The sequence below is a fragment of the Dromiciops gliroides genome, chromosome 2 (assembly GCF_019393635.1).
Source record: "Dromiciops gliroides isolate mDroGli1 chromosome 2, mDroGli1.pri, whole genome shotgun sequence".
Taxonomy (NCBI): Eukaryota; Metazoa; Chordata; class Mammalia; order Microbiotheria; family Microbiotheriidae; genus Dromiciops; species Dromiciops gliroides.
Window position 1 is genome coordinate 321,488,172 of NC_057862.1, and position 126,226 is coordinate 321,614,397.

Here is a 126,226-nt window from a genome sequence, read left to right on the forward strand (position 1 = left end):
TAGGCACTTAATAAATGTGTGTTTCTTTCCTACCTAGTAACCCATACAAAAAAACTTTTAGCATTATTCCTAAAAAAAAAAAATGTGCTCATCAGAAATAGCCAGAGAAATATCTGTCACTTTTATGGATACATCGAGTAAGTACACTAAAGATAATGGGGGAGATCCCAAAGTCATTTAAAAAAAAAAGGGTCAGTGCCCAATAGGGGTGAGGGAAAGTGTGCTTTGTGCATTCTAATACCTGGTAAACCTTAATACTTAGCATCATCTCCTTATCAAAAGTTTCCATGGGATTGAAGTGGTTTTGGCCTTGACCCCATGACATTACTGCATTGTTAAGTCATTTCAGTCATGTCCTACTCTTCATGACCCCATTTGGGGATTTCTTGGCAAAGATACCATATTGGTTTGCTATTTCCTTCTCCAGTTCATTTTACAGATGAGGAACTGAGGCAAACAGGATTAAGTGACTGACCCAGGGTCACACAGCTATTAAGGGTCTGAGGCTAGATTTACAGTCACAATGATGAGTCTTCCAAGCTCTATGTTCTATCCACCGCACCACCTAGCTGCACTAACATTACTGGATTATTCATTATTGGATTACCAATGCTATCTTGATGTTATTATTATCAACCATTTTCATTAGCAAGTGGTTTTTTCAATCCCTCTTGGGTTGGAGCATTCCTTTCCCATGTGTAATTTATAGATTAGGACTAAATCTGAATTGGCATTCCAAATAAGGCTATGTGACTCCTGGTAAATCACCTCATCTCTCTGAGCCTCAGATTCTTCATCTGTGAAATGTAGATAACACTTATACTACCTACCCTAAATTGTTAGGAAAAGGATAGTAGTGTGAGCAGCTACTGAGAATCAATATGGTGCAACAGCCTCATGAGAGGAAGTGTGGAATAGTGGATAGAGAACCCACCTTGAAGTCAGGAGGATGAGGGTTCACGTCCTGTCTCAGACTCATAATGACTATGTGACCCTTGGCAAGCCACTTAACATCTCAATTTCTCAGGCAATTCTCTGATCTGCATTAGTAAAGGAAGGCTGGGGGCAGCTAGGTGGCACAGTGGATAAAGCACTGGCCCTGGATTCAGGAGGATCTGAGTTAAAATTTGACCTCAGACACTAACTGTGTGACCCTAGGCAAGTCACTTAACCCTCATTGCCCCACAAAAAACAAACAAACCAAAAAAAAAAAAGAAAGAAAGGTAAAGGAAGGCTCTTCCCTATGAGTTCCTTGTATCTTGAAACCACAGATCTGAACAGCCAAAAACTGGCATAGAAGAAGGAGCACTAGACATGAGAGTTTGCTATCAGTGAGCCTCAGTTTCCTCCTTTTTAAAAATTAGGCAATACAAATCTGACTCTGCTTACCTTCCCAGGTGGTTGTGAGTTATTGTCACTCTAGATGAAACAAAGATGCCAAGTGACTCACCCTAAAATCACAAAGCAATCTGCCCCGAAGTGGTTGCCAGCCTGTTATTCTTTATCGTCATTCCCAGGGTAATGACACTCTCTCATGACAGTCCCTCCCCGCTAACCTGAGTCTGAAGAACTAAATTGATCTCATTTCAGAGAGCCTGGAACTCCATCCACAAACTTCAAAACACCCAGTCCTGAGCCCTGGAGCAAGTACAGAGAAGGAGAATCTAGCGGGACATGACCCAGCCTGTCATCTACCACCTTCCCTTCACCTTTAGCTGGCCAGTTAATGAGAGCAAATTACAAGAGGCTCATGAGCAAACGGGGGTTTTATGGCCTGGGTGGCGGGCTGAGACAGCTATAGAGAGGTTTTTCTTCCACTTCCTTGGCTGTGACACAACCTCCCTTCAACCGGGAACAGGCAGGCACAGGCCAGGGCACGAGGCAGGCAGGGAAATATTAGGTAGGCTTTCTTCCCTAGTTCCCACAAGAATGTGGTTGGGTCTTATGGAATGAAGTTCTGGGTGTCCTCACAGCCTTTCAGGGAAGCCTGGCTAACAGATGCCATGAACAAGGAGAAGGCCCAAGCCTTTCTTCCTCTGGTAAAGCTATTGAGGTCTGATTCATTGGGTGATCCTTAGGCCAGAGCAAGGTCTTGGCTCTCGCCAGCTCTCACGATTACTCTTTGTGTGTGTCTCTCCCTGTCTCTCTACATGTATCTCTCTGTTTTTCTCTTTCCTTATGTCTCTATCTCTCTTTCTCTGTTTCTCTCTGCCTCTCTCTCTTTCCCTACACTCCTCTCTCTCTTTGACTCTCTATATATCTCTTTCTCTCCCAATATTTCTCTCTCCTCTCTCTGTCTCTGTCTGTCTCTGTCTCTCTTTGTTTCTTTGTCTGTCTCTCTCTTTGCCTCTCTCCTCTCTCTCCCTCTATGTCTCTCTCTTTCCTTATGTCTCTATCTCTTTTTCTGTGAGTCTCTCTTTTCCCTATGTCCCCATTTCTCTCTCCCTGGTCTCACTTTCTTTCTTCTTCTTATGTTGTTCTCTGTTTCTCTCCTTATGTCTCTATCTCTTTTTCTCTGTGTCTCTTTCTCCCTCTATCTTGTTTATCTCCAGCACTATCACCACCCTTTTCCCATTCTGTCTCTCAGACAGGATTAGGGGATTATTTCTCCTTTCCATCTTCTCTCTTGGAGATCAATGAGTTTAGGCTCACAAATTCATAGAATATTAGATCTAGAAGGGACCTAGAGATAGAGAAGAGAGGTATTTCTGATCCTTTTTAATGCTAGTGTCTTTTCCCCTGCTGATTATTTCCCATTTAGCCTGTTATAGCTGTTTTACATAGTTTGTAGATTGTATCTCCCATTAGACTATGATGTCCTTAAGAAGACAGACTATTTTTTAAATTTTATTTTATTTTTTTGGTGAGGCAATTGGGGTTAAGTGACTTGCCCAGAGTCACACAGCTAGTAAGTGTTAAGTGTCTGTGGCCGGATTTGAACTCATGTCCTCCTGAATCCAGGGCTAGTGCTCTATCCACTGTGCCACCTAGCTTCCCAGAAGGACTATCTTTTACCTTTCTTTGTAATCCCAGTGCCTGGCATATAGTAGACACTTAATAAATGTCTGTTGGCTGACTGATAATGTTAAGAAATCCTTGATTCGGGGGCAGCTAGGTGGTGTAGTGGATAGAGCACCGGCCCTGGAATCAGGAGTACCTGAGTTCAAATCTGGCCTCAGACACTTAACACTTACTAGCTGTGTGACCCTGGGCAAGTCACTTAACCCCAATTGCCTCACTAAAAAAAAAAGAAAGAAAGAAAGAAAGAAGAAATCCTTGATTCATAAAATTCGAATTTGAGTTGTGATCCCATACTTACTAATTATACAACCACAGACAACTCACTTGACCTCTCACTCTCAGTTTCTTTGTCTATAAAACAGGAAGGATGATTGCTTGAAGCTTCTTCCATCTTGGTTGATTTGAGGAAAATACTAGGTGAGCCTTGGCATGCTATATAAATGTGGGCTATCATCATCTGTTATCAAGGTAGTGCATCAGAGCTGGAAGGACCTTGGAATATAAAGCAGGGAATGTCAGTCCTGGAAGAGACCTTAGGAAACATTTGACATTATAGACCTAGGTTTTCTTGAGCCCGTTAATGCCTGAAGTCCTTGTTCCCAATTCCTGCTTCACACTGACCTCTGCTGGCTGAACTCGAGATGGCATTTGATAATCCTGGGAGAGATGAACTCACTCACCTGCCCCAATTCCAAAGGTCATCCACATGTAGTCCCTTTTCTTGGCTTCCAACAGGACCCTACTCAAACTTATATAGGTAGATGACACTCTCCAATATACAAATTCCTCTACTTGCCTCACCTAAGGCCAAATCTTGAAGGCAGCTAGGTGGTACCAGGTCTGAAGTTAGGATGATTCATCTTCCCGAGTTCAAATCTTGTCCTAGACACTTACTAGCTGTGTGACCCTGAGCAAGTAAGTCCTTTAACCCTGTTTGCCTCAGTTTCCTCACCTATAAAATGAGTTCGAAAAGGAAATGGCAAACCACTTCAGTATCTTTGCCTCAAAAAGAGTCACAAAGAGTCAGACACAACCCAACAACAACAACAAAGTCCAATCACATGATCAGCTGGGCTCTTGCTTCAGTTTTGGTTCGTGCTGTTCCCTGACTAGTCAAATTCCTTTCTGTCCTTCAAGCCTCCCCTGGGAAGTCTAGTCTACCTAGTGCACAAGGATATCTCCTTCATACTTTCTGTAGTGCTTATTCTATATATTCCTCATCATAACACAAATTCATTTTCACATTGTTTTTCCATGGAGTTAGCCTAATTCCTTGTACGGCAGTCTAATCCCTATGGGGTATGAGATGAAAGTCCATAAAGTACCTTAATACCTGTACTGTCATTCCTTTCCCAGGATCAAAATTTAATAAGTACTTACTACATATAAAGCTGTCTCAGACAATATTGAGAGAGGAAGACATGGAAGGCACAATCCCTGATCACAAGGAGCTCCCAATCTAATTAAAAGGATAAGACTTCAGTGATAGAAAGAAAAGTCTCATGAATTCCAAATTATTTTTTATAATAAAGAAGTGGAAACAGAGTAGATAAGTGCCCATTATTTGGGAAATAGCTAAACAAATTATGGTTAGTGTGTGGAATGGAATATTACTACCCTTTAAGAAACAGTGAATAGAATGAATTCAGAGATTCACTTAAATGAACTGATGCAAAGTATAGTATGCAAACTCAGGAAAAAAAGATGCACAATAATTACAACAATGTAAAGAGTACAAAGAACAATGCAACAAGAAAAAGCGAATACTACAGAATTATGATGGACAGTCTTGGCCCCAAAAAAGATATATGAGGCATCATCTCTCCCTGATCCATTGCAGAAATAAGAGACCACAATTGTGGGATGCTGCATATAACTTCATGCTTACATTTCAAATGGTTTACTGGACAGTGGATGTAGGACAGAATAACAATTAGGACAAAATAAGGGCGCTCTTTTTTTTAAGTGATGGGATAGGATTAGGATCTAGAGTCTCCAGAAGGAGAATGAGTTTTATTGCTGGAATATGACTGGGAAATCCCAGGCGCCAGTGGGTACACACAAAGGGATTTTCAAGGACATAAATTAAGCAGGACAATAGATAAGGCACGGTTGTCTTCCTTGCCTGTTTACAGTGAAGCTTAGCCTTAAGGATCATATAGATAAGACAATATGCATTAATTGTCTACCTGCATCTTTGTAAGGGAATTTGACCCTAAGACCTCTGTGAGGAAACTAGATTTGATTGAGGAATGAGACAAAGAAGAAAGGGAGAGGGGAAATGAAGAGTGTCCTTGAGCATGGAATGAACATGGGGCAGACAAGACTAAACAAACTTAAGTTGGGTTTAGTGTACACCTACCCTTTCATTGGGCTGTCCACCAAGTGGTGAATAAAGAGAAACATCATGGTGTATTGGAAAGAGTACTGAACTGGGAGCCAGGCGAGAACTGGATTTGAATCTCTCCTCTCATACTGATTTGATGTGTTCCCCTGGGCAAATCATTTAACTTCTCTAAACTTCTGTTTCCTTATCCACAAAATGTGCAGCTAGGAGGTAAAGTGGATGGAGTGCCAGTCCTGGAGTCAGGAGGACCTGAGTTCAAATCCAGCCTCAGACACTTACAAGCAGTGTGGCTCTGAGCAAGTCATGTCACCCTGTTTGCCTCAGTTTCCTCATCTGTAAAACAAGTTAGAGAAGGAAATGGCAAACGATTCCTATATCTTTGCCAAGAAAAACCCAAAGGAGGTCAAGAAGAGTCAGACATGACTGAAACAACTCAAAAACAATAGTACTCAACTCACAGTTGTTGTAAAGAGATATTTGTAAAGTTTATAAACTTTATTGTCATATATAAGGTTTAAAAATATGGATCTATAAGTATGTATATAAAATACATACCTATGGAGGGCAGCTAGGTGGTACAGTGGATAAAACACTGGTCCTGGATTCGGGAGGACCTGAGTTCAAATCCGATCTCAGACACTTGACACTTACTAGCTGTGTGACCCTGGGCAAGTCACTTAACCCTCATTGCCCTGCAAAAAAAAAATGCATACACATGAAGATTATAGATATATATTATTTGTAAAATGAGGATGGTTTCTAGATGGAGTTAACATATGTACATGTATATACACTATGGATTATATAGAGATAAGTATATCTATGCATCCATAATGTATGTATGTATGTATATCATATGATAGAGAACTAGCCTTGAAACCAGAAAGGCCTGGGTTCAAGTCCTGTTTTTGTCATATAATGGTTGTTCATCCCCGGTCAAGTCACTTAACTTCAGAATGATCTGGAACTCTTTAAGACTATAAATTGCACATGACTAATATGGAAATATGTTTTACATGATTGCACATATATAACCTATATCAAATTGTTTACTAGCTTAGGGAAGAGGGATGGGAAGGGGTCAGGGAGAACATTTTGAAACACAAAATGTTATGAAAAAAGAATGTTAAAATTGTCTTTGCATATGATTGGCAAAAAATAAAATACTATTTTTAAAATGAAAACTTTTGCCACACCAAAAAACCCCAACAACTATAAGTTCTAGAGAAGTTACTGACCTGCATTGGTAGAGGAAGATTCCTCATTTGGGAAGTCCCTTGTATATCAGTGAAAACATAGATCCAGAAAGGGGGGTGGGGGTGGGAGCAGAATTGTTTTTATAAAGCTATACCAAATGTTTATGGTTTGAAGCATTCAAATTGCTCTACCCCTTGTGGAAGCAGACAGAGAGGAGTCACATCTTCTGACATAAGTACCTCCATCTTGGAAACTATATTTCATTTAATCTAAAGTGATGAAGTATGTAACTCCTTGATTGTCCTTGTACTTTAAAAACCTTTCTACTCTTGTCCTTGCTACTGAGATACAAAAGCAGACAGCACTATTTCTGGAAATGTAGATAAGTCCATTTGCAAGGACAATGGTAATAAAAGTTAGCCATTGTTCCTAAGGGCTGTATAAGTCTTCTTTGAGCACTGAAAATAGAAGGGGGGAGGGAGGTTTTGTGCTTTCTTTTTTTAATACCTTTTTTTTTTTGCGGGGCAATGGGGGTTAAGTGACTTGCCCAGGGTCACACAGCTAGTTAAGTGTCAAGTGTCTGAGGCTGGATATGAACTCAGGTACTCCTGAATCCAGGGCCAGTGCTTTATCCACTGCGCCACCTAGCCACCCCGGTTTTGTGCTTTCTTAAAGGAGCCTCCTCATTGCCTGTGTATCTGTGTCTTCTATATTCCTTTAACAAAAATCTATTAGCCTTTGATTAGCAAGATGTGGTGTTTTGGCCATGATGAGAAAGTCTTTGTTGGAGGCGACACCATTCTGTTGACATTGAGGGATAGATTCTCAAGATATATAAAAGAATATTTGGAAAACATCACAAACCTTTTTTATTAACCTCCCCCCACAAAAGGTAGTTAAGGAAATATTAATAAATATTGATTTATAGATCCTTTCTTAGTCTCAATCAACACTAATTCCTTCCCTCTGAGGTTACCAGGAGGGCAGAGTCCTTGTGTTTTTGCCTTTGTTAGTAATCCTAGTGTGTATGACACATGTTGTTGTTCAGTCATGTTCAACTCTTCTTGACCCCTCTTTGGGGTTTTCTTGGCAAAGATACTAAAGTGGTTTGCCATTTCCTTCTCCAGTTCATTTTACAGATGAGGAAACTGAGGTAAATAGGGTTAAGTGACTTGCCCAGGGTCACACAGCTAGTAAGTGTCTGAGGCTTGATTTGAACTCAAGTCTTCCTGACTTCAGTCCCAGTGTCCTATGCACTGCGCTACCTAGCTGCATGGCACATAGTAAGCACTTAATAACTGCTTGTCAAATCTTACATGGGTATAATCTATATACATATTAAGGACCTTTTTAATGAAAGTATGGGAAGACATATTTTATGAATAATGTTTTTCAGAGACCACATCTTTATAGATTTATACTATACTGAAAGGTATAGAGAATACAAAATTCCAGCCTACTTATTGGTTGTGATGGACAAGCCACAGACCTGATTGATCAGTACACATATTTTAGAAAAACACCTTCATGTCAACAAAGAACTGGACCCCTGTAGGGTCAATTGCCTAGTGACAACTCCAAGCTTCTTCCCAATGGAAGGGTCCATCTTTTTAATATCAATATTTTGGTTTTGTTGTTGATACCATATGACTACAAACTGTAGAATGCCAAAGTCTCCAAAGAATTAAATTTGTGGAAATCAGAGATGACTTCTGGCTAATATGTTTGGATCTAGAAAAGTCTTGTTCCCCCACAAATTCTCCCATAAAACTCTAAATATGCCTCAGAATCAACAAGCATGAAGAAAACCAAAGAGAAAAGTCTACGAGCTCTTCTGTCCAGTGCGTATGACACAAGAAGACTTCCAGAAACATCAGGAAGCTCTGAATGGAGGGTTGACAGAAGACAAAACGTGTAGGCAGACTGGACCCACAACAGGAAACAGGGCCAGACTAGTACCCAAAGAAAGGCCCGAGCAGCCCACTCCTGAGTCAGCTCTGTTGGAACCAGAGGGCAAAGTGAAAATAGTAAGAGTCCATCAATCACCTCCTGGAAGAGGCCCCCAAATGAAAACTCCCAGAACCATCACAGCCAAAATATGGAGCTTCAATGACTAGAAATAAAAGGGTGTCCATTAATTGGGGTATAGTTGAACAAATTATATAAATGTAATATAATACTGTTGCATCCTGGGGCATCTAGGTGGCACAGTGGATAGAGCACTGGCCCTGGATTCAAGAGAACCTAAGTTCAAATCTGGCCTCAGACACCACTTGACACTTACTAGCTGTGTGACCCTGGGCAAGTCACTTAACCCCAACTGCCTCACTGAAAAAAGAAAAGAAAAGAAAAATATTGTTGCATCCTAAAAAATGTCAAAGGAAGAAACCTGGGAGGACTTTTAGGAAGTGATACACAGCAAAATGATCAGAAAGAGAGCAATTTAAAATAACAACAAAATTATAAAGAAAAACAACTTTGAAAGACTTACAAACTTTGGTCAACGCAATAACCAACCATGAATCTAGAGATCCAATGTGGAAACTTGGTATATTCCTCTTGACAGAAAGAAATGGACTCAAAGTAGAGACATACATTTTTAAATATGGCTAATGTGGGAATTTGTTTTGACTATGAATGTGTATGTATATGTATTTGTGTGTATAGATTTGTTGTATAAGTTTTTTTCTTTCTTTTCAAATTTTTTGGGGGAGTGAGGTAGGAGGGGGGAGCTAGCAATGAGGTTGTAAAAAAAGAAAAGGGAAAGAGAATCACTGAAGCTTTTTTTTTTTTTTTTGCGGGGCAATGAGGGTTGAGTGACTTGCCCAGGGTCACACAGCTAGTAAATGTCAAGTGTCTGAGGCTGGATTTGAACTCAGGTCCTCCTGACTCCAGGGCTGGTGCTTTATCCACTTCATCACCTACCTGTCCCTCAGCTGAAGCATTTTTAATGCACAGAAGAAAAGAGGAGAAAGGCCAGAAGGAAACATAGAAAAAATAGGATAGTTTTGAAAGTTACATGTTTAATTTATTATATACAACATATTAATAACAAAAAATTGTATAAGAGGAACAAAGTGAAGGATGTCATTAGAAAGATATATAACTGAAAAAATATGGATTGGTCATGTAGTAAGAATGAGGGATAACTGATGGACAGGACATGTGTTTTCTAATGTAATGTTAAGAGATCTAGAGCACAGCCTCCAAAATGTTGGGTGGACCTCCTGAGGAGGGTCAGATATGTATTCTATTGCCATTCTCAGGGAAATGACACTGCTTTAGGATAAGACACTGTCTCCTCTTCTCTGAGCCTTTAAAGCAGGGTTCTGTACAATTAAAATCAACACACAGTAAACAGTGGAAACACTCCTATGGAGGATTTACAGGAAGACAAGATTTACACAAAGGACAAGAGTGAGGGAAGGTATGGATAGTTTTATCTGTATAGAAGAACAAACAAATAAAGCATTTATTAGGTGCTTACTGTGTTTGAAGCACTGTGCTAAGTGCTAGGGATATAATCGAAAACTAAGAAAATCTCTGCTCTCAAGGAGCTCCCATTCTAATGGAGGAGACAACATATATGGAAAGTTTTGGCTGCAAGCAAGACAGAAGGTCCTACTTATGGTCCTTAGGGCACAGGAGCAAAGAAGACAGTAATGTCTCTGCTTTAATGACATTTTCCACTGACAAAATAAAATTGGTTTCTGATGTTGGACCATCTAACAGTTCCAAGGACTTTAGTGACAAGTACTTTCTTTTCAGGGCCATTGGTAGCTGTGGCTGTAGCACCTGTGGAAGCAGTTACCAGGCTACATCTTCACAGAGCTTGCTTCCCAGCATGATGGCCATGGGCCCTGGGCCCTGGCCTAGAAATCATGCTGTTAGGTTCAGGGTTCTGGATTGTCTCCACCAAGGTGTGAGAGGAGATGGTTGGTACAGGAGATGGCAATGATTTGACCTTACTGGAACATGCTACTTCCTGCCTCTCCTTTGGGGTACCTCAATGCTGTAGCTAGGCTGGCCCGCCTGCCCTGTGAGTGGCATTTAGTTGGCAGTTGGAGATTGCCTGGCCCATTCTTCACAGGAGTTGCTACCCTGGATAACAGTTATGAATCAGGACTGGTGGTCTGGGAGGTACCGCTATTCCCAGGGTTCTTGTGCTCATCATATATGGAAGACGTATCCCTATCATAGAGACCACCACCAATTCATTGAAGAATAATCTCTCCTATTCCTCCCTTGTCACTGTCATTTCAGTGGCATGCTAACTGGTCTCTACCCTTATTTTCTCCATCCATCTAATCCATCCTCTATACACTCTCCCAGATTTTCCAACTGCCTTATGTAGTTGTTTCCCCATGTAGAGTATAAGCCTCATGAAGTCGGAGATACCATCATCTGTGCACTCTCAGTGCTTTGCACATTTCATGAGGTTTAGTTGAATTGTTAAGGAAACAAGGAGATTATCTAACTTAACATGCTAATGTGCCTTGATGTGAGAAAATATTTGTCAATTAGGCTAAAGATGCCAATTAAGACACCCATGGATTCCTATATTCCTTTATCTCCATTCTAATAAATTTCTCCTTTTAATTTGTGTTTCTCCATCACCTCTTGATTAAGCATCTCAAAGCCATTTACAGGAAGTATGGAATAATGATACTGTTCGATACAAGTATCCCCTGGACTCTGTATTCTAAAGACTATATTTCTACACTGACAGTTCCTTCTAGTTCTGAAAATCTGTTACAAGGTCTGTTTCAGCTCTGAAATTCTGAAATGTTTTCTATTATCAAATCCATCCTAGATGTGACATTCAATGTGTGAGGAGCAAAAGAAATCATGTTTGAAAAGCACGGTGCCTAGAACATAGTGGGTCCTAGATATATATTAGCTATTATAACGATGATGATCTTTGTTTTATTTACTCTAACATTTGGGCTCTCTACCCACCCACCACCTCACTTCCAAGTTCCTCGGGTGCAGTTTTCATACGCTATTCTCAACAAGCCCACGAGGGGGAGCTCCAAGGCCCTCTGTCCGTTTCTCCCTCTGGCTGCTGGGGCCTAGAGGAGGGGGCCTCGCTCAACAGTAGATGCAGGCCCTAGTTTCTTTGGCTTAGGTGCCTATCCACAGCCTGGAGCAATAGCTCAGCTGGAAAGAATGTCCGGCTCTGGCCAGGGTTTCTGGCTGACAGAGAACAACTGGCAAACAGGTTGCAATGCTGCCTGGTCCCCTTCCCCCAACCCACTTCCTTTCTTTGCCCAATGGGGAACATCTCCAACCTGGACACCTCCAGGCTCTGTTAACTCTTGCAAGCCTGGTCTGCCTCCAACTCTCTGGGCAACTCTAGATTTGAAACCGGAACCTCTACGACCTTAGTTTTTGCTTCAATTAACCCCACAGCTCTAGTGGCTGCTCTTTGTTCACCCCATTACTATAAGCATTATGATTGATAAAAAAAGAACATACTATGAGGATTGTATTGAATTTCCCCTACCTTTTCCGCACGGCCTCCCCTAGTCTGGATTCCACTCAACTTCCTCCTCTGGTAGCTCACAGTCTAATAGGGTACACAAAATTCATACTTAGACACTTAAATAGATCTTTTAAATGGGTATATGGGTGGCCTCCTCTACCAGTACTGATTCCAATTCATGTTTTCTCATCCTGTTTGACACCTTGTCCCTGTCCTTCCATCAGTCCTTAGAAAAGCCAACCAATCATCTCTCCCAGTTCCTTTAATCTCAGTGAAGCTCTTGGTGAGACTATCAGTTAACCCTTTGTCTCACCTCATGGACTAAACCACTTCTTTCACCAGTCACTTGTGTCCTTAATGTCACTTCTCATCACCCTGCAAGATCAAATCAGCCTGGGTACTCACAGCACGTCAACATCCTCTGCTCTTGGAAGCCCTCTGAACTAAATGGACAAGAGAGCTCCTGCCAGAACTCCTTTGGAGGAGAAGACCCAGGATGGTCATCTCTTCATTTCCCCTCCCGGCACTGCTTTGGATTTCATCCTGTCCCTTTGGGTACCTTCCCTTCCTCCCACTTTTGCAGCTTCCTTTCATATGTTGTTTCTACCATTAGAATGTAAGCTCCTTGAAAGCAAAGACCGTGTTTTTTTTCTTTTGGGGTGTTGTTGGTTTTTTTGTTTTGTTTTGTTTTTTTGTATCCCAGCACTTTGCATAGTGTCCAGCACAAAGTAGATGCTAATAAATGTTTATAGGGCTAATAAGCTGCGGCCCTGCTTAGATCTACCATGTATCTTTACCAAGAGCTTGTTGGGTTGAATGACTAAATTAGGACACTCGTTTATTCTTTCTTCTAATTTGGTATTGATTTTAACCAGTGTGTGATCTGACTGCACACAGACAGCTGAGTCTGAAATATTTTACATTTTCTTGTGTTAGGAATGACCGGCTTAATTTTTATCATATTGTTTGGTGCTCAATACCTTCTGAGTCTCTTCTTAAGTAAAGTCTTAAGAATGTACAAAGTGTGTCATTTTTTGCACAGTTGTACAAGTCTTTGGCCACTTTTATTTCTTGATCCTGAACCATATCTGCCAACAGAGTTTTCACCCTCTCTGCGCTTCCCTCTGCCTTTATGTTCATGGCACTACCTATCAAAGTTTATGTGAACTTTTTTTGGGAAGATCTAGTCAAGTCCTTCACAGAATTTCTCCACTTCATTATTTGTAGTAAATATTGTTGATTAGAGGACAGCTAAGTGGCATAGTGGATAGAGTCAGGAAGACTCATCTTCCTAAGTTCAAATCTGGCCTCAGACTCTTAGTAGCTATGTGATCTTGGGCAAGTCACTTAACCCTGTTGCCTCCTTTTTCCTCATCTGTAAAATTGAGCTGGAGAAATAAATGACAAACCACATCTAGTATCTCTGCCAAGAAAATGCCAAATGGGGTCACGATCTGAAAAACTACTGAGCAATTGCTGATTAGATTGCAGTTCCCTTTATGAAGGTGTTTTTGTTCACGGTAATATAAGGCAAAACAGATGAAGCCTCTGTGAGATGGGTGCGTGATTAAATAAACTCTGCACATTCCTTTATTTGGCTTTATTTGGCTCCTCAAGGAGAATTTGTAAGCCATTCTTCCATTTGATGGTCACTTCCTGATGTCTTCTGGTTTTGTTTATAGTGAATTTGGTCATTTGGTTACAGTTCAGTTCCTCTAGCCCTGTGTCTTTGGACAAAGATTATTCATTAACAGCACCAACTGTTAAACTAATGTTTGCGGATACTCTTATTCCTGTGATCCGTAGTGCCCTTTCCCCTCTTGTGCCCCGTTACCACAGAGGCAGAAGAGGCCCATCTAGGAGGACATTTGATACTCATAACAGGGGTCTGACTAGGACTGTCCTACATTTCCCAGTGTGCCATGCGGCAAACATAAGCCCACTTGATCAGGAACTACATCTCCCAGAAAGCAATGGCTCGTTGGAAAAGGTTCTCAGGACTCCATTTTGCATAAACCTGTGACAGAGGGCAATTTCTTCATAAGGTACAGATTCTGATTGAGGGGAAAGAGACTTCTGAGAAGAGGGACCTGCATGGAAGAGCTATTGCGATGATAGCACCCATGAGCCCAAGACCTCAGGCATATTGCTGAGATGCCACAGAATAAGGAAAGACAGTTACCGAAAGCATAGAAGCAAGCTTGAGGAGCCTGGTGTGTTCAGATGTATGTTTCAAGCAAGGATGCCTGCACTGAAAGCGACAGCAATCTTGTTTTGGGGTTTGTGTGTGTGTGGGGGGGGTGCGCGCACATATGCGTGTGCATGACAGAGAGACAGAGACACACACACACACACACACACACAGAGACAGACAGAAAGAGGGAGAAAGACAGAAAGATAAAGAGAGAAGAGAGTGGGAGGAAAGACAGTGGAAGGGAGAAAGGAGGAAACAGACAGAGATAGAGACAGACAGAGAGGCAAAAAGACAGAGACCTAGAGGGAGAAGAGAGACAAAAGGAATAAGGACAAGAGAATGAAGAAGAGAGAGACAAACAAAGACAGTGAGACAGAGAGAGACAAAAAGAGAAAAGAGTGGGAAGAGAGGCAGAAGGAGGGAGAGAGATAGGGAAACAGAGAGAGAAAGAAGAGAGAAAAGGGGGAGAAAGACAAGAGAACAAGGAAGAGAGACAGTGAGGACAAAGAGAAGAGAGTGGAAAAGGGGGGAACAGAAGGGGTGGAGAGAGACATACAGAAAAATAGTTAGAGAGAGAAGAGAGGAAACAGATTAAAAAAACAGAAAAGGGGGAGAAAGAGGGAAGGAGGAAGGGAGAGAGACAGAACATTCTGCATTTAGGGAATTTGAGTCCAAAAGTACATTGTTTCTCTAAATTATTTGCTTGGGATGAGACACTAATCCTCAGAAAGTATGTGTCAAGATTGTCTTCCCTCTTCCTTGTCAATTGTTTTAGTTATGATTAAATGTTTTACTTTAAAAAATGTAGGCTATTTGCTTGATAGGCTAGCTTGGGGCAAACTGAGTTTGGAGGGTCTTAGAGACCCCCCCAGTGGAGCTGGGATGGGGCTTGAGCCCAATGAGGCACACATCATCCATTATGTCCTACCCTGACCTCAGTAGTCATTTGGATCTAGAGGTGAGGTGACTCTGGGCTACATACTTTTATCAACTTTCTGGTAAATCTTCACAAAGCGACCAAACTTCTGGTGACAGGCTTCTTTGTCTGTAGTCTGGGCCTTAGAGAAGACAGAGCTTCTCACCAGGCCCACCCTCAAAGCCTTTTCAGTTTAGTAGAACATGCTGGAACTTGCTTTTCTGGCATCTCCTTCAAGAGCCCAGTGTTACCACTGAGCCACAATGAGGCCTTGTTGGAGAACTTTTGTGGAGAAAAACTCCCATTTGCAGAACAGTTCCTAAATAATGTGGGCTGCTGTAGAATCAGATGCTAAACAGGGAGAGACTAATGTGGGCTAAAATGGCTATAAAATTCCTTCTGGAAGAGGTGGGATTTTTGAGCTCTGCTTTGAAATATGGGCAGATTTGGAGTGGGGAAGAGAAGAAAGGACATTTCATATAGAGGAATCAAATATTCTGTGTGCAAAAGTCCATGCTGCCTTCAAGACTAGGTTTCCCTCCAGCTCTAATATCATTGGTTGTTCTGTTCTCTTCTAGCTCCGACCTCCTCCGTCCTGCCCTCAAGACCCGTCTCACTCGAGCTCCGAGCTCCGTTTCTCCATCTCCAACTGCCTTTTGAATATCTCTGAAATGTCCTGCTGATGCTTCAAACTCAACAGGTCCAAATTTGTATTGATTTCCATTGCTCCAAACCTGACTTATTTCCCTCCTCCCCTGTTTCTAATGACGACACCACCATTCTCCAGGCTCAAAGTTTCAAAACCTCTGGATCGAGTTTGATTCTTCTCACACACAACCATGAATTGGCAGTCAGGAAGACCTGGCTTTACTTTCTGCCTCTGGAACTTTGTAACTTTGTGAGCTGGGGCTTCCATTTCCTTCTTAATTTGCAAAAGGGGGATAAAGCCCTATTTCCCAGGGCTGTTGTAAGGCTCAGACACCATAATTTATGTAAAACCCTTCACAAAACTTAATGTGATACGTGTGTAACCGATGTCATATTGCTTGCTGTCTTGGCAAGGGGAGAGGGGAGGGAGAAAAATTTGGAATGCAAAATTTTTCCAAAAATGAATTTGGAAATTGTCATTAAATGTAATTGGAAAAAATAAAATATTATCATTAAAAAAATAAACCATCCTGATGGGGAAGAACTTTATGTGATGTCAGTTATTATTGTTATGGGATTAGGACATATCAAGGAATTTAAACTGGCCAGCTAAACTAAAGGACAGACACACCTTAAGAAGCGAGGGAGGGGCAGCTAGGTGGCGCAGTGGATAGAGCACCGGCCCTGGAGTCAGGACGACCTGAGTTCAAATTTGACCTCAGACAATTAACTCTTACTAGCTGTGTGACCCTGGGCAAGTCACTTAACCCCAATTGCCTCACTTTAAAAAAATTAAAAAAAAAAAAGTATATTAAGAAGCAAGGGAGACAAGCCTATTAGGTGTGGCTGCTGCCTGATCAGCACCAGGGGACAGATAACTCCAGAAGTCAGGACCACCTCTCACTCAAGCTTTCCCCACTCCCAAAGGGAACTTTCCATTGTCAGGTGGTCACCCCATCCGGTCACTCCATCTACCATCCATAAAAGCTTTTTTGCCTTTCTTCTGTTCCAGGAGCTAGGTATCTCAGAGAATCATGTCTCTGAACCATCTTCCCTTGAGACAAGTCCCGGTTCCTTTGTCTAGCACCTAAATAAAAGATCATTTTATTCTTTTTCTTAATTTTATTTTATTTTTTAGTGAGGCAATTGGGGTTAAGTGACTTGCCCAGGGTCACACAGCTAGTAAGTGTTAAGTGTCTGAGGTCGGATTTGAACTCAGATACTCCTGACTCCAGGGCCGGTGCTCTATCCACTGCGCCACCTAGCTGCCCAAGATCATTTTATTCTAATTGGATTTTTTGTGCAAGAGGGTGTAATTCTTTAATGAGGAATACCTAAGGACCCTTCCCCCCCACTACCAATTTCCTCCATGACATTATTATAGTGGACATTTAATAATTTTAATAGGACAGCTACGTGGCACAGTGGAGAGTGCTGGGCCTGGGGTTAGGAAGACCTGAGTTCAAATTTGATCCTGTGTGATCCTGGCAAGTCACTTAACCCTGTTTGCCTCAGATTTCCTCATCTGTAAAAATGAACTGGAGAAGGAAATGGCAAACCACTCCAGTATCTGTGCCCAGAAAACCCCCAAAAGAGGTCATGAAGAGTCAGGCATGACTGAAAGGTATTTAATAAAGGCTTTTGGCATTGACTGAAAGAAGGCCCCTTTCCATTCTGCCATTCTATATGTATCTATGTAACTGAGAGGAGGTGCTGTTCAATAAAGAAGACTGGAAGAAATGAGGCACAGGCTGGCTGAGTCTGCAGGTTTCCAAGTAATTACTTTTTATTCTGAAACTTGTCAAATTGCTCACACCGTGGCAAGACTGTATACGATTAATAAGAAGCAGCAGCACATGGAACACTGGAGGTGAAAGGGTCCTCAATCTCCGGAGAGAGTTGACATCCCTTTCACAGTGAAGATCTTATCTTCATTAAAAACAAAAAAAAAAATCCCACACACACCCTCGCACTCGCACGCACGCACACATACACACACGAAGAACAGACAGAAGCTAGAAAGCCCCTCCAGGGATGAGCCACGGCAGTGGAACAGCAAAATCCACTTGGCAGAAGGTGTTTTTGGTCCTTTGTCCGAAATAGCATACAAATTTGGGGCTTCCCTGAGGGGGCAAGAATCTAAAGAAGAGAGATACAAGAGCAGAAAGAAGCTTCTAGAGCAAGGGGGTAATTTGCCTTAAGGGAGTTAGCGGGGGTCCTAGCAAGCACAAGCAGAAGAAACAGCCCAATGTTAAGAGTAATGGGACAGAAGTGACAGTGGGGAGCATTTTCTTCAGTTTCTTTTTTTTTTGTGGGGGAGGGGGAGGGAGGGCCTGGGTGTGTGTGATGGTTTCTGAATTTACAGTCTCTGCTTTTCTTTGTCTTTCTTTTTCTCTTCTTTTGTTTTGACAAATGATTGCTCAATTGGAGTACTTCTGGATTTTGTTTTGTTTTGTTTTCCTTTATACTAGTTTAGCCTTCTCTGGGGAACACCCCAGGAAATCTTTACCCAGGACCATCCTACTACTTTCTGAAGTTCACTACCCTTCTCAACATTCTTAGCTCGTCCCCTTCCTCTCCCTCGCCCATGGGCCAGGGGCTGATGCCCTGGACTTAAAAGAGCTGCAGAACCTGACTGTGAGTTATTCAATTTTAAAAATAAGAGTGTGGATCTGAACCAAAAGAGGAGGGCCGCCATGCAGGATGGGTCAAAGTGAATTGGAGTTGCTCCCCATATACACCATGGAATGAGTAAGCATCGCTGCAGGAAAAAGAAGAAAAAGAGGAAGAAGAGAAGCGGAAGTAATTGAGTGAGTGAGCGGCCCTCGGGTAGGGTAGGTTAGATAGCCAGAAAGTCACGGCTTCATTTTCCGTTTGGTTTTTAGCACCGTTAATACACACATCTTAGACCTATATTAGCACCTCATCCCCAGGGAGAAAGAACAAACCAACCACACACATTAATTATAAAAGAAAATAGGAAATCGGGAGGTAAGGAAAGAAAACTTGGGCCACCAGGATGAAGGCTTCTGGCTTAGATCACCAGGTCCTTGTCGATATCCTCTGCAAAGAGAGAAAGAAAGAGCAACAGTTATAGGCAAAACTCGGCATTGATGTGACCCTTTTCTTTCTTTCTTTCTTTTTTTTTTTTGGTGAGGCAATTGGGGTTAAGTGACTTGCCCAGGGTCACACAGCTTGTAAGTGTCAAGTGTCTGAGGCCAGACTTGAACTCAGGTCCTCCTGAATCCAGAGCCGGTACTCTATCCACTGCACCATCCAGCTGCCCTGTGGCCCTTTTCTTTCCAAGAAGAACATGTTTGGAGTTACGCAGCTGAGCCAGGTAACCTACAAGACCCTTTCCAATGCAATCAATTTGAAGTTAGGGAGGCAGCTAGGTGGCGCATGGAGTGTTGGATGCAACTACCCTCCTCCTCTCCAACCTCAGAGGTTTCCCCAGGTATGTAAGGTGAGCTGGGGGAATCTATGTGAAGTCTAGTGTGGTCCCAAAGCAGTCTCTATGATGGGTATGGGGCGGGGGCTGGTGGCCCAGTGACACTCACGATCCTTGATGCCAAAACATCCGGCCCATTCATCCAGGGCAATGTACTTGTCATTGTCCAGGTCACAAGCTTCGAAGAAGCGAGTGGTGCAATGCTCCATGGGAATGAGAGGGGCCCGAAGCGGGGCCAGTTCGGTGTGGGAGAGGTACCTAGGAGGGAATTAGAAAGGAGAAAAGAGTCAGAGGCTGAGGTCCTTTGACCCCTGAAAGGGGGATGAGTGGCAATTTAAGCAAGGAGGTGACCTGTCCTATAAAGTAGAAAATCACCTATTTTCCATATGCTGAGCTATATCACTAGGGTTTACTCTCCATCTTCCAACCCATAGATCCAAGTCGCCTGGCTCTGCTCCCTTGGAGAATACAAATAACTGAATTCCAGCCAGGGTTCCTAAGCCTCACTTTAGTCAATCGCTCCTTAGCTCGGGGCAGTGGGATTTGGGGATGAATAGAGGCCTCTGACTGGCCAAACTAAGCGATGAATTCTAGAAAGCCAGAAGGGGAAGGGACCTAAGAGCTCAAAACAAAGGGTGCCAGAGCTGGAAGGACATTTTCATGAACCCCTTTATTTTACAAAGGGGGAAACCGAAGAGCAAAGAGAAGAAAAATGCCCAGAGACAGAGCCCAGACTGGACACCACGCCTCTCCTAACTCCAAACCCAGGGCTCCTTCTGCTGCACTACACTGGCTCTGGTCTGCTGACAAGGGGACCAGCCAGGGACGGGCGACTTACCCATCAATGGGGTGCTGGTCCAGCTGGCCAAACTGCCAGTGCACAGGGAAGATGTACATTTGGTAGTTCTTCTCGAAGTCCCGGGCCAGCAGCTCCACTGGGTGGTCACCGGCTTCCAGGCGTTTCTCATTCTCATGGATCTTCTTCACCTGTAGAAGCAGGGTCAGGCAGAGGCCTGGGGCTCAGCTGGACGTATAGTAAGTACTATTATCCCCACTTTATAAATGAGGAAAGTGAGGTTAAGTGAATCACTCATGGTCACACGTCACATTTGAACCAGGCTCTCTTAAGTCCAGGCCCAGTGTTCTCACTCCAAAGCAGTAAGCTTGTTAGGAAGCTTCCCCCATCCTCCTCCAGGAAGACAGGGGGACCATCCTCTCGGGGGCGGGGGGTAGGGGGTGTCCCTGGGTGCCAGTGCTGCAGGGGCATCAAGAGGCCATTCCCTAGCACACGCACTGAGGCCTGAGTAGAGGGCACTCTCTCACCCTCCCACACCCATGTTCCGGAGGCTCACTCACTTTCAGTTTCTGCTTCTCGGTCAGCAGGTTGTTGTCCTCATCTCGCTCATAAAGGGTGACCAACACGTTCTTCAGCCAGTCACGCATGCGCAGGGGAAATTCGCTCAGCTCAGAGTCCAGGCATGGGGCAATGTCTAGAGTCCAAACACAGGGTCATCAGCCCAAAGCCCTATTCTAAGAAGATTCAGGGATTCCCTGAATGCCCAACTCCAGAGCCGCTGTTGCTCTCTTCCATCTCTGACTGGCCCTATATGCTTTCAGCATATTTGCTCTAACTCACGGGATCCCATAGGTAAAATCACTTTTAAAACCCACAAAGTCAAAACACCCTCTCCTAAAGTCTACATTGAACTGCCAGGGAAGAATGGTTGGCCCCTAGTATGTAGTCTATGTAATCATCATGTCTTGGCTTTTCTGCATGCTGTGTATGCCTCGTAAAGGAGACAACTACAGGTTCAGCAGTTGGGAAACCCAGTGGCTTCTGTGTGTGAAAAAGGGCGAGAAGGGGGCAGCTAGGTGGCGCAGTGGATAGAGCCCTGGCCCTGGATTCAGGAGGACCTGAGTTCAAATCCAGCCTCAGACACTTGACACGTACTAGCTGTGTGACCCTGGGCAAGTCACTTAACCCTCATTGCCTCGCAAAAAAAAATAAAATAAAATAGAAAAAGGGAGAGAAGACTGAAGGTCGGAAGTGGGAGCTGGAGGGACACAATTCTTCAATGAATCAGAAGGACCCAGGCACTATGCTGAGTCTCTATTTGGCATAATGCAGGGCAGCTAGGTGGCACAGTGGATAGAGCACTGGCCCTGAAGTCAGGAGGACCTGAGTTCAAATCCGGCCTCAGACACTTAATACTTGCTAGCTGTGTGACCCTAGGCAAGTCACTTAACCCCAATTGCCTCACCAAAAAAAAAAAAAAAGTTAAAAGTCAATATTGGGGCAGCTAGGTGGCGCAGTGGATAGAGCACCAGCCCTGGAGTCAGGAGGACCTGAGTTCAAATCCAGCCACAGACACTTAACACTTACTAGCTGTGTGACCCTGGGCAAGTCACTTAACCCCAATTGCCTCACTAAAAAGAAAAAAAAATTTTTTTTAAAAGAACCCAATGCCATTCTGCAATTGTCAGTGGGTTAGTTCCCTACTTCAGGATTTGCCCTGGTTGCCACAGAATCATAGAACCCCCAAATGCCACAGCTGGGAAGGACCTCAGAGGTCACCTAATTCAAGAATGCACTAATCTTTTCTATAGCATTCTTTCCCCACCCAAAAGACTCACCCCATCTCTGCTTAACACTTCCAGTGCTAGGGGCTCACTGCCAATCAAGGCAGTGGCCCACCCTTGGGGATCTGATTTTTAGGAGTTTTACATTACAGCAAGCTAAGTTCTGCCTCTTTAGAAGTCCCCTGATGGCTCCTAGCTCTGTCCCCTGGGGCCAAGCTGAACAAGGCTTATCCCTTCCCTACAGACTGGCTCTTCAAATACTAGAAGAGAGCTACTCTGTCTCCCAGATGTCTTTTCTTCTTCACCCTGGTTCATATAACATGGTTTCCAGTCTCCTCTTCCTTCTGTTTGGGCTCCATCGCGGGTGCCCAGGGTGTCCAGAAGAGAACATAAATCTCTAGATAGGGTCAACCAAGGCAGCCCTTCCCCATAGCAGATGCCTTCCTTAGCTTTCACCTCGGTTCTGCACACCTATGGCTAGATGAAGGAAAGGAGAATGGTCTTGTTTTTGCTGATACTGCTCTGACGCCAGACACACCTGAAGCAGGTGAGAGGCAGTCCCCAGGTGCCACCTGGTGCCAAGATGCCTGAGGCCTACAATGAGGCCATTATCACAAGTGATGGAGGAGAGGGTGTGGGGGAAGCAGGTTGGAACTTGAGTGTCTCAGATGATGGAGGGGCAGCCTGCCTGGGCCTGAAGTGCTGAGCCAGCAGGATTTCATGAAGCTGCCATTACTTGTGTTATCTTAAATATTAAGGAGGCCTTTGAGTGTGAAATCCAGGTGTTTCTTCTCCCTGACACCTACCTCCTATGCCAATATCTGGGCCACAGACATTGCCTAACAATAGGAAGGGACCTTAGAGTTCAGCTAATTCAGACTGGACCTGAAGCATGAAACTCCTTGACCATATCTTCGACAAGAAGTCGTCAACCTTTGCTTGTGGTTCCCCAGAGATAAAGAGCTTACAACCAGACAAGGCAGCTTATTCTACTTTGGGGCCACTCTAATTGTTTTATAAAAAAAGTTTCCCCTTATATTGAACTGAAAGCTCTCTTCCTATCACTTTTTCTTTTTGAAGCCATCAGGATTAAGTGACTTGCCCAGGGTCACACAGCTAGTAAGTGTATGAGGCTAGATTTGAATTCAGGTCCTCCTGACTCCGGGGCCAGTGCTCTATCCACTGTACCACCTAGTTGCCCCTTCTTATCACTTTCAACTTTATCTCCTATTTTATCCAGTAATACCTCTGGGGCCTAGGACAAGTCTCCCTCTTCTTCCACATAATTACCTTTTGAATACTTGAAGATGCTACGCTATTCCCCATAACCTTGATTTTCTCCAGGTTAAATCTCCCCAGTTCCTTCAAGTGACCCTCTTGGGGCATAATCTCCAGTGCCCTTACGACCTGGTTACCCTCTTTTCCAGCTAGTTCGTGGTCTTCCTTAAATATGATGCGCAGAAGTGAACCTAGTCCTCCAGCAGTGGCCTGACCCAAGGCAGAGGACAGCAGGGCTTCGAACTAGGCCTTGATTGATCAATTAGGCTAAATTAGTTTTAGTTTTTTAGCTATCAGATGACACTGTTGGCTCATATATTGGGCTTCCAGTTCACTGCTCCCCACCTTTATACTTAAGACTACAATGAGATACTTACATTTGCAGGGTCCAATGTAGTCCAGGTGGAGTTTGTGTCCCTTCTTCGTTCCCTCCAGAGTGCATTTGGTGGCAAAGAAATGGCAGGAGGAGTCAAAAGTCTTGTTGTCATTGCTACAAACCTACAGGATAGAGAAGAGCTTTGGACAACTGGATCTCCAAACACCTTCTTTCCTCCCATTTCATCTCATCCTATCCCTGAACCAAAACGGCCAAGCATTATATTCTCTCCACTTTACAGGTGTGAAAGCTAAGGCCCAAAGACTTGTTTAATCACAGCTTCTTAGAGTTGGAAGGGATCTTAGAGAGAACTTAGACCAGCCTCTAATTGAGGTACAAATTCTATCTACAACGTCCAGCCACCTCTGTTTTAATACCTCCAAGGCTGGGGAATTTGTTCCCTCCCAATGCAGTCCATTACATTCTTGGACGGATAAACCTAAGGTTCTGCCCAAGAAAGGGCTCCCGACCCAAGACCAGGGATCTTTCCAGAAGATCCTGCTACCCCAGAACCTTGGTCATGTCCCTGAACCACTTAGGGACCTCCATTTTATAACCATCCCCTGTGTAAGTCCTGGCTTCTCAACTGACATGATGCTGTTGAGAGAGGAACCTAGTTCTTTTGTACAAAAATAAACTCTGTCCAGGAGGAAGAGGACTATTCCGGCTGTACCCCAGCTCCACCTGGGGCTCTCTTCCTTGTCTCTGCTTTGTTAGAACACGATTTCTTGCCCTGGAGCTAAAAGGAAGCATCTTAAGGCTCTCCCCTGCTGCTGCTAGGCGGTACGGATGTCCCCTTCCTTTCTCTTAGCCAACTTGAGTTAAAGGCTGGGATTTCCAAAGGATTTTACTTAGTGACAGAGGAAAAGAGGGGAAAATACAAGAGCTCCCCAGAGAACAGGCGAGCTGAGTTACAGAGCTCTGGGATCTGTTCTAGAGAGCCGTTTGCTGGCTTCACCCACATTTAGCTCCTGTCCAAAAGTTGATTCCCTCATGGGCCCTCCTACCAAGCTCTAGGGTATGGACTTTGATGCCATCAATACTTCACAGGGAAGTCAGGTGGTGCAGTGGATAGAACACTGGCCATGGAATCAGGAAGACCTGAGTTCAAATCTGACTTCAGACACTTGACACTAGCTGTGGCCCTGGGCAAGTCACTTAACCCCAACTGCCTCACCAAAAAAAATACTCCACTGAGGCTCCTACTACTTTAAAGAGTCATGGCTCTTATTTTCAACTTTCCCACCCCCAGCCCCTAGAACAGATTCACAATCATCCACCCAAGATAAGAAAAGGAATTTTTATTTGATAAATTCTTGATAATTCATTCAGATGAAACTGCCTAGCCTGGTTTTACATCCTCCACAAACTGACTCCAAATGACCTTTTCAACCATATCTATCTTCAGGGCTTAGCACACACTAAGTGTATGGCACATATCAGGCATTTAAGAAATGGTCATTGACCTGTGATTGATAAAAGTGAATGGATTCATGAATGCAGAATGATTTGATAAGAGTCTAGCCCCTTCAGAGTTCTTCCTTATAATCAACCCAATCTGCCTCCTTGAAATTTCCACTCACTGGTTCTAGGTCTACCCTTCAAGGCCAGGGTCCTGTCTGATGCCCAGGCACAGAGAAGGGTTTAGTAACTGAGCCCCAAGCTGTTATTGTGTCATTTCAGTCGTGTCTGACTCTTCATGACCCCATTTGGGGTTTTCTTGGCAAAGAAATTTCCTTCTCTAGCTCATTTTGCAGATGAGGAAACTGAGGCAAGCCGGGTTAAATGACTTGCCCAGGGTCGTACAGCTAGTACGTATTTGAAGCTAGATTTGAACTCAGGAAGATGAGTCTTCCTGACTCCAAGACCAGCACTTTATCCATTATTATTATTATCTAGCTGCCCTAACCTGTATGAGCAGAAAATCTAGTATGCTTTAAATCCCAGTCCCATTGTTTTCCCATCATCCCTGGCCCCCTTACCTTCTCAAACTCTCCTACGGGGGCAGGGCAGCTGGTAGGGTCCTGGCACACGCACATGGGAGTGTTGTTCTCATCCAGCTCACAGACCTTGCCATGTTTGCAGTGGTGGTTTTGGCATGGATCTGGAAAGGGGCAAGTGTAAATAGATCAGGGCCTCTGGACATCTCCCTGTTACCTTGCCATCCGAGGAATAAATGCTTTGAGTTATCTGCACTGAGCCACCTGCATCCCTCCATTCGGGTCTCCCTGGAACATTAGGTATGTGAAATGGCTGGCAGGGAGGCTGGGGGCAGGACTCATGTAAACAGGATTAGGGCTCTAGCTTAGGGTCTGGGTTGGGGCTCAGTTCATGCCAGGGAAGCAGAGGAAAGAGGAGAATAAGGGAAGACTAAAAATAAATATACTATGCAGCCCAGGGCTAAAGGTGGAACAGAATGAGAACTCTAGGGGATTCCAGAGACAATGTCATTTCCTATTGTGGACTTTTCCTTCCTGCTCACTCACAGAACTGATGAGTGTCTCTGATTATAAATAGATGCTCCCAGGCCCTACAGGGTATCCAGGCCACTGAGGGTCAGTGCTCATTCCCAGCACCCAGTCTGTAGATGCCTCTGTTTATAGCTTTCTTCAGCAGTGCACCAGGGGCTCTAACTCCCCAAGGACTCTTATTAAAATTTCCAGTGGGAAAGGATTTCACAAGTGCTTAACCTCTTTCCATTCCCATCCCTCAGTCAGGGAAAGTTAAGGAGTCTGCCAGGGTTTCCCATTACTTACTTTCAGCTACGACCTCCTCAGTCTCCTCTGCAGGTTCATCAAACTCTCCAACCTCAACCTGGACAGGGTTGGCACCCACAGGCTCCTGGCAGGGAAGAAGGACTCGGTCAACCATTGAGCAGGCCAGGGTTTGGGGTAAGCAGAGAGGGAGAAGATAGATGGGGAGAAGGAGAAGAGAGACAGAGGGAGAAGGAGAAGTAGGAGAAAGGGAGGGAAATAAGAGGGCAAGATGGCAGGAGAGAAAGAAAGAAGGGGATAAAAGGGGGAGGAAAGGACAGAAGATGAGAGAAAGGAAAGGAGAGAAAGGAAAGGAGAGAAAAGGAAAGAAGGAAATGGGGATAGGAGAAAGGTGAAGGAAAGAAGGATGGGGAAGGAAAGAGAAGTCTGGGAGAAGGAAAGAAAAGAAGAGGAGAGGAATGGAAAAAAAGGAGGGTGGGGAGGGAGTGGAAGGAAGCAGGAGAAAACAGTATGTGCCAGAGGAGGGATGAGAATAGAGGGGAGAGGAGAATTGGTTAGGAAGAAGATAACCAGAAGCAGCGGAAATATGGAAGAGAAAAGAGCAGAGAAAGGGCCCCTTCAGTAGGTATAGGAAATAACATGGAGGGGACAAGGGGATAGCAAAAGTTAAGGGAATTTAAAGCCAGCAAATCACGAACCCAGCTCTTTCCATCTTCCCGTCCTCTCTCCCCTAGTACAAGCATAGAGACCACCAAAAGCAGCCAATGACACTCTTCCTCCTGCCAAGACTGGCTGAAGGTTGTGGCAGATGCATGTGAACCTGTGTGCTGTTATCATCTTCCCAATCATCAAAGAGCTGCTGACATGTATAACCTATATCAAAGTGCTTACTATGTCAAGGAGGAAGGAGGGAAAGGGAGGAGAGAATTTGGAACTCAAAATTTTTTTAAATGAATGTTAAAAAATATTTTATGTAACTGGGGAAAATATTTTTTGATAAAAAGAGTTGTGTTTTAAAAAAACAAAGGGTTTTTTTTTAAGAGTTAAAAAAGGGGGGCAGCTAGATGGCGCAGTGGTTAAAGCACCGGCCCTGGATTCAGAAGGACCTGAGTTCAAATCCGGCCTCAGACACTTGACACTTACTAGCTGTGTGACCCTGGGCAAGTCACTTAACCCCCATTGCCTTTAAAAAAAAAAAAAGAGTTAAAAAAGGAGGGGCAGCTAGGTGGCGCAGTGTATAGAGCACTGGCCCTGGAGTCAGGAGTACCTGAGTTCAAATCCGGACTCAGACACATAACACTTACTAGCTGTGTGACCCTGGGCAAGTCACTTAACCCCAACTGCCTCACTAAAACAAAACAAAACAAAAAAAAGAGTTAAAAAAGAAGAGCCCTTCTGTGAAAGGGCTTGGGGTAGATGCTGGATTATAGAGAGGTGAATAAAACCCAACCCTCCAAGATCCTGAAGAAGCTTGCAATCTAGTCAGGAGACTGTGCATTTTTTTTTAAAAAGCAACACAAAAGTCCAACCTTTCCAGGTAGGATGTACTAAGTGCCCAGTGAGTGAGTGGGAAAGACAATGAGAACTGATCCAGAGAAGAGAGAGATCCCTATGTACAGGGAGGTGGGGGAGGGAGAGAGGAGAGGAGAGGAAAGGAAGATGAAGGAAGCTTCCCCGGACTGAATTAGGTTTAAATAGTTGGGAGGGGTGGGGGAGAGAAGGATATGTCATTTACAAGCAAAAAGCCACACATGGTTTATTCCTTAAAGAACAGAACCCACAGTCAGTCTGCATTCCCTCATGAAACAATAGCCGGTCAGGAAGCAGAAAGCTGGGGTTAAAGTCAGGCACCTATGTGTGCAACTGGGTAATGAATCCATACCTCGGTTACCTCGGCAACTGGCTCCTCCACCACTTCAGCCTCATCAGGAAGTGCCTCCTGCTGCTGCTGCAAGGAGAAGAAAATCAGGAGATGGGGCCCATCAAGGTTCAAATTCACAACTGGAATCAGTCAGCTGCCAGCAACCCTCCCCCAGGGAAATCTGGTACTTAGCCTGAATCAGGGACTGGCCTTCAACTGGCAGATGAGGGACTCAATTTTACTTTAAGGACATCATGTGAAGAAATCTCTGTCCTGGTCCAAGGCCCAGGTAACCCCTACTGGATAGCTCAGGCTTGCCAAGTCTTCTAAGTCTCTCTTGTAGTCCTTAGCTATCTATCCTTTTCCATACAGCATCCTCAATGTGTTGGGGAATGTTAGGAAGGGGCATTATTGATGCTCTGTCCCCTCCTAGCTGACTGGGGAGAGGTGAGGCTCTAAGCTGTCTAGATGGCACAGTGGATAGAATATTGGACTTGGGGGTCAGGAAGACCTGAGTGTGAATTCTGCCTTGGACGATTAACTAGATGTGTGATCCTGGACAAGTCAATTAACTTCTCTCTGACTTACTTTCTCAGTCTATAAAATGGAACTGATAACAGGATCTATTTCTCAAGGTTGTTATAATGAAGTCACACGTAAAGCAATTTTCAAACTTTAAAGTGATAAATAGATGCAAGCTACTAATGAGAGAATAGATGACAGGGGGCTTTGGAAAGTTAAAAGCACTTTATAGATACGAAGTTTTCTTTAAAGGGAAGCTGTTCTATTGTGGCATCCATATTTGTAGGAGTGGGCCCATGAGTCTGACACGCCTTTCCTGGGCATTTGGCTTTGAGGATGAGGAGGAAGAGGATGAGGTCCAAAGGAGGAAAGGGCTGTGTCCAAGGTCGCATAGCTAGGGAAAGTCGCAGCCAGGACTCCATCTCAGGCAGTCTGCCTCCCAGTCCAGGGATCTTTCCAAATGGCCTCCCTTACACCTCCCCCCACTTCCCATTTAGCCTGTGAACGTCACTCCCCTCCCCCTTACTCCTCCTTGCTGATATCTGTAGTCTTGTGGCTGCGTTCTGGAGCGGAAATCTGGTTAATCTGCCTTCCTCACAAGAGGAATGGATGGTGGGAAAGAGAGCCCTTGGAGACTCATGCACACATGGAGAATCGCTCTCAAGCAGCCATGCCAAGAAAAATCAACCCCACAGAGACCACTTGACAATCCACCCCTTAGGAAATAAACAGTCATCAGGCCGACCCTTGGCCCCAGCTGCAGCCTCTGCAGCTGGTCACACCAGGTGAGGGCATTTCTGCTATTAAAGTAGGAAACTTGGACCCAAAGAGTGGTAGACCACCTAAGTGGTAGACTCCTAAGGCAGGAGGTGGTTCTTAACCACAACCTTGATTTTTTTTTTTTTGGTGAGGCAATTGGGGTTAAGTGACTTGCCCAGGGTCACACAGCTAGTAAGTGTTAAGTGTCTGAGGCCGGATTTGAACTCAGGTCTTCTTGAATCCAGGGCTGGTGCTCTATCCACTGCGCCACCTAGCTGCCCCTATTTTTAATACTTTAAAACTGTTTTATAATATGATTGTTTTTCTTTGCAATCCAATGTATTTCATTCATTTAAAAACATTATTCTGAGAAGGTTTCCATAGGCTTCACTCACCTACCAAAGGGGTCTATGATAAAAGAAAAGTTAAGAACCCCTGGTGTAGGGGACATGGACTACCAGTGACAAAGCTGAGACCAGAAAGTATGTTCCCTTACTCTAGGACTCCTTCCACTATGCCTCATTCAGAGAGAGAAACAGGAAGACACTACACTAGCTAAGTCATTTAACCTTTCTTTGCCTCAGTTTCCTTATTTGTAAAAGGAGAAGTTTGGATTTTATGGCCTCTGATCCCATGATCATTCAGAAAAGTCATACATCAATGCCTCATCATGGAGGCCCCAGGACTCTCATGGAGTACAAAATTCTGTGAGGCTTTACCAAGGTGGGCTAAGTGAAGGGTTCTCTGTCACACATTTTGAGTTGAGAGGGTCAGCAATGGACTGGCCACAGGTAATGAATGTTTTGGCCACAACAACTCTCAGAGTCATTGAGGAGCTACCCTCAGTGGAAGGAGGACTCAGAATGATGAAATCGCAGCACACTGAAGGGTCGACTCTATTTTTAAGGTCATGTGGTATAGTGTATTTGGAGTCAAATATCTGGGTTTAAAATCCTGGCTCTGGGGGCAGTGGATAAAGCACCAGCCCTGGATTCAGGAGGACCTGAGTTCAAATTTGACCTCAGACACTTGACACTTACTATCTGTGTGACCCTGGGCAAGTCACTTAAAACCCTCATTGTCCTGCAAAAAAAAAAAATTTGTTTTTAAATCCTGGCTCTGCCACTTGCAACCTGTGTGACTTCTGGCAAAGCAAGTACGATCTTTGTGCCTCAGTTTCTTCATCTATAAAATGAGAGTTGGACTGTGTTTCTTGGACAGGATGGTAAAGGCAGCCTTCTCTCGTTTTTTTGTTGTTGTTGTTGTTGTTTTTTGAGCAGGGCAATGAGGGTTAAGTGACTTGCCCAGGGTCACACAGCTAGTAAGTGTCAAGTGTCTGAGGCCAGATTTGAACTCAGGTACTCCTGAATCCAGGGCTAGTGCTCTATTCACTGTGCCACCTAGCTGCCCCAGGCAGCCTTCTCACCAGGCATCTTATGGAAGGAGAGGAGAGGGGGATGGGATTGGAAGCCCTAAAGCCAGTGACAAAGAAAACAGTTAGGTGGCTAAGGAGATGCAATACTTACAGGTGCTGCTAGTGCCCTGCCTGCCAGGCAAAGGAGGAAGAAAATCCAAGCCCTCATTGTGCTAGCAACCCTGTGTGGGAAAAAGGAAGCAAGAATTGAGTCGGTGAGAGACTTTGGCTGGGGGGGGGGAGTATGGGTGGTTCCTCCTCATTACTGAATTTCCAGCCAGGGAGCACTCAATTTGCCCCCTGCCTCCAATCATCCCACACTGGAAGAAGTCATATAGAAGCTCTCAGAAGTTCTGGAAAATTCACTTTAACTCAATAATACTGTGTGAGGAATACAGGAAGGGTGGAGGCTCCTATTGCATCTGGAATCTCCTGCTTAGACTCTACAATTCATTCTTTTTTCTCCTCCCCTTCTTCCTTCACTCCCCCTCTTTCTTTTCATCTTTCTTTCTTTCCTTTTTCTCATCTCTCCCTCCCTTGTCTCTCTGACTCCCTCACAATACACTCCCTAAATTCTCCCTCTTACTGACTCCCCCACAGACAACTCAAAACTTCTCTCCCCGCCACACCTTCCTTTCTTGCAGATATTGCTCTTAAGTCTCCTTACCTCTCTCACTCACATTCTTTTTCCCATTTCTTTCTTTCTTTCTTTTTTGGTGAGGCAAGGTCACACAGCTAGTAAGTGTTAAGTGTCTGAGGCTGGATTTGAACTCAGGTACTCCTGAATCCAGGGCTGGTGCTCTACCCACTGTACCATCTAGCTGCCCTTCTTTTTCCCATTTCTTGAATGCATGCAAACTTTAGTTTCCCTACACTCTACCTCTCACACCTATAGTAGATTTCTCCTCCTTTCTCACATGCTCATCCTACATGTCTCCATACACATATAATTCATTCTTTCCCCTTCACACAGACTCTAAAATTTCCCTATTTCTTTTCCTACTCTCTTCCCTATACAAGCTATCCCTGTAGTACTGCCATTAACCCCAATCTCTTCTCACATACATCCATCTTCTTTAATAATACACATGATATTCTTCCCCTCCCTCCCATCTCAGGGTCTTTTTCTCACACACACACACACACACATACACACACACATCCCTACATCACTCACTCACCCCCAACAAAAGATGGTGGCCTGCACTAAATCCTGGATTGGCTCATCTCTTCCCAGGAGGTCGTGTTAATCAGAGAAAATGAGATCCAGACCCCAAAACAATGAATGCTGGGTTCCTGGAAAATGACCCCAACTTTATTACAGAGGGGAAAAATGTTTTTGAACTTCCACAGAGACTGTCATGTGACACACCATGCCTGCCTTTAATTTTCTTTTAATCCCCCCACCCAAAATGAAGCAACTGTTGACATTTGATACCTAGAATGTTCTCCGCCCCCATGATAATTCTGAGAGCTCACATTATGTGTCACTTGAAGGTTTTTATAAAGCACATTACTCCTATCCATGTAAAGACTTTATTCTCTGGAATGCTGGGTTCTAGACTACTGCATATATTGGCCTTTCTGATCAAATGAGGATGTAAACAGAGTGAGATATTCACTAGCCCTTCATAACACATTTCTTATGGCCCTTTATAATTCATAGTTTACAATGTATCTGTCTTACAGTAATCTTGTGAGGGAATTAGTCAGACTATTAACATCCCCATTCTACAAAGGCAAACTGAGTCCCAAAGAAAGGAAGTACCTTAGAGAATTTAGAGCAGAAAAGACCTTAGAAATCACCTGGTCCAAACTCCAGTGGAATATAAGCTCTTCAAGGACAGGAACTGTGCCACGTCTTATTTCCAGCACCCAACACAATTCCTCGTATACAGTAGGTATTTAATAAATGTTTGTTCAGTGAATGAATTTTATGGATAAGGAAACTGAAGCCCAGAGGTGTGGAGTGTGGAGTGATGTGCCTAAGCTCTTAAATATGTCACAGCCCTATTAAGTTGAGTCCATGTCTTCTGAATCTTATGCCCACTTCTGAGCTAGCATGACACAGTTGGTATCAGGACAGGGACTCAAACTCTGGGGCTTGCCACTGATTTGTGCTGCCTTGCCAGTCTGTGTTCATGACCTGCCACATCTCCCACTCTTGTGCCTGGATTTAGGATCTGAGGGAGGCCCTAAGCCTGTCATTGTCTGGGCCTTGATGACTTGGAATTTCTGGAACCTTCTTTTCCCCTCACACAGATCAGGGCTTGTCTGATCAGGACTCAGGATGGAAAACTTCCCTTCCTCCTGCTAACTGGCATGGGGCTTTACTCAAATGAACCAGTGAAACTCTATCAATGAAAGAGTTGTCTGAACTTGTTTGAAAGCAATCAATCAGAACCCAGACTTGCAGCTGGAAAAAATCATCCCCGTGCCTCCAGGAGAGTCAATCGTGTCATTGGGATGGATCCCAGCCTGGACTGGAAATTTACCATACTGGTTTGAATAAGGGGCACCACTGGACAGAGGCTGCATGTTTAAAATGAACCCTCTTTGAAAGGCAAAATAAATAAATAAATAGACGGTTATGTACTGAAAAATAACAGATTATAGGTGGCAGCCAGAAGGAGGAGGTGGGGTTGGGAGGAAGTACCAGTAATAGGTTACAGGTCTGGGAGTTGGACAGAATAAATATTTCCTGAGTCTGTTTCTGGGCAGAGGTCCTGTGTACCTCTCAGGCCACTGAAAGGGTTTATCTGTCAGCCAAGAGGTTCTGTCTCAACATCTTCCTGGACTCTATCTGGAGAGCAGACCCATCTCTCTCCCCAGTGTACCCAGGAGAGAAGGGCATTCAAGGCCATAAACTGACTGCAAGGCAGAATCCTGGTCAGTGCTAATTTAGCACATGGGATTTGGTTTGGGGCACAGAGCTGAATGAGCAGGTTCACTTGCCCCCCAATGAAGCAGTGCTCAGACCTAAGAGAGGATGGCTGGGGGAGTGATTAGGAGGATCTCCAATCAGGGAAATCTGGATGAATGGTCAGGATTACAGAGAGACAAGCTACTTCCTATACTTAATACCCCTTTCCCTTGGAAGTAAACTTTTGAATCTTGTTCCTGGATGAGATAGCTATCCCTGTCTCTAAGAAACAAATAAAAATGGTTAAAAGAGAAACAATGGTGTGACCCTGGGCAAGTCACTTAACCCTCATTGCCCCACCAGAGAGACAGGGAGAGAGAAAGAAACAATGTGGGGTAGTGAATAAAGCATGGCAGACTTGGAGTTGGAAGACCACAGTCTAAAGCCTACTTCTGACACTGTATGGACAAGCCTTGGACAATCCCTTCTTCTCTATGTACAGAAGTTTCCTCTAGTAGAGGTGTCTTTGGGACATCACCTAAAGGGGCCATCAAAATTCTTCAGTGGTTTGGGTGAGGCATTTTTCTGTCTTGGTATAGGCCAAATGTTGATCTCAGTGCACTCACAGAAGGTACACAATTCTACAAATGGTCCAATGGTCCTTGCCCAAAAGTAGGGAACTATGAAAGGACCTTTCAAAACCATCCAAAGTGTCAATACACACGGAAGGCAATCTGTACCAATGCAAATGTTAACTTACTTCTGCTGCAGACCAAGTAGAATAAACAAAACAGGGGACAGTAAGGAGGAAACTTATGAGACAAGAAGTCCTTGTAGGACAAGCAAGCTTTGAGAAGTCAGTTACCTATGTCAGTGCCCTTTCCGTCAGCTGGGCTGCTTCCACAAGTGGCACCAGAGAGCAAAGATGGTTTCACAGAGCATTTTCCTAGGTGCACAGCTACACCCCCTTTCTCCTCCTTCCCTCCTCCCACAATCCCTCCCTGAAGGACTCTGCAGGGTGCTTAGGAAACCCTCATGAGACAGCCAACATGTCCTCAAGACTCCTTGGACAGCCCAGAGGGAGAATGGGGGCTGAATGGTGATGCTGGAGACGCCAGAGTCTGAACACAGTGGGCAATGACTGATGCATCTCTCCCCACTAGGGTATAATTTGCTAAGTCCAACAGGCCCAACCAAGGCATTTTAGTTGCTCTTAAAATAGATGGTCTCTATTTCTACACATGTCCAATGTGAGAATTCACTTTGCAGATTTGTTATGAGTTCTGTTTTTCTTTTCTCTTCCCCCCAATATAGAAGGGAAGAGATTGAGGTGGGAAGTGAGAAAATTAATTTTTGTTCATTGAAATTTTTTTAAAAGATAGACGGTCAAGCCTGACCCATCGGTTGTGCCCAGCCTTATTAAATAACCCCTCTCATATCTGAAGGCTTTTTATACTTTTCCATGTATGTCTTCATTGTCTCTTTGGTTCTCAAATTCTGTGAGGAAAAGGATTATTGTTTCTGTTTTACAGATAAGAGAAATGGATGCTTGGAGCAGGGAAATCAGTTTGTAGGGGTTGGTTACATGGTTAATACTAAAGCAAGTCCTAAAATAGAGGTTTGTGCTTCCCAGTACAATGGGATACTGCCTTTACACTCCCAGTTCTCTCCTAGACAAGCACTCGTCATAGAACTTCCAAACCAGAAGAAACTTTGGAAACCATCCAGTACAACCTGTACCTGAACAGGAATCCTCACTTTAGCATCCTTGATAGTGATCTACCTTTTTGCTTAAATAGGTCTAGTGATGGAAAACTCACTACTCTGAAAGGGATACCATTCCACTTTTGGACAGGTCTAATTATTAGAAAGCTTTTCCTAATATGGAGTTGAAATTTGCTTCCCTGAAACTATGACCCCACTGGTCCCAGTTCAGCAAGAAAAACAAGTCTAATCCCTCTTCCCCATGACAGACCCTCAGATATTTGAAGATAAGAATCATCTCTATGTCTTTTCTTTTCTAGGTCACACATCCTCTATCTTTCTCATGCATGAGCTGAACATTTCTTTAAGGGCAAAGAACAGCAATACCATGGGACCTGGTAATGTTAGATACAGACATGTATCGTGGTCCCATCTCTGTCATTGATTCACCCTGTGACCTTGTACAAATCGTTTCTCCTTTCTGGGTCTCTGTTTTCCACCTATTGGGCTGAGATCCTTAAGGAAAGGGACTTTGTAAGTTTTGTCTTTGCATCTCTTGGCTGAAACAGTGCTTTGAACATAATACAAGCTTAATCAATGCTCAGTGAATTGGACTAAATTGAATTGAGTTAAACTGAGTTGATCTGAATTGAGGAGCTTGACACAGGTTAGAAGCTGATGGAAAGGAGGCATATGCTGACACACCACTGCCAGGCATTTCCCTTGGCTTGGTGGCTTGCAGAAAGCAGACAGTCCTCAAAGCCAGAACCCCCACTCTCTTCCCTTCCTGTTCTGAACACCAAGTCCCTTCCTCTGGCTTTTGTTTGTCCTAGAAGCTTCTGAAAGACCTTCCTTACTGCCAACAACAGTGGAAACTGAGATCACTCAAACTTCTCAGGACTGGACTTAGGGATGGAAAAGAATAGCTAAATTGGCTGGGCCTTTCTACTCTTCTACCTTAGCCCCTTCACAAGCAAAGGCTCTCCTCAGACACTTGGATAGGACATGGACCAGCTCCTGGGAGAAAGAGTAAGGGGAGGACCGGTTATCTGCTTGGCCCTCGGCATCAAGAAAGAAAGAAGACACTGTTCCTCTGGCTATGGGGGAGGTAATAGAGGCCACGGGTCTATCTGTCTGACTAGCACAAGAAAGTGCAGTCCCACAGGACGAGGGTCTGGGTTCCTTAGCCAAGGTCAAGTCTGTAGGCTCTAGTTATGTGGTTTGGAGGGAGACTATGGAAAACTCAAATAGTTCCACCCAATAAACAAACTTTACCCCACAGAATTGGGAAAACAAACCTGAAGAGTCAATACCACCACTAAAAAAATATCAGGCCCTGCAGGGAGACCACCTCTAGTCTCTCTCATTATGGGCACCATTGGGACATTGAGTCAGATTTGCTAGGCTCCACAGGTTGTCCTGTCCTAAACTGGCCCTGCAGTGTCCTTATAGGTTTGTATCTAAGGCTGTAGGGTACCTTAAAGAAGCCCAAATTGGGAAGCAGGGGCCCTGAGCTTGCTCTATCCTCACTTGGCTGAATGACTTTAGGCAAGCCATTTCCCCTCACTGGACCCCAATTTCCCCATCTGTCAAATATTATAAAACCTGAGACAGCAGATATAAGAGACCTTCAAACAGTATGAAGGACTTATAATTAAGTACAGATCAGTCAGGAACTCTTAGAAGGACCTCAGTTTATTGGAGGGCATACTGGGGGACAATCTGTCATTAATTTGGGCTATTTCTGGGAAGCAACTAGATTTTCTATCTACCCTTAGAAAAATGATGCTCAGTGTCTCTTGTTGGTATTACAAAGATGGTTGGGCCATCCTTGTTCTGACCCGGCTTGGGTTAAGGCCAGCTATCTTGGCAGAACCATTTCACGGCTGGGCTTCTCTATAGGGGCAGAACTTCTCTCAGGGAAGACAAGGGACTGACTAGAAACAAGTGACCTTGAAACTCAGGCACACTGACTCTTGGGAAGCAGAGGGTTGGCTCCCCAGATGAAAGAAACAGCGCAAGCACAGAAGTGAGGCTGGTTACATAAGCCCCCCTTCACATGCCACGTTTGTAATGGGAGAGCAGAATAGACAAGGCACAGGGAGGGGCCTATAATTATTCTCTGGCTCCTCCTGGAGGACAGACTTAGGACAACAGCCTGGACCAAAAAAAGACAATTCAAGGGATTTAGAGTTGGAAGGGACCTTAAAGATCATCTAGTTCAGCCCCATTATTTTACAAAAAAAACCTGAGGCCCAGAGAATTTGTAACCTACCCAAGGTAACAAAGTAGTATTTGAAACAGATCCTCTGCCTTCCAATCTCATGCTCTTGCCACTGACCCTTCTGGGCTCCAGGACCATTCCTAGGTATTTGTTTTCAGAGCCCCTCTGCTACCTTCTTGTTCCTGCCCTCCCCCATCCCAACCCCTTATACTGCCTGGTAGGCTCCCTTCCCCCACTCCATCCAAATAAAAAATAGTTCCCAATAACATATGTGAATCTGGATAGCCTACTTGACACTTACTAGCTGTGTGACCCTGGGCAAGTCACGTAACCCCCATCGCCCCGCAAAAAAACAAACAAAAAAAACAAACTGTGTGACCTTGGGCAGGTCACTTCTGCTCATTGGGTCTATGTCTTCCTTTGTAAAAAAAAAAAAAAGGGAGGGGGTTGGGGATGGATTCGATGAGCTGGAAGGTCTTTTCTAGTTCAAAAACGATTGCTTGGAAAAATCTACCAAGTGTTCACTTTCCAAACAAGACTTTTATGTGTGTCCCTGGGTAGAGCTGGATGGAAATGAGGAGTGGAAAAACAGCAGCCAAAGTCACCAGAAAACCAAGGGACTGAGAAGATCATTTAAGACTATTCCCCCACCCTCACTGCCGAGTGAAAATGGGAGGGGACCTCCAAGGGCTCAGGCCTGGAATTCTGGATTATTCTGAGAAGAAAGGTCTCAAAGATGGCTCCAGCTTGCCAGAGCCAATGGGGAGGCTACTCTGGATGAGACGCCCCAAGGCAGGCCGGCCCCGGGCCCGGCCCCAGCCCCAGCCCCAGCGAGACCACAACACAAGCAAACAACCTTTGATGGGTTTCTTTCCATCCCTGACCCAAGCCCTCCTAGCCAACAGGGCCCTCCTGGTTGCCAGGTTGTTTGTATAGAAGGAGAACTGAGCTCAGTCCAGATGTTGACATCTGTAAACGAACCGTGGGGTGAGGCGTGGAGTTGGTTTCCTGTCCAGCCTGCCTTCCCTTAGGGAATTGAGAACACTGTTTTTCTAACTAATTTCGGTTAGGTCATAGCTTGATCTGGGGCAGGAGTCGGTGGCCCTCCTAAGCCAGCTGTTATACAGTGAGGTTCCTTCATTTTCTCCTTCCAACTTCTTCCATGTTTCAAAAGAAAAGATTAGGTATCCAAAGATAAGAGCAGTACAGTGGAAAAGAGTGCTATCTTTAGAGTTAGAGGACTGGGGTTCACACCCTGGCTCTACTACTTACTACCTATGTGATTTCCAGCAAGTGACTGTTTCTCTTTGAGCCTCAGTTTCTTCATCTGTAAAATGAAGAAGTTGGATTAAGTTCCTTGCAGCTCTAAATCTGTGATCGTCATCAAATTTATGATGCTCACTGTCCTCCCAAACTGCTTCCCAAAGTCATGAGATATAAGAATGAATCCTGTCCCCCGACTATTTAGACACTATGCGCTCCCAGACAAAGCATGACCCCTTCCTTAGCTTCAATCTCCTCATAAGCAAAATGGGTATAATTCTACCCCACTAGCTCCTTCATGGGTTTATGGTTGTAAGGATCAAATGAAGTAAAGTATTAAATAAATAAATGACAGCTGTTATGATTATCATCGCTCTTGATGGGGGAAGGTACTTCAGATGACCAAGAAGATAGGGTACATGAGGAATACTGTTAAAACCCCATAAGGCAAGTGTCCCAAATAACTGGGGGATGGGTACCTATACTTTTTCTGGGGATTAAAGGGGTAAAAAGGAAGTGACAGACCAGAAATCATGGTGAGTGAGAATGGGCTGGAACTCAGGAAACCTGGGATCCAATCTGACAGTAACCTGTGATGTGGCCCTGCAAGAGTGCCTTATATCCCCTGGGCCTCCCTCTTCCTACTTGTTTTCCCATTCCAGTAGAATGTATCTGGAGTCCAAGAACTGTTTTGCATTTTGTCTTTTTGTTGTTGTTTAGTCGTTTTCAGTCGTTTCTGACTCTTCATGCCCCCATTTGGAGTTTTCTTGGCAAGATACTGGACTGGTTTGCCATTTCCTTCTCCAGCTCATTTTACAGATAAGGAAACTGAAGCAAACAGGATTAAGTGACTTGCCCAGGGTCACATAGCAAGTAAGTGTCTGAGGCTGGATTTGAACTCAGGAAGATGAGTCTTTCTGACTCATCTTCTTACAAAGCCTGTCATGGAGTAGGTGATTTAATAAATGAATGTTTGCTAGATGGATGTATTGAAGGGGTTAGATTAGATCATCTCTAAGGTCACTTCTAGCTCTGACCCCCCCCCCCCCGCATGTTCAGACATTCTGTCTGTCCAGTCCAGCTCTTATATTTAATGTTCAGTATGCTAAGGTCTCTCTTATGCTCAATTATACTATGTTCTAAAGCCCATGACAGCTCTGAGATTCTAAGAACCCTGCCAATTTTAATATTTTATGATTTCTGTGAAATAAGTGAATAGCTTATTAGTGTGAGAATCTGCCCATCCCGCTCTAAGGAGCTCATTCAAGAATATCTAGCTACAAAATGTACACATGAATCCATACACTCCCCTTGTCCCAATGGGGCATGTTTGTGAGAGAGGACTGTGCTTTCCTGTCCTATAATCCCAACTCCTTGAGGCTGGGGCTAAAATCCCTGTAATTGGAGTGTGCCTGGGGCCTGAAATGCCACAAACTGGTTCTTTTTATGGCCCCACTAAAGCAAGGGCTGGAGGAAACCTGGGTTCTGGATAAAAGGGCAGTTTAGTCAAAGAGCAAACTTCTGGGTCATCCCTGCTGAGATTTCTAGAAGGGCTTTAAGCAGGGAGAGGGCTCAGCCCCTGGCCACAGGGGAGACAGCCCAAGGAGGGAAGAAGCTTTACAACTGGGGAAAAGAAAGTCTCCTAGGTTCTCTCTTTTTTTTTATTATCTTTATTTTATCTTTTTTGTGTGTGAGGGAATTGGGGTTAAGTGACTTGCCCAGGGTCACACAGCTAGTAAATGTCAAGTGTCTGAGGTCAAATTTGAACTCAGATCTTCCTGAATCCAGGGCCAGTGCTCTATCCACTGCACCACCTAGCTGCCCCTCCTAGGTTCTCTTTATTTGGGATCTCTATTCGATGGAATGATCTGTAAGTGCGTGATTGCTGAGTTTTTGTTTCTATGATTCATTTCTGTACACATAGGTGTCTATGCTAGATATGTACCTGTTTGTATTCATGTGGTTGTAGGCGTGTCTTCTTATGTCTTTGGGTGGTCTTTATATTTATGTGTGCATGTATCTAAGACTCTTCCAACAAGACCCCCAGACCTTCCTTTTTTCTGTTCTCCAACTCCTGTTTATCCAGAGTTTATTCAGGACAGGCAAACCAGTCAGTCCCCCCTGGGAGAAGTGCTCCCCTCACAAATAAAGCCTCAAACTACCAGGCTCTTTATTCATCTCCAGAACCATCCGTGTTTAATCTAAACCAGTCCTCCCTAACAAAGTGGGTACATGGAACTTGGGGAAGGGGGTGGGAGAATTGAGGCAGAGAAAGGCAACTCAGGCCAAGGGCTGGAAGCTGGCCAGAGGAACAAGCCACATAGAGCTTTGGGATGATCTGGCAAAGAAGAGGGAGGCCCTCACAAAGTGTTCCCAACCTCCGCTTCCCCGGGAGGTCTGCCTCACACCTCCCCTATTCCAAGAGACCCTGAAAAAAGGTTACCATGGCAACACACATTCCTCTGAGCCTGAGTCATGGCAGAGGAGAGATTTTTCAGTGGGTGGAAAAAGTTTCAAAAGTAGATTCCCTCACTCCCCTGTCGGCCTCCCCCCAACCACACACAACTCCCCACCCCCCTCCCTTCCAACCTCCCTGCCTCTGTCGATGTGGCAGACAATGGCGGGGGTTAACTCTTTCCACCACGAGCGTTCACTCCCGCCCCAAACTCCTTGTCCCTCTAGCGGTCCCTCCTCCCTCCTCTTTTAGGAAAAGGAACAAGGGGCACGGGCTTTTACTCAGATACTTCCAATAGTGAGAGAAAAACCAGCTCCAGAACCTGGCATCATTCTATCCAAGGACACCAGGTAGGAAAAGAGAATCCCTGCCGTGGCCGATGCCACTGCCAGCCCTGGGGCAGTGTTTCTGGAAACAAGTTTTTCCCTCACACAGGGCAGTTTGTGCCTCACTGGCTCCCTCTGGCCAGTGAAATCAGAGCTGTGGCTTTACATAAGAAGAAGAATATTTCATACTTCTTTACAGTTTACCAAAGGGCTTTCCTCACCACAGTCCTGGGAGGTTGATCCCGAAAAGCTTCATCTCTTCATCTTGAAGATATGGAAACTGAATTGACTTACCCAATCATACAGTATCAGAACCAAGATCTGAACCCAAGCCTCCCGGCTCACTGGCCAAAGAGCTTTACATCACGGGGCCTCGACCCTGCCCCAAGCCCACCATTTTGTCCTCCGTCCCCTTCAGGGAGAAACCGTGGCTAACAGAAGGCAGGCATCTGGACCAGGAGGGAACTGTGGTGTGGGGTTTTACTGGGCAAGAACAATACTGAGAAACAACCCTGTTCAGAGCCAGCCCTCAGAACAATTGGGTGGGCACTGAAGTCAAGGTAGCCAAGTCTGTCCTTGGCAACTTCCTTCCCCATTGGAGCCCCTGGACGAGGTGCTCCCCTCCCCCTCCTCTCATTCTGCACACTCTTCAGCAACTGAAAAGCTCTTTCAGGCCCAGGGCTTAGTGATTTAATGTGTTACCTGGGTTGGGGGTGGGGGAGAAGGGGAGCAACAATTTGAAGAGAAGGAAGGACCTGGCTGGTAGCCAATATTTAACCCAGAGGAATGGCTCTAATAGCAGAGCTTCAGGCACACTGATGTGGAGCCCAGGGAGCTACAGATGCATATAGACATATATGTGGGTGAGTATACATGCATATATACATAATTTTGGTGGGGTGTCCTCTCAGAGCCCTTCCAATCATACTCCACCAACATTTTCCTCATTGCCAAAACCCCTTTTTTCCCCCTGAAACTATAGTTTCCCTGCCCTTACAAAGTTTCTCTTATGAAACAGTCAGCCAAACCAATTCAGAGCATCAGCTTTGACATGCCTCTACACATTTGTATAGAGAGATCTCACTTCACAGCAAAAGGTAGAGGGGATGGTACCCAGCTCCTCGCTCACTCACTCTGTGATTGAGTCTAAGTCCCTTCCTCTGTGAGCCTGTTTCCAAACCCATAATATGAGGAAGATGGACTGGATCCCTCAAAAGTCTACTCTCACTAGCTCTGATCAATGATTCTACAATTTATAGGGAAGGGGCAAGGGAGGTGAAGGCCCTCCACAAACCAACGGGAGAATGCCCCAAATTGCAAAGCTGGAGAATGGGACCCTTCTGACCCACCCCAAGCCACCCCAGGACTCAACTTCATAAAAGGAAACTGGTATGGACGAGTGGAGAAGAGAGGAGGACTTTGTATGTGGATCTATGGGGGCTGAAATTCCGCCAGGCCAGCTTTCCTAGTCTCCCTAAAGTGGCCTATGTAAGAAAGGGGTGCAGAGTGCAGAAGATTCATGGGGAACCCCAGTCTTCCCAAAAAAGTGAAGGACACATGGTTCCAGCAGGAGGAGGTGTGTAAGCTGGGGAAATATCACCTATACCCCATTGTGGGGAGCATAGATTCCGTAATGAGGAGTTCCCACAGATAAAGGAAGAAAATGGGGAGGGGGGCATACCTCATGTGACTGGCAGCAAGCAGTTCAGTTTAGCAGAGAGTTCCGGGTAGTCTGAATGGTCTGGAGGAATCGGAGGGTTTAGAAGGCAAGCAACAGCAACCACTTGCAGCACTGGGCTGGGGTCTCTCTTACTCCCTCCTCCTCTCTCCCGCTCCCCCCTCCCCCTCACCCAAATCTGTCATCTGTCCTCTCAATATTCGTCTCTCCTCTGTGGTGGGCTGTGCCTAACTGGTCTCCCCAACTCCGCCCTCTCTCCCTCCCTTCCCTCCTGATCTATTCTGAGCCAGCTGGACTCAAAGGCAAACTCAGACAAAATGAAGGCCACACCAACGGGAATTGGGGGGGCATGGGGTTTGGGGGGGGGCAGTTTCTACAGGCCAAGTAGAACAACTGCCTATATATGGTGATATTATGAAGTTACTTAAGGAAGACCCCGGGTAGCGTCTCTTGTCCCAAGTATCACTTCGTGATAGGCAGTACCCCTCCTATAAATTATAACTTCATTCCTCAAGTCTTCAAGAGGCCGCCCATTAAATTGCAAATATCCCTAGAAAGAGTAGGAGTCAGGAAATCTGTACTGTAGTCCTAGATCTGACATTAATTGGATATGCAGCACTGGGCAAGTCACTTCCCTTTTGGGGGGCCTTAGTTTATTTATCTGTGTAATGAAGGGGTTGGATAGGTGCTTTCTAAAGTCTTTTCCACAGGTCTGTGATTCGACTATTTTCTAGGGTCAGGGATAGGGCTCTGTCTGTGGCTTGGGATTAAAGGTTTATTCTGAGACTGGAGTCAGGGTTCAGTCTAGGACCAGGGTTTAGTGTCTTTCTATTGCTAGGATAGGGGTTTGAGATGTGGCTAGGGGACAGAGTGGTTCCCTACCTGAAGCTGATGAGGCCTTCTGAGGAAGACCTCATTTTCACCCTTTCTCACTTGACCTGTCCAATCAGTTGCAAGTCCTGTCGTTTCTGCCTACATACCTCTTAACACCCTTTCCCTTCTCTTCACACAAGGTCCTTGTCACTTCAACTGGACTCTCTCTGCCTCAAGTCTCTCCCCTCTCTGATCCATCCTCCACAAGCTGCCAAAGTGATTCTCCTAAACCCAGAGGTTTGACCGTTCTTGCCCTCCTGATCAGAAATCCTATGACCTCTAGGATCAAATGAAAAATTCCTCTGTTTGGCATCTAAAACCCTTCAGAAATTGGTTTCAATATAAATGTATAAGCTTACTACATATTATACCATCTCCATGCTTTTGTACTGACTGTCCAGCCCACCCCACCCACCTGCCAGGAATATACTCCTTCTTCACCTGGGCCTCTTAGATCCCAAATTTTCTTCAAATCTCAGTGTAAGCATCATGTTCTACAGAAGGAAGGCCTTTCCTTAGTCCCTCAGCTACAGGTATCTTCTTCCCAAAATTATTTTGGGTTGATGTATTAATTGTGCATATGCTTAAACAAGGTGACCTAAAAGTCTTGGTACCAAGACTTTTGGGACACTGTATTATGTGTATGACACCTCCTCTGACAGGACGTAAGCCCTTGAGAGCAGGGATGGTTTCTTTTTTGCCTTTGATCCCAAGAACTTAGCATAGTGCTTTGGCATAGGGTAGGTGCTTAACAAATATTCGTCAATTGAATATGGTAGGCATTTGATTGGAGTGGTATATTTCAGTAGGAGGGGCTCTCTGCCCGAGTAAAATGAGTACTTAATATTTGTGCTTAATGCCTTTCATTCTAGAACATAGACCATCATACTCTGAAAGGCCCTTAAGATGTATAACATACATTCCAGACCAGCCAGTCTTGAAAGGGACCTCAAGTGTTACCTAGTCCAACCTCCACACAAATGTGGGAATAGCTTCTACAACATTCTTTACAATAGTCACACAGCTTGTCTGATCTCCTCCCACAGTGATGGAGGAGTTCATTACCTCTTGGGTGAATCCATTCCATTGTTAGATGGTTCTGTCAGGAGGTTCTCCAAAGTATAATAATATGAGTTCTAGTCTTGGCTCTCTGAGGACTAGAGCTGCTACTAATAAGGTGTGTGACCTTGGGCTGGTCACTCAATCTTTATGGGGGCCTCAGTTTCCTTGTCTGCACAATGAGATAATTGAAATCATTGATCTCTCCTAGGTTTCTCCTAGCTCTGATCCTGAGTCTCTCTCTCTCTCTGAGTTCTAGGTATGTCTTCCTTAGGATGTCCACAATTATCTGGCTGCCTAAAACAAATCTACTGTGCTTTTAGAGCTACTCACTGAGAGCCTGGGCTACAGGATAGTGGGAGAGGGAGGGGCAAGAGAAGGGGCACTTGGGACCAGAGAGGGTCTGAGCATTCTCAAATTCCCAGCCCTTCCCATGATGCTGCATCTTTATCCCTGCCAGGCACTCACAAAAGCCTCTAGTGTTCAGGGGGGACACTTTATCCACTGCTCTTAAAGGGGCAATCGGCCAGCACCAAACTGTGGAAGGCAGGTGGAGTTTGTTTGACTTTGGTGCCTTTCCTAATAATAATGGCTCACATTCTATAGTTGCCGGAATGGTTACAAAAAAACCAAAAACAACACCTACTTCCATTACCTTTTTTTTGCTCTCTCAAAAGAACCCTTGGAAGTGGGAAGGGCAGTGATTATTTGTCTTTATGTTAAAGAGGAAGAACTGAGGTGGCCAGAGACATGAATTTGTTTAAGTGTCTATCACAACTAGGATGGAGCGGAATCCAACGGATCCCAAAGTGTGGTGCTTTTCCTATACTATAGGAGAATACCTCCTGCATAGCTTCCTCCACCAAGTGCTCAGGAGCTCTCCTCCCCACGAGGATCCCCTTGGGACAAGTCTCTGTATCCTACTTCCAACAGAGCTCACCCTTCCTGTGCCCCAGTCCCTCAGCCTCCTTGCTCACCACCAAATCACTAATGAGGTCAGTGTGTAATCCCTTTGGGTGACACACTGGCACTTCACAGGGGCTTTCTAGAACGACTGTCATGGCAGGAATTCAGAGTGGCACTGTAGGTACCCACAATTGCACACAAAACTGGGGCACCCTTTTGGTCTCCCCTGTAAGTGACTTCTTTTTAGTGTGGTATCTCCTCCAATTAGAGTGAGTTCCTTGAGAGCAAGGACTGTGCTGCTTTTTTCTATTTGTATTTCCCAGTGTTCGGCACATATGAAGAGCTTAATGGTTTTTCATCCATTCGTTCAAGCCTTTTGCATAGGGCCCCAGATTCAGCCTCGGGAAGCCAGCCTCCCCAGTATATTTTATCTTTAGCCAGAGATGGGGTTCTAGTTCCTGATACACCACTATTGGTGTGATCTTCCCTTCCCTGGACCTCAGCTACACCATCTGTAAAATGAGAATAATAATCATCCCTGCCCTACTCTGGCTGTTGTTGTAGGAAGAGCACCGGTCTGAGTATCAGGAGACCAGAGATGTTGTTCTGGTCCTTTTACTGATGAGCTGTGTGATCCAAACAAAGTCACTCTCCTTAGTCTGTGGGGGACCAACTTACTTTCCTCCCCTGTACTCCTCTTAGGCCCCCTCCAGCTCTGACGGTCTCGGATTCTAGGCTCTAAAGCCAGGGCCTTGGATGCCTCGTAGAATACTTTCCTCCACCAGACCTCCCTTATCTTGGCCTAGATTGAACAAACTCTGGGGTGGATTGGCTTTGCCTCCTCCCTCAGCCCCTGAAGTCTGAATTATTGCAGCTGTCGGTCCTCATCCTGTGAACAGACACCATTTTTTTTTTCCTGAAGCTCCACACATCTGGAATTTTTTTTTTTTAACCAAAGGGGAGTTGTGGAGGGAGAGAAACTTAAAACTCAGTCCTGACAACGTGGCAGCTCTTACGTGTTCCCTGATGTGGCCTGAAAGCCAAGCATCTTTCCAGAGCACTGCAGCTGGGAGTCAGTGATTACTGCCACCACCACCATCCACGTGGCAGCCTCCACTGGTGACTCAGCAAGCACAACATGGCAAGAAATTAGCAGCATTTGGAGGGTCCTCTCCCTGGTAGACAAACTACCTCTCTGAGTGGCCCTGAAGCATGAAACAGACCAGCCTTTCCTTTCCCCCTTCACTCTTTGTCTCCTTCCCTCCCCCATTTTCCTGCTGGGGAAAGAAAACAGGCCTGCCTGGATCAAGACCAGCCCCTCGCAAGACTGAGAAGGGAGGAAAGATTCTCTTTGGTGCCCTCCACCTCCCGTTTCAGGCTCTCCCTCTCTTTGGCATCTTTTCTCTCTGAGACAAAATGTCAAAACTAAAAAGGGAACCTCAGAGCATGGAATGTCAGGACCAGAAGAAACCTAAGGACACAGAAGGTGAGGCCGGGAAGGGGTCTTAGCACATAGAATACTATGAGTCTCTGTCTCATTTCAAAGAAGAGGAAATTTGGGCCCAGAGAAGTGGCACACTCATAGTCAGTCACTATTAAATTGCAATTGCCAGGGGCAGCTAGGTGGCGCAGTGATAGCAGCACCAGCCCTGGAGTCAGGAGGACCTGAGTTCAAATTCGGCCGTCAGACACTTAAACACTTACTAGCCTTGTGTGACCCTGGGCAAGTCACTTAACCCCAATTGCCTCACTAAAAAAAAAAAAAAAAATTAAAAAAAAAAATGCATTGCCAGGTAAGGGGGTGGGTGGGTAAGAGTTGTTTTCTTTGAAGTGGCCCGTGAGAGGAGTGATCAGTTCCTGAAGTGGGTTGAGGGATGTTGCTAGTTGGGAAGCCCACACATGGTGAAGACGGAAGAGGCCCAACAACTATCTGCATTTTTATACCCTGTGAATCCCACCACAGCACTGGAGTAGGGGCAGCTAGGTAGTTACAGTGGATAGAGCAACTAGCCCTAGAGTCAGGAGGACCTGAATTCAAATCCAGCCTCAGACACTTGCACTTACTAGCTGCATGACCCCTGGGCAAATCACTTAAGCCTGACTGCCTTGAAACATCCAGGACCATCTCCAGTCATCCTGATATGTATCTTGCCCACTGGATCCAGATGGCTCCAGAGGAGAGAGTAAGGTTGGTGACTCTGCACAGTCCTCCCTCATTTAAATCCAGTCCATTGCAAGTCATGACATCACCTTCCAATGTCATGGTCCTCAAAGGACAATACCACCACCACCGGAAGTAGTTTTATGTGGTGGGATCAGCTATCATTGACATCTGCCAGCCTATGAACTTGATCCTTGGGTCTGCTAGCATTGTGTGATGACTTGCAGCCAAAGTCCTGGGTCTGAGTTCCTCCTGACTCTCATTAGCTGCCTGACCATAGGCAAGGCACTTCATTTTAATAAGCCTGACTTCTCAGGAAAATGCTATGTTAACTGCTATAGAGCAGTTATTATTATTGTTGTTGTTGTTGTTATCGGCAACTAAAGCCTTACTGAAGATTATGACAGCTAGTGGAAATGCATAAGCACAGGATAAAATACAGAGAGGCACCATATTGGGGCCCTGAAAGGGGAAAGTGAGGGAGAAGGGTGCCAGAAATGAGCTTTCACAAACAGCCTTTGAGATCCCGGCCCACCAGCTGGAATTCATCTGCTTTAGGAGCCTCTCTGACCCACTGTTGCCCTGACCCACAGGGTAGTAAATCCTGCTTTTCTAACTGCCCAGCTGGTGCTGGAGGGACATGCTGTGATTACATGTTCTTTTCTGGGCTCTGTAGCCTGCAGCATAGACCAGTATAGGCCTCCTCTTCCCCTTCTGTTTCAGCCTTCCACCATTTTCTTCTTTCCTCTGATCTCCTTTCCCCTCTTCCAGCTTCCCCTCTCTCCATTCCCCCTCTTTACATTTCTCTTCTCCCCTTTTCGCCTCTCATATTTCTCCTCCTTTTTTTATTCCTCCTTGATCAACTCTCACTTTAAAAAAAATATTGGGTCTCCCCATCTTGCCAAGCTGGAAGTGCAGTGGTCACTCATCCCTATCCCACTATTGATTAGCCAGGAAGGGTTAACTGTTCCTTTTATGACAGAGCTCCTTAGGCGCCTAGTGACCCACTGCCTCCTGGTGGGGTCACCATTATTGATGCTGGACTTAGTGTGGACACCCACTAGCCTGCTGCAGAACTCCCCCAGTTTAATGATCCACCAGCCCCACTCTTGCTTGTAATAGAGACCTCAAAGCCTGGGTCACCGCACTCTATCATATTTCTCGGAGCAGCTGTTTCCAAACCTCCTCAAGCACCCACCCCCTTCTCCTCCCCTCTCAACAAAGAGCCTCACCTACTTTACTGAGAATATTAGGCTGTGACCTCCCTTTCTCCTTCCCTTACTCTACACTTCAAACTCTTCTATACTGTTTCTCTCCTCCACCCCCTTCCCTTCTCCCTTTGCTCTAGTTTCCAGAAAGAATTGGCCTTTCTCCTAGTTCAAGCCAACTCCTTTACTTGTGTCCTTGATCTCAATTCTCTCAGAGATTTTAACTCTTTGATCATTCTCTTCTCTTTTTTTCTCTCTCTCTCACTACAATTCTTCCCTCATTTCTTATCCCTCTTTTCTCTCAGCTGTCTTCTTATCTCTCATCTCTCTCTCAGTTTATCTCTTAGCTTTTTCTCACTCCCCTCTCTCTTTTCTCATCTCTTATTTATTTTTTCTCTTATCTACTCCTTATCTTTCTACTGTCCGTCTATCTTTCTGTCATTTTCCCTACAGTTATGCCCAAGTCTCCCCCTTCCTTAAACCTTCACTTGGTCTGTTATACCCAGAACTTACTATATCTCTCTCTCTTCACAGCAAAACTTCTAGAAAACATATTGGACTACATTTGCTGACTCTATTTCTTCACCTCCCACTCAAATCTCAATCCCTTACAACATAAAACGGCTTTTTCTGGGGTTACTAATATGTTAACTAGTAATCCAATGACCTTTCTCAGCCTTCATCCTACTTCGCCTTAGTGTATGTAGCTTTTAGCACTATTGACCACCCCCTTCTTTGGGACACTCGCCTTAGTTTCCGACAGTGCTCTCTCCTGGACTCTGACCACCCCTTGGTCTTTTTTGCTGGAATATCATTGATGCCCTTCCTCCTAAATGTGAGTGTCTTTTAAGGCTGCTTGTTCTCTTTTCTTCTCTTTACTCTTCTTTCTCAGCTCTCCTCTCTGATGATGTCATGAATGCCCATGGGTTCAACCATCTTTTTGCAGATTAGTCCCAAATCTACATATCCAATTTGAATCTCTTTCCTGAATTCTAGTCCCTAGCTCTATTTGGCTAGACCTCTCAACATCCCTCTGACAAGTGAACACTCCAAATGTCCTAGATAAGATTCATAGGATCCTCGACTTAAGAGCTGAAAGGAACATTAGAGGTCTATAGTCCAACTTCATTTCCCAGATAAGAAAACTGCACTCCAGAGAGGTTATGTGTCTTACCCAAATCACACAGGTAAATAAGTAAAAGAGCTGGCATTAGAAACCAGACATCTATCAATTAGTCAAGCAATAAGCATTTATCAAGTGCCAGGCACTCACAACCATCTTCCTCCCCAAACAACCCCTTTTCCAAATGTCCTTGTTTCTACAAAGGGCACCACTATCTTTCAGCTACCCAAGTATAAAAACCTTGGATTCATCCTTGACTCTTCCCTCAGCTCTGACATCAAATCAGTTGCCAAGTCTTGCCCATTTGACCTTTCCAACATCTCTTACATTCATTCTCTTTTCTCTTCTCACACATCTGCCACCCTAGTTCAGGCCCTCATCATCTCTTACCTTAACCATAGCAATACTCCCTTGATTGGTCCCTTCTGTAATTCAACTACTTAAGGCACAGATGTGACCATGTCACTCCCTTATCAAAAATCTTCAGTGGCTTCCTATTGCCTCTAGTCCACCATATTAACTCCTCAGCCTGGCATTTAAAGCCCTACACAGTCTGACTCTCACCTACCTTTCCAAATGTTCTCCCCTTTATGCACTCAATGTTTCAGCCCAACTGGACAAGTAGGTGTTTCCCAAACTCCACATTCTATCTCCTATATCCAAGTGCTCCCAGAATCTCTCCCTCATGCCAGGAATTCATTATCTCCTCACATTTGCCTCACATTCTCCATTTTCTTCAAGGCTCAGCTTCCCCATTTGCTAGTATTCTTTCCCCTCCTCAAGTTATCTTGTTATATACTTGTTGCAGTAAAATGTAAGCTGCTTGAGGTCAGAGGATGTTTCATGCAGTGAGTGCCTAATAATGTCAGTCAAGTTGAATTGAATTTTCTCTTATTCCTGCCCTTTTTCCTTCCAGGAGGAACAAAGAAAAATATTGAAGGAAGGATTGGTGGGCCAAGAATGAGGAGGGCTGTGCATACCTGGAAGGCTGGCAAGAGTGGGAGTGTCAGGAGAAGTTCTGTGAGAGGGTGGGCTAAGAAGTCTATAAACACAACTCCGGTATGTGTCTGAGGTACTGAAGGGACTGAGGCTACTAGACAGGCCAAAGCCATGAGTATCTGTGAGCTGGTTGTTGAAGACGCTGAAAGGGGCTGGATTGAGGAGAGGCCTTGTGCTTGGATAGAAGAGCTCTGGGGTCTGAGGTACAAGGTTCAAGTCCCACCCTCTCTTCCTTATAACCTAGAGACCCCAAGGCAAGTCATTCAAGCTCCCTGGGCCTCCCATTACTGATCTGTAAAATGAAGTGGTTAGAGAAGAAGTCCTTTCTAGCTCTGGACCTGTGATCTATTAAAGGGGTAAGGGGAAGCAAATCTGTGGAAGGAGGGAAATAGGTGATAAATGTGCTCCTAGGCTATATGACCCAGCAGTGCAGAAGCAGAGGTCTTGGTATCTTGGAGTTATTAGGAGGTCAGACAGTGGGGTTTGGTGGCTGCAGCCTGGGGGCCAAATAGAGAAGGCAGCCCAGAGAGGTGGAAAGAGTTGTGGCCTGAGCTTCTTGGGACCTGGGTTAGAATCCCAGCTGGGTCACTGATTCACTCTGTGACCTTGGGCAAATCCTTTCCTCTGGCAAAGTCTGACTTTCCTCCTCTGAAGTGGGGGGTGGGAGGTGGGGGACTAAATCAATAATCTCAAGTTTTTTCAGTAATATTGTCTCTGACTCATTTTTCTCTTTCCTTTCACTCTTTTCACTGGTAGTTTTGTCAGCCCCAAGAGACTTGATGATGTGAGAAGAGCCAGCTGATGCTGTTCCCCAACCCCACTCCCACCTCTCTGAATTCTCTCTTCCAGCTGTCGAGAATCTGACACTCTCTTCTCCCTGCAGTCAGGATGAATCACTTTTGTCTTGTAGCCTAGAGTAGGGGTCCCCTCTTATTTGGACTCCCTACCCTTCATTCTCCATGGGATGGTTCAAGACAGCTGGGGCTCCGCCCCCCCTTTCCCTTTCTTTCCCCCATCCCTGACTCCCAAACTCCTGAAATTGGCCACGTCTCAGCTCCATCTGAAGCAGTCTCATTTTCCTGAATCAGACATTTTTTGTGGGATGAAATCACCCCCGGCTAAACCAGCTAAAGCCGGGATCTTGCTGTATCAGGCCCTCCCCCTATCCCTCCCTGCCTCTGCCACGTCTCCTGCACCCCTGGCTCATCTCAGCTAAGCACTCCAGGTCTTTATGTGTTTCCTATTTTTTTTTAAAAGACTAATCGAGATAGAAAAGATATGGAGGTGGAGGGCACTGGAAATAAAGAGAGAAGAGGGAAAGACCAAGATAGAAATAGGCAGATTGTGAAACATAGTTAAGACACACAGGAGAGTATGGGAAACTTGGGTGGGGGTGGGGAAGTCTAATTAGACTCAGACACCCTGGGAAAAGTCAGGAAAATCTCAGATGCCAGAGAAGGGAGGGAGAAGCTTCCTAAGACCTCTTAGCCATGCCTGACATTTTTAAACCCTCTGTCCACCATTCCACTGGGGGAAGCAGGCTTCTTTGTAGAGTCCATCAACTTGACTGATACTGGTGGCTAGGGAGATGTGGTATTTAGCAGTCCTCTTGACAGTGAACCTCTAGGAAACCAGCCTTTATATCCCCTGAACCTGGCTCTACTTGATCCTCCCCAAAACCAACAGGTACTAAAAGCAGAGATCTTTAAATAGGGATCTGTGAACTTTTTTTCTTTGATACCTATATTTCAATATAATTAGTTTAGTTAGTAACCCATTATTTTATTTTGTGCATTAAAAACAGCAATATTGAGAATGGATATACAGGTTGCCAAAGGGGTCCACGGCACAGAAAAAGTTAAAGGCCCTTACTAAAGAACCACCCCTCTTTCCACCAAGCTAAATCTAGGACCCACAAGTCTTTTTTTTTGGGGGGGGGGTGAAGCAATTGGGGTTAAGTGACTTGCCCAGGGTCACACAGCTAGTAAGTGTCAAGCGTCTAATGTTGGCTTTGAACTCAAGTCCTCCTGAATCCAGGGCCGAGCTCTATCCACTGTGCCACCTAGCTGCCCCTAGGACCAACAAGTCTTGATGCTACTCTTAGAATCACTGAGGGTCTAAGTTGGAATGGTATTTGGCATATGGGATAAAAATAGCTAATAATCATTCTAGCTAGCTAGCACTTAGCACGTTTCAGGTTTGCAAAAGGCTTTACAAATATCTCATTTTATCATAAAAACAAATTTAAGAAATAAGCAGTATTATTATCTCCATTTTTAAAGATAAGGAAACTGAGGCAGAGAGAGGTTAAATGACTTACTTGCACACAGCTAGTAAGGGTCTAAGGCCAGATTTGAATGCCTGTCTTCTGAATTCCAAATCTAATGCTCTATTTGTTGGGACACCTAGATGCCTCATAGAACATCAGAACTAGTAGGGTCCTCGGAACACAGAAAGTTATAGCTAGAAGAGACCTTTAGCATGCTGAATAATATGACCATTGAACAAAAGTGCAAATGGGAAGTAGGAGAAGGACAATGTTAGAGCTGGAAGGTGTAGGGGGCTAAAATTCTAGCTAGTCTGTCTAAAATATCTAATGAGTGGTCGCCAATAAATTATAAGCTTTAGCAAGAAGTTAGATTTTTAAGCATTTATTAAGGAGAATAAGAATTTGGTGAAGAGAAAGAGGCCTAGATTCATCTATCTTTTAAAGGGAGAGTGCATTTCTAGCTCCCTTCTCCACCAGAGTCCTGACGAAAGAAAGCGAGAGCGCCAGCCTCACCCCCTCTTCCTCCAACAAGCAAACATCACTTTGATTTGAACTCAGGTATTCCTGAATCCAGGGCCTGACACCAAAGAGCCGGATGTCCTTGCCCTCAGACGCCTTCTCCTCAAGACGAGCTTTGCTACAGTAAGTCTCCAGCAATGGCGTCATTCCAATCGTTACAAAGGGACCCTTGGAGATCGAGTTGTTCAACAACTTCATTTTATGATGAAAATGAGACCAGAGAGGAGGTGGACTCTCCCAAGGGTCACACAGTCATGGGCAAAGCACAAACTGGGACCCTGGTCTGATTTTCATGGACACTCTTTCCATTAAACCACACTACTTCTCTCTAAGACACTTAGGCACTGTGTTTTCCCATATAAGAGTGAAAGGCATAACGTTCACAAGTTCTTAGGAAATAATCTTTGTTTCAACAGCTGTCTAGATCCAGCTTGTCTGGAGAAGATCAAGGAGAGGCCCATGACTTGGGTAGGAGGCTACATTTGGAGCTTCTTCCTAATCCAGCCAAAGGAACAAAGGATGAACAGGGTTATTTATTTTCTCAAGTGGCCAATGCTTATCCTTATCAAAATGTAGGATTAATCAACTCAACATTTCCTTCCTCTATGCAAGACTCTGTGGGAGAGACACAGATGAATGTACCTGTGAGGTAGGAAACACTAACTCATATTCATATAGCCCTTTTTTTTTTTTTTTGCAGGGCAATGGGGGTTAAGTGACTTGCCCAGGGTCACACAGCTAGTTTGTGTCAAGTGTCTGAGACTGGATTTGAACTCAGGTCCTCCTGAATCCAGGGCCAGTGCTTCATCCACTGCGCCACCTAGCTGCCCCCCATATAGCACTTTCAGAAAGGGTTACAAGGCTATTCCCTTGAAACAACCTTGTGTGGTAGATAGTGTAGTTATTATTGTTGTTGTTGTCATTGTTATTATTATTATGATCACTTTACACATGAGGAAACTGAGGCTCAAAAAGAAATTAAGTGATATGCTCAAAGGTCACAGTAAAAATGCTAGAGCCAGGATGTAAACCAGTGTCTTCTCCATGTCTAATGTCCTTTCTGCTACACCACTTGGGAGACAGTGGTTGCTGCCTTAAGAAGCTAAGACGGGGCAGCTAGGTGGCCCAGTGGATGGAGCACCGGCCCTGGATTCAGAAGGACCTGAGTTCAATTCTGGCCTCAGGCACTAGCTGTGTGACCCTGGGCAAGTCACTTAACCCCAATTGCCTCACACACACACAAAATTTTTTTTAAAAATTTAAAAAAAAAAGAAGCTAAGACTCTGGTTAATCAGACAAAACTGAATGATAAATAAAGCAATACAATCTAGAGCAAAATGGCTGTTACAGTGTCGATGGTCTCCAGAGGGAGGAATCCTGGGGACTGGAGTGACTGGGAGGTGGAGGGATGGGGAGGCTTCTTGGAGCTTGTGGGTTTAGAGTTGATCCTTGAAGTATGTCTAAATTTGGCTAAGCAACCTGACTCTGCTTCCTAATTAGGACCCTCCTCACCTCGTGCTGACCATGTCTTTTCACTTGCCTGTCATTTGGGTCTTAGCACCAAAGTGGGGGATGGGAAGGAGTTTGCACCTGTTCAGAAAAATGGGAGCTAATTAAAATCACCAAGAGGAGATATGAAGCCTGGGACTTCCTCAGTCATGCAGAAAGAGATCTCTCCACAGAACCAGCCTCCCACAGTTCCTTAAAGCAGGATGCTCAAAAGGGTTGGGGGTGGGTAGAGATGGGAGAAGGCAGAGGAGATCAGAGAAAGGAATCCCCAAACAGCTATTCATTGGTGGTGGCAAAAGCAGCCCACAGGTCAGAATGTTAGAACTGGAATCCAATTCCCACATTTTCCAGACGAGGAAAACTGAGCCCTGGAGAGAAGTTACTTGCCAAAGGCCAGTAGTAGGGGTGGTTTTGAACCTAGGTCTTCTGACACCGAATCCAGTGCCATACCTACATTGTTCTACCTCTTCAGTTGTAAATGTTCTTCCTGTTCTAAAATTCTGTGCTAAGGCCCTTTCCAACTCTAATGTCTTATGTTCCAACATTTTATATTCTAAGGTTCCTGTTTCTAGCTCTTAACATTCTAGATAAAGGTTCTTTCCAGTTCCCAACATTCTATGAATTGCGAACTCTATCTCTGGCTGCCCACTGGGAAGCTTCAGAAGACAGGCTTCTGGCTTGCCTAATTTATTTGTTCCCAGGATGAGATCCACCGTTCAGACACCTCTTTTCATTTCTCTTGGTCTCAGCTTGGTGTAAATTCAACCACAGGCTCTGACCAGTATAGAATCTGCCCCCCTGAATTGTTCTTGATGGGAGACTGGTTTAAATAGAACTCCCAGTAGCTAACTAACCCAGGATATTAACTGCTTAAGAGGACCCAAAGTTTAGATCCGGAGGGCAGAGAGTTTAGAAAGAAACAAGTCTGTAGTTGTTCAAAGACCTACCCCATTCCCTTGTCAGACACACCCTTGCCTTTCCCCTGGGCATGGCAGGGCCCTTGTCGCCGACTGCCCCTCTCTTGGGCACATCTCTGAGTTAGAGGTGCAATCACAAAATCTTCCAATGTTACAGTTGGAAGGGGCCTCAGAAATCTAGTCCAATTATGGTGTGCATATTTCACACACTGCCAACTGTCCTGATGTGCTAGCTTGTTTTACTGAATTGCTTTTTTCTTACTTTTTTGTTCCTTGTTAAAAAACGATGGCTTGGGGTAGTGGTGGTGGTAAGGAATTGGGGATACATTTAGAAAAGAGAAAGAAAGAAAGAAGAAAGAGAAGAAGGAAGAAAAGAGGAAAGAAAAAAGAAAGATGAAGGGAGAAAAGAAGGAAAGAAGGGAGGAAAGGAAAGGAGAAAGAAACCAAGGAAAGATGGAGGGAGGGAGGAAAGGAAGGAAAAAGATAAAAAAAATCTGTAGGCTCTACTATTTAACATTTGTGTGACTGTAGCCAAATCATTTAACTGTGAAATGGAGATAATACCTATAGTACTTATAGGATTGTTTATAAGGATCACATGAGAGAAAGTAGATAAAGTGTTTAAACCTTGTAGTCTATATTGCTGTCAGTTATGAAGATATAGATATATCGATAAAGATTTAGATGGATCTATGAAAATATTTGGGGAAACTAGGTAGTACAATGGATAGAACATGGCCTTGGAGTCAGGAGGACCTGGGTTCAAATATGGTCTCAGATACTTACGATCTGTGTGACCCTGGGCAAGTTATTTAAGCCCGCCTGCCTCCCAATAAATAAATAAATCTTAAAACAAACAAACAAAAAACCCAACACATTTGTCCTATTATCTCCTAGACATGCTTTTTAAACTTGAAAGCAACTAGCACAGGACATAGCCCAAATGCGGGCTCACCTACAAAAGGGCTCAGGATTGAAGCTCTACTTTCTATCTCCAGTCCCCTGGGGTAAAGGAGTACTTCCCTTATGAGAAAGCTATCCCTGATCACTGTAACCTTCCTCTTCTGAACTCTTATGGCCCCAAAGATCTGAGCCACCCACTCCAGGGCTTGACTAAAAATTATATATACATACATACATACATACATTTTAATTGTTTTTTTTTTCTTAGTGAGGCAATTGGGGTTAAGTGACTGCCCAGGGTCACACAGCTAGTAAATGTTAAGTGTCTGAGGCTGGATTTGAACTCAGTTACTCCTGACTCCAGGGCCGGTGCTTTACCACTGCGCCATCTAGCTGCCCCAGCATACCTACATTTTAAATTGTTCTTCAGTTGCACAGTGTGTGAGTTGATCTAGTCAACTAAAAGGGCAGCTCCTTAGGAAAAAGGCCTAGAAACTATGTGGAAAGAAGCCTGGGGATATGATCTGCCACTGATTGTGTGGACCTTGAGCAGAAGGAATAACCTTTAATTTCCTCACCAGGAAAAAGAAGGAATTAACACACCACCTAGACCTAGAGGATATCATTGAAAGGAATCACCCAGTAAGTCAATAAACATTTATTAAGTGCCTACTATGTGCCAGACACTTGCTCAGTGCCTGGGAAGATCACAATTTAATGGAGTAAAACAAGCAAAGCCATGCACCAGTTGATGGGGAGATGGGGGGCCTGATGAGTTGCTCTCACGGTTTGGGTCTAAGGTCAAGGCAACAAAGTTATTCAGCAGCCCCACCAAGTTATTTTCTATTTCAAGGAGATTATGATGGTAATGGTTATTATAACATATCTTAAGTATTTTGTTAAGGTGTCCTGAGTCTTTTGTGTTTTAAGCATTTCTTTTTTTGGTGGAGGAATGAAGGATTGGAACCAAATGATATTTAAGGTCCTTTGTTTTTAACAGTCAAGTTCTAGGTTCCCTTACTACTCTAACCCTCTATGGTTCTATGGTGTACACAGGTAACTCGATGCTGAATGCCTGGACAATACCTGGAAATTAGCCCACCCCTGAGTGCCATGTAGATGACAGGAGCCCGTGTCTAGGGTCACTCTCCTCCCACAGAGGAGGCCCAAGACTTCTCCCCCCCATGTGTATACCCAAGAAGGGCTTCTCCCCAGGGGCTTGGCATCACCTACAGGAGGGAGAATTGTGCTCATTGTGTCTCCTGAGTCAGCAAGGTCCCAGCCAAATTGCCTGAAAAGCTCTCTGTCCATCGGTAGTGTTTTCTCTTAGCCTAGGTTTTCCCTAGGGGGGTATAGATTCCTCCAAACTCTGAGCTCTCAGCAGGGGTGGCCATATTGAAATAATCCAAAGAGGAGAGCAGAGTTAGGTCTGCAGACAGCCTGTCTCCCCCTAACCTCCCCCTCCTGGCCAGGGAACTATAATCAGCCTACCCCATTCCATGGGACCCTGGACACAGCTGCAGTTCACATTCTTATTGACCTGTCCCTTGGGCAAAAGGGCTGTGGAAACAAAGAGGCTGTCTGCCAAGAACATGAAGCTCTCCAAGGAAAAGACTACAAGTGATTATTCTTGGGACAGGGCCTCAGAGTCAAGGTTGTTCCTATTTTCCTGCTCTGTGTTCATGCAGCCTAATCCATGGGCCCATATGACCTATGTGGCATGATTTCATATGATCTGAGTCAATTTCATATCAAAATGAACCTTTATTCCAGACCCCCTTGTTTTACATATGAGAAAAAATGAGGTGCAGAGGGGAGAAATGTCTTGTCCAGTTGTAGTCCTAGAACCTTGACTCCTAGCTCCAAGTTCTTTCCATTGTACATGACCTCCTAAGATAGGATGTCCTATAAGGGCTGTGCCTTACACATACAGATACATTCCCAAAGAAAAGATAACAGGGAAGACCCACAGACACTGCTCAGACCTCACTGGGATGTAGATGCTATGGTATCATGAAAACACAATTAGATCCTCCTCCTCCTCATGCTAATAGGTTTGGAATCTGGATTTGAACCCCAGCTCTTCTCCTTATTACCAATGGGACTCTACCTATGAAACAACCTCTCTGAGCTTCAAGTTGTCTTTCTTCAGATGAGAATATCGAACTAGATCATCTCTGAATTTTAGAATCTCTCTGGAGCTGTAACTACGGTAGGGTAAATGAGGCTTTGGCCCAGGATACTGAAACATAGAGGGGTATGTTTTATCTACCAGCAGCATTTCTTCAGTCAGTTGTCCCATGCCTTAGTCCTCTACCTGCCCCTCTATGCATCACAACCCCCACTATCCCTTGCCCCTTGGAAGTTGAGGGAAGTCAGTGTAGCTGAGTCTTCTTCCATTGGTACACCCCTTATCTAATCCATCCTCTTCGTTTCTTCCTGGATTTGAACAATCCATATTCATTGGTTAAGTAAAAGACTACAGGATGAGTTTTACCTCCATAGGTAAAACTGCATCCAACTGGGGGAGATTCTAAAGAGCATAGGCTCTCATGAAAGTTATTGGTGGTAAAATGAAGGTGAAATCTGAGATGTCTGAGGTGGGATTGTGAGGCCTTCCCAGATCCTGAATGTGCTCCTCCTTTGCCCCAGCCCAACCTGTTTCCTGTTAGCTTATTAAAGAAATGTATTCTTTACTTTCTTTTCTTGGGCTTTGCTCTCATATTAGTGGGATCATAGGATCATGGTTTGAGAGGTGAAAGGGACCTTAGAAGTCATCTCATCTAAGCTTCTCATGTTACAGATGAAGAACTGAGGCCCAGAAAGATTAAGTGACATGGACAAATGGGTGGTAAGCTGCAGAGCCCTCTAACTCTTGAAGCCAGCATTCTTTATACTGTTCCACTCTTTCTTTCTTTTTTTTTTTTTTTTTGGTGAGGCAATTGGGGTTAAGTGACTTGCCCAGGGTCACACAGCTAGTAAGTGTCAAGGGTCTGAGGCCGGATTTGAACCCAGGTCCTCCTGAATCCAGGGCCAGTGCTCCTTCCACTGTGCCACCTAGCTGCCCCTATACTGTCCCACTCTTGAAATGATAATAAGGTTAAAAAAGCTATTTCCAAATACCTATGGTACCTCCATTTTTAATGGAAGGACTCTAGGCACCAGAAATGTCTTTAAGTCCCAACATAATGAAGCTCTAATGGTAAACTTCTAGGCAGGAAGATTATATGTGTACGTATATGTAATGTGTGTATATGTGTGTGTACACATATATGTAATATTATACATAAAATGAATCATATGTATCTTTTCATTTGGTCCAATCCCCTCCTTTCAAAAATCTGCTAAATGGGCACCAATGTCTCCCTATGCATCAAGGGGGATTTGGTGGGAGCCTGAAGGAGATCGAAAGGTTACCTTAAACATGGAGGTGAATGGGAAAACCTGTGGTTGAACAATACAATAGGAAAAGATACCTGAAAGAGGCTTGGGGGAGGAGCAGAAAGTCAAGATATGTTCTCCTCTAAGGCCTAGCAAGAATAATGTATTTCATTTGTTTTATTCAACACTGTTCTTTTCTAAGTACTTTCATATTCATTGTCTCATTTGATTCTCACTACAGAGCCAGGATAATTTTCTCTTTTGGATGAAGAAACTGATATTAAACAACCTGTTAAATGTCCATTGCTAGTGAGTTGCACTCAAGCTTAGAATCAAATAGTTATACATTATTATTGTAAAAAATTAAAATATAATTTAGATTAATAATTAAAATTATTAGTAAATATTAAGCATCTTCTGTGTTCCAGCTACTGCGGATAATTACTTTGCAAACCAGCTTATCAGTTTCCTGCCTTCTGGTGCAGGGTTATTTTCTACCTGATTGCTTCTGTTGTACCGAACATCCACACCCAATGGTCCTTACCTGAATGACTCCTTGTGTGACCCTGGGCAAGTCACTTAACCCTCACTGCCCCGCAAAAAATTAAAAAATTAAAAAAGAATGACTCCTGGGTCTTCCATTCATGTCTCTGATTTACAATCTATAAAATGGGCATATACTATCATACCCTGAGCCCATGGGAAGGCTCTTTAAGTCAGAAATCCTATATGAGAATTGCCCCTTGGAGAAAGGAATTTAGTTTGTATAACAATACTCAATATCTACTGTAGTTGTGGTACTATTTTACTATTTTGTGAGCCTCTATTCTCTTCTGTAAAATGGGCAATCAGTTGCTCTCCAAGGCCTTTTCCAGCTGGAACATTCTATGTTCTTTGTTTTAAGGTCCCTTCCAGCGCTAATAGTCTACATTTCTCTTCTGTAGAGTTTTGTAGAGAAATGAAGATTTATTTTGCATGAGTGGAGAACAATGGTCTGATCCCTTGACCAGAAGGCCAACAAGCCTTAGAGGCTGAGAAAAATGATGAGATTAATCTCAATAATACCTCAGCTTCAAGTTTCCCACATGACTGACCACTGAAAATACCACAAGCCACAGAGGAAGGAAGAAACTAATAAGTGTAGTAGGCTACTGCCTAGTTATAGGATTACTGGAATGGTGAGAAGGCCCCAAGCCCCAAACATCCTTTGTATACTGCCCCCCACCCCTTTCAAGTGGTGGCTAGAATGCCAATGTTCCATTTCATCCATTTAGCTCAAAGCCTGGTACCTAAAAAGAGATACCACCAGACACGTCAATTTGAATGATTTTTAGATACTTCAGAGGATGTATCTGATAAGGTTATTATTACATGATAGCATTTCTATGTTGTACTTTAAGATTTACAAAGCCCTTTACAAATACCATCTCATTGTCTTCTCACAGCTCTGAGAAGTGAGTGTGTTATTATCCCCATTTGACATATAAGGAAGTGGCAGAAGTTAAGTAACTTGGGTCACACAGCCAGTGTGTGTTAGGGGCAAGATTTTTACTTAGGTCTTCCCATCTTTAGGTACAGTGTTCTGTCCACAGAGCCACCCAGTTGTCTTGGTAACTGAAGGTTACTGAAGGAAGAAGAAAGTCAAAATTGAGAGTTCTGACGACTTGAAAGGCAGCTTAGTATGGATGAAGAACAATTAGGGATCAAGAAACCCAGGGGAGTCTCCACTCTGTAAAATTATATGTTGAGACCTTTAAATATCTGTTTAACTTCTTTATCTGACAGAACTGGAAGGCATTTTGGTATCATTAAGTTCAACCCCTTCATTTTAAATATAAGGAAACCAAGGCCTAGAGAGTCACAAAAGGAGTTAGTAGAAGGACCATATCTCTCAGGAGGATTTGCATTTTAATTGGAGACAACCACAAAAGCATAGGATTTGTGCACTGGAATGCATCTTAGAGATCATCTCAAGCCTTAACCTTGGGTCTGCAAACTTAAAAAACAAACAAAACAAATAAATAAATACATATACATATGTGTGTTGATAACTGCATTGCAATAGAAGCTAGGGTTTTTTGTGCAATCCTATATACCTTACACATTATTCTGAGATGGCTTTACCAGCCTGCCAAAAGGGTCCATGAAACAGAAAAGGTTAAGAACCCTGACCTAAACCAATGACTTTCACTATACTGATGAGAAAACTGAGACCCAGAGAGGGAAAGAATCTTACCAAATTATCAAATGGTAGAGCCAGGGTTGTAATGCAGATCTTTTCACTCCGTGTCTAGTTTTCTTTCCCCATATTGCACTATCACCTAATCCAAAGAACTAAGATTCTCGTGATGGAGATTTCAGACACTGAAGTGGAAGCTTTCAGTCAAGACTTCCCAGAATCCCTCAATACCATACTGCCTGTGTAAGAGTCCAGGCACAGAGATGGGCACAAAATAAGAAATCAGTAAACTTGTTGACTGAGAGCTTAGTTGGCCAGGGAAACATCCAGCACCAGTCCTAGCCTGGGAAGGGAGATCTCAACCATGTCCCAAAGGCTGGCAGTGAGTTTGCTGTGCAAAAGGTATTCAAGCCAGCCAGCTACCTCCTTGCATTTATTTGGACTTGCTTTTCTTTCCTCCCCATCTGCTTTCAAAAAACAGCTGAATGGCTTCAGTCTTCAGACCTATTCCTGGCCAATACCTCCCCCACCCACACACCTCCCCCATTCACTTACACTGAAGCCAAACTGCAGAAGGAGGGAGAATAGAGCCATGGGGACTAGCTGTGTTTTACTCCCTCTCTGGCCCCTGACTGTTCTGACCCTTCCCTCCTTCCATGGTTCAGAAGGGGGGGAGGAGCTGGTTGATTTGGGCCAACTGAGAGTGGGGGCGGTTAGACTCACCAATCTTCCCACTCCCTACCCCAATCACCCTAAAAGACTACACGGCCCCACATGGTATGGTGAACAGAACATTGGCTTGGGAGTCAGCAGACTTGGGTTCTAGTTAGTTCAACTAACATTAAGACTATGTGACTTTGTGCAAATCACTTCCCAATTCTCAACGTCCTCTAGAAAATGAGGGTGTTGGACTACATGGGTGCTAACATTTGGTTCCATTTTCTAAGACCCGAGGCCTCTTCCTGTTCCATTTTCTGTTCTGAGGTTCCTTCTACCTGTAACATTCTGTTTAAACGTCTTTCCTAGCTCTGCAGTCTATGAGTCTATGGTGGGGAAGAGACAGGGGTGTTGTCTAAATCCTGGTTCTTAAAATTCAACCTGTTTTGCTCAACAGTTCTAGTTATACCAACTTGGAGCAATTGGACAGGTAAGAGATTGTTCTCTCTGTTTTACAGATGAGGTCAACATTAGAGGGTGACTTGTCCAAGGTAACAGCCTAGACTAAGTAAGAGGGGGAGGCAGTTTTCACACCAAGGCTCCCTGTATTGCTCCCTTTCCTAATAAAAAGATCACGGCATTTATAGCTGGAAAGGGCATTAGCGACCATCTAGACTCATTTTATGGATGGATATGAAGGGGTCCAGAAAGGTTGAGACTTGCCCAAGGTCACAAAGTGGTAGATCCAAGACTCAAATCCAGGGCTCTTTCCACCATATAAGGTTGCATGGACCTGCACTACCACTCAGGTAGTAGCTCCTCAAGCAGAGCTTTAATTCTAATTCCCCCTATTCTCCCTTAAAAGTATTTCAGTCCCACTGACTCTCAGAAAATCTGGAAAATTCTTAAATAATGGAAGTACATGAGGTTCTTAACTGCTGCCTTATCCCCTACCCCAGCCTCCAACCCCCAACTAGTAATCAGAGAGGCCAGAAAAGCTACCACCATGAAGACAACACATACTTCTAGCTACCTTTTTTATCTGTACTGAGCCTCTAGTATCAGAAACAGTCCAAGGTCACGTTGCCTCCCATTTCCCACAAGTAGGTGGGGCACATTTCATTGATGAAACCACTCAGACCCCAAAGGCCAGGGGCTGGGACAGGCAGCTCTAAATGGAAGGACACTCCTCAGAAATTACAGGCCCCGAATGGGAGGCAAGTACTTCTAATTGGAAGAGTGGTGATGGGTAAGGGCTGAGGTACCAAGAGCAACCTCCTTCTTCCCCTGTTCAAAACCACTCAAGCCCAAGGTTTGTCAGCATATGGAGGAGGAAGGATGTGCCCAAGCCTCATCTGCTTCACTCCAGTTTTTGGAACACAGAATAAAGAAGGTGGTTTCCTCCTTTCTAAATCCAGGGCAATGCTGGCACAGAGAGGGTCAATCCCTGGCCAAACAGTAGCTAAGCCCAGCACAGCTGATGGCAGAGCTGGCAAGAGAGTAGCCACATCACACAAGGGTGTGATTCTACACAAGACCCACAGGAGTATTGGACGCAACTGGCTATGACTCAGATTCTCTTGCAAGCTTTGAGCCATCAGGAGTCCCATCCCCTATCCAGAAGGAGAGGTGAAATCCTCAGACTCTTTCAGGACCAGAAATAATAGGGAACTTAAATCAGTACAATCTAGACAAAAAGCATTTTTATGAAACAGTTGCACAGCAGGCAAGGATCCCATACATTCCTCCAGAAGAGAGGGGTTAAAAGTAGCTAGGGGGCCAGTTGTCCACTGAGGAAAGGGAAAGACAGGCAATTTGGAGGGCTTTGTGTCACAAGGTATTGCCCAGAATATGTACTGCAGGACCAGAGAACATCCCCCTCATCTCTGAAGGAAGACTCGTGAAGGCTAAGGGCTATTTCATTTTAGTCTATGTCCCCAGCATCTAGCACAGCAACTACCACCTGCTTAATGAATGATAACTTTTGACAGAGAACACTCAGATGTCAGCTAAACATTTGACAAACCTCTCCATATATCCTTTGGGCCAAGATGGAAAGCTATAGGTTGTAAGATTAAAGTACAATCAGGTGGATTAAGAATTTAGTTGGAAGGGCACCATTCATTGGTTATGTATTCAATAGTGAACAGATGTTAATTTGGAGGGAGGTCTCTAGTGGAGGGCCTCAGGGATTTTCATGGGCCCTTTTCTAGTCAATATTTTTGGTAGTCCCTTGGATGAAAACAGAGGTGGCCCACTTATTCAGTCTGCAGATGACAAAGCGGGAATGAATAGTTTAACAGGATGGATGAGTCAGGATCAAAAAATATCTCTACAAGTTAGAACAATGAGCCAAAACTAATACAGCCAAAGTTAAAAGGGGTAATAACAATACTACCAGATATTTATATGGCATTTTCAGGCTTGAAAAGCACTTACACACATTATCTCATCTAGGCTTCCAAACAACCCTGTGAGGTAGGCACTTCAGGAATTATTATCATCATTTTAATGAGGAGAAGGTTGAGTTTCAGAGAAGTGAAAGTGACTTGCCCATGGTTACACAACTAGTGTCAGAAGCAGGATTTGAACCTAAGCCTTCCTGACTGCAAGTCTGCATTCTATCCACTACTCCATACTGAGTACTGCAAAGTCCTACAGGCTGTTTTAAAATGCCAACTATATAAGTACAGGATGGCTTTATAATAGTCTGTGTGAAGGAAAAAAAAAACCCAAAACAGGGAAGAGGGAATATTGGACTTCAAGCTCCCTATGAACCAATAACGTGTGACAGAGTGGTTCAAAAAGTCTAATACAACCTCAGGTTGTGCTAAGAAGCATAGTGCCCAGAGTGAGGGAGACGGCCACATCTAGAATCCTTTGTTCATTTCAAAGCATATTTTAGGAAGGTCATGGACAAATTGCAGTAGAGGAGTATAAGGGGACTCTGCCAAAAGAATTTAAGGAACCAGAAATGTTAGCCTGGAGAAGAGAAAACTTAGGAGAAACTTTATACAGCTAGATTCAAAGTTGTGTGTGTGTGTGTGTGTGTGTGTGTGTGTGTGTGTGTGTGTGTGTGGCAATTGGGTTAAGTGACTTGCCCAGGGTCACACAGCTAGTAAGTGTTAAGTGTCTGAGGTCGGATTTGAACTCAGGCCCTCCTGAATCCAGGGCAGGTGCTCAATCCACTGCGCCACCTAGCTGCCCCCAAAGTATTTTAAGAAGATTTAAGGACAGGGGAAGAATTTAGAACCAAAGAAGATATAGAGAGCATTACAAAATGTAAAATAGATAATTATGATTTTATATAAAATTTAAAAGCTTTTGCACAAATAAAAATAATGCAACCAAGATTATAAGGAAAACAGAAAACTGGGAAAAAAAAATTTGTAACAAGTATCTATTATACAGGTTTCATTTCTCAAATATATAGAGAACCAAGTCAAATTTATAAGAATACAAGTCATTCCCCAATTGAGAAATGGTCAAAGAATATGAACAGTTTTCAGCAAAGAAATCAAAGTTATCTATAGTTATGAAAAAATGCTCTAAATCACTATTGATCAGAGAAATGCAAATTAAAACAACTCTAAGGTATCAACTCATACCTATCAGAGTGGCTAATATGACAAAAGGGGAAAATCTTAGATGTTGGAGGGGATGTGGGAAATCTGGGACACTAATCCACTGTTGGTGGAGTTGTGAACTGATCCAACCATTCTGGAGGGCAATTTGGAACCATGCCTAAGAGCTATAAAACTGTGCATACATACCCTTTAAGCCAGCAATACCACTGTTAGGTTTATATCCCAAAGGTATCTAAAAAATTTTCAAATCCAAATCCAAAAATTTTTTGTATAAAAATATTTATAGCAGTTCTTTTTCTGATGACTAAGAATTGGAAATCAAAGCGATGCCCATCAACTGGGGAATGGCTAAACAAGTTGTGGTATATGATTGTAATAAAATATTATTGTGTTATAAGAAATGAAAAGCAGGATGATTGCAGAAAAACCTGGAAAGACTTACATGAACTGATACATAGTGAAATGAACAGAACCAAGAGAACAATATTTGTTCAGTGAAGAATTGTGAATGATTTAGCTATTCTCAGCAATACAATGATCCAAGACAATCCCAAAGGATTAATGCTGAAGCATACTATCTGCCTCCAGAGAAAGAACTGATATTGATTGAAAAATGGACTGAAACATGCTGTTTTTCACTTTCTTTTTTCTTTTTTTTCCTCTTATATTTGAGTCTTCTTATACAAAATTACTAATAAGGAAATATTTTATCTGATTGTTTACTGCCTCCGAGAGGGGAGAGGGAAGAGGGAAAGAGGGAGGGATAGAATTTGAAACTCAAAACTTTAAATAAAAATGTTAATTAAAAGAAATTAGATGCTTTAAGAGCTGTCATTTGGAAGAAGAATGAGACTTTTTCTGTCTGGCCCCAGAAGACAGAATGAATGACATAGGATCAATGGCGTAAGTTGCTGGAGATTTAGCTTAATATAAGGGGAAAACATTTTCTAACAATCAAAGGTACCTAAAGTTGAATGCACTGCTTCAGTACAGTGAGCTCATATAGAAGTTTTCAAGTTAGAAACTGATTACCATTAGTCAAGGTCACGCAAAGAGGATTCTTGCTTACACACATATTGATCTTTGAGTTTCCTTCTAACTCTGAGGTTCTGTGTGATCTTTTTTCCTATGACATGAGAGGTTGGGGAATGGAATCCAGCATTGTTTAGAGTTGAATGAATAAACTACATAAGGTAAAATAGGTAATTAGGATAATATTAAACTGAAAAGCTTCTGCATAGACTAAATTAATGCATCTTGGATAAGGAAGAATGTGTCTGAATGGGGGGGAAAGAGTTTGTATCAATTTTAAGGTAATAGTTTGTTATCTAAATACATAAATAACTAACAGATAACAGTTTTCCTAAACTGCATTAAGACTTTTGGAAGTGCTATATTAAATACAAAAGCCATTTCCCATGGGATATAAGGTCAAAGGATGGGAACAAATAGTTTTCAAAAGACTCACTGGGTATTTAATAGTCATGAAAGAAGGCTTTGAAACATTAATAATAAAATAAATGCAAATTAAACAACCTTTGATTTCACTTCACATCAATCCATTGGCAAAGATGACAAAAGATGGGATATCAATGCTGAAAAGGCTGTGGAAGATAAGCATACTAGTGGCATTTGGTACAACTATTTTGGAAAGTATTTGGAATTATGCAAATAAAGTGACTAAAATGTCTAGAAGTTCTCTTTGACCTAGAGATTTTCCTCTGGAAAATACCCCAAGGACGTCACAGATAAAAAGAAAATCTCTATATATACCAAAATATTTATAGCAATATTTTTGTGATTGCAGGAGAACTGGAAAAAAAGCAGTATGTCAAAGAATGGGGAATAGTTAAACAAATTATGGTACTGGAATAATGGAATATTTCTATTTCATAAAAAATGATGGATATGATGAATTAAAATGAAGCATGGAAATACTTAATTGAACTGATACCAGAATGAAATAAGAAGAGCCAAAAAAAAATATGACTATCACACTACAAATGAAAGAATCATCAGAAAACAACTGAAAGTGAGTGCTATAAGATTACAAAGAACAAGAATGGTTCCCAAATCAGACATATGAGAACATAACTCTTCTACTTCTTTGCAAAATAGAATCTCCCTACTGGTGTGTGCTATATCATATATAATTTCAGATTTTTTTTAACATATTGATCAGGTTTGATTTTTATTTCTCATTCCTCTTTTTAAAAAATGTACTTCGTTATATAGGATAGCTTTCTTATGGGAAAAAGGAGATTTAAGGGAACATTTAGGGGAAGAACAATAAAAAGTTATGTTTAAAAAGGTGGCTTAAATAAATTCCTAAATTACATAATCTGCACAGATATCTGATGTAGCATGCTGATTCCCTGGGTTAAGGAAGCTACAAAAAGACCCACACAAGTTCTTCTACTAAATATATAATTAAACACTTAAGAAGAGAAGGACCTAAAGCAGGTCACTTGTAGGACTGATCATGCTTGATTGCTTTACTTTGCTAGGCTGTAGTTTTTTTTTTTAATAATAAACATTTTTATTTAAAGTTTTAAGTTCCAAATTCTTATCTTACCTCCTCCCTTCCTCCCTTCCCCCCTCCCTAAGGCTGTAAGCAATCAGATATAGGTTTACATGTGCAATTATGTAAAACAAAAACCATATTAGTCATTTTGTATTTTTAAAAACTTGAATAAGAAAAAATGGAAATGAAAATAGCATGCTTCAGTTTGTGTTCAATCAATATCAGTTCTTTGGAGGCGAATAGCATCATCAGTCCTTGGATTGTCTTGGATCACTGTATTGCTAAGAATAGTTAAGTCATTCACAATTCTTCATCAAACAATATTGCTGTCTCTGTGCACAATGTTCTCTTGGTTCTGCTCACTTCACTATATATCATTCATACAAGTCTTTCCAAGGCCTTTCTGAAATCATCCTCTTGTCTTTTCTTAGCACAGTAATATTCTACTCACCCTCATATACCACAGCTTGTTTATCCATTCCCCATTTAATTTCTAATTCTTAGCCAACACAAAAAGAGCTGTTATCAATATTTTTCTGCAAATAGGTCTTCTTCTCTTTTGAGGGATGTTTTTGGGATATAAAACTATAGGCATTAGTTTTTCTACCTCTCTAGAGAAGCTGTTTGTAATAGGCAGAGCGGGGGGACCACAACAAAATACTGGCTACAGAGTCAGAGGATGTAGGTTCAAATCCCATCTCGAACACTTATTATGTGTGACGTTTAACAAGACACATAACTTCATGAGCCTCAGTATCTCCATCTATAAAATGAAGGACGTACCTAAGGCCTCTGAGCTCCTTCCAACTCCAGATCCTATGAAAATGAGGGAGTTTAAGAAGATAAGATGAGGGTGGATTTAGGGTAGAAGGAAAAGGATTGGATTAGATCTCTAGATCTAAAGTGACATGATTGCATGATCTATTTTCTCTCTCTAGCTCAAGGCTTAGATAACCAAGCTTAAACTAGTTACAGAAATGACCATGACCCACCTAGGCCCTGGGGGAGCAGAGCCAAGGGATTGTAATAGGAAACCAGACCCTTCATGAAGAGACTGATGGAGCAGAGGGGTTGAGGGTAACTGATCAAGCAAAGGGTCTTGAACGACCACCAGCTGGGGAAGCCAAAGTCAATGTCTCCTCTATCTCAGGATACCTCCTCAATTAACCAGGTACCCTAGTCAGCAAAGTGGAAAAATACCACCAGCTATGTGGATAATTCCCTGAAACAACTGTTCTGCAGGACCTCTGGAAACTTCTCTGGGGCTAAACTGAAGGAGCCTGCCCCCTGGTGACCAAAAGATGGACTATTACATGGAAGAAAGATCTGGTTTGTTGTGCTTGGTCCCAGAAGGAGACTGACTGACTAATGGTGGGAAAATTATAAAGAGACAGACAGATTTTAGTTCCATGTAAGGAGAGTTTCCTAACAACTCAAACGGTCCAACAACAGAGTGAGTTCCCTCAGGAGGTAGTGAGCTCACCATGAATGGAAATGTTCTTCAAGAAGAGGATGGATTATTACTTGGTGGAGATGTTTGTTGTAGGAAGGATTTCTGCTTAGATTGGGGTTACAATAGGTGCCCCCTGGGTTCCCCTTCCAACTCTTGATCCTATGAACCTAGGGGCTAAGGGCTTAAGGTCCTTAAAAATAAGGCAGGAAGGAGCAGCTAGGTGGTGCAGTGGATAGAGCACCGGCCCTGGATTCAGGAGAACCCGAGTTCAAATCCGGCCTCAGACACATAACACTAGTTGTGTGACCCTGGGCAAGTCACTTAACCCCAATAACCCCGCAAAAAATATAAAATAAAATAAGGCAGGAACCAGGGAAGAACTGTAACTGGAAGAATTGTTATTTAAGGCCTACCCTAAATCTTGCCCAAAGCATAAAGCATTACCCAACTACCCCAGCCCACAATCTCTCACTCCTTTGCACTCCAATATTTATAATTTATATAATCTATAATGCTTAGTAGTACTTTTTGTTTTTGAAGACTTACCTTATTGGCTTTGACTATATATCCACTCTTGCCTCAAATATGACTTACATAAAACTCAAATGTGGTTTTAAATCAGTAAATATCATATTATTCTTCTTTCCAAGAGGTCTAAGTATTGTAGGTATTCTTCTGTCTCTATCAGGTCCTTAGAGGGCAGAGATGATAATGTCTCCTGTCTTTCCTCCTTACACCTCAGAGCCACAGACTTGACACAGGTGGTGCTTCATACCAATTGACCTACTTGCTTTCAAAGGGATGGCTATATCATGGAAGTCCATGTACTGGCAGGAATGTCTCCTCCCCTGCTGCCTTTTACGCTAGGGATATATTCCCTCGTACTGGGGCTATCTCAGCAGGAATATGAGAAGGCTCCTAAGGCCCAGTAGGAGACTGTCAACCAAGCTGAACTAGTGGAAAGGCCTAGTTAGTGTCCACTGGGCATGAGGGCAGGAAGGACATTTGAGAACTATCAGGAGCTTAATCTGTGGGGCCAATTTCAGGGAGCCACTAGCTACTTTCAATATGTGACCAGCTACTCTAAACAAAGATTTACAAATATCCCAGACAACTACAAAAACCAGGCTCTCTGCCCCTCTACATATCCATGTTATGATATTCTCTGTGGTTTCTGATTTCAGAAGTAATCCTACCATTAGGTCTATACAATCCAACCCAAGGCACCACTCATTACTAGGTGGCATATTACTGATAAAAATAGGGGGAGCAAGGGGGCACAGTGGATGGAACACCGGCCCTGGACTCGGAAGGACCTCAATTCAAATATGGCCGCAGATACTATGTGACCCTAGGCAAGTCGCTTAACCCTGATTGCCTCTAAAAAAGGGGGTTAAAAAGATAAATGATATGTCTCCTATTGGCTGCTGGTTGCAACAAAGCCCTTCAAACAATGGCAAAAATCATCCTCTCCACAGTTCCCCAAAAACTCTTTGCTAAAGGAGCTGCTCCTTGCTAACTCCTGGATCCCATTGTGGAGGAAGGGGCTGCCTTGATGCCGAGGCCACAGGGTAGGGATTTGGTATCCAGGGATAGAGAAGATATTAACCCTGAATCCTCTCTTCCCTCCCCACTTTCTGCTTCCTTCCTCCCTCCCTCCCTCCCCCAGTCCTCTCCCCGCCCCAGTCCTCTCCCCAATGCTTGTAGAAATGATTGGACAGGACTGCAGAGGCAGAGGGCCTGAAATCCCATAATTTCTGTCGCTGGGGGCAGCCTGTGGGGAACCAAAGATACAGAGAAGGACTCTTTTCCAGCAAAAACCAGCTCCATTTTATTAGAGGGTGGCAAAGAAAGAGGGACAGTGAGCCGAAGGACTCCCCCGGAACACTGCGGGCTCCCAGTCACTGATGCGCTCTTTCCTCTCTTTCCTTTCCACTCCCAGGTCTCCCTTCTTTCCCACAGCTGGTCAGAATGGGAGTGGATCCTGGGGAGCCTGCCACTCGGGCTCCTGCAAGCAGAGGAAGGAGAGGGAAAGTTAGGCAGGACAGGGGCTCCCCCTGCTGTGGGAAAGGCAACATTACAGCAACAGCAGAACCAGGTACTCTTCCCCACCCACCACCCCCAAAAGGATTTGCTGTGGAGAGTGGTCCACTCTCGTTTGGATTTCATATACAAGCATGTACTCATTAGTTCAACCAACAAATACTTACTGAGGGCCTATGTGTACAGCACTCTCTTGGGCACTGTGAAGATAAGACGGGTAACATACAACCCACATCTCCAAGGGGATAAAGTGATAGTCCTAGACCAGGGGACCAGACGCTGGGGCATACAAACACTATATATACCTACTATATGCAAAATACTATACAATACTGCATACAGCTAAGCTTAGCCCTATAACTACGCAGAAATCTAATGCAGTCCCTTCACCTTATACTTTTTATAAGCTTATGCGGCAGCTACATGGCCTAGTGGATAAATCACAGGACCTGGAATCACAAAGAACCAAGTTCAAACCCCATCACAGACAAAAGCTGTGTGAAGTCACTTAACCTCTCTTTGTGCCTGTTTTCCTTCTCTGTAAAATGAAGATGATAATAATAACAGCACCTACCTCCAAGAGTTGTTATAAGATCAAATGAGACACTTTGCAAAGCACTTTGCAAATTTTAGAGAGCTATGTACATGTTAATGATGATGATGGTGGTGATGGTGATGGTGGGACTTTTCATAACCCATAGGTATTCAAGCCACTATCTTCACAGAGGCTAACACTGAACTAAGCAAAAGACATGATCTCCAGGATGGGCTTTTGTCTCTCTTTTTCAAGATGGATGCTAGTGGCTAATATGGAAATGTTTTGCAAGATTTCAAATGTATTATCTATATCAAATTGCTTACCTTCTCAAGGTGGGGGACAGGAAGAAGAAAATCTAGAATCTCAAAATTTTAAAAAATGAATGTTAAAAAAAAATTTTACATGTAATTGAGAAAAAAAAAAGATGAATATCAGGTGTGCCCTAATCCATGTTTCGTCACTTCACAATTCTCTTAAGCATTCCCTAAAACTGAGGCCCAGAGAGGGTGAATGAATTTGTTGAAAGATGCACAAAGGAGGGGCAGCTAGGTGGCGCAGTGGATAAAGCACTGGCCATGGATTCAGGAGGACCTGAGTTAAAGTCCAGCCTCAGACACTAGACACTAGCTGTGCGACCCTGGGCAAGTCTCACTGCCCCATCAAAAAAAAAAAAAAAGAAAGAAAGAAAGAAAGAAAAAAAGATGCACAATGAGTCTGTGATAGAACCAGACCTAGAACTAGAAGCTAGCTCCCTTGACTCCTAGGTCACTATTTTCCCCACTTTGTGACATTAAAAGGCTTTCTCTCAATCGGCTGGAGCCTATTTCTCAACTTTTTTTATCTTCTCCCCCCACCTATTTTTTCTTTTTCTTTTTTTAAAATTATGCTTCCATCTGTATTCAGACACATCAGTTCGTTTTCTGGGTATGGAAAACATTCTTCACTCATAATCTTGGATCACTGTATTGCTGAGAACAACCTAGTCATTCACAGCTGATCATCTTACAATATTGCTGTTACTTTGTACACAGTACATTTCATTTTGCATTAGCTCATCTAAGTCTTTCCAGGTTTTTCTGATAGCATCCTGCTCATCATTTCTTATAGCACAATAGTATTCCTCATAATCGCACACCACAATTTGTTCAGCCATTCCCCAATGGAGGGGCATCCCTCAATTTTCAAATTCTTTGCCACCAGAAAAAGAAATGCTATAAATATTTTTTGTACATATAGGTCCTTTTCCTTTTGGTTTTTTATCTCTTTTTCAATATGACCCAGTAGTTCCCCTATTTTATTCTTACCCAGGGACAGCCCCCACTGTTTTAGGAAACTCCTAAGGGAGGGTTGAAGAGAAAGGAGCATGGATTAGGGCATACCTAATACCCATCTTGGAAAAAAAAGACAAAAGCCCATCCTGGAGATTACATTTTCTGCTTAGTTCAATGTTAGCATCTGTGAAAACAGTGGGATGATTACCTCTGGGTTACAAAAGTCTCGAAGTCGGGGAGACTTGAGTTAAGTCAATGCTCCTCCAGTCACCAGCTATGTGACCGAGGGGGTAAGTCACTTGTATTTCCTGAGTTTCAGTTTTCGTCTTCTATACAATTGTGACTATAATACACGCACCACTGACCTCATAGGGCTGTTGTGAGGAAAGTAGTTTTTAAACTGTGAAGCACCAGCTATTATAACTAGTACCCTAAGCCAAAAAAAGGTAGTGAAAGGGTTAGAAATAACCCTACTTGTTTTCTAGCTCTAAAACTCTATCTTTGACAGTGCTTGGGGCAAGTCTTCCCTTCGGATGGGGTGGAAAATCTTTATGTGAAAGAGTTGTTCCCAAAGCCCCAGGGCCTGACTGACCTGCCCCCTTTGGTTCATCCTGCTGGCCAGAGGGTGGAGCTTCCTGCTACTTGGTCCCAAGGTAGTTGGTGGACTTCCCCGTTTTCTTCAGTGTTTCCAGCAGTGTTTCCACACTATGCTCTGAATCGATGCACACTTTCTTGTTGGGCAGGTCGATGTCAAACTGGACCCCTGCCAAGGGGTGGGAGGGAACAAGAATAATCAGAGTTCCCATTTCTATAGTGCTGCACAGTTTACAAAGTACATTCTCTTCCAACTACCTTATGAAGTAGGTAGGGATAATATTATTCTTATTTTATAGGAAAGGAAACTGAAGCTCAGCAAGGAAAGTGACTTGCCCATGTTTATACTTATTATAGTGAAAAAGCATAGGTCCCACCTCATCCTTACAGACTGAGGGATGACAACACTGCCTATTGGCAGCTAGCTGGTGCAGTGGTTAGCATAGTGGAGTTGGAGTAAGGAAGACCTAAGTTTGAATTTTGTAACATACTATCTATGTGACATGGGCAAGTCACTTAAATGTTCTCCACCTTGGTTTCCTCATCTACAAAGCAGGGATAAAAATAGCCCCAATCCCATGGGATTGTTGTGAGACTCAAACGAGATACCATATGTAAAGCCCTCTGCACACTTTGCAGAGTACTATATAAATGTTAGTTATTATTATTCTTTCTCTATTCCTCTCACCTGGAGAATGGGATCTGTTGACTCAACTTTGCCTTGGCTATCTACTGGTTTGGGGTTGTTGACACAAGTATGGAGTTTGAATTAAGCACCTACTTGAGGGAAGGAGGAGAATACAACATATGCACAAAGAAGTAAATTTGAAGTAATTCAAAATAATTTTGAGAGGGAGAGAGAGCTGAAAACCAGGGCAGATCAGGAAAAGCCTCATGTAGGAAGTGGCACCATATCTGAGCTTTGAATAAAGAAAGGGATTCTAATAGGCAGAGGTAAGGAGGAAGTGCATTCCTGATGTGAGGGACTATCTGTACAAAGGCACTTAGGCGAAGATGTAATGTCACATATAGGGTTAGAAGCTTTGTATTAAATAGGACTAGAAAAGTAGATGTGACATATTACAGAGAGCTTTGAATGCTGGGTGGACTATTTTGTATTTATCTTAGAGGCAAAAGGGATCCACTGAAGATTTTTTAAGTACGGGGGTCACTAAGGTCATATGCATGTTTCAGGTGTGTCGAGATAGACTGTGGAGGGGGAGAAGCAGAGAAGGCTTTAGCAACTGTCCGCCTAAGAGTGGATATGAGCCTGAACTAGAGTAGAGGCTGTGTGAGTGGAAAGATGAGGACGTATGCAAAAAATGCTGTGGAAGTAGAACTGATGAAACTGACTGAGTATGGGGGAGGTAAAGACAGAGAAGGAAGAATCAAGACTGACTCGGAGGTCATGAACCTGAGTGACTACAAGGATGGTGAGAAAAGAATTCGGGAGATTTCTCTTGATTCATGAGAAACAGAAGTTTGGAGACAGGATAGAGAGAAAGAGAATGGGTTCCATTTTGAAATGCTGATTTGAAATGCTAATGGAATATTCTGGAAATGTCAAACAGGCAGTTGGTAATTAGGAACTACATTTCAGAAGAGAGACTGCAGCAGAATATATCAATTTGGGAGTCGTCTGTGCATTGATAATTGAACCTAGGCAAGATGATCACATCACTAAAAGTGAGAGCTTATAAGGCAAAGTGTGCCCAGGACAAAGCCTTATGTGGTCTCTACACTTGGTGGGCAGGAGGAGGAAGAGGACCCAGGAAAGGAATGGTCACACAGGTAGGATGAGAACTAAAAGGGCAGTTTTATGGAAGTTAAGGTTGCTGTGAAAATCAAATGAGATAATAGATGTCTTAAAGTACTTTGTATCCATTAAGGCACTATATAAATACTAGTTATTACTATTATCCTTTGTTTCAAGGGAGAGCTCTATAGAGGGGAAGAAGGTCATTAGTAAGTGACAAAAATATTTTTAAAAAGACATCAATAAAGCATTTACTTAATTCTTAAAAAATGAGAGAAGCAATTAGGTAATGAATGTAAATAACTCTAGAAATTTTAGGAAAATGGATATTGAAAAAAATATGAGATAATAATGGTTAAGGGAAGATTTTTTTTTTTTTTTGCGGGGCAATTGGGGGTTAAGTGACTTGCCCAGGGTCACACAGCTAGTAAGTGTCAAGTGTCTGAGGCCACATTTGAACTCAGGTCCTCCTGAATACAGGGCTGGTGCTTTATCCACTGTGCCACCTAGCTGCCCCGGAAGATTTTTTTTAAAGATGAGGGACACCTGGGGGAGGAGCTAGCAGTTAATGAAAGATTGAAGATTAGAGAAAGAGGGAAAGCTCCCAGGGGAGAGAGATCAAGAAGGAAAGAGATCAAAAATATGAGGGTGGGTTTGTCTTGGAAAGAACAAGGACCACCTACTCATCAAAGGAGAGAATAGGGGTTGATGAAGAGGGATCTTGAAGTGGAAATTCAAAAAAAAAAAGGGCAGTCACGACAGATGGCCTCTATTTTCTCAGTAGAGTAGGAGTTAAAGACCTCTGTTGAGAAGGAAGGTGACGTAGAAGGTTGAGCAAAGAGAAGTGTTGGAGTAACCAATTGTAGGAAGTATGATAGAGCAAGTCTATTTAGGAAGAATAAAAAGATTTCAGGGCACAATTGAAGGCATAATTGCAATTAAATGCATTTGTAGTGAAAAGAGTATGCACAACTTTCCCCAGGAATTTTCAGCAGGGTGAAAATAGCTAAAGAGGAAATGGATGGCTGGGGTTTTGCAAAGCCTGAGTGGCAAAAGGACCAGAGGGCAAGGGTCAACCACTGGGTCAAGCCTGTGAAAGGACAGAGATGAGACCAAAACAGGGATGATAGATCCTCATCCTTAAATTAAGACATCAAAAAAGATGTAGAAAGACAGGAGGTCACAATGAAGAGGAAGTACACACTTAGGAGGCATAAGGCAAAGGGAGAGAATTAGAGAAGAGTTCTGGAGTTCTGGATCAAGGAAGTCGAGCGGTTATGTCAGAGCAAAGATCTGTGTGTAGCTGAGGTGAGAGGCCAGGATACTGTGATCGAGGTATGGAAAAGGCTTGAGAATGACCAGGAGACTGGTAGTTGACTGCCAAGGAGTTCTGATATCCCAGCAGCAGAAGAAAAGTAAAGCAGTAATTAGATCCTTGTGGGCAGGGCTGAACTTACCACTCTGGAGCCTATCTCAAGCTAGTAATGCCGACCACAAAGGTTCTCTGGATATGATTCAGGCACCCAATTCCCAAACTCTGAGTTCCTGAAAGCAAATAACCTTTGCATTTTGCCTCCCCTCCTTCCCCACCAGTGGTACCCCCAGTACTCTTGAAGCTCTGAGGAACAGGATTTTCTACATCTTAGCTTCCTCTTTGGAGGTACCTAGATGCTGAGGTGGCCTAGAGTTGCTTTCAGAGGAAGTGTTCTGCTTCCTCTGGCTCCAGAGGCCAGGACCTCTTATAGAGAATGCTGTTGTTCAGTTGTTTCAGTCATATCCAACTCTTCATGGTCCCATTCAGAGTATTCTTAACAAAAGATACTAAAGGGGTTTGCCATTTCTTTCTCAAGTTCATTTTACAGATAAGGAAACTGAGGGAAACAAGGTTAAATGACTTGCCTGGGGTCACACAGCTAGTGTCTGAGGCCAGATCTGAACTCAGGAAGATAAGTCTTCCTAACTCCAGGCCTAGCACTCTATCCACTACACCACCTAGCTGCCCTCTTATAATATAGAAAAGAAGATATGCCTGAGAAATTGCTAAGGCAGGGGCAGCTAGGTGGCGCAGTGGATAGAGCACCGGCCCTGGAGTCAGGAGTACCTGAGTTCAAATCCAGCCTCAGACACTTAACACTTACTAACTGTGTGACCCTGGGCAAGTCACTTAACCCCAATTGCCTCACTAAAAAAAAAAAGAAAGAAAGAAATTGCTAAGGCAGCAACTGTTAACAAAACAAACAAATGAGATATTTTCAAATGACCTCAGAGGAGTATCAAACTAGAAGGGGTGAGATCCAGGCCCCAACTAGGAGGTACACAGTTCAGAGCTGGAAGAGACCATTTGGTTTAACACTCCTACTTTGTAGAGGAGGAAACTGAGACCTGCAGAGAAATAGAGTTGCCTAAAGTCATGCACAGAATTAGTTGGCAGAGCCAGGCAGAGCCTGGCTTCTATTGTATGAACAGACTAAGACACTTTCTCCCAGGCAGCCTCCTCAGTCCCCTGCCCAAGAAAAAAAACCAAGCCTCAAACATGGGTAAGCTCTCTCTACCTAACAGGTTTGAGATATGGAGTAGCATTTTGTTTGTAAAGTGCCAGGTCTGAGACTCCTATTCTTCTCCCCAAAATTCCTTTATGGAAAAGTGGGAAGGAAGCTCTCAGAGTCTCAGATTTCCAAGCAGAGACCCTTTGGGGAAACCAAATCCCAACTAACTGAAGGGAATGGCACTAGCTTCAAGACCAGGGTTTAATGTTTTCATATCACAGACCCCTTTGGCAGTCTGGTGAAGCCCATGGATCCCTTCTCAGAATACTGCTTTTAAATGTATAAAATAAAATACAAACAACTACAAAGGAGACCAGTTATATTGAAACATAGTTATACACGCACGCACGCACACAGGCATGCACGCACACACACACACACACACACACACACACACTGTAGACCCAAGGTTACAACCCCTACTCTAGAAGTAACTCAGCTTGGTTGTCCAGAAAGCTGCCGTCCTGAGGCAATGTAGTGGAGAGGCAATCCTGAGGGAAATCAGGCCTCATATAGAGGTAAGGGAGAGAGGAGAGGAAAAGAGGGAAAGAGAGTCATAGAGAGGAGAGATAGTCATTGAGACAAAGCATACTACACAATGAAGAAAGCAGGCAAAACACTGAGAGATCCTTTCCCAAGGAAGGGTGTAGAATGTGTGTTCGGACATGCTCTTCAGAAGGAATAAGAGGTGGGGGCAGCTAGGTAGTGGATAAAGCAACAGCCTTGAATTCTGGAGGACCTGAGTTCAAATCTGGCCTCAGACACTTGACACTTACTAGCTGTGTGACCCTGGGCAAGTCACTTAACCCTCACTGCCTTGCAAAAAACTAAATAAAAATTTTAAAAAGGAGGGAATAGGATCTCTCAGCTATCCATATTCTCTCATCCATCCATAATGAGGTAGCTGGCCGTAGTGAGGGGCTAACTAATGCCTATGAAGATGGAACTCATACCCGTGGCCTTATTATTATTCCCATGGTCAAAAGTGATCAGGTAAGTATCCTACCCTCTCTGGTTGTTTTCATCTCTGCCTAGTACAGGGCACAGGGCTTTTCCTAAGACCCACTTGCTGTTGTTCTTCAGAAGTGGCAGGGTGGAAATCAATCACTAGTATATTTGCAGACATTGACACATACATACACCATCCTTGTTTGCTCAAGACCTTTTCAAATGCACAGTTTACTGCTCTCCTAAAAGCTGACATTCTGGGGTTAGAATTCAAGAAGTTGGAATTCAGCTCTAACAAAGAGGGGGGGAAAAATTACAAAGAGCAGGATACAGACTCACCTTCCTTCCATCTGTAGTCACATGCAGGTCAGCAGGGCTCCTTTCTATTCCCTGAATACTGACTGAGCTGTTGACAGAACCTATAGCCTGAGCCCCCCACCCAGCCAGCTATGATGGATGTGTTCTCCACATCCAGAGAAAGGAACTGTGGATCCTGAATGCAGATTGAACCATATTGTTTCTACTTTTTTTTTCTTTTTTGAGCTTTTCCCCTTTTGTTCTGATTCTTCTTTCACAACATGACTAATGCAGAAATATGTTTGATGTGATTGTATATATATATATATATATATATATATATATATATATATATATAACCTATATTAGATTGCTTTCTGTCTTCAGGAGGGAGGAGGGAAGGGAGGGAGGGAGAAAGATTTGGAACTAAAAATCTTATGAAAACAAATGTTGAAAACTGTCTTTATATATAACTGGAAAATAATAAAATACTTTAATGATTAAAAAAAAGTATTTGTCAGCCTGACAATAGATTGAAACTGTCATCTTTGTATATGACAGAGGCAGCCTGATTTGGTGGGAAGGGGACTAAATGAAGCCTTAGGAGTTCTGGGTTCAAATGCATTCTCTGCCATTATCTCATTATGTGACCCTGGGCAAGTCACTTTTCTCTAGACCTGCATTTCCCAATCTGTAAATAAGGGGTGGGATGAGCTGATATTGAAGGCCTATTCCATCTCCTACAGTCTAGGATTCCCTAATAGCCCTGTACATGGATAGAAAAGGCACTGAGCTCAAAGCTAAGTAGAAGAGCACAATGAGAAAGACCTACTTGAGAGTGGCCTCAGCTACACTTTTATTCCCCAATCTGGCCCCATTCATACCGTCCAGGCTCCTCGGTCTCACTTACCACCCAGCTTGTTGAGGACTCGGGTGACTGCGTTAGAACAGCCCTCACAGGTCATGTCCACAAAGAACTCATATTTCTGAAATGAACAAAAGAGAAAGGTTAACACAAAAAGGCCCTTGGGGAGCACAGCTCTCATCTGACCAAGCAGCATGTGGGAGTCACAGAAAACCTAACCTGGACAGGAGAGCAAGACATTCTGCTTTCTATTTAAAGCCAGTCAGTTGACGAGCATTTATTAAGCACCCATTATGTGTCAGGCATTGTGATAAGTGCTGGAGATACAAAGAAGGGCAAAAGCAGTCCCTACCTTCTAGCAGCTCCTAATCCAATGGGGAGACAACACGAAAACAACTATGTACAGTCAAGACAGATATAGGAGAAGTTGAAAATAATCAATAAAGCATTAAGGGGGATACAGAAAGGCTTCTTATACAAGGGGGGATTTTAGCTGGGAATTGAAAGAAGCCAGGAGATGGAGAAGAGAGAAAGTATTCTAGGTGTGAGAAAGAGACAGTGCAGATGGCCAGAACAGCAAGGACACTGGACTGAAGAGTGTAAGGTATAAGAAGACTGGAAATGTAGGAGGGGGCCAGATTGTGAATGACTCTGAATGCCAAACAAAGCATTTCATATCTGGTCCTAGAGGTGATAGGGAACCACTAGAGTTTAATGAGGTGGGACGAGGAATGATATGGTCAGATCTGTGATTTAAGATCTTTTGGCAGCAAAGTGGAGGTTGGACTGGAGTAGTGAGAGAAATGAGGAAGGCGGACCCACTAGTAATTTATTGCAGTAATACAGGTGTGAAGTGATGAGATCCTGCACTGGGATGGGGGTAGAGGAGAGAAGAGGGCATATGGTAAGAGAGGAAATTGAAGAACTTGGCAACAGATTAGATAGGGGTGTGTGTGTGTGTGTGTGTGTGTGTGTGTGTGTGTGTGTGAGTGAGAGAGAGAGAGAAAGAGAGAGAGAGAGAGAGAAGCTGAAGATGACACTTAGTTTGTGAGCCTGGTGACTGGAAGGATGAACTCCTGGAGGGCAAGGACCATCATTTACCTTCCTTTGTATCTGCCGTGCTGAGCACTAGTGCATGGCACACAGGAGCTTAATAAATGCTTATTGGTTGATTGACCAGTATCTTTAACAGCAATAAGGAGGCGCTGAGGGGGGAGAGGATTTGGATTGAAAGGTAATGAGTTCAGAAGTCTTTCAAAGTTGTTTGTCTTTATGATGTGCTGTTATTGTCTAAATTATTCTCCTGGTTCTCCTCACTTCGTTCTGCATCCTTTCATACAATTCTTCTCATGTTTCTCTGGAACCAACCCCTTCATCATTTCTTACAGCTCAATAGTGTTCCATCACCTTCCTACACTATAATTTGTAGAGTCATTCCCCAGTTGATGGGCACCCCCTTGGTTTCCAATTCTTTACCACCACAAAAGAACTGACTAATGAAATATTACTGAGCTGTATGAAACAATGAATATGAGGAATTCAGAAAAATGTGAAAAGATTTGAATAACTGATAAGTAAGGGGAGTAAGGAAAATTATATACATGACTGTAATATAAACAAAAACCCAACAAAGATAAAACATATAATGATAATAACTAATCTTGGCATTAAAGTAATGAGAAAATGCACTATGTATTAATTGTGTGTGTGTGTGTGTGTGTGTGTGTGTGTGTAAAAGACCAAGAGCTACTACTGAATAGGTTAAGTGGACAAAGCATATGGAAAGTTTTCAGAAGGCTGCAACCTATCAATAGCTGTCTTTTCCTTTTGAAGAGGTGGGAGACTATAGTTGCATGATGTTACATATTTGATCACATGGAACTGTCGTGTCACTAGTTTTAATTCTTTGTTACAAAGGTTGGTCTAGATGGTCTCTGATGACCCTTTTGGCTTCGTATCTAAAATTCTATGATCTCAAGGAAAAGTGAGATTCTTGGGTGGAGGAGGTGAGCACTGAGTATACCTAGAAATGACTAGGATGAAGGGGGTAAAAAAAAAATCATCAATAAAATGTTTCTTAAATTCTGATAAATTTAGTAACCATCAAAAAACACTCAAGAAAAATATAAAACAAGGAGTAAAATCTTAAATAACATTCTTAGAACAGGGATTCCTAACCTAAGGCATGTATACCACCCAGAGGGTACTAGAAGCTTTTAAAGGAGGTGTGGAGGCTATTTGGTAAACAACTACAAATTCCTATGGAAATAATACAAAAGAAAAAAAACCTGTGGCTCGAAGATCTGTGGTGAGGAGGCACAGATGTGGTAGGAAAGTAAGGGAGTGTTATAATGTATCTGAAAAAAATGAAAGAGACAGTTGGAATAATTTCTACTGATGACAACCAAATAAATGAGATTTTAACATGGAACCCTTTTCATGTTGAGCTAGAAAAAAACTGCAACAACCACCCACTGAAAGATGAATAAACTGAATTCAAAAAGAACCAGACTCTGAATTGATTTCCAAACAATGAAGTTACAAGATTTTTGGTGTGCCCTTGGAGAAGTATCTCTCATTATTACCAAATGTGTTCACAAGGCCTAAATCCCATTTATAACAACCAATCTCTGTGAATCAGGATTTTCCTTCCTGTTCTCAATCAAATCCAATGCAAGAAACAAATTGTAGGCTGAATGTGACATTGGGTGTCTCTTTCAAAAACTATGCTAAGAATAAAATTATCTGTTGACAGGAAAGAGGACCAAGAATCTTACTAATTAATTGGACTCTGTTCTGATAAATATTTAACAACTTAATGATACTAAAAATTTGTACTGAATAAAGTTTTCTTTATGAAAAATTAATCCAATTTATTTCTTATTCCATATGTATGGTAAACTCTAGAACTTTTCTTTCACAATAAATAGGGAGTGCAGGTGGCAAACAGACAGAAAGGCAACAAGAATTATTAAGTACTTACTGCCATTGAACTACATGCTGAGGATAAAAATACAAGCAGACAGTCCCTTCTCTTAAACTTACATTTTAATGAGGAAGATAATACATAAATGAGAGATGAAGAGGGGCTAAAGGTGGGGAGATGGCACCTATGGAATTATGGAAGTGAAATCAGAGAGGGAGGGGCAGCTAGATGGCACAGCGGATAGAGCACCGGCCCTGGAGTCAGGAGAACCTGAATTCAAATCCAACCTCAGACACTTAATACTTACTGGCTGTGTGACCCTGGGCAAGTCACTTAACCCCAATTGCCTCACTAAAAAAATAAAAATAAAAATAAAAATAAATCAGAGAGGGAGAAGCAAGACTGGAAGAGAATGAAGGCCTGGGCCCATCCCAAAATGAAGGCCCCAGAAGAAACTCATCACTGGGAAAAGGGGGTCCAGCATGATGAAGGGATGTTCCAGAGTGAGAAGAAAGGTGTGAAAGCCAAGATGTACAGGGACTGAAAAAGACTGGGAAGCCCTGCCTAGAAGAGTTATGAAATAATGTCACCAAGTCACAGTACTGGTTCTATGGAGTTTCTTATGCATTCATATAGGTCTTTCCTTTTTTCTTTTTTTTTTCTTTTTTTTTTAAGTGAGGCAATTGGGGTTAAGTGACTTGCCCAGGGTCACACAGCTAGTAAATTTTCCTTATTTCTTTATTTGCTTCATCTTTACCTTAAAATATCATGATTACTTCAGACACTCACTAATTATTAGACATTTAGGTTGTTTCATTTTTTCTTTTGGTCTTATGTCTAGGTCAGTTATGATTATTTTTATACAGGTAGCTTTTTATTTTTTTATGATTTGGGGGAAATAAAATCCCAGTTCCTACTTGAAATATACAATGGCATCTGCATGTCCAAAGGTATGATGTGGGGATTTTCAATATTATCCAATCTGCAGGAAAAACCATTGAGGCAGAGCTCTAAACCAATGGCACTTTATTAAAAGTTCCATGGTCCCCTCTAATGAAGTGAACCTCAGAGCCTCTTCACAATCTGAAATGCTCCCTTCCTCCAAGGCATTAGTTTTATAGTGCTTATTACCCAAACAATACGGGTGGAACAGGCCAAAAATACAGGATCTGGTTGGTGGATAGACCTTACCCATGACCCTCCAGGGGGGTCTACACAAAATACAGAATCCCATTGGTTGACAAACAGGCTAGTCAGCAGACTTTAGCAGACCTATCTTGACTCTCCAGGAGGTTCCACCAAGCGAATAAGCAGGCTTATGGGGTTGGGCAGATAAGTGGATGTCAAAATATTTACATGGGCTTATCGTCTGGCAGAAGGGCAGGTCACAGTCCAGCAACCAGGGTCACTCATTGGCTACATGCTCATAGCCATCTCCCCATGTTGAGCAATAGAGGGATGACAAGGGATGGACTAATACTGATTGGAATAAAACAGGGATCCGATAAATCATCTATCACATTGGTTAAACTCAACTGTGTGCTTTTTATTACATATTGTACTACTGCTCTCCAAAATGTCTGTAGCAATTGACAAGTGGCACCAGTAATGGAATGTAGGTACTATATTTCTCTCTCTCTCTCTCTCTCTCTCTCTCTCTCTCTCTCTCTCTCTCTCTCTCTCTCTCTCAGGACAATGAGGGTTAAGTGACTTGCCCAGGGTCACACAGCTAGTAAATGTCAAGTGTTTGAGGCTGTATTTGAAGTCAGATCCTCCTGAATCCAGGGCTGGTGCTTTATCCACTGTGCCACCTAGCTGCCCCATACTATTTTCTCTTGATGAATTTCCTAAAGCTGTCCCACTACAGGTAGGCTTCTTGTCCTGACCTCAGCAAATGAGATCTCTCTGTCTTACTGAATTAAGGACTATCCCTCCAGAGTGACAGAAGGCAAGGGAAAGAGAGAAAGGAACTACCACCTGATTAGAAAAGTTCCTCCTGAGTGTTTGCCATGGGATATCTTCTATCAATCAATCAATCAGTCAACAATCAACAAGGCCCTAAGCATCTACTATGTGTCATGTACTGTGCTAGGCACTGGGGACACAATCCCAAGTCTCAATGGGTAAGTCTAATGGGGGAGACAACTAGTACATATAAAAATATATACAGCACAAACATAAAGCTAATAAATACACAGAAAAGAAGTAGTTAAATACAAGGTGGTTTGGAAGGGAAGGCACTATCATTTGGAGGCAGAGGTAAGTGAGCTGTATCTTAAAATAGAATGGGGGGGGGGCAGCTAGGTGGCACAGTGGATAAAGCACCGGCCCTGGATTCAGGAGAACCTGAGTTCAAATGTGGCCTCAGACACTTGACACTTACTAGTTGTGTGACCCTGGGCAAGTCACTCATCCCTCATTGACCTCCCCCCAAAAAAAAAAGAATAAAGGGCCTCTGTGAGGTAGAAGTAAAGAGGGAATTCATTTCCAAGCAGATTTCAGGGCCAGAGCAAAGGCACATGGACAGAAGATGGAGTGTTGTGAGTGAGAAAGAGGACAGTTTTGGCTGGGTTGAGTGAGTGAGGAGCAGTAATGGCTAATAAGGCAGGAAAAGGTAGAGTGCGACTTATCTTAAAAGCTAAACAAAGAAGTTTATATTTTATCCTCCAAGCAAAAGGAAGATACTAGAGATGGTTAAGTAAGGGAGTCACATAATCTAATTTGTTGTCTAGGAAAATTACTCTGGCAGGAGTGTGTAGGATGGAGTAGGGTGGAGAGTAAAGTGATGAGAGAGACTTGAGGCAGGGAGACAAATTTGGAGGCTATTGTAACAATCTAGGTGAGAGGTGAAAAAGGCATAAACTAAGGTGGTGGCTGTGTAAGTAGAGAAAAAAGAGTTTAGATTTGACAGATGTCATAAAGATAGAAATGGAAAGATTTGGCAATTGATTGGGGATTATGAGGGAGTGTGGGAGTGAAAGAGAGTAAGGAATTAAGTCTAATGATGAGATACCAGAAAATGAAGACAAACAACAATGACAACAGAAATAGGGAAATTTGGAAGAGAGGACTTTGGGCAGGGATTCTTAAGCTGGTGTCCTTGAACTTGTTTTTTTAATAGTACAATCATGTTCAACATATTTTCACATTAGTCATGGTATGAGAGAAGAATCAGAACAAGAGGGAAAAACCACAAGAAAGAAGAAACCAAAAAAAAAAAAAATGACAGAAGTGAAAATGCTTTGATCTGCATTCAGACTCCATAATTCCTTTCTGGATGTGGAGAGCATTTTTCATCATGAGTCTTTTGGCATTGTCTTTGATCATTGTGTTGCTGAGAAGAGCTAAGTCTATCACAGTTGATCATCACACAATGTTGCTGTTACTGTGTACAATGTTCTGGTTCTACTCACTTCACAGAGCATCAGTTCAAGTAAGTCTTTCCAGGTTTTTCTGAAATCTACCTGCTCATCATTTCTTATATCACAATAGTATTTCATTACATTCACATACCACAACTTGTTCAGCCATTCTCCAATTCATGGGCATTCCCTTGATTTCCAATTCTTTGCCACCACAAAAAGAGCAGATATAAATATTTTCATACATGTGGGTCCTTTTTCCTTTTTATGATCTCTTTGGGAAAAAGACCTAATAGTGGTATTTCTGGGTCAAAGAAATTGCAGTTTTATAGCCCTTTAAGCATAGTCTTGAACTTATATTTGGAAAAAAATATTTGATAACTATTTAAACTGGTTCACTTTTTAACCCTATGTATTATTTTATGCATTCAAAAACATTCTGTGAAGGAGTATTTAAGTTGTTTGGGTTTTTTAAAATAAAACAACCAAAGGAGTCTATGACACAAAAATGGTGAAGAACTCCTGATGTCTATTGGTACCATTTTTTTTCAACTCCATGTGCTCACATTGTGTCTGTGTTACATTTTGGTAATTCTCATGATATTTCAAACATTTTCATTATTATGTCTATTATAGTGATTCACATATGATCGGTGATGTTTGTTGTTGTTACTATTGTAATTGTTCTGAGCACTTGCAAACTGTACTTATATAAGACAGTGAACTTAGTTGATAAATGTTATATGTGTTCTGACTGCTCTACTGAACAGCCATTCCTGTCTCTCCCTCTCCTCAGGCCTCCCAATTTCCTGAGACACAACAACACTGAAATGAGGCCAACTAGGGACAGCTAGGTAGCGCAGTGGATAAAGCACCAGCCCTGGATTCAGAAGGACCTGAGTTCAAATCCGTCCTCAAACACTTGACACTTGCTAGCTGTGTGACCCTGGGCAAGTCACTTAACCCTCATTGCCCCACGGGAAAAAAAAAAAAGAAAGAGAGAGAGAAAGAAAGAAAAGAAAAGAAAAGAAAAGAAAAAAAAGAAATGAGGCCAACTAATAACCCTACAATGGCCTCTAAGTGTTCATGTGAAACAATCGGTGAAGCAAACTTCATTGTTGTCTTATTTTGAGAAATTGCCACAACCCCCACATTCCATGTGGAATCACCTTTCCAAAAGTTTTTGTACATTTTTTTTTGTGTTTCTACCACATGGCAGGATCCCCAAGTGCTATGATTAGCATGCCAGGGTTAGGTTGGGAGAAGCAGACAATTTTTAGGGCACCTTTTCTAGCCTCTTCCTCATGCTGGGAGGTGCGCAGTGTGGTCCTTTAAAAAGGCTGTTCCAACACCAGTGGGGGGGCTGCCGAATCCCACTGATGCTTCAGTCCAGTGAGAAGACAACTCTCTGGGCTGCCTATGTGCAAGATTATTACTACAGCTCCCATTGTATCCGCATCTGTTGCTTCATCACTTGCCTATCACCATAGGGCTTTGAAGTAGGTAAAATGGTATGGGTGTTATCATTGACTTGCACATAAATTGGATATAAGTGAGGCAGAGTTGTGTGAAGTCATCAGCCTCACTCTCTCTCCCAGAGTCATTAAAGCCCAGGGGCAAGCCAAAAGTCAAGTGGATAACAGTGTCATCTTCAATGTCTAACCAAGCTCTAAGCACTTCAGAGAGCCTGTTTCATCTGTTTTCATGGTCTTTGGGACAAACTGTTCTCATTCACTCTTGTTTGTTTTTTTTTTTTTTTTAGTAAGGCAATTGGGGTTAAGTGACTTGCCCAGGGTCACACAGCTAGTAAGTGTTAAGTGTCTGAGGCTGGATTTGAACTCAGGTACTCCTGACTCCAGGGCCGGTGCTCTATCCACCTCATTCACTCTTTATGCCAGAGGAAGTCTTCACATGCTTGGGGTAGACACCTCGCCCCAATTCACCAATGAGTTTGAGGCCCACTGTTTGCCTTCAACGTAGTTTAGCCCTTCTGCCAAAATAGTTTAGTAAGGTGTGGCTGCTATGCATGCTACAGTTTCTTGGAGCCAGAGGTGTGAGTTGGGTGACCAGTTGGATACCCAAAGTGGAAAGCAGTCCTGAAAAAAGCTCAGCAGCCATCACACCAGACATACTAGTCTTCCCTGAACACACACAGCCACCCTAACCTTCAACAACTACTATCCTGAAGAGTTAGTAGCCATCAACATGGAGGCAAGATATTTCACCAGCAAAAAGATTACTCCACCCAAGGTACATTCTAGCTGAAGACCTAAGCTAACCTCTTTTTCCTACTGCCACAAAATAGTTACTTATTCTAATTCATTCATTCAACAAACTTTTATTTGGTATCTACTATGTATGCCAGGTATTTAAAGATAAACAAAAGCCTTTCTATTCTAAAACAGCTCATAATAAGTATCATCTGGAGTATGAGCACGCTTCATGTATAGTAGAAGCACTTGAGCTAAACTTTGAAGGAAACTAGAGATTCCTTTTTTTTTGGGGGGGGGGGGCAGGGCAATGAGGGTTAAGTGACTTGCCCAGGGTCACACAGCTAGTAAGTTTCAAGTGTCTGAGGCCGGATTTGAACTCAGGTCCTCCTGAATCCAGGGCCAGTGCTTTATCAACTGCACCACCTAGCTGTCCCGGAAACTAGAGATTCTAAGAGGAAGTGATGAAGAGGGAGTATATTTCCATCAGGAGGGATATCCCAGAGATGAGAGAGGGGAGGGAAAGGAATAAGCCAGGCATTGTGCTAAGCAGTTTTTAGAAATTATCTCATTTGATACTCACAACAACCTGGCTGGGGGCGGGAGGTGATCTTATTATTCCCATTTTAGAGATGAGGAAATTGATACAGACCGGTTATGTGACTTTCCCAGGGTCACACAGTAAGTTTGGGTCTAAGTTGTAAAAGGCTTTAAATATCAACCTGAGGAGTTGGACAAAACTCTTACATAAAAGTCCTGCATATATTAAACTTGCAAAAATATAAAATCATTTCAGCCTCTCTCATTCACCTTAATTCCCCCCTTTCATTTGTCTCACAAGTGGAATTGGTCACTGAGTCTTGGTGATTTTATCCCTTTAATCTCTTCCCTTCATTTCTTCCCTTCAACTCACACAACCACCACTCTAGTCCAGGTTCTCCTTATGAATCACCAGGACTATTTTATTAGCCTCCTAATTGGTCTCCCTGTCAGTGAGATGGCACAGTGCATAGAGTACTAGGCCTGAAATTAAGAAGATTCACCTTCCTGAGTTCAAATCTGGCCTCAGACAGGCACTTACTAGCTGTGTGTCCCTGAGCAAGCCACTTAAACCCTATTTGCCTCAGTTTCTTCATCTGTAAAACAAGCTGCAGGAAATGGCAGTATCTTTGCCAAGAAAACCTGAAATGGGGTCATGAAGAGTTGGACATGACTGAAATACGACCCAACAACAACAAAATTAGTCTCCCTGTTTCTGGTCTCTCCTCATTTCAATAAATCTTCCATGTAGCCACAAGTGATTTTCCTAAAGATAGGCCTAACCATTTTACTTTCCCCTAAATAAACTGCAGTTTCTTTCTTTCTTTTTTTTTTTTTTAGTGAGGCAATTGGGGTTAAGTGACTTGCCTAGGGTCACACAGCTAGTAAGTGTTAAGTGTCTGAGGCCAGATTTGAACTCAGGTACTCCTGACTCCAGGGCCGGTGCTCTATCCACTGTGCCACCTAGCCGCCCCTGCAGTTTATTTCTCAGGTCAAATATAAACTCTTGTTTGGCGTTTAAAGGTCTTCATAATCCAATTCTTTCCTATGTCTCCGGTCTCCTTACATATCCCCTCATATGACACTCTATTGCCACCTCTCATCTCCATGGTCTCTGCCCTGGCTGGTGGACCCCAGGCCTAGAATGTTCTCCTTCATGGATTCCTTCAAGACTCAGTTCAAAGTGCAAAGGGCCTTTCCAAATTTCTTCAGCAGCCAAAATCTTTCTAAGGTTATCTTGTGTCTTGTTTTGTATATGTTGTTTCTCTCAATAGAATGTAAGCTCCTTTGAGGACAGGGATTCTTTTTTTCTTTGTCACCAGCATCCAGCATGTTGCCTGTCACACAGTAGGTGCTTAATACATGCTTCTTGATTGATTTTAATAAGTCACAACATACAGTAAATCTTGAAAATATTTGCTGAATGAATGTATCTAACTTTGACCTCAGTTCTCAAAGTATGGTCTGGGGACCCCTGGAGTCCCTAAGAGCCTTTCAGGATGTCTTAAAGGTTAAAATTACTTTTATAATAATACTAAGATGTTTTAATTTCCAATATAGTAAATATTAATTTTTTTAAAGCTCTTTGGGATCCTCAGTTTTTAAGAGTGTAAAAGGATCCTAAGACCAAAAAGCTTGAGAACCACTCATCTACATGGGAGATATCAAACACAGCCATGTGTATCCCACAACAGTCCCTAGGATGGCCTGAACCAGATTAAAATGTAATAGGAAAATATTTAATAAAATAAAAATACAATAAAACATAGATAACATTAATACATGGTTCTCTAAGTCAATACGCTCTCACAAGGATCCTTATATATGGTTTAGTGGTCCTGTTTCTATTTGTGTTTAACATCCCTGGTCTACATAATACTCCTAAGAATCAGTCTTTCCTCTCTTCAATTTTTTAGAAAATATTTAATGAATACTCGTTATGGTTATTGTCCAGAATTTCCCCCTAAGTCTTCTTTCTTTAGGAAGAGTCTGGAGTGAGAGCTGTATGCCAGTTATAAGATACAGTCATCAAATGTTTTATTCTGTTAACATAGAATCTTAGAACTGAAAAGGCCTTCCTTATATGTTACTTATAATAACAGAAAAATAACATTTGGAAGCTCCATTAAGTAGAAGAAAAACTAAATCAAGTAAAAGAGCACTCACAGTACGATCTATCTTCCATAGACTTAGAAGTCACAGGAAGGCAGATCTTGGCTCAATCTACTGTTTGTTTGGTTGGTTTTTGTCTTTTTCTTTACGGGGCAATGAGGGTTAAGTGACTTGCCCAAGGTCACACAGCTAGTAAGTGTCAAGTGTCTGAGGCTGGATCTGAACTCAGGTCCTCCTGAATCCAGGGCAGGTGCTTTATCCACTACGCCACCTAGCTGCCCCAGATCTTGGCTCAATCTAAAGAAAAAGCTAACAACCAGATGGAGTCTGACAGTGGATGAGATTGTTTGCATAAGAAGTGAGTCCCCCATTACTGGAAAAGTTAAAACAGAAGCAAAGGGATCACTTTTCAGGAAAGCTGTAGTTGGAGGAAGGGATTCAATTAGATAATCTCTAAGATTCCTTCCAACCCTGAGATTTTATGTTCTCTGGGACAGAAAAAACAAAAGCACTCCAAACCCTGCTTATTCCAGGGTTGAGCGCTAACCTTCTATTGTGTAGTGGTTATCATCCCCACCTCACAAGATGGTTATGAAGCTCAAGAGAATAATAATCATAGCTAACATTTACACTCTGCTTACTATATGCCAGGTAAAGTGCTTAGCGCTGAGCTAAGCACTTTACAATTATCATCATTATCATCTAAGATTTATAAGGGGTTTACTATATGCCAGGCACTATGCTAAGTGCTGAACAAGCGCTATCTTGTTATTAATAAGACTAATAATAGTAGCTAACATTTATATAGTGCTTATTATATGCCAAGGCACTGTGCTAAGTGCTTTACAATTATTATCTTATGAATAATAATAAAAACCTAACATTTACATATGGCTTACTATGTGCCAAGCACCGTTTTTAGCACTTTACAATCATTATCTTCACCTTAATAATAACAGCTAACATTTATATAGATTTTACTTTATGCCAAGCACTGTGTTAAGTGCTTTACTACCTTATTGTTACTAATAATAGCTAACATGTAACATGTAAATAATAGCTAATATGTAAAGCTAAGTGCTTTACAATTATTATCTCATTTGATCCTTAAAACAACCCTGGGAGGTAGGTGTTATTATTCCCACTTTACAGATTGGGAAATGAGGCAAACTGAGGTTAAGAGCATTGCCCATGGTCATACAGCCAGTAAGTATCAGATCTTCCCAGCTCCAGGCCTAGTGTTCTGTCCACTGTGCCAGCTAACTACCCACTTTGAAAAGTAAGCTATTTAAGTATATCATATATACTTTAAGCATAACAGTTTGACTACTATTATTGATTTTAAATGGTCTTTTTGTAAGCTGACAAGGTACCTTTCAATTTTCCCCACCTCCTTCCCTCTTTACTGGACAAAAACTATTAGAGTTGTGTGACAGGAAAAGCAATGAAGTAGGAGTCAGGTGACCTCTGTTCTAAGTCCTAATTCTGCCACTGATTCACTGGAAAAAATCACTTCCCTTCACTGGACTTTAGTTTCCTCCTCTGTAAAGTGAAGGGGCTAGGCGAGATGACCTCTAAGTCTCTTTCAATGCTGTCATTCTATGTTCTAATTTCCTTTCCAGCCTTGTCTCATAGAATCCATCTTTCACATAATAAGAGCAGCTAGCGTTTATAGAGGGCTTTAAGATTTATAAAATACTTTATCTACATTAACTCATTTGGTAAAATGGCACATGGCAGTTCTTTTAGATATCTGAAGACCGTAACCATGCCCACCCCTCAGAGTCCCTGTTTCTAGGCTGAAACAACTTCAATTCCTTCCAAGGATCCTCACCCAACATAGTTTTGAGTTATTTCACCATCCTAGTCACCCAGCTCTTGTCAGTGTCCCTCACCAAGAAGAAAGCTGTGCAGAAGTCGATGCACCAAGACCAAGGACCAACTGCCTACGGAAGAGAAGAACCCAGAAGAGGAAGAGAACCAATTCTAGGCTTTTCCATGAGGCCCACACATCACCAGGTGGGTCTAGGAGATGCCTGTCCAAGGAAGATTAACACCACTGGGAACAGAAATATAACGCCCAGTGCTTTCTTTGGTTCTGGGAGCCTACTTTGGATGAGGAGGAAATGGTTCTCATTTCACGATGCTAAATGCCACTTTCTGGGGATGGGAGGGCTGATCAGTCCAGTTCTTTGGCCAGGGAGCTTTGTCTCTTTTGTTTGTGGTTTCTCTCTCAATCCCTAAGTAACCAGCCTGGTTCCAAAGAGATAAACACCTGCGACAGACAAAGGTCTTCCTGGAGTGCTTCCAGGCTACTTAATAGCTCTCCAAAGACAGGTTGCTAGGATACTGAAAGCCAGAGGAACACCACCTAGCACAGATTACCTATTGTGGGCAGAACACTGTCTCAGGCACTGTCAGGATGTAAAATAATAATGATTAGAACTAATAATATTTTTATATATTTTTTCTCATTTCCTCCTCAGAAACACCCTGTAATATAAGTACTACAAATACTATTTTTTAGATAGAACCTGCGATTTCATTAAGAAAATTCTTTTTACTAATATAGGCTAGTACCTGACCTGCAATTTAGTCTTATTTAATGGCTATGGGAATGAGGCCGTTATATAATTCATCTAGAGATACAAAGCCAGCCTGTGTGTTAGAAGAGTCTCTTGAACCCAGGTCTTCAAGATTCTAAGGATTATCTTTCTATCTACTTTGCTAGGCTGACTTTAGTGCAAGTATTGTTAACTCTTTTTGACAAATGAGGAAACAAAAGATCAATTATTTTCAAGGTCACACATCTCAGTAAGGATAGAAGACAAGACTCAAACTTAGGTCTTTTGAATACCAATAATCTTTCCCCTAAAACTCCAAAGCCTTTTCTGGGGACCCCAAGTCCCAACTGTGTCCTTTAAATTAACTCTCTTGTCCCCCTCCCTCCTCCCCAGGCCTTCTTTTTAAACAAAGACATCCTTCTGTTCGGATGAGATTACTAGAATGAGGCTTGGTCGTCAGGAGATCTGTTTTCTGGTCCAACCCCTGCTACTAAGCAACATAAATTAATGTTCATTTGCCACCTCTCTGAGCTTCACTTTCCTCATTTAGTAAAATGAGGAAAAACAAAGAAAATATATTTGAAAAAGGTTAAAGCTTTATTACAGACATCTAGTATTAACAGCCCTTGTCTTTGTCTCAGAGTTGGTTCCTGATTAGGAAATTTTACCGGACCCTAATAGAGAAAACCGACAACCTCCTATGAGGTGGAAGAAGAGCAGTAGGAGGAAGCCTCTAGGGGCCCAACCTTCTCAAAAAAAGGGAGTGGGGGGGTTAAGCCAGGTTAACCCAGACCTCATACCACAGCTCCAAGGTCGGGCCCCATGAATTCCTAGATCAAATAAAATAATATTTGTAAAGCACTTAGCACAGTGCCTGGGTACACTTAATAAAGGCTGGTTTCCACCCTTCCCAACCACCCATACCAGGCTCCTTTATAGCTTCTGCATATTTTCTGAAGGGTTCCCTGACTAGGGTTCTGGGATCCCCAGCTGGCCAGAGCACTGGGGCGTCGGGGTTTGAGAGTCCTGGATCCGAAGAGCCCAGAGGGCTGCAGGCCCAGGATCGAGAGGGGCCCAAGGCTCGGGGGTCCCCCAGTGGGCTGGGATTTAGGCGGCTCCTCTCGAATTCTTCCATAGGTGACTAGGGTGTGGCAGGACTAGAACCCTTAGGAGCCTCGGTTAGAAGTACCGAGTTCTTTCACACGCCCTCTCCCGGAGCCCTTTGAATGCCGGGCCCTTTAAACCTCAGCCCCCCGGCAGACGTGTGGTCAATGCAAGGATGGGCTGGGGGCGAGAGGACCGAGGTTTGGGCAGGGGCCGGGGCAGCCGAAGGACCCGGTTTAGCCTGCTTTCAGCTCCCGGCGCCGCGGCGGGGCCCTCCGGCCGAGCGGATCCTGAACAAAGGAAAACGGCGCGGAGCTGCGCGCGACTCACCGGCATGACGGCGGAGGCTGCGGCTGCGGAAGTCTGGAGGCTGGAGCTGGAGGCTGGAGCTGGAGGCTGGATGGTCCGGTCCGCTGGCGGGTACTGCGGGTCCCGGGGTGCTTCCGTATGCGCGGCTACGCGGGCCCCAAGCCCTGCCCCCGCCCGGGGCTGGGCCGCAGCCCCGCCGTCCCTGGTGCAGGGCTCGGGGAGGAGCGGCGAGAGGGCGGTGCTTCCTCGGTGGGCGGGCTCAGGGACTGCGGGCGGTGATGCGACAAATTCGTAAACTGAGGGAGTGAAGCAGCTCGATCCTCCGCAAGTGCAGAGATCCCAGGGCAGGTAATGAAAGGTAATGAGGCAGGCTCAGGGACAGACACGGACCACAAAGACAGGCAGAGACACAGAGGCAGAGACCCCCTCCACCAGCCTTCGCATCCCCTCTACTGTCGCTGACACCAAAGATGCCTCCCCAGAAGCCCCCCTTCTACTCTGTGTCCGCCCTTAGTAAAGAGCCTCCAGGGAAGAGAGGAACCCACTAATAAGCACAATGCCAGTCATAGTGTGAGAGCTTAATAAATGTTTGTTAACTGACTGGCACGATGCCGACGGCTCTTCCATCATGAAAGAAGTGCTGGCTTTATAGGCTTGGTCCCAGCCCCTTTCAAGAAATGAATCTGAAGGCCTTCGTGCCCCAGAACCTACTGCTACCTGGGAAGGAAATATCTATTCTAACTTGGGACATCCAAAAGCTCCGAGAAAACAACAGGGTCTCTCTCCTGCGTTACTACCAAGTGCCCAGGAATGGTGTTTATTTCCACTCGAACATTCAGCAAATGTTTATTAGTTGTCTTCTGTGTACCAGGTATTGTGCTAGTGGGGGGAGGAGGGAAGGGTTTACATGAGTAAAAATGAAACAGTCCCTGTTCTTAAGGAGTTTGTATTCTATTGCCAGAAGTAACATAAATACAAAAAATATACAAAATAATTGGGGGGGGGGGCAGTCAGGATAGGCCTCATGGAGGAGACCACCAGAGCAAAGCTTTAGTTCTTCCATGCAGAGGTGAGGTGGGTGTGGATTCTAAAATACAGGGGACAGGTTCTGTAAAGGCACAGAGACTGGAGATGGAATGTTGTGCATAAGAAACAGGCAGGCCCACTGGACTGAAATGTGGGTTGTATGGAGAGCAATGTACAAGAATAAGTCTGGCTGAAGGGTTTTATATGAGAAGAAAATAAGCATTCATATAGCTCTTACTATGTGCCAGGCACTATACTAAATAGCATATTCCCATTTTATAGTTGAGGAAACTGAAGCATACAGGTTTAGTGACTTGTCCAGGGTCACACAGCTAGTAAGTGTCTGAGGCTAAATTTGAATTCAGATCTTCCCAACTCCAGGCCCACCCCTCTATCCAGTCTACCACCTAACTGCTTCTTTCACAAGCTAGTTGAGAAGTTTGTACTTTAGCCAAAAGGAAATAGGAAACTTCTTGAACACAGCATGATATGGTCACGCCTGTGCTTTTTCAAACATCAACTTAGCTGCAGTGTGGAGGATGGAATGGGGAGAACAGAAATTGAAAGTAGGTGGGACAATTATTAGGCTATTTTAGTAGTCTAGGTAAAAAGTGAAGAGGGTCTGAACTAGATGAAGTCAACCAGGACTAAAGAAAAGGGAATAGATGTAAGAGATATTATTGAAATAGAATAAACAAGCCCATTGAGTGAGTAGATGTAGGTTATGAAGAGTGAAGAGTCCAAGATAACTCCCATTCTGTGAATCTGTGTTACTAGAAGTATCACAAAATCACAGAATTCTAGAGTTTGAAAGAACTTCAGCAGTCCTCCAGTTCAATCCATACCTGAAAAGGAACCCCAACTATAACACCCCAACCAGTGTTCTTCAGCTTCTACTTGAAGACTTCCATTGAGGGGAAGTCACCTACTCCCCCACCCTCCACAAGCAAGTCCTTTCCACTTCTGGATAGCTCTGTTTGCTAAGATACATTTCCTGACATCAAACCTACATATATCTCTTTGCAACTTCTACCATGGTGACTGCTTCTGCCTCCTGGGGCTAAACAAAGTAAGCAAAATACTTCTTTCATGTGACAGCTATTTAAAAGTTATCATGTCCCCTCTGAATCTTTTCTTCTCTAGGCTAAACATCTCCAGTTACTTCAACCAGTCCTTTTATAATAGGACTCAAGGTCCTCTACCCAATCAGTTTCCCTCCTCTGGATCCTCTCCAACATATTTAGGTTCTTCCTAAACTGTAGTTTACACCCAGAACTGAACACACTATCCCAGGTGTGCTCTGACAGAGTATACAAGGACCATTGCCTCCTTTTTTTCTGGAAGCTATGATTCTCTGAATGGATTCCAAGATATTTTTAGCATTTTTTGGCTGCCAAATCACACTGTTAACATAACTTTTGGGACAGTGAAATCCCCAGATTTCTTTGAAATAAACTGCTGTCTAACCATGCCTACTACCATCTTGTACTTGTGAAGATTTTTTTTTCAACCCAAGTGTAAGATTTTACATTTTTCACTATTGAATATCATCTCACTACATTCAGCCCAAAGCTCTGGCCTGTCTAGATCTTTTTGGAGCCTTACTCTGACATCCAGTGTGTTTGTAGTCACTACTGGCCTTGTGTAATTTGTAGTCTTTATCCAAGTCATTAATAAAAATGTTAAGCTACACAGAGCTAAGCATAGGTCCCTGTGGCACAGTACCCTAGACTTTCTTCTTAACTGACATAAAAACATTAACTACTTCTCTTAGTGTTCTCTTGTTCAGCCAGTTCTTTATCTAATCATAGTTATCAACTAGTCCACATTTCTTTACTTTTCCAAAGGGAGAGTATGAGATCCCTTCTCTCTACTCATATAGTTACTATATTAGTTCAGGCCCTGATCACTTCTCACCTGCTTCAAGTCTCTACCTTCAATCCATCCTGTATACTGTTTTCAAAGTAATTTCTTTAAGAACAGGTCCTTGCCTTAACCTATCTTTCTAGGCTCATTGTACATCACTTCCCTTCTCTAAGATTTAAACTGGCCTTATTTCTGTTCCTAACACATGACACAATCCTCTGTCTCCCTGCCTTTTTTTTTTTAAAGTGAGGCAATTGGGGTTAAGTGACTTGCCCAGGGTCATACAGCTAGTAAGTGTTAAGTGTCTGAGGCAGGATTTGAACTCAGGTACTCCTGACTCCAGGGCTGGTGCTCTATCCACTGCGCAACCTAGCTGCCCCCTCCCTTCCTTTTCATAGGCCACCCCCAGGAGAGAAATAAACTGTCCTTACCTTCACCTCATAGAATTCGTCTGTTTCTTCAAGAAGTAATTCACACAACACCTCTCACATGAAGCCTCACATGATCCCCCTCAACTGCTATTGTACTCCCTCTTAAACTATGCTATATTTAAACACTTATATGTATATTTATTCTATAATATTTAAGTATGTCTTCTTGTCTTCACCAATGGAATGCCAAATTTTCTTTCAAGTAGATACTATATCGTTGATTATATTTGCACAGTGACTGGCACGTAGTAGATGTTTAACAAATACTTGTTGATTGTGTGCTTGTTAGATTACTTAGGCCCTCTTTGAGGACATTCTCAATGTATGTGTAGATGACTCACAAAAATTTTGTATGTCTTGGATAGTACCCATGCATATTGCTAGTTGTTGATGATACTAAAGACAAGTGTTGTTCAGTCATTTCAGTCATGTGCAACTTTCCATGACACTATCTGGGGTTTCTTGGCAAAGATACTAGAGTGGTTTGCCATTGCCTTCTCTAGCTCACTTTACAGATGAGGAAACTGAGGCAGACAGGGTTAAAAGTGACTTACACAGGGTCATACAGCTAATAAGTGTCTGAGGCTGGATTTGAACTCAGGAAGATGAGTCTTCCCAACTCCAGGCCCAGCAATCTATCTACTGCACCATCTAGCTGTCCCTAAAGGCAAGTAACAGAGAATAAATAGAGCATGGCACAATCCTGTACAAATCTATCAAGAATAACAGAGCTCAGAATGAGCTGAGGCTATCAAGAAAAACTGAAGTTATAACAAAAAGAATCTCATAGCAGTAACCAGTCATTTCCTGCCGATTAAAATATAATGAGGTTCATATCCCGACATCCCCCACGTTTCCTCTCTCTTTTGTCCTTTCCAGGAGCCAAGATGTCTAAGCGAGGACATGGTGGGTCTTCTGGAGCCAAGTTCCGAATTTCATTGGGTCTCCCAGTGGGAGCTGTCATCAGTTGTGCTGATAATACAGGTGCTAAGAACCTGTACATCATCTCTGTGAAGGGAATTAAGGGATGATTGAACAGGCTTCCTGCAGCTGGTGTGGATGACATGGTGATGGCCACAGTCAAAAAGGGGAAACCAGAGCTATGGAAGAAGGTTCATCCAGCAGTGGTAATAAGGCAACAGAAGTCCTATCGGAGAAAAGATGGTGTGTTCCTATACTTTGAAGACAATGCAGGGGTTATAGTAAACAATAAAGGCGAGATGAAAGGTTCAGCCATCACAGGACCTGTTGCTAAGTAGTGTGCTGACTTGTGGCCAAGGATTGCATCTAATGCCAGCAGCATTGCTTGATTCTTCTAAAGCCCACTTGTAAAATCACCTCATGAAAATGCCAATTGAATTAAAAAAAAAAGAAAAAAAAGAAAATGCCAACTGATTTGCTTTCTTGCTTGCTTTGTGTCTTTCTTTTTCCTTGATTTTTTCAAAACCATTGAAATCTGAAAAAATGAAAAAAAATATAATGAACTTTATAGTTTTGGTGATGGTGTTCAGTGATTGCCATGTTTGGCACCTACTGGTTTTTGTTTGTTTGTCTTTCTTGAAGAAGGTATTCAAATGTATAGGCTTCCATGTGGTCTACAATTCTTTGGCCTCTCATCCTTTTTCTTTTTCTTTTTTTGTTTTGTTTTGGGTTTTTTTGGTGAGGCAATTGGGGCTAAGTGACTTGCCCAGGGTCACACAGCTAGTAAGTATTAAGTGTCTGAGGCCGGATTTGAACTCAGGTCCTCCTGAATCCAGGGCCAGTGTTCTATCTACTGCACCACCTAACTGCCCCTTCTCATCCTTTTTCTTACTGATCCACAACTAGTCCCACCTTTAAACTGAAGTTACCAGGTATTAAAGTTTATGTTTATTTAATTTAGAGGGTCTTGAGTTTTTCATGGGATTTCTCTACCTCTTAATTCTCTGCAACAGATGTTGGCTCATATGGTTCAATTATGCTCATGATAGTCTTTCTGAAAATAATTATCATAAGTATGTCAATATAAAATGACCATATATCCCATGAAATGACATTTTCTGTTTCCTTTGGGTGTTTGGTGAAAAATAACTTTGCAAATTCCTCTATTTGCCTCTTGCTGGAGCAACTATAATTCATCCTTCTATTTGGCTGTAACTTCCATCTTTCATTTAATTTTGTTTATGGAACTCAATGGATGTGATTCAGTTCTTTCAGTAGGATGTCTACTTAGTGGCATCTGGTGGTGCAGTGGATAGAGCACTAGGCCAGGAATTAGGAAGACCTGAGATCAAATTTGATCTCACTTATTAGCTATGTGACCCTAGGCAAGTCATTTAACCTCTGTTTGCTTTAGTCTCCTCAACTGTAAAATGGGGATAATAACAGCATCTACCTCATAAGGTTGTTATGGGACTCAGATGAGATAATATTTGTACAAGTTCCTGGTGCATAGTATGCATTATAAAAATGCTGATTGGGGCAGCAGTAAATAAAAGACTAGCCCTGGATTCAGGAGGACCTGTGTTCAAATCTGGCCTCAGACACTTGACACTTACTAGCAGTGTGACCATGGGCAAGTCACTTAACCCTCATTGCCCTGAAAAAAAAATGCTCCTTATTCCTCTTCCCTACTACTTGCTGCTTGAACAAGGATTTCTCAGAGTACCAAAAGTCATATTAAAATTTATACTGTTCTGCTACTCTGCTGCCACCATCACTGTCAAAACAGAAAGGGGACCCTAAAGGACTTAGTACTATTTTATATTTTTCTTCATTTCATAGGTTGCTATGGCCAAAGATTCCATCACCAGGTGGCCAGCTTGCTGATGATCAAGTTCTTCATACTATCTAAGCCAGTCCTCAAAAAGTATTCTGTTGTTGGGACTGTATTTGGAGCCTTTTCAGTGTAATGGTGGGACCATGCAATGAAGACCTAGTCCTTCCGGATGTACATAATGGAGAGGCCTTTTCCTTCCATAATTCAGAATGTGTGCAGAAATCTAAGACTCTTTCCTGTCATCTTGCTGTGTGGTGATGAAAAACCTTTCAAATGGCTGCCAAATTGGAAAAGGTCATATGGATGGAAGAACTCTCTTCTTTAGTGTTTTTCAAGGAAGAAGAAATGCTGTCAGTCTCTAGATGGGGACAGAGATAGAAGCCAAGATAGCAGTAGGCAGTTGCCAACTCTCCCCACCTGACCATTGTCATGAAGACCTGCTTCCACTTCTGTTTTTATCTCCATTGGGTTTATTTTCCAAAACATCTCTCACATCTGTGCCCTTATTTCCACCCACACAACCACATTGCCTAGTTCAGACTCTCATCACCTGAATGATTGCAACCATTTCCTAATCAGACCTCTGCCTCAACTCTCTCCCCATTACAATTCTTCCTCAAAATAGCTGTCAAATTGATTTTCTTAAAATGCTGTTCTATCCATATCAGTCAATTAACCAGTCAACAAACATTTACTAAGCACTTACTATGTGCCAGGCATTGTGCCAAACACTAGGGATACAAAGAAAGACAAAAATACTGTTCCTATACTTAAGGAGCTCACATCCTAGAGACAACATGCAAATAACTATATACATACAAGATAGATAAGGTGTAAATGGCTGGGGGAGGGGAGAAAAAAGGTCATGGAAAAGCTTCCTGTGGAAGGTAGGATTTGAGCTGTCTATAAGGAAGTCAGAGAAGCTAGGAGGTAGAGGTGAGGAGGGCACTAAAGTAACATGGGACAGCCCTTTCTCAATAAGGTCTAGTAGCTCGCTAATTTCTCTAGGATTCAATATGAACCATTTTAATGCCTTCCTCCATAGAGGGCAAAAATTGGACTTTCTGGCTCATTCTCCCTGTACCTGCTGTTCTGCCTTGTTTCAACTGCACTGGTACTCCCTGGTCTGCTTCCTGGGTACCCCTCCTGACCACCTACCTCTACTTTTGTGCCTCCTTTTGTGCTGTCTCTCCCCCCCACCCCCCATTAGATTGTAAGGTTTTCGAGGGAGGGCAGGGACTGATTTCTTAACTGTATCCCCATTGTAGCACAGTGCCACACACATAGTAGGCATTTAATAAATGTACACAGTATTGGATTGGAATCCCCCCTCAGTCTTATCCCCTTTTACAACTCTCATATGAAGATTTCGTTTACTTCACAAAGAAAAGGACTAGCATGAGTTTCTAAATTACCCTCAACTCATTTCATCTTTTCTCAAGTTTTAGTAGTAAAAGGCAGAACTTAAACTACTAATGACCTCTCATTGGTATCTTAATTCTTTTCTCCCCTACTAACTCTTCCTCTTCTCCTAAGTATACATAAATATTAGAAAAAAATCCAAACATGCATAGGTCTTGGGGGGAACCCCAGAACTACTTATCACTTGAACACATTTCCCCATCAAGCTACTGTCCTATTTCTTGCATCCCCTTTTACTATGAAATTAGGTGCTACCATGTACTTCCATTTCTTTAATACATAATTGTACAGAGAATTTTGTATTAATGAAATAACAGTAGTAGTAGTAGGCCTCCACCAGTCATGAAGGACCATGGATCAGCGCCTTGAAGAGCCACAGGCCACAGTGTGGCTGTGCAGTCCAATACGGGAGCTACAGCTCCTGAGTGACTTATAACTGGTAACTGCCGCATCCTGTGTTGTATCTACCCCATGAGGAGTAGCCAGAGTATCCTCTCCAGGGCGCTGGCCTGGGCTGATCAATATGGAAAACAAGGTGTTGCCCATACAGCAGGTTTTCCCTCTCCGCAACGTTGGTGGATCCAAAGGAAAGGCAGAGTCAATACAGTTTGGCATAATAACAATATACCTAACAATTGACATTTAAATGAGGCTTTAAAATCTATAGAATTTTATTGGCGTAATAGCTACAGAGCATATAGATATGTAGGGGAAAAGTAACTACTCTCTTTTTCCATCAATGTTATTAGCTGGCTAAGTTAATAATCAATACCAGGAGAGCCATCAATATTTCAAGAATCTGTGACTTCATCAGTATGAGTACCCACTCCAGAGAAAGAGATCACTACTGCTCTACAGTTTAGTAGAGAATTCTTGTGACTGAAAAATTCATTATTCTTTAGCTTTTCTAAATTTAGCTGGATGGTCCTTGGACAATAGACTTGGTCTGTCACTGGATTAATACCAGATCTTGTTTTCCAAAGCATACTTTTTAAGAATCTATTGTGGGGGGCAGCTGGGTGGCGCAGTGGATAGAGCACCAGCCCTGGAATCAGGAGTACCTGAGTTCAAATCCAGCCTCAGACACTTAACACTTACTAGCTGTGTGACCTTGGGCAAGTCACTTAACCCCAATTGCCTCACTAAAAAAAAAAAAAGAAAAGAAAAGAAAAGAAAAGAAGAATCTATTGTGGGGCAGCTAGGTGGCACAGTGGATAGAGCACCGGCCCTGGAGTCAGGAATACCTGAGTTCAAATCTGACCTCAGACACTTAACACTTACTAGCTGTGTGACCCTGGGCAAGTCACTTAACCCCAATTGCCTCACTAAAAAAAATTTTTTTTTAATTAAAAAAAAAAAAGAATCTATTGTGACTGGGGCAGCTAGGTGGCACAGTGGATAAAGCACTGGCCCTGGATTCAGGAGGACCTCAGTTCAAATCTGGCCTCAGACACTCGACAGTTATAGTTGTTTGACCCTGGGCAAGTCACTTAACCCTCGTTGCCTGCAAAAAAACAAAAAGAATCTATTGTGACTCAACACTACAATGTAGGACTTTAGTGGGAAATTTCCCTATTTCTGTAAAAGGCAACAACATCCTCATAGTTTCTTTTTTTTTTTTTTTAAGTGAGGCAATTGGGGTTAAGTGACTTGCCCAGGGTCACACAGCTAGTTAAATGTTAAGTGTCTAAGGCCGGATTTGAACTCAGATACTCCTGACTCCAGGGCCGGTGCTCTATCCACTGTGCCACCTAGCTGCCCCATCCTCATAGTTTCTTAAGGTCACAATCTCAGTGTCATCCTTCTTTATCATCCTCCATATCTAATAATTTTCCAAATTTACCATTTTTTCAACAATATCATTAGGACACCCCCACTGCCTTTTGTTTTGTTTTTTGTTTTTGTTTTTGCGGGGCAATGGGGGTTAAGTGACTTGCCCAGGGTCACACAGCTAGTAAGTGTCAAGTGTCTGAGGCCGGATTTAAACTCAGGTACTCCTGAATCCAGGGCCAGTGCTTTATCCACTGCGCCACCTAGCTGCCCCCTCCCCACTGCCTTTTAAAAACATTTTATTTTTATTATAAACTTGATAAATATTTTAAGTATTAATATTTCCTTATAGAAAGAACAGAGAGAATTGTATGATACTGTGAATTGCTAAGGCATGCAGATTGGTGGTTTTTTTAATAGTATATGTGTATGTGTTAAGTGAGGGAGGGCTGTGCAAAGTCACTAGCCTCTACTCTTTCCTCCAGAACCATCTGAGTCCAGTGGCAAGATGTATATCAGGATGACCAGAGATGGCCCCTGATGCAGTGGCAGACTTTTTAAGCCTTTTTAAGCTAAGGGCTTTCCCAGATCTCAGTCTGTTTAAGGCAATGCCCATTCACTGATTAAGGCTAGGTAAGACTAAGGCAAAGAATGGCCTTCTTTACCTTATCAAAACAAACAAATGAAGGAAGGAGGGAGAGGGAGAGTGGGGGAGGGAGGGAGAGAAAGAGAGAAGAAAGAAAAAGAAAGAAAGAGAAAGAAAGAAAGAAAGAAAGGAAGGAAGGAAGGAAGGAAGGAAGGAAGGAAGGAAGGAAGGAAGGAAGGAAGGAAGGAAGGAAGGAAGGAAGGAAGGAAGGAAGGAAGGAAGGAAGGAAGAAGGAAGGAAGGAAGGAAGGAAGGAAGGAAGGAAGGAAGGAAGGAAGGAAGGAAGGAAGGAAGGAAGGAAGGAAAGAAACAAAGAAAGAAACAAAGAAAGAAACAAAGAAACAAAGAAACAAGGAAACAAGGAAACAAAGAAGGAAGGAAGGAAGGAAAGAAAGAAAGAGAAAGAAACAAAAAGACCCTTAGGGTTTCTGGCGAAAATAGAAGCAACTGCTATTTACCATTACTCTGAGCCATTAAGATTCCAAGCAGTGGCCAGTGAGACTTGGGCTGGGATCTATTGTTGGCCAATCTATAAGTGTCAGAGTGGTTTGGGGTTCTCCCATTCCCTCTCCTTTCTCTGTCCATATAGGGAACCATATCTTTACCTGAGGGTGCTCTGTCCAAAGGAATATAAGTTTTGATTGCTTAAACCTCACAAGATATCTGGGGGTCTAGTTTTTTTAAGGGCCTCACCTTAACCCCAAAAGAAAAAGACCCCCCCAAAATTAAAATAGTATGTTATGACCTGCATTCAGACTCCATCGTTCCATTTCTGGATGTGGAGAACATTTTCCATCATGAGTCTTTTGGAATTGTCTTGGATCATTGTATTGCTGAGAAGAGCTAAGTTCATGATAGTTGATCATCATACAATGTTGCTGTTACTGTGGACAATGTTTTCCTGGTTTTGCTCACTTCACTCACCATCAGTTCATGAAAGTCTTTCCAGATTTTTTTGAAATCTGCCTCCTCAGCATTTCTTTTAGCACAATAGTATTCCATTACATTTATCATGACATTAGACATACCACAACTTGTTCAGCCATTCCCCAATTGTTGGGCATCTCCTCAATTTCCAATTCTTTGCTACCACAAAAAGAGCAGCTATAGATATTTTTGTACATGTGGGCCCTTTTCCCTTTTTTATGATCTCTTTGGGATATAGAATCCAGTAGTGGTATTGCTGGGTCAAAGAGTAAGCACAGTTTTATAGCCCTTTGGGCATAGTTTCAAATTGTTCTCCAGAATGATTGGATCAGTTCACAGCTCCACTAACAATGTATTAGTGTTCCAATTTTCCCATTCATCCATATATAAATATGTATATACACATACATACATATATGGAGCCAAGATATCAGAATGGTAGTAACAGGTGAGGATGAGCGACCCTCCATAAATCTCCACACAGATCAGAAAATGCACCAGACCAAATCCTGATAGGGAAATCAAGAAAACTCACAGTGACTCATTTGTTCATCCCAGCTTGGTGAAGGGAGACAGACATAGAGGTCTGTTTATACTGGGGCCAGGGTCAGGACAGGAGCATGCCTCATGGTGAGTACTCCAAGTGTCTAAGCGAGAGGCTATATACCAGGGCAAGAGCAGGTTCTGACCCTCTACCAGAATGCCACCATGGCACTTCAATGGCAACTGCTACAACCTTGCAATTTGTGGCCCACTACTAAGTTCTGAGTCACAGACCTAGTTTGCACAAGGGAGTGGCATTCCCAGGTAGAGAATGGATGGGGTACCAAGAAAGAAGGAAGTTCAGCTAGCAAATGGTGGCTAACAGCAGAAGAGTGGTTCAGACTTCAGGCTTAGAGCAGGACATAATTTCCAGCATCTAACACAGCCTGCAGAGGAATAATCAGGGCATGAATCCCAGACCAGTGAGGAGCCTATAATTCTGCTACTCTGAACCAACAAAGCTTCCCACCCAGGTCAGGAACTTACAGAACTCAGACCAAAGGGGTAGCAATTAGACCATTCTGGGTGCACTGAAAATTTGCAGCTCCTCAGCCTGTCCCTGAGATCTTGGAATATAACACTCAATATCCCCACAACAGGACCAATCAGACCTTCCTTCTAGAAGTGCCAAAGAGCCTACCCCTAATATTAAGTCTAAAATCAGGAAGTAGGCTGGAAGACTGAATAAAGGAAAAAGTGCTATTATGGTGACAGGGAAGCTCAAAAGATAAACCAAGAAGAAATGCCTCCAACATATCTATAGGCAAAGCCTCATAGAAAAACACTACCTGGGCAAAAATTCAACTAGAATTCCTGAAAGAGATGAAGCAAGATTTTTTTTAAAAAAGAGTTAAAAATGTTTTATAAATTAAATAAGATTGTTTGAAGAAAAAAATGGCAGGGGGAGAGAAATGAGAGCTATGAAAAAAAGAACTGGAAAGCAAATTAACAACGTGGCACATGAGGTTCGAAACCTTACAATAGCAACAAACTCCCTGAAATTAGAATGGAACAAATAGAAGCCAATGGCTACATGAGGCAACAAGAAATATTAAAGTCAAAGGACTGAAAAAAGTAGAAGAAAATCTAAGGTAACCTATAGCAACAAAACAAAACACCTGGAAAACAGAACAAGGAAAAAAAATTCAGAATTGTACTATTTGAACACCATGAACAAAAAAAGTCTAGAAATCATATTTCAAGAAATCTTAAAACTGCCCAGATCTCTTAGAACTAAGTGTAAAATGGAAATAGAAAAAATCCAGTACTCAACTCCTAGGAACATCATAACCAGAATACAGAGTTTCTGGGTAAAAGAAAAAAAAATAGCAAGCAGCCAGCAAAAATGAATTAAAGTACTGAGGAGCCACAGTCAAGATCACATAAGATTTAGCAACTGCTCTATAAAGAAGCAGAGAATTGGGAATACAATATTCCAGAAGGCAAAGGATGTGGGCTCACAGCCAAGAATAATTTACCCAACAAAACTGAGTATTATGCTACAGAGGGAAAATATGAACCTTTAATGAGATAGAGAACTTCTAAATATTCCTGATGAAAAGACCAAAGCTGTGTAGAAACTTTGAAGTTCAAACACAGGAGTGAAGAGAAGCAAAAATAATAAAGGACTAAAATGCTTACATTCAAAATATGGAGAGATGACTATCTCCTGGTTCTCTTCCTATCTAAATAACCTTTTCCTTCTCAGTCTCCTTTGCTGGATCTTCCAGATCACAACCACAACCAGAGGTGTCCCTCAGAGTTCTATCCTGGGCCCTCTTCTCTTCTCCCTCTATACAACTTCACTTGGTAATCTCATCAGATGCAATGGATTTAATTACTATCTATGCTGATGATTCTCATATTTACCCTTCCTGCCCTAAACCTCTGTTTACCTCCAGTCTTACCCCTCCAATTGCCTTTCATACAGCTCAAAATGGATATTCAGTGGACATTTGAAACTAAACATATTCAAAACCAAACTCATTATCTTTCCTTCTAAATCCTCCCTCTCCCCCATTCCACCTTTCCTAATCTGATAGCAACACCATCTTTCCAGTCCCTCAGACTCACAATCTAGGAGTCATCCTTGATTCTTCACTATCTCTCTCCACCCCCCCAACACCCCCTTATTCAAACCATTGTCAAGGCCTATTGATTTCATTTTTGCAGCATCTTTCTTTTTTTTCCTCTCTTTCTTTCTTTCTTTCTTTTTGGTGAGACAATTGGGGTTAAGTGACTTGCCTAGGGTCATATAGCTAGTAAGTGTTAAGTGTCTGAAGCTGGATTTGAACTCAGGTCCTCCTGAATCCAGGGCTGGTGCTTTATCCACTGTGCCACCTAGCTGTTCTTGTAGCATCTTTCTAATATACCACCTTCTCTCCTCTGACACTACCACCACTCTGAGGTGGGCCCTTATCACCCCAAGCCTAGACTATAGCAATAACCTGCTGGTGGGTATGCCTGCCTCAAGTCTCTGCCCACTCTAATCTATCCTCCATTCAGCCACCAAAGTGATTTTCATAAAGTGCAGAACTGACCATGTCACCCCTTACTCCACAGACTCCAATAGGCTCTTTAATGCCTCCATTATCAAATACAAAATCCTGTTACCATTCAAAGCCTTTCATTACCTAGCCCCCTCCTATCTTTCCAGCGTTAAGGGCTGTTAAGGGGTCCCTTAAATGTGTCCTTTTGAACTGCCATATTTTCCAGAAACACTGGATCCAGAGTATTTGGGGGGCCCTGAATGTGTCAAGGACGAAGCTCCCACTGAGCAGACATAATTTGCTGCTGTGCCCTAAGTTGGACTCCCTGTGTGTTCTTGGGAGGCAAGACAGGCACCAGCCAGTGTGTGCCGGCTGGGATAATGCTTGTGCAACTGGGGTCCTTTGCAGATCAGCAGACTCTCCTGTCTTCGTAGTCTAACAGTTCAAAAGGGAAAAGAATGAGGCTTTTGCCATGACCTTGCTCCTCCCTGTAGGGGTGTGGTCTCATCCTTTTTCTCACCTTTGCTGCACTGTTTCCTCTCTTATGTTCGCCCCTTCCTGGTATCCCCTCCTCCTTTGTCCTGCTATTATAAAACTATAAATTTCTATAAAATTGGGGAACCCTTTGGCTTCTACATGCATATTCATTTCTCTTGTAATAAACCTGGTTTTCACTTAAGTCTCACGATGTGATTGCCTGTTGACATTTGGTGACTCTTTTTATACTGTACAATGATCACATGCTCTTTGATAACAGTGACTTTAGCCCCCTGGCTGTTTCAAAAAACAAAAAAATTCCATTTCTCAGTTCTTGACTTTTTCTCTGGCTGTCCCCTATGCCCTCTTCAACTCCAATGACTGGTTTAGCTAGCTTCCTTTAAGTCCCAACTAAAAACTCATCATTTACATGAAACCTTTTCTACCCATCTTAATTCTAGTGCCTCCATCTTACATATTTTCTATTTATTCTGTATATAGTTTGATATATCCATATATATGTATATATATGTATATATATGTATATATATATATATGTATATATATATATATATGTTTGCTTGCATGTTCTCTCCCCCATTAGATTGCAAGTTCTTTGAGGGCAGGAACTATCTTTTTGTAGCCCCGATGCTTGGCACAGTGCCTGGCACATAGTAATTACTTAATACATTTTTATTGATTGATATTGAGTGATACATGTCCCTTTATAACCCTATCATCATTAGGAGTTGTAGTGGGTATCCAGTTAAAAAAAGATCTGGGAATGACTCTGTTATGTTTTGTTTTGTTTTGGTGAGGCAATTGGGGTTAAGTGACTTGCCCAGGGTCACACAGCTAGTAAGTGTTAAGTGTCTGAGGCCGGATTTGAACTCAAGTCCTTATGAATCCAGGGCTGGTGCTCTATCCACTGCGCCACCTAGCTGCCCCTCTGTTATGTTTTAACTCAAGAAAGAAACAGAAAAGGGAAAGAGGATTGAATGGGTATGTGTAGGGAAAGGATGGTTAGAGAAAATTATCTCATATGATAAGACTGTACATGTGGACATCTATACAAACAAGGAGGGGGGGTAGAGGGGTGTGGCTAACATTTGAACTTCCTCTCATCTGAACTGGTCAAAACAGGGAAGAATACACACACACGGAGTTGGGTACAGAAATACATTTCACTCAATAGGGCAATAGTAGGGAAAGGGAAGAAGGGAGAAGGAAGAATTTAAGGGAGGGTAGATTAAAGGAGGAAGCAAAACATATTCTAAGGATGCACAAAAATATTTATAGCCCTTTGGGGTAGAAAGTAAGGGGAATCTGAAGGGGTGTCCATAAACTGAGGAATGGATAAACAAGTTAAGGTATATAAATGTAATGGAACACTATTGTGCTGATCTCATGTCAGCATCATGACCAACCATGATTCCAGAGGACTAATGATGTAACAGGTTATCTACCTCATGATAGAGAGGTAAAGGATTCAGAATGCAGAATGAGACGAATATTTTTTGAACATTTCCAGCGTGGAAATTTGCCTTGATTAACCATTTATGCTTATAATGGGTTTTGTTTTTCTTGTGTTCTCGGTTCGGGGTAGGGAGGGGTAGGACAGGACAGGACAGGACAGGAGGGTGAGAAGGCAAATTTTGTCTGGTTAAAAAAAATAAAATATTTTTATAAAGAAAAAAATAAAACATATGTAACACATTTTCTAGGCTACTTCCCCAACTTCATTCACATTGGTGGAAAGGACAAATGACTGACTATTACTCCCTCAGAATTCTCAGCATAAACATGAGGGTCTAGGGCTTTCTAGTACTGTATCTTACAAGATCAGTTGAGATCAGATTCAAAATGGACCAGATAATTGGTCTTTAGAAAAGGGGGGACTAAGAGGGATATAGGGATATGCCCCTCTACTGAGAAGGAAAATGCCCCTCTCTCAGGCTAGTGATCTGATCCCAAGGTCTTAGAAGCCCCCCCCCCTCTGTCTCTCTCTCTAGAGCTCAAAAAGAACAGGAAGCTACTATCCCCCTGCTAACTAAATATAGGCATATCAGCTTGAAAGTTGCCTCATACTAAGGTCTGCATGCAGACATGACAGAATGTTTGCTGAAACAGGAAATTTAGGATATTTTTATAAAATAACCCATGGCTGGACCCCTCAGGTTGGAGCACTCTGACCTAGGAGAAAGATTTATTGCTGAACATATAGTTTCAACCTAATTACCGCATCCTACTTAAAATAGATGTCTGTAAAGGGTATAAAAACTGCTTGATTCTTTATCTCTGTGTGTCACACCTCCTGGTTGCCCCAGTGAGTGTGTTGCACCTTTCTTTCGAAAGAAATAAAATAAGTGCTTTGATCTCCTTTCTCCTCAAGTCTCGATTATGGGGTCGGTGGGTGTATTTCCCATCCCACTCACTGGTAGGCTCACCAGAATTATCAGCCAGAGTAAATTTGTTTTTTAGAAAAGGTATCTAATAGGTAAGGTCAGTTGTTACAGAAATATACTGCCCAAACCAGGGGCATACTCTCCCCCTGCATATACAAGGTTCATGGGAGAGTGGACTCAGACTTAAGGACAAGGGGCCAAAGAGTAAACTCACAGCTCTGCTGGACTCTGAGGATCAGTGCCCTTGGAGAATCCTGAGGCTCTCTTTACCTGGTGTGTCTAATTTGTTTTTGGTGTGCCTGTTAGCTCCTGATGCAGCCACTACTTCTCCAAAGACTATATGACTGGCTCTGGTGGACATTTCTACAAACTCTAGATCTTTTAGATTGCCCCATATTTTACAGAAAAAATTGAGGCCATTCATCATGAGCTCCCTTCTTCCTCATCTCCTATTATTCAGACACCTTCTGCTACTATCTATTCTAGTCCTCCATGAAGTGGCTTTACTCCTTTTTTTCTTTTTTTTTTAAATCATAAAAGTATTTTATAATTTTCCAGTAGCATGTAAAGATAGTTTTAAACATTTGTTTTCATAAGATTTTTAGTTCCAAAATTTTTCTCCCACCCTCCCTTCCCACCCCCTCCCCAAGACGAAAAGCAATCTGATATAGGTTATATATGTACAATCACATTAAACATATTTCTGCATTAGTCATGTTGTGAAAGAAGAATCGGAACAAAAGGGAAAAACCTCAAAAGAGAAAAAAAAGTAGAAATAGTATGGTTCAATATGTATCCAGAATCCACAGTTCTTTTTTCTGGATGTGGAGAACTTTTCCATCAGGAGTTCTTTGGAATTGTCTTGGATCATTGTATTGCTGAGAAGAGCTAAGTCTATCATAGTTGATCATCAGACAATATTGCTGTTACTGTGTACAATGTTCTCCTGGTTCTGCTCACTTCACTCAGCATCAGTCCACTTAAGTCTTTCCAGGTTTTTCTGAAATCTGCCTGCTCATCATTTTTTATAGCACAATAATATTCCACTACATTCATATACCACAACTTATTCAGCCATTTCCCAATTGATGGGCATTCCCTCGATTTCCAATTCTTTGCCACCACAAAGAGAGCTGCTATAAATATTTTTGTACATGTGGGTCATTTTCCGTTTTTTATGATCTCTTTGGGATATAGACCTAGTAGTGGTATTACTGGGTCAAAGGGTATGCGTAGCCCCATAGCCCTTTGGGCATAGTTCCAAGTTGTTCTCCAGAATGGTTGGATCAGTTCATAACTCCACCAAAAATGCATTAGTGTTTTGATTTCTCCACAGCTTCTCCAACATTTATTATTTTCCTTTTTTGTCATATTGAATTGGCTTTACTCCTTACCAAGACTATGCAATCCTATTCTATCCCATCTCCAACAGATTATCCCCACTCTTTCATTTACTTTCTTTCTTTTTTTGGGGTGTGGTGGTGAGGCTATTGGGGTTAAGTGACTTGCCCAGTGCCACACAGCTAGTAAGTGTCAAGTGTCTGAGGTTGGATTTGAACTCAGGTCCTCCTGAATCCAGGGCTGGTGATTTATCCACTATACCACCTAGCTGCCCCTCTTTCATTTACTTTCAATCTCTCCCTGTCTATTGGTTCATTCCCTTCTGCCTATAAATATGCCAATGTCTCCCCTCCATTCCAAAAAAAACACTCACTTGATCCTTCCATCCCTACTAACCATTGTCCGTTATCTCTTCTGCACTTCATAGCTAAATTCCTCAAAAAGGTCATCTACAATAGGTGCCTCCATTATCTCTCCTCTCACTTACCTCTCTTACCATCTAGCTTAGGACCTTATCATTTCACCAAAATTGTTCTCTCCAAAGTTACTAATGCTCTTAGTTGCCAAGTCTGATGCCCTTTTCTTAGTCCTCATTCTCCTTGACTTCTCTATAGCCTTTGACACTGTCAATCACTTTCTCCTCCTTCCTACTCTGGTTTTCTCTAGGTTTTCATGACACTACTCTCACCTAGTACTCCTACTTATCCAACTGCTCCTTCTCTATCTCTTTTTTCTGGATTCTCTTCCAGTTTATTGATTTATGATTCCAACCTTTTGAAAGTTCACAAGGTGGTCAAGCTGGTCAATGAGCAAAGATAATATTGTTTCTTTCCTTCTTCCTTCCTCTCTTCCCTCCTCTCACCCATATTTCTCATCAAAGAAAGAACAAGACCTCTGGAATCTTGCACTGCCAGATTCAACCACCACTGCTGGAATTTGCAATTTCAAATGGGCTAGTTGTGTTATTTATTGGCCCAGAGGTATATCTGATTTTTTCATCCAGTCATAATTAACAACCTGGGCATCATCCTCAGATCTTCAGTCTCTTACCCTCCATATCCAATCAGTTATTAATCTTATTTGTTTTTTGTTTGTGGATTTTTTTTTTCAGGCAATGAGGGTTAAGTGAATTGCCCAGGGTCACACAGCTAGTAAGTTTCAAGTGTCTGAGGCTGGATTTGAACTCAGGTCCTCCTGAATCCAGGGCTGAGGCTTTATCCACTGTGCCACCTAGCTGACCCAGTTGTTAATCTTATTGATTGAACCTTCATAATAGCACTCATATATGATCCCTCAGATATGGCCACCACCCTGGTAAAAGCCTTATCACTTCAAACCTGGACTATTGCCATCATCTGCAGGTTGGTTTCCTGGCATTTAGTATCTTTCCACTCCAGTTCATCTTGCACTTAGCTGTCAAACTGATTTTCCTAAAGCACACATCTAACCATGCATCCTCACCCCTACCCCCATTCAATAAACTCCAGAGTATCCCTACTGCTTCTAGGTTCAAATTATAATTCTGTGTTTGGCTAATAAAGCCCTTCATGACCCGGGCTCTTTGTCCCGTTCCAGTTTTCTTACACCTTAGTCCTTTTACATACTCTTCAATCCAGTAACACTGGCCTCCCTTGCTGTCCCTCACACATGACACTCCATCTCCTGATTCCGGGCATTTTCTTTTTTTTTTTTTTTTAATTTTTTTGTGAGGCAATTGGGGTTAAGTGACTTGCCCAGGGTCATACAGCTAGTACATGTTAAGTGTCCAAGGCTGGATTTGAACTCAGGTACTCCTGACTCCAGAGCTGGTGCTCTATCCACTGCACCACCTAGCTGCCCCTTTTTTGTTGTTGTTGTTTTTGGGGCTTGGGGTTTTTTTTTTTGCGGGGCAATGAGGGTTAAGTGACTTGCCCAGGGTCACACAACTAGTAAGTATCAAGTGTCTGAGGCTGCATTTGAACTCAGGTCCTCCTGAATCCAGGGCCAGTACTTTATCCACTGTGCCACCCAGCTGCCCCAATTCCAGGCATTTTCACTGGCTGACCCCTATGCCTGGAATTCATTGCCTCCTCATCTCCATCTACTTGGCCTCCTCTGGATTGCATCTAAAATCCTACCTTCTTCAAGAAGCCTTTCCCAATCTCCCTTAATCCTAGTGCCAAATTTTTCCCCAAAATTTATCCTGTATATCCTTGTTTGTACATAGTTCTTTGCATACTGTCTCTCTCATTAGGTTGTAAACTCTTTGAGAGCAGGGACTGTCTTTTGCCTTTGTATCCCTAATGTTTAGTACAGTGCTTGGCACATAGTAGGTCTTTACTAAATGTTAGATGACTGACTGACCTTACATGTTGGCAAAGATGACAAAAGATCGGAATAGTCAATGTTGGAGGGACTGTGGGAAGATAGGCTCACTACTACATTGTTGGTAGAGTTGAGAATCAGTACAATCATTTTGGTATGCACTTTAGAATTATGCAAAAAAAATGACTAAAATGTCCATACCCTTTAACCTAGAGATTCCATTACAAAGCTTAGACCTTAAGCAGAGTAGTGATGAGAAGAAACTCTCCATATACACCAAAATATTTATATGTGTATTTTTTGTGATAAAAAAATTGGAAACAAAGTAGATACCCATCTACTAGGGAATGACCAAACAAATTGCTGTACATGAATGTAGTGGAATATTATTGTGCTATAAGAAATGATAAATATGATGAATAGAAAGAAGCATGGAAATATTTACATGATTTGATGCAGAGTAAAGTGAGCAGAACTAAGAAAACAGTATATACAATGACTACAATAATGTAGACAGAAATAATGACTACAAAACAATCAAAAGTCAATGTTATAAATGTACAAAGAACCAACATGGCTCCAAATAAAAGACTGAGAAGATGCCTTCAGTTTATCCCTTTGCAGAGCTGGGAGGTCCAAAAGTATACTGGTACATCGGGAGGTACATTTCATGTGTTTTCTTATTTTCTTATTTTTTAAAATAGAATTTTATTTTCCAAAATATATGTAAAAACAAATTTTAACATCCATTTTTTAAAACTTTGTGTTCCAACTTCTCTTCCTCCCTCCATTCCCACCCCCCACCCACAAGAACTCAAGCAATTCAAAATAAGTTATACATTAGTAGTCATGGAAAACATTCCCACATTAGCTAGGTTGTGAGAGAAAACAGGAATTGTCAAAGAGGGAAAAATTTTTTTTGTTAATGTGTTTCCATCTGTTTTCAGATACTATCAGTTCTTTCTCTCTACATGGGTTGCAATTTTCATAAGTCCTTCAGGGTTATATTGGATCATTGCCTTGCTGAAAATAACCACATACTTCCCAGCAGATCATCTTACACTATTGCTGTTATTTTGTATACAGTACATTTCACTCTGCTTCAGTTCATGTAGGTCTTTCCAGGTTTTTCAAATAGTATCCTGTTCATCATAACCTGTATATAGTACCTTAAACTTGACAGAGAATTTTCTTCATAATAGCCCAGCAAAGTAGGTACCATATGTTTTGCCATTATAATCAATCATCATAACATGTGCTTTCACACTTTTTTGATCCACTGATGAGTTTTGTTGGTTTTTTCTTTTTTGTTTGTTTAAAAATATTTTATGGTATAGGAGAGATGGCTCTCTGGCAGGGGAAGAAAAGGGTACTGGGGAAATTTTGATGATGTAAAAGCTAAAAGATATCAATAAAATTTATTTAAAAGAAAGAGGAGAGGCAGCTATGTGGTGCAGTGGATAGAGCACTGGCCCTGGAGTCAGGAGTACCTGAGTTCAAATCCGGCCTCAGACACTTAACACTTACTAGCTGTGTAACCCTGGGCAAATCACTTAACCCCAATTGCCTCACTAACAAAAAAAAAAAAAGAAAGAGGAGGTACATTTGGATCATGAATTTAGAGCTAGAAGGGACCATGTTTTCCAATGTTGTAATTCTACAGATGAGGAAATTTGAGATCCAGAGAGGTTATGCGACTTGCCCAAGGTCTTACCTCTGATACTTTACTAGCTACACAAGCATCAATAAAATGTTAACAAAGGTGACTTTAAAGGTCCCTTTCCAGTTATAAATCTAGAATCCTGTGATCTACTCTAAATCTAGTACCTGACTGGATTCTTTTGAAAGACCAGCATTATTATTATTATTATTGTTGTTCTGTTCCAGCTCTTTTGTCCTAAAAATCATTCTTAGAGGCAACACAATACTGATAAAAAATCATGGGACTGAGAAGTCAAAACACCTGGGTTCGAGTTCAGGTTTGGCCACTTACTATTTGGCCTGGGTCAGGTGATTTCCTCTCTCTGCTTCTTAGTTTCCTCCTGTGAAATGGAATAATAATGTAAAGTGGAACAATAAAATGAGGCAACTAGGTAGCATAGTGGCTAAAGTGCTGGGCCTGGAGTCAGGAAGATCTGAGTTCAAATTTAGATTAAGACCTATGTGATCCTGGGAAAGTCACTTAACCTCAGTTTTCCCATATGCAAAATGAGGATAATAAAAGCACCTCCCTCCCAGGCCTGTTGTGAGCATCAAATATGAATTGACCTGGAATGGAAATAGAGACCTTTTTTGAGTAATCTAAGAAGGAGGTGATCCTATAGCTATCTGAGGTCCTCTTAGAGCAGAAGGTGGAGCTATAGGACCCAGGAGGAAAGTAGCAGAAAGTTTAAATAACCAGTAACCCAGTGCTGTGGAGGTTGGAAAAAGCTATAGCACTAATAGCTGAAGCTCCACTATAATAGCTCCAGCTGATCAAAAGCTGGAGAAAGAAATACTATCAGGAGGAGGAGAACCAAAGTGTAGAACTAAGTAATGATGCCAGAGGATAGTAACAGGAGTACTCATAACACCTATTGGGAAAAGCAGCAAAGTGGAACACCAACACAAGAGTTACCAATGAAAGAACAAATGTGGAGGAACAAACCCTCTTGTCTCTTGTTGGAGCCCTATCCAGCATAGTCCTGTAAGTCACAGTTTTTTATAGATAATTTCGTAGGCAGGGTGGCTTCTAGTTATCTATGGATTAGGATACAAGTCCTTTTTTTATCCTTTATTTGTAAATAAAAATGGTCAATTTTTGAATCCTTGTGAACTGGATTGTTATAAGGGAGAATTGGTGGTAACATTTGAGGAAAATTCACATACTTAAGTTCCCAGTTACCACCTGAGGTGGGACAAAAAGAGCTCCCCAAAGGGTACCCAGGCCCTTTACTCCAGGAAGGCATCTCTAACACAAAAAGTTACATAAATGTGTGCTATTATTTATTATTAGGCAAGTGTTAATCATTTCTATTTTGATCAGGCCTGGGATCTGAATTCTTTCTCTCCAGAGTGAAAACTTTTGTAGGTCAAAGGATACTTCTCTGATAGGAATTAAATAAGAACCTCTTTATACAGTGCTTTAAGGTTTACAAAGTACTTTCCTCATGACAATTAGGTGGTAGCTATTATTCTTATTTTATAGACTAAGAAGCCTATGAAAAAAACTCATTTATTAAGTACTTAATAGCACTGTATTAAGCACTGGGGATACAAATATAAGCAAACAAGATGGGAAAGACAATTCATATAGGAGAGCTGGAAGGTAGATGGGGGGAAGGAGAAAGGTAACTTTGTGGGGGCAAGGTGGTAGCCAAGGAAAAGAAATTAAGGGAGTGAGTCCAGGTGTGAGTGGGGTGAAACTTGTCCGAATCCTTCCTAGTGGAAGTGAACAATTCAATCTAGTCACCCTTCTTAAAGTAAGGGATAAAATGCCCTAGTATCTTAACAAGGTAACTACAAGTCTCAGTTAATCTCAGTTTCGTTTCCACCAATTGGTTAATCATGGGTTTTAGACTACATGCCCAAAGTCCTGGGAACTGGAACAACATTGCACAGGAATCATGTTTGGGTTGCTTGAGGAAATTTGGTCAGGGCCTAGGGGTTGCTATGAAACTGGTTTAGAATGGGGTCATTCTAAAGAGATTGAAACAAGTGTAGTATTTTAGCACCTCTATCCCCACCCTAATGGTTTGCTAAAGGAGAGGACTTGATTTAGGTCTCTGCTCCTTTACCTACCTCCCCCTTGGCCAGAGGAGAACCTTTCTAGCTTTAAAGGGTCCAGAGGATGTTGAACTTTCTATCTTCCCATGGTGTCCTAGTGACAGCCCCAGATCAGCCAAAAGACATTAGACAATGTCTTTGGGAGCCAAGGACACGATTCATGGCTACAAAGGAGCCAGCTCAGAAACTATACTATACCTGAGGGGGACTTTTTAAACTCTCCATGAAGAGCACTCTACTCATCTGCATTGGTGAGTTGCTTTTTTGCCATATGTGCTTTCTAATCTTGAGATTATGTTTCCCTAGACTTTGTCTATACTTTCGGGGAGTTTCACAAACTTTTGTGATATTCTGTAACAATTGTTCTTACAATAATATCTTAATAAATATTTCTTTTAAAAAGCTATTTAGGGGGCAGCTAGGTGGCACAGTGGATAAAGCACTGGCACTGGATTCAGGAGGACCTGAGTTCAAATCCAGTCTCAGACACTTGACACTTACTAGCTGTGTGACCCTAGGCAAGTCACTTAACCTTCATTGCCCTGAAAAAACCCAACTATTTAAATCTGGCTAACTTAATTGATAATCTTGTCAGGAAGCACACCAGAATGAGGACTTAAGAGAACAGTACTAGAAAGACATCCCCACACCCAAATGAGGGTGCCCCTAGGACCCTGGAGAGATATAGCCAGCCTAGCTCTGGGAACCCAATTTACTGTATATGGGTTGGGAGAATAAGTCCAGTCTTGCTATACTAAAATGGTTGCCCTGGGGAGGGGTTCAGCAATCAGAAAAGCAGGACTTCAGAAAAGAAGTTTCTCCAGATTGGCAAGGTGCAGGCAAGAAGTCCTGAAAGTGAGTCTAAGCATGAGGGTAGTGAGGTATGGTTGGGATCCTGCCTAATATGGTGCTCCTGGGAAGGGAACAGGATGTGCTGGTAAATATTTAACATATGATACAATTTTAAGTTTAATTTGCAATACTAACATTTTCTTCATCAATTTCAAGCCCTGGTTTGTAGAAAATTTAACAGTGGGCTTGTAAGTCTGCCTGTTTGGGCTGGCTGTAGCACAATCCTAAATGGGAATCACCAATCAAGAGAACAGAATGTCAAGGTGGAGGTTTCTCCAGAGTAGTAGGGGGGATCAGGCAAGAAGTCCAGAAGTGAGTCCAAGCATGACTGGAGAAACAGAGATTAGATGAGTTGCCAAGAGTCCCTAAATCGTCGGGGGTGGGGGGTGGTGGTGGTGGTGGTGGTGGTGGTTAAGAACTGGCACTGGAACACAGGTTCTTCTTGTGTCCTGAATCCCACAGACAGTCTGATGAAGCCTATAGTATCCTTCTCAGCAACATTTTTTTGTGGGGAGGGGGTAGGGCAATGAGGGTTAAGTGACTTGCCCAGGGTCACACAGCTAGTAAGTGTCAAGTGTCTGATTCTGATTTGAACTCAGGTCCTCCTGAATCCAGGGCTTGGTGCTTTACCACTGTGCTACCTAGCTACCCCCAGAAATATTTTTAAATGCATAAAATAATAGGATTACAAAGGAAACCAATTACATTGAAAGATAGTTATTAAAATATTACCAAAAAAGTTGATCGACTCCAGGTTAAGAACTCCTGCTAAATATTGTGCTAGGAAACAAGAGGTAAGAGCAGAGCTCATGGCTGTGTGAAGTGCAGGATTGTGGCCGAGTTGGGTAGAAAAGTAGAAAGATCTAAGCAAGGGGCAGAAGACCTGTTGGCATAGAGATGGCTAGATGCCAAGGAACAAATGCTCTGTCAGTTCTTTATAGGGAAAGATTGCTTGCGTGTGAAGTCTGGCTTATATGAACAAAGGTTCATATAAGCCAGGGAGAGCACAGGGAGAGCACAGGTTCATATAAGTGGGGAGAGCACAGGAGTGTTGGTGGTCAGTGGATCTGGAGGTGAGTGGGGAACAAATCTTATTTTGTCTTTAGCTCTAAGGATTTTTTCTTCTTTTTCTGTGACAGTTTGATTTTTTAGTGCAAGAAGCATGGGGCTACTTTTGAATTGTGGGCTTTTCTGAAGATGCATCTCTGTTTTGGGGATGGGAAGCAGTAGTATTTTATGATCCAGAAAACGATACCTAACAGGAGTTATAACTGCCCACATGTTCATCACACTTTCCTTACAAAGACCTATAAACTAGGTAATCTCCAAGTATTAGAATTCTCATTTTACAGATAAAGGAAACTGAGACTGGTGAGTGGTTAATTGGTTCACTCAAGTAAGCAGTTTAATAATTGGCTGCTGAAAGGTTGGATAAATGATTAAGTAAATGCTAACCAGGAGATAGCTTTAGGGGGGTTCTGCCTAAACTAATAGATAAGAATGGTTTGGGTCTCAAAATAAGCAGTTTGGCATCGTGGATAAACCTCTAGATTTGGAGTCAGAAAAGATTTGGGTTTGAATACTGCATTTAACCTTGGGCAAGTCATTGGACCTCTCAGAGCATGTTTCTTCATCTGTAAAACTGAAATAATAATACCTGCAGTACCAACTTCATAGGATTGTTATGAGGTGATAATGAATTATAACTTATAATGTATTATAAAGCATTTGCAAATATTAAAGCAATATATAAATATCAGATATATTAAATCAACATGTTAATTGCTCAACTGATGTGCTTGAAAACAATTGCTTATATGGCTCAAACATCCTGTCATCTTTTTCTATTATTCATTTGCTTAGCCATTTCTTCATCATGCTACCTTGTATTTGTGTAGTACTTTATATTTCTCAAACCGCTTTCAAATACATTTTTTGCACAATGGGATTCGTGCTCAGGTGTGAGCCATGATTCTTTAGGTGTTAATGTATGATTTCTAAAAGTCTCTTCCAATTGTGAGATTAATGACTAAACATTATCCCATAAAAACCCTGTGAAATAGGCAAAGCATCTATTATTTCCATCTTACAGACAGGAAAACGGATGCTTACAGTAGTTAAGTGTAGTTAAGTAGTTAAGTTGCTCAAGTCAACACAGCTACTGACAGAGCCAGAGCTTGACTGTAGGTTTCTTTACTGCCAGTTCAGTCACTTAACTCATAGGGCTGTTCTGAAGAAGTCATTTGGCAAACTATTACCAGTACTCAGGATTTGTTCCATTGCACTCAAGACTGAATGCATGTAGGTAGAGGGGGTTAGATAGGTTGGACATCTTATCTAAGTAGGTGCTTAGGAAATAGCAAATGGTCCTTTTAATAGATTCATAGATTGTTAGAGTCAGGAGAAAACTTGAAAGATTATGTAGCCCAAACCCTTCATTTTGCAAATGAGGAAAGTGACCTGCCCAATATAGCAAAACTATTAGTAGCAAATTGGGGACTTAAACCCAGGTCTCCTGACTGTTAGTACTTTTGCATGTGGATTCCTTTTGGGTCCTTGTCTTTTTTTCCTTTTGGATATGAAGCCTGAGCCTCTAAATATACAAGCATCCAACAGCTGGTGATGTGTTCCAGTTCATGTAAAAATAGCATGCAGCTAGGATAGTAGTACAGAAGATGGGTTAATGCCAGCTCAAGGCCTGTAAAGCTTTGGAAGAAAGAAGGAAGATCTGACAATAGCTTTTCTAGGTAGCCCTGTTATTTCTGGGAGGGCATGTGAGAGGAAAGTGCCTTTCTCACTGTTGTCCATCATTCTGTTTAGTACTCACTGGTACATATAACTCAGTGAGAGCTTCCACAAGAGGAGGTGGGGGAGCTTCTCACATCATTTCCTTTGTCACTCATGTCTTTCTTTTTTCTTTCTTTTTTTTTTTTTGTTTGCGGGGCAGAGAGGGTTAAGTGACTTGCCCAGGGTCACACAGCTAGTAAGTGTCAAGTGTCTGAGGTTGGATTTGAACTCAGGTCCTCCTAAATCCAGGGCCGGTGCTTTATCCACTGTGCCACCTAGCTTCCCCTGTCACTCATATCTTTCTTCCCAGTCTTCTTCAAGGTCGTGTTTGCTACAATGAGGAATCTCACAGCATCACAAACCATTAATATTTAGATGGGTTACAAGTATAGTTCCTCATAAGTATAGCAGGTGGGACTCCCAGAAAAGCTTCTTTACCTTTAAGGTATTCTGTGAATCTGCATTTTCTCAAAAAACATAATTTACAAGCCTCTCTGATATGCTTTTACTTGGAATTAATCCTCTAATGAAACAGAATAGCAAGAACAGAACATTTCCCCCATAAATATGGAGCACTTTCTCCCACAAATATATACACCATCAAAAGAAAGGTAACACATTCTTCTTTAAGTGGAAGGGTAGAACATATGTTACCAGGGTTCATACACATAGAGAACAAAGTGTAGTTAGGGTACATGTGTGAAAGTTTATGTATGTTGAGAACATATGTTGTTGGTACATGCTTGTGGATTGGGTAACACATCTTCAATGCTACACTACAGTATTTTGGGTCTGCTCCAAGTTAATATTGTGGCATGTTGTCTCTGACAGCTATTCATCCAGTTATTGCTTCTTGCCTTTGCTCTATGGGGCTTTGCTGGTCCTATGTTTGGCTTTAATTGTTCCAGGTGAGGTTCCATTGAACAGAAA

The 126,226-nt window shown here is 42.7% G+C and overlaps 1 protein-coding gene, 1 long non-coding RNA gene and 1 pseudogene across 3 annotated transcripts; 2 read left to right on the forward strand and 1 right to left on the reverse strand.

Moving 5' to 3' along the window:
- Window positions 1–13,884: 13,884 nt before the first annotated feature.
- On the forward strand, window positions 13,885–16,357 carry LOC122741677. The gene is made up of 2 exons (XR_006354865.1): window positions 13,885–14,275; window positions 15,739–16,357. It is a non-coding gene; the product is annotated as an uncharacterized LOC122741677 (long non-coding RNA).
- A 1,213-nt stretch (window positions 16,358–17,570) lies between these two features.
- On the reverse strand, window positions 17,571–82,425 carry SPARC (secreted protein acidic and cysteine rich). Of its 2 annotated transcripts, XM_043980076.1 has the most exons (10): window positions 82,407–82,425; window positions 30,876–30,945; window positions 28,090–28,155; window positions 26,250–26,334; window positions 25,476–25,597; window positions 23,495–23,615; window positions 20,616–20,749; window positions 20,098–20,246; window positions 19,369–19,517; window positions 17,571–18,871 (listed from the first exon to the last, which is right to left on the reverse strand). In XM_043980076.1, exons 2-10 carry the CDS (start codon window positions 30,930–30,932, stop codon window positions 18,843–18,845), a joined length of 912 nt encoding a protein of 303 aa, XP_043836011.1. In that variant the 5' UTR covers window positions 30,933–30,945; window positions 82,407–82,425; the 3' UTR covers window positions 17,571–18,842. The 2 variants fall into 2 exon arrangements, with proteins under 2 accessions (XP_043836011.1, XP_043836012.1); XM_043980077.1 differs by lacking the exon at window positions 82,407–82,425 and having other exon boundaries at window positions 28,090–28,152.
- A 15,332-nt stretch (window positions 82,426–97,757) lies between these two features.
- Window positions 97,758–102,142, forward strand: LOC122738032 (annotated as a pseudogene).
- Window positions 102,143–126,226: the final 24,084 nt, after the last annotated feature.

Coding starts and splice junctions, on each gene's coding strand:
- SPARC (XM_043980076.1), bottom strand. CDS start 30,932: ATGAGGGCTTGGATTTTCTTCCTCCTTTGCCTGGCAGGCAGGGCACTA. Junction 23,616..25,475: donor CCGTAGGAGAGTTTGAGAAG/GTAAGGGGGCCA, acceptor TCTATCCTGTAG/GTTTGTAGCAATGACAACAA. Junction 20,750..23,494: donor CTACATTGGACCCTGCAAAT/GTAAGTATCTCA, acceptor TTTGGACTCTAG/ACATTGCCCCATGCCTGGAC.